Source organism: Neolamprologus multifasciatus, chromosome 19 (assembly GCF_963576455.1).
Source record: "Neolamprologus multifasciatus chromosome 19, fNeoMul1.2, whole genome shotgun sequence".
NCBI classification, from domain to species: Eukaryota; Metazoa; Chordata; class Actinopteri; order Cichliformes; family Cichlidae; genus Neolamprologus; species Neolamprologus multifasciatus.
Window position 1 is genome coordinate 25,124,029 of NC_140457.1, and position 111,677 is coordinate 25,235,705.

At 40.2% G+C, this 111,677-nt stretch overlaps 3 protein-coding genes and 1 long non-coding RNA gene across 7 annotated transcripts; 1 reads left to right on the forward strand and 3 right to left on the reverse strand.

Moving 5' to 3' along the window:
* Positions 1-9,740: 9,740 nt before the first annotated feature.
* ppp2r5eb (protein phosphatase 2, regulatory subunit B', epsilon isoform b) lies at positions 9,741-62,771 on the reverse strand. Of its 4 annotated transcripts, none has more exons than XM_085143187.1 (14): positions 62,404-62,771; positions 51,365-51,525; positions 23,038-23,234; positions 20,593-20,694; positions 19,364-19,456; positions 19,059-19,189; positions 17,492-17,551; positions 14,759-14,867; positions 14,339-14,392; positions 13,914-13,964; positions 13,673-13,792; positions 13,354-13,481; positions 12,401-12,502; positions 9,741-12,084 (listed from the first exon to the last, which is right to left on the reverse strand). In XM_085143187.1, the coding sequence occupies exons 2-14, from the start codon at positions 51,519-51,521 to the stop codon at positions 11,985-11,987; spliced, it is 1,404 nt and encodes a 467-aa protein (XP_084999313.1). In that variant the 5' UTR covers positions 51,522-51,525; positions 62,404-62,771; the 3' UTR covers positions 9,741-11,984. The 4 variants fall into 4 exon arrangements, with proteins under 4 accessions (XP_084999313.1, XP_084999312.1, XP_084999311.1 ...); XM_085143186.1 differs by having other exon boundaries at positions 62,209-62,771; XM_085143185.1 differs by lacking the exon at positions 62,404-62,771 and adding an exon at positions 58,574-61,728.
* LOC146496697 (uncharacterized) lies at positions 46,032-47,792 on the forward strand. The gene is made up of 2 exons (XR_014871155.1): positions 46,032-46,141; positions 47,134-47,792. It is a non-coding gene; the product is annotated as an uncharacterized LOC146496697 (long non-coding RNA).
* A 5,363-nt stretch (positions 62,772-68,134) lies between the features above and the next one.
* Positions 68,135-70,620, reverse strand: wdr89 (WD repeat domain 89). The gene is made up of 2 exons (XM_085143190.1): positions 70,409-70,620; positions 68,135-69,689 (listed from the first exon to the last, which is right to left on the reverse strand). The coding sequence occupies exon 2, from the start codon at positions 69,668-69,670 to the stop codon at positions 68,534-68,536; it is 1,137 nt and encodes a 378-aa protein (XP_084999316.1). The 5' UTR covers positions 69,671-69,689; positions 70,409-70,620; the 3' UTR covers positions 68,135-68,533.
* Positions 70,621-73,584: 2,964 nt separating this feature from the next.
* LOC146496699 (sphingosine-1-phosphate phosphatase 1-like) lies at positions 73,585-100,704 on the reverse strand. The gene is made up of 3 exons (XM_085143184.1): positions 99,480-100,704; positions 88,718-88,807; positions 73,585-78,643 (listed from the first exon to the last, which is right to left on the reverse strand). Exons 1-3 carry the CDS (start codon positions 100,326-100,328, stop codon positions 78,092-78,094), a joined length of 1,491 nt encoding a protein of 496 aa, XP_084999310.1. The 5' UTR covers positions 100,329-100,704; the 3' UTR covers positions 73,585-78,091.
* Positions 100,705-111,677: the final 10,973 nt, after the last annotated feature.

The window sequence follows — 111,677 nt, forward strand, 5'->3', positions numbered from 1 at the left end:
ATAAGCCGAGCACCGTCAGAGCGTCTGCTACGTTTACTGGGATTAATTAGCACCACAGAAACATACAGCATAAGGATGGTGGAACAGCAATGCTCCTAATTAAACTTTTCAGAGACTAATAATGCAGAGGCCTCGGTTTTTGACTTTGTAGCATTTTCCCCACATTTTTCAAAAGTAAATAAGCAAGAAGACATACGCTAATTATTTCCAGCTCAAGTCATTACAATTAAATTAGATAGAGGTAGGATTGCACATCTAAATATAGTCTTGCTTCACAGTGTAATCTTGAAATATGTGCAATATCTTATTTGATTGTGAGAAAGGAAAACAAAGTAAATATGTAATGAGATAACTTAAATAATGAAAATGAGTCTTTAAATAAAGAGAAAAAGAAAGAAGAAAATCTGAATCTGCTTTTATTTCTTTGTCGTCTCTTAGTGGTCTGCCTGCACCACTTTTTTTGTTTTTTATTGGTCTCCCATCTTTTTGTAGTTGTCTGAAGTCCTTTTGTGTGTCTTTGTGACCATTTACTTCGATTTCCAACAAGAATTGTTAACCATTAAGAACACAAACGGCACATATTCCTGGGAGTCTCCACCAATTGCTCCTAAAACTGAAGAAGCTTCTCGGATCTGAGGTAAAACGTCTTGAAGGAAACCTAAAGAAGTCCAGACGCTTTTCTTTCCAAGCTCCTTAGACTGGATGACTGAGAACCTTCACAGACATAAGGTATTCCTGTTAAACTAAATCAATGTGGAGTCTGAAAACAGACCCTGGCCTGCTGCAAATTATATTTCTTTGTCATCAAAAGCATGTTGCTCACTGATGTACCAGACAAACTAGACTCAGACCTGCTGATTGTAAAAGTGTGGGAGTGTCTCGTGACTCTTTGACTTGGAATATCTACATTACTGAAACATGTAGGAGGAAAGTTAGATTGTCTTCTCATCTAGACATGAGTGCTGGTGAAAGAAGACCCATTCTAAAAAATAAAAAAGAATAATAATAATAATAATAATAAGTTAATGTTGGCACTTCTTTAAAAACACGACTGGCTGAGGAGATATTTTAATAAGACCCAGTGGAGGTGAAGTGAAATTCTGTTTAAGTCTTAAATTTAGACTATCACTTATATTTTTTTGAGCATTTCCACTTTATGATTCCTACAAACAGTTCAGCAGCACTACAAACTTTACATTTCACTGCTACATTGAGACTTTGTTGAGTTGAGTGTTGTGTGTGTGTGTGTGTGTTAATGATTGGTGCTCTACAGCAGCGGTCCCCAACCCCCGGGCCTCGGACCGGTACCGGTCCATGAGTTGTTTGGTACCAGGCCGCGAGAGTTGAGGCTCAGGTGCGAAATGTATAGTTTTCAGGGTTTTTATCGGTTTTCAGCGTGATTTTGTTATTGTTTTTATTATTTACTCGGTTTTCCTGGGTCTTTTCACGTGTGTTGTGAATAAATTTTATTTTTTTCGGTACCGGTACTAGTTTTATTTTGTTGTATTTATCCGCAACACCTTAAAGGCCGGTCCATGAAAATATTGTCGGGCATAAACCGGTCCGTGGCGCAAAAAAGCTTGGAGACCGCTGCTCTACAGCACACAGTCTAATACATTTTACTGGACATCAGACTGAACTTCCCTGTATCACAAAGCCAGACACTTTGAAGGATTGTTGAGAGACAGGTAAAACAGCATGCACGCATCCCTAGAATAAAATATGCACCAAGAGGAGAATTGTGCATTTGAAAGCACACGTGAGAGCAGGACCTGAAGTCACCATGGCCCTTCATCCTTTGGCTTCTGAAAGCAAATGTTGCACTTAGGCTGTTTGTTACCCTGCTGATAGTGAGAATAAGGATCAAGTGTCACAGGAAAGGACTGCACATACCAAATGGCCAGACAGTGGTTGGACACGGCCCCTCTGGCAGTAATGTAGTAAAAGACACTGGCTATGACGTATCAAAACTCCATGGCAGGGATAGATTAGCTTTAGCACCAGGAAAGATGGTGATTTTTGCAGAACTGGAGCAAGGCCCGCTGATTGCTGTAAAACGTGGAGCCGTATTGTCCATCAGTGTGCTTTCTGCTACGTGGATAAAACATCACGGTACATCATCATGACCTTGTCATGTGCGCAGAGGTGGCAAATGGGAGGACTGTGTTTTGTAAAATCAAGACTATGGCTGTGAAAGAGAAAATTGCATTACTGTGGTGAAAACTGATGGAAACATTGCTTTTTGATCATCATTATCATGCATTTAGGGTCTGCTTGCATCCAGAAGGCACCTCAATGAACATCACTGAGTTGTGTTACTTCAAGCCTTTTGATGTTCAAAGGAAACAGATTCATCTCTGCTCATATGTATGTACAGTATGTCTCATAAGCCAACATAAGGGTTGTTTTAAGTGTTTGTATATGAAATGCTGATATTTCAGGGCTGGTAAGGCATCATTTGTGGTTTTTTGTACTTTTTAAACATCCATCCATCCATTCACTTCCGCTTATCCTTTTTCAGGGTCGCGGGGGGTGCTGGAGCCTATCCCAGCTGTCATAGGACGAGAGGCGGGGTACACCCTGGACAGGTCGCCAGTCTGTCGCAGGGCTAACACACAGAGACAGACAACCATTCGCACTCACATTCACTCGCACATTCACACCTAGTGGCAATTTGGATTATCCAATTAACCTATCCCCACAAGCTGCATGTCTTTGGACGGTGGGAGGAAGCCGGAACCCGGAGAGAACCCACGCAAACACGGGGAGAACATGCAAACTCCACACAGAAAGACCCCGGCCTGATGGTGGAATTGAACTCAGGGCTGTGCGGCAACAGGGCTAACCACCGTGCCACCTAGCACTTTTTAAACATATTTATTGGTTTATTTGAAAACATTTCAGTGAAAACAAAAGTTTTGGTAATTTAACATTACTTAAGAATGAAGAGTTTAAAATGAACACAGGCATTTTTACAAACAGTGTTACATTTCAGTAACATTATGCAGTGTGAAGGGGGGTTGGAATCATGTGCCGTCAGAGGTTTGTTTCACTGCAGAAGAACACATAATCTACACAATAGTGAATAACATCACCACTGCTAAGAGTTACATGAACCCCCAACCCCAACTGTTGTACTTTAGTGTACACACAGAGTGTTGTACTTTGATGACCTTTTCTTTTGTATCATTACTGAAGAAAAAGTTCTGCTTCTTCCAGCGTCACATGTAACAACCACTAAAGCCCAATCAGCATTTCCTCACTTTGAAAAATTACAGTAATTCACTTTGAAACTGGTTAGAAAATCTCTGGGATCTTGCACTTAAGGGGGTAAGTACATCTTAATCAATCACTTCTGGAAAAAGGGGAAGAAAAACAGCAAACCTTTTCAGTTACAATGACTCATACTAAGAACATTTTTATATATTTAATGTTCTGTAAAAAGAAAAATGGCAACAAAATTAACTTCAGACCAACTCCAAGTGTCCCAACCTAAGCACAACGTTACATTCTTGTAATCATCTTCGAGCCTCATGTTGTCTGTGGCACAACTTTCTAGGGGTGGGGGAAAAAATCGATACAGTGTAGTATGGTGATATTTTGTTTGCTAATAATGTATCGATACAGGGACAGCAGAAATCGATATTTTGTTACAAAAAAAGTTTTTGTGGACTGGAACATGCTCTGACTTCAGAGCATCCTGACATTCCTTCACTGTCCAAATGTGTTTAACTTTTTTTTTTGGCAGCAATAAACATGATAGTTTACTTATTTTAATTTAAGACATGTTTTATTTTAATTTAAGTTTAAAACTTTTTTATTTAATGTAAAATTATATTTTGTTTTAATTTACTTTCAAATTCTTCACTTGCTGAATGGGCTGCATAGTTTTCATAAATTTCATAGTTCAGAATAGCTATAATTGTACCAGATGGTTGTGTTCAGTTAAGTTGGACTAGACTGTAATACAAACCGTTCAAGTTTGTCAACAATACAACTGACTGAAATGAGATAAAATGAATATTGATAAAGTTTACCTTTATGTACAGAATCTGAATATCGCAAAATATTTTTAAAAATTGCAATAATATCGTATTGTGCGTTAAGTATTGTGATAATATCGTATCGTGGGATGTAGGGTGATTCCCACCTCTACAACTTTCCCAGTTTGCCTGTGATGTAAAGAAACAGAAACAAGCACTGGTACTGTAGAGTCTTGTCTGTTCGCTGATGATTCATTGGAGAAAACTTTAAGATGTGCCTTTCAGGGGTCATGTGGGAAAGGTGGCTGGTCAAAAAGCTCTATAATAATCTGATCCTAATCTTCTAACAACAGTAAAGTCATATTTTAACACTTATGAATGTAGCTTGTGGTTGTGAAATGGAGAAAGGCTAGTGATCACATGTTCTGAATAAGTTTGGAAGTATCACATCATCTCTGCTTTCTGTGACTGGAGGTGAATTAAGAAGTTCTACATACTGTTATGTACTTCCAAGTCCATGTAACTTTCAAAGGCTTTAAATGTGATATAATTTATTATTATACAAAAAAGACAATCAGCTGTTCTTGAGGGGTTGAGCTGAGAGGGACTGACAGATTTGTGATGGTCCAATCCTCCGTGAATGTTCCAAATCCAAATAAATACACAGCAACAGGTTGTGTTTTCATGGCTGTGTTATGTGTGTTTAGTTTTCAGTTTTATTTGTCATATGCAAGTTAGCACAGGGTCAACATTGCAATGAAATGTGTTTGACGAGCAGCAGTCACTCAGCAGCATGATACAGTAGGAGAAAATACAATAAAATATAATAAAATAAAATAAAATAAAAAAATAGAAAAATAGTAAGGAGCAAAATATGTGTGTGGGCTCGTTGCTACACCGGTAGCCTTAATTATGACAGGCAAGTGGGAGGCTTCATACCCTCTAATACCGCTGTCTTCACTGATGAGAGACAAGATTAAAAGCTTTCATCTCATTCACGTTCTTATCAAACAAGTATAAGAACATGACTTATTCAGAGTTCATTAACATGGCAACAATCTTCCTCATAAAGCACATATGCTCTGTGCACTGGTGGGCATTGCATTTCCACATCACAGTGCGCTAATGTGGATTGAACTCTTGGCGGCTTCTCTTGTTTTTACATCGAAAAAAACAAAAAGGCAAAGATTAGCCTGAGGCAATATGGGATTATGAGGCTTATATTAATATACACACATTCATAACTGTCGGGGCTTTTCTCTCCTCCTCCTCCACCTTAATCCCCCCCACACATGGAGAGAGAGAGAGAGAGGGAGAAGGAAAAGGAGGGGAATGAAAAAAACAGGAAGAAGAGAAAACTGATGAAGAGGGAAAAGAAAGGAGAGGAGGGGAATAAGCAAGAGGAAAATGCAAAAGATGGAAAATCACAAGAGAGAAGAACAGGACGTTGACACAAAAAGGTGGAGATCAGCACAAGGAAACAAGAAGGAAGGGGTAGGATATAAGGAAACAAGGGAGTATAAGATTTTTTTTTAAAAACAAGGCAGAAAAGGAAACAGAAGAGATGAAGAAACAAGTCACAATGAAAGCAGGAGGGTAAAAGAAGAAGAAGAAGAGAGAGTAAGGAAGTGAAATGAGAGGAAACAGACAAGTAAAGAGAAGACAAAGGAAACAACAAAGGAGGAAAGGAAAAGGAAATGAGGGTAAATTGAAAGAAATGAGGAAAAGAGATCAGAAGAAAGAAAAGCAGAGGAAACAAAGAGGCGAGTGGAAAGGTGGAGTAACGAGGGCAAAGAAGGAGATAAGAGGTGACGATATAAGCAAAATGGTAATAAGGAAACAATAGGAGGAATTATGGGGGGGGGGGGGGGGGGTGTGCAAATTAATACTGCAGCCTGAAAGAAGAGAGAAAAGAAATGAAGAGAGAAGAAAAAGCTATGTGATGGAAGAAGCAATAAGGGCGAAATGAAATGAAGAAATGAGAGAGGGCTGGAGAAAAAGTAGAGAAAAAATCATCTGCAATGATTTGGCAGAAGCAGAGAAAGAGGAGGAGAGGTGCATTAGAGACAGAGTGAAAGAGTTTTCTGTTTTTAGAGAGGAATCCTTGGAAACAGCAGAACAGGAACTTTGTGAACTCCAAAATAAAAATGTTAACAGACAGACAGACAGGGCATCTCTCTCATGACTCAGCTTGAAAAAAAGGGAGAAAAAAAACAAAAGTCAGAGTCAAAGAGGTTTTCTGTTCCTACCATTGATGTTGTGAGACGGTCTCTGATGGCTTCAATCTAATATGTCTCACACAACTGGATAAAAGGTTGCAGTAAAGGTGCAGGACTGACGTAAGAATGCATCCAAATGCCGTTTCTTGTAACCCAGGAGATTAGAGCATGCCATGGGAATTACAGGTACTGAACGGTAGTTTGAATCATCTCTAACATGAACAGTTTGTTCACGTTAAAGGAGAGTCCTCTTCACACACAAAGGTTAATTATGGAGTTCCACAGGGTTCTGTGCTAGGACCAATTCTGTTTACTTTATACATGCTGCTCTTGGACAGTATCATTAGAAGCCAGACCTCAAACATTGTGGTCTAATTGTTGGGGTTTTCTCTGTGTTATTGTAGGGTCTTTTAATTTACTGAATTTAAATTAAATTACACAAATACACATATTAATAATAACCAATGTGACTTAAAACTAAGTATAACAAAAGGTGCACAGAAAAGACAAAAACAGAAAAAAAATGCATCTTTATTGCTGGTAATAGGCACGTGACCTCAGCATAGACACTCCCACAGTCTGGCTGTTATTTGGTTACCAGTTTCTACTCTGACAATATACAGTGATGCACCGAGAAGGCCACATGCAAGATAACATTTATCTTTACTGCTGTTGCATAATTCATATCATGGGAGAAATAAAGGCACCACTTAATGCTGGTAAAAGAAGAAAGCAGGAAGTTGGGTTTTACAGCAAATGAAACGGAAACGATTGGAGAAACATTCAGAGACACAGATCCTGGCTGTCTCTGGCTCAGAAATCCATGCATTCAAATGGGAAAGTATAGGAGATATTCGCCTGATGAACGAATTGAGCAGATACGTAGATGCAAATGATCTTCCTTTTTCTTCTTCCCTCCTATGTGACTGTTTTGAGATCAAAGAAAGTCTGTACAGAGAGGAGAAACGGGAGTGTATATAATTATCAGCAGTGTTGTTACTACTTTATTCTTTTATTTATTTATTTTTTTGCTGTAAAGAGCTCAGAGCCAAATGTGTCCAGGGGCTTTGGGAAAATTCCAGGCAAGAAGCCTCATGTGAGCCACCAGGGTTTGACTGATGATCCTAATTAGATCCTAACGGCAGTCCACAGCGTGCCCGGTCTCCTGGGGGTGACCAGCACTGAATCAAGCACAGACACAGGAGCTCAGATTCTGTGCTACATGAGGCGGCGCGTTGGCACAGTGGTAAGGATTATTACTTCTCAGTAAGAAAAATTCTGGGTTTGAACCTCTTAATAGGCTCGGGCCTTTCTGTGGGGTGTGGATGTTTTTTAGTATCTATTCTTTTAAAGATTTTATCTCCCTGTATAAAACATAAACAAACAGCTTGTGTGAATGAACTTTGGTTTTTAAAGTGTCACTTTAACTGTGACCCACTCACCAGATCGAGTTTAAACCTGTAAACTGTAGGTCTCTGCTGCCCTCTGTTGACCACCTCAAGTACTGCAACACTCCACAGTTCAGTTCAGAGGAGCTCTCTTCAAGAAATGTCTTCAGAAATTTACTAACTACAGTCCAAGACAGGTGCCCCAGCTCTTTTATTTATTACACTGAGAGAAACTCGTGTCTACCATAGTTGGATGATTGCTTTGTAATCTCTTCATGGTATATGTGGACTGTGGTAATGAGCAGAATCATCCCACACTAAAATCTACTTCCTTACACATCTCTGTCTTTGCAGACCTCCTGGACACACCTGGCTGACTCCTGGTGCTCTCCTGATAACCCATGTATTCCCAGCACGAGCTCACAATGGACTGAGATTCACAAAAATCCTTTCAGTCATTGACCTCAGCCGACCATACAGCCGTTTATTCTAAATACTTCAAGTGGTCTCTTTCACACTCTCAACTAATGCCAATTTAGAGTAACCAGTAAGCCTTATGGGCATGTTTTTGGGGTTGTGGGGGAAAACCAGCACATCCAGAGAAAACCCATGCAGGCAAAAGGAGAACATGTAAACTCTCCATAGAAAAGTACCACCAAGTTTCACCTCTGACAAGGATCTTCCTGTGTCAGGGGTGTTTCTTCTTGTTAGTGCTCTCATTGGTCTTGATCATTTGACTGCTCAGAAAATCCATGACAGCCACCTTCAAACAGCTCTTCAAAGCTTTGAGGTGTGTTGGGGCTCTTTGGCTTTCTGCTCACAGCTTGAACCCAGAGGGCTGGAGCAGGTCTCTGATGAACATAGTGCTGCTTGGTTACTGCAGGTGCTCCAACTCCCATCAGCAGTCCAGTCTCACCACCTCAGCAGTTTGGAGTTGGTTCCTGTCTTGGTTTACAGATACTTCTTTCTTGTAGGCAAACTCAACCTGTAAAAAATGGAGTCTTACTATTTCTGCATGTGTTCATCCGGTAAACATGCTTCCTTTAAGTCTTCCTGATCTTGGTTTGGATACAAATGATCCAGTTTGGTTAAAGTGTTTTAAATCGCAACCTCTTAGATGCTGTGAATGTCTACTAAAACTTTGAGTTCTCTTTCAGATTTAATGTTTCTAATGCCTGAACTCTCTTAGGTAAATATTCTTTCAATTTCTTTTAAAGTAGCCTTCAGAAATAGTTCAGTCTTCTTGAAGGGCATTCAAGCATATTTTTGGATGTTGGCTGCCTTTTGTTCTGTTCTCTGTCAGGATGATCCCACACTGCTTTAAAGATGATGTCCGAGCTGTGGGGAGACCCACCTTGAGTGTTCATTGTGTATCTATGTGGGTTTTCTTTGTATCCAGGTATGATTTATTGCATTAGGAGTGTGTTTGGGATCATTGTCATGCTAAAAACTGAAGCCCATTAGAAACTTTCCTGATGGTACTGCATCACTTTTGTATGGTTCATAATTTCATCAGGTTTGGTAAGATCTCCAATACCACTAAAACGTAGACATAAACCACGATAGAGCCTCCACAGGTTGTAGACATTCACTACTGTACATCTCTCCCCTGTATATACTGTGATGACTTGACTTAAAAATGTCAAATTTGATCTCATCACAACATAATAACGTTGCCACTGATTTTCATTCAGTCATTTGGCATACCTCAGCTTTCTTCCTGCGACAGTCACCCTTCAATTCCGCTGAGGATTCGATAAACGGTAGATGATCAACTGAAGGGCCAGAAGAATCTCTCAGGTCCCGTGTCCGGTGTTTTGGATGTTTTGCTGTTTCTTAAGTACGTGACTTTCAGGTACCACTCATCTGCTGTAGATCATTTTTGAGGACACAGATGCCAAGCTTTCAGCAAAAAGCTCTTTAGAATCATTGGGTTGGTGCAAAAATACTATTTTATGGGACTTTTGTTTTGTTTTGTTTTAATCCAGCTAAAGAAATGTGAACACATATAGTTTTGCAACAGGCTGCAAAGTGTCTACATACACAAAGTAAAATTGGATCTCGGTTCTCACTCACACACATTCACACACACACCCTGTGAACCCAGTGAAATAAAGCAATTCAGCATCTGGGCTTTATCACAAAACAGGTTTAATTTAATATCTCTTTATTTTTTAAAATAATTAAACATTTGTATTTCTCCAACCCTTTTTTATCTTCTTTTTTTTCAGCTTTTAAATCATATTACATCTGGGCCATTCTAAAGCACACATTAATTCTGCAAGGGAGGAGGGGGTGAGGTTCACTGTCAAAGACTCCCAACAGGGCAAAAGTGGTCTGCTCAGTGCCTTCCCTCTACACTCGCCTCCCTCCCCCCTCTGACCCTCTCCTGCCTACCTGCCCTCACCCCTCCCTGCATTCCTTCCCTCCCACCCTCCCCTCCCCAACTAAAAAAAACAACAACAAAAAAAAAAAAAACAAAGAGAAAAATTATATTATATATATATATATATATATATATATATATATATATATATAATATAATTTTTCAAATGGTCAAAAGAAACTTCATCAAAATATTCAAAATGAGATAAAAACCAAGAGAAGCGGGAGGAGTGAGACAGAAAGAAAAAAGAAACAGACTAAAAGAAGGGGAAACACTATCATAAATACCAGGAAGTTGTTCCATAATACCTCTTTATATACTGGATACTCCTCTCCACAGTTTCCTAAGCAAAAAACATAGGCTAAATTACTACAAGATACAAGATTATCAGTGTACTGCATTCAATAACAATTTACAGGGTTGTCTTTTTTTGTCACTGTTGCTGTAATACTGTGAAGTCAACGCGGCGCCCCCCCAGTGGGCTTAGAGGGACGAGGTGAGAGGGGCGGGAGGTGAGGCGAGGCGCTCGTCTTTTCACACGAGGAGTACTTTTCTTTTTTGGCGCTCCTTTGAGGACCCGTTATCATGTGTGTGTGTCTGTCGTTAGCTGTGAGTCCCCCGTTATGGCCAGACAGTACCAGTGCCAGACTGATACCAGCGATACCTGGTATGGCAGGAGGGACGGGGTCAAAAACAGAGAAGGAACGTAATCAGCTAATGGAAGGTAGTCTTTTTTTTTGGAGAGCGGGAAATGAATAGGAGTGTGTTTACATGCAGATGGTTCTGGATTCAAATTGTTTCTGGTTTGTATGTGTTAATCTCTTTCTGTTATAACATCGGGCAACCAGCCACATTGCCAGGGAGGTTAATAAAATGAGATGCTGAATAACTATAAAAGACTCAAAAGAGACACTCGTCTCACGGGACAGGTGAAACAAAAGCACCAGGAGAAAGTTTGCACAAAGCCCCCATCACCATTTCAGTTATTGCTGTGTGGAACATTTATGACTGCACACGTTTAAAGTTTGTTTTGAGCCTTGTTGTTGTTGTTGTTGTTGTTTTTAACATCATCTGTATTGGCACTACCACCAGAGGGCGCCAAAGTAAAGGGGGAAAAAAGAACCTGTAGTTATGTACTCTCCTGATTTGCATGGACACACATGTAAACACATTTAAAGAGTCAGTGGTGTGTTTGTGTGTGCACTGTGAAAGGCCCTGTTGTCAGATTAATGTGTGTTTGTTTGTTCGATTCATTGCCTGTTTTAAACAGGAAGCAGAATTTGCAGACAGGCCAGGGAGATTAGGGGTGTCCTTTGGATGGAATGGGGCGACTGTGATTGGTTCACTTGGGGCCTGGTAAGACCGAGAGGGAACAGAAAGATGGAGGCAACAAGAGGAAAAGCAAAGAGGAGAACCAAGAAAATAAAAATGACATATGGGACTATACTGAAGAAGACTGGGGTGAAGAGTTAAAATCAATCTAACCTCTTTTTTTGTGTTTTTTTAATATTTTCCAAGAGTTCATTCCACGTCCTACAGTCCAAAAAGTTTTTTTTCTTGTTTAAATTCCCCTCCCACACAAGTGATTTTCTCATTTTACTATTTTTTTCTTCCTTTTTTATTATTATTATTACTGTTTTGTTTTTCCATTTGCAATAATATCAGTTTAAGGGAGAAAAAAAGAAAAAAAAAACAATTATTTACAGTGCTGTTGAAATAATGAAAACAGACGTAATGAATCTACTGTAAAGTAAGTCGCACAAACACAGGAGGAAAAAAAAAAGCATAAGAAAAAAAAAGAAAGAAAGAAAATTAAGAAACCAGCGAGCGCTCTGTGTCGATCCAGAGACGACAGCCTGTATCAGGAGCTCTGGGCAGACATGGCTAATGTCGAGGGCAGGAGAGTCGGGATCAGGGCAGAGGAGGAGCGGGGAGTCGGATGGGGAGAGGAGGAGGAGAGGAGCAGTAGGACAGGGGAGGGACAGAGGGGAGCGCGGCGCTGTCTTTGTTAAGTTGGGATGATTCCGTCGCTCCTAAGGCCCCGCTTCAGCTCCAGGTCCTCCAGCTTCTTCCACAGCTCCTCCCGTTCCTTCTCCTTCTTCTTCTCACTGGAACACAAAAACACACAAGCATTAAGCACAAAATAAGCATTAGCTCTAAGTGGAAAAAATAAAGAAATGTTTTTATTGAATCAGTCACTCTAAACGGAAGTCTGGTGCTCTAACTCAAAGTATTTATCAGTGTGGCTTTTCTTTAACCAACATCTAATATTGATCCTGAGACTGACACAGTGGGGTGATAGTAGCACTGTGTGTGTTCCTGTAATGTGTTAAGCAGCTCCCTGGAGGCATCACAAACTATCACATTATTCATGAGTCCCCATCACCCCTGCTGCTGCTGCTGCTGATGTGAGCAGCTTCTTACCGCTGGCGGTCCGACTTGTAAGTGGCTGTGAGTTCATCAAATAAGGTACTGTTCATCTCCATGAAGGCCTTCAGTACATTGTATACCAGCGCCACGATTGCCCTGAGAAGGGAAAAGCACAGACAACTTACAGCGACACATTTTTATTGCTCCTTCAGACTTCTGTGGTAGCAGACACAGAGCTTCCAGCCTTCATTTTTGGATAAATTATGGAGACATCCAGCGATGTGTGCCCAACTGATTCGCAAACTAACAAACATTTTTGTCCATTTGAGATCAAAATCAAGCCCATTTGTAGATTTTTCCAAACATTCCACATTTATTCTTAAAAACAGGAACATGCTGTTCCTATTAGCACTGGAGTATAACCCTCTTTAAGATCCATATGTGCCCCATGCACCCCACAACAGTCACAGCCAGCTGGCATGTTTCGATGACTGGTTGTGTCTACAAACGTGTACGCACACCATATCTGAATAATATCAACACTTGGCAATAAATTTGGAATAAAACCAAAAAACAGGTACAAGATAATGAAATATTTTTCAGTAATTTATATTTTCACCCCTGGCCAGCTAAAGTCTAATTTGCTGAAAATTAGGAATAAATAAACGTGCATGCATGTTTTCCTGTGTTACAGCCCTGACTTTGGCTTAGGAGAGGAATCCTGAGGTGACTAGTAACTTAAACAATCATATGCAGTTTCAACAATCTACTTGTGATCTTCAAATTAACACTAATTCCCAATTGATATCATTTTTCTAAGCTATATTTAGCTGTTCGGAATTCAGATTTTTCTGAAGAATGTGGAACATTGTAATGCACTTCTGCTGGGGTACAGAGGGTTGTATGTGTGACTCTACTCAGGTCTTGAAGTATACATTTCCTAAGGAACATCAGTAGAAAGTGAAAACATTAAGCCTCATCTATTACACAGAAGTCATGCTACTCACGGGTTCCAGTGCTCTTTGGAGATCCTGTAGAGGCTGGCAAACATGATGGGCAGGATGACGCTGGAGTTCTCCTCAATCAAACTCATGATGTACTCGTTGTTCCAGTAGTAAAGAGCTCGCTCTGCAACCTGGGACGAGACGGACGCGCACTAACTGAGCCATGTCTTCATGCCACCAATAACCACTCACTTGTCACTCTTTAATAACCAATAACTGTTTAAGCACAAATCACAAAGTTCCCCATCATACAAATTAGGCCACCCCCACCCCACAGGAAACGTAGGCATTGTCAGGAAAGGAACAATGAGTCATCGCTGACCTGGAAATGTGGGCTGGAGACACATCTGGAGATCTGTTTGAAAAGCGGCTCCTGGATCTTGACGAACTGCGTGGGCTCGATGACGTCCAGAATCTCCTCCAGCTCCCCTAGAAACATCACCTGCAGTGCCGTGGAAGATGGACAATATCAACACACAGAAGATGATGTTTAAAACACACAGTTTTGTTGTTGTTGTTTTGTTTTGGGGTTTTTTTTGCATTTAGCAACAAATAAGCCTCACCTCTTTTTGACTGCAGGTTTTTGGCCAGAACTTCAGTAAGCCTCTGATGACCTGAGAGAGAAGATGCCAGAGTTCATACAGTTGGGTCCTCCCCCCCCCCCCCCCCTTTTCTTTCTTAAATACAAGTATTTGATTTGAAATAATAATAACACTAATGTCATTCTTTACATTTCTGACTCTGTCGTTGATGTGAAACACTTTCATGACAAACTGGGAGGGGAATGAAAAATGAAATAATACAGATGCTGTAATTACACACTGAGTAATAAGCGATGTTTGCATACAGTCCCTGTGATTTGACCACTAAATCTTAACTCAGCGTCCATTTAATACATTTTTCTGACTTCAGAACACCTTTGTGTGCCGCCGCCCCCCCGGCGGCACACAAAGGTGACTCGTAGGAGGAGTTGTGCATAGATACTTACTGGTTCTGTTAATGTTGGGTCTTTCTCTAGGAATTGTACAATGCAATACGCCAACTGTGAGGAGAGGAATCCGGAGGTTAAAACTAACATCGCATTAAGCCTCGAGCAAGGCTTACAACAGCAGCTCAGACGTACAAACGTAGCAGTGAACGAGCTTTCAGATGATTTTACTTTTTAAACCACTGCTGATTTTCACAGCTGCTGTCAACTATAATATTATTACACATTTAGATTCCTTCCGTGTATAAAAACACAAACATACACATAAGCTATAGCACGAAAGCACACCTTAAAAAGCAAACAGGATACTTTTCGAGCTTCCAAGTTCTGTTTGTGAATAAACTACGCCTGGGATTCCACCAAATCTAAAGGTGGCAGATATTAGCTTTTACCCACATACTCTATACGCACTATTGTTACCTGTGCATGGAAGAGGGACAGACTCCTGACAGTGTGGAGGGGAATCAACACTTTGACCAGAAACTGTTTATGCTCTGCTTTCAGTGGCAGAGCAAAACCATTGATTATACTGGAAGAAATAAGGAGGAGACAAAGAGGAAAATGTGAATATAAATTAAACAAGAACACATAAAAGAACTTTATTGTGACCCTATGAAAGCAAGTGGAAGATCAATGAGCTGCAGGCCAAAAGAACACTGTTTATACGGGTGATGTGGCCTGGGGAAGAAACACAGGCCTGACTTGAACCAAGAAAACAGACCTGAAGTAGGGCTGGGCTATATCATACCGTTCACGGTAATACCGGTGTAATTTTGGGCAACAATAGGAAAATGAAATATCGCGATAGAATATGGGTAAAACGCGCGTGCGCACTGCCTATGTTTACATACGCACAAGGCGGTGACGCAGAATGAGAAGAGCGAAAGCGGATCGTTAAATGAAACGGATGAACTAGAACTGGTTTGTTAAAATGCTGCAACTTCAGTGATGTGGAACTGGTTTAGCTTTCGTCCATCAGATAAACAACAAAGCACTATTTTTGGTAGCGCATGCTAGCGGGCCGTCGTTATTACCGTGTTGTTTGGAAAATACGGCACACTTAAAATCAATCCTTTGATTTTTCTGAAAATCGACAGTGTCCCTTATAATCCCGTGTGCCTTATGTATGAATTCTGGTTGTGTTTACTGACCTGGAAACGATTTTATGTACACGGCGCTCGAAAATCTGTCAAATGTTTTAGTACGACTTTGCTAAGCTACGAAGCAGCACCGCTTGATGGATTGTCGGAGCAATACGGCTCACCTCGCTCACGGCTCACCTCACTCCGCGAGGTGATACGCAGTACGTATCACTCCGCGAGGTGATACGTACTGTGCTTCAACATAATATTACGGTATTTTTGTGTGTATAACCTCTTTTTAAGTTTTGTGGATATTACACATGGTTATGCTGAGGATATGTCGACCAGTTTCCACTGGAAATGCCTTTTGGTTAAACTGTCAGCAAGGAATTTGCACTGTTACATTTTTATGTAACTTTAATGCACATACAAAAAACAGCTGCTTGTTTAAGTGAAAATACATTGATGGGGTTTTTTTGCACTAATAAAGTTGTGGAGTTGTAAAGTATTTTGTCTCGTGTCAATTATATCGTCAGTTATATCGTTATCGCAAATTTTCAAATGTATATCGTGATAAATATTTTTGGTCATATCGCCCTGCCCTAACCTGATGATCCTCACAAAAATCGCAACAATCCTGTTTGTTTTACATTGTGTTGTATCAGATTCATGTTTGTTTAAGTGACAGTGCTCCATGTCTATGCTGTGTGCCAGACAAACGTCAGAGATGTTATTGAATGCATGTGCCAGCAAGCTCTCCAAGGAGAAGCCTGTCTCATTCCCATAGTTGGAATGTTTCTTCTGGAGTTGGTTTGACTTTATCTAATGTTGGTTGATTGGTTTGTCACGCTCGTCCAGGCTCTCCCTGACAATCAGTTGAAGCTTTGATAGTCAACAACAAAAATTTATGACTGTCAGAGGTTGGACTGCGGATCGTTTTCCATGAAACATATGTCATTTGTTATCTGCCGACCTTAACGTCATATACATATCAGTGTTTTCCACGGGTCAACCCTCTGTTTGTGGCACAAATACACAAGCGTGCATTCCTAACTGAGCGACTAAATAATACTTTTGTTTTTTACGTTCTTTGCAATTATTTCAATTGGCTCTATTTTGAATGAGTCTCATTGCAGTCCAAAGCTACTGTCTCAGACTGCAGGTGGTGAATGCACCCCTGAAGTCCTTGTTGTTATGCAACCTCGACGACCTTGTCAAAAGGTCACATGAGCCAGTTCTCCAACTTTTTGCAGTTTCTAGTTAGAATGGCCCTCAGCTCACAGTGGAGCTCCAGAAGAGAACAGAGACTGCTGTTGCTAGCTGCAGTCCAATCAGTGTGACCACAGGATGAGATCTTCTCCGAAGAAGCGGCTGAATGATGTGGAAAAATGGTACAAAAGCAAACTCAAAAGAGCTGACGCTAGAGATTGAACTTAAATAAGAGGAAAGTTGGGAGAGGCAACGTCTGATTACAAAATGTTTTAAAAATGGTCAGAGTGGGTACCCAAATGTTAAGTAATGTCTGTGTAAAACACTGCAGTTTCCAGAGCACTGAAGACGTTCCAAGGAGGTTATCTGGATATGTTTCTGGATATTAAAATATGTTTATTAACAAATAAAGTATTACAGAAAAATGCCCTTTTCTCTGTCTGACCTCAAACAACTCGAATCACAAAGTCAATGTACTTTCTATCTTGTTTCACTGCTTAAAAAGACTGTTAAGCTGAAAGGAGGATTAATTTACTTCTCATCTCCAAGTCAAACCGTGCTCCTGGAATTCACTCTGCTCTGTTAAAATCCTGTTTTTATGGAACCTAATCATTCAGCGTTTTAGTTCCATGTCTTTAGCCTCCTTGGGTATCTTAAAAAAACAAACCTCCAGCTTGCCTGATTAAATTAAAGACGTTAAAAAAAAAATCCTCATTGTTACATCTACAAAACCACAGCAAGACAGCAGAGTTGAGTTGAGTTCTGCTGTCGCTCTCAGGTCTCAGTCACTCAGGCTAAAAGCATCAGCAATAACAGAGCAGAATGTAAATGTGTGTCTGAGGCTCAGAGGCCCCCCACATACCTCCCCAGGATCTCCAGCAACTCAGCCACCCCGTTGAAGTGCTCCGTCTCATAAACAAAACTGCAGACAGACAGAGAGGGAGGCAGACCGAGGAGGAGATGAGAGAAGGCACACGATGAAAAGACACAAGCACTAAAACTCTCAAAGAATGGCATAAAACAGGTAATTTGTAAACTAACACAAATAATGACAAAACACACACACACACACACACACAAAGAGGAGTTCCAGGTTTGAACCAACAGCCACAGATATTTCTAAGATCCTTCTCATCCTTTGGCTGTACAAATAATCAGAACAGAAGCAGAAACTCTCAGTGTAAGCTTGTTTGCAATAACTGGCTCTTTTGGATAAGCGCACACTTTATTCATTTACACATTCAGCAGACACACAGTGCCATGATCACTTATTCTGGGGTGGGTTTCTCCACGTTTGAGTCCCATATTCTCTCTATTGTGGCCTTTACAAACTTCTGAGGAACACTGACACAAATGTAATTATATTAAAGGAAAAACCGTCATCGGCTTTCAACAGACTGACTCTATAGATGGCAGGGATAAACTTCGTTCTTCTGAAACATATTTTGGAATTTGGAGTTTGGATGATTGTGAGAAAGAACAGAAATAGAGTGAAAAAGAAGGTGTAGAAGAATAAAGTGAAGAGGGACATCAAAGGGAAGGTGAAGGGAAGGTGAGGAGGAAGAAAAACAAGATGAAAAAAGGTGATGAAAGTGAAGAATGAGGTGAAAAACAAGGAAGAAGGTCAAGAATTATTATAAGACGAAAAAGGGGAAGGAGATGATGATGAAGAGGACATAATCTTCCACATGATGTCACCAACAGGAGAAAATCAGGTTGGGGCGCTAATCAGAGTTGTCATTTTTCACATGCATCACACAGCAGGAGACAGTCCACTTTAGCTGGGTTTCCACTAATAGAAATGTTTGGTTTATGGAGGAAATGTGACCCACTCATATGACTTCACTGAACAATTAGCTGCTCTATTCTTGCATACGATCCAATCAGAAGTTTGGTGCAGGGCGCAGGACCCTGCCTGTTTAACAACATTTGTGCTTTCTGGCATTTGCCGGATGATGTCTACGAAAACTCAGGGCTGCTGTGCATGTGTGCAAAGGGCGTAGACATCGGTCCATATTTCCCACAGGTGTTCAGCTGACAAGACCATAGCTTACAGCTCACATCATTTTCACTCAAACAGCACCGTCATCCAGGAGAACAGGGTACACATCATAAGATGAAGGAGATCACTCAGAACAAGCCTGTATTGATTTTCAGTGACCTTTCCCTATAAGGTGAGAAGTGGAGCAAAGCTTTGCCAGCAAATATTCTCTACTGAATAAGAGAGCCATCTGATCCCCTCACGGCAGACATCAAGAATTCAGCTCTTTGCTTTTATTTGTGAGCCTTGTCTATTCGAATTTTTAGCTCCACTCCGTTGACTGGCAACTTTCTACCGTGGCTTCCTTTTTATCGTGAAAAAAATTCCACTCACATACAAACAGAAGCTTTTTCCAGCCCAGACATCTGAAGAATTCATGTTTACTCACCGTAGAAAAATATTATTGATCTGTTTTCGTATAAAAGCCCTCAGCCCCAGGAATTTGCCGTAGATTCTATGCAAGACTGTCTTCAGATAGTCTCTCTCCCGAGGGTCCTCGCTGTCAAACAACTCCAAGAGCTGGACACGAGGAATACACACAGAGGTGAGGGGGGAGAAAAATCAATTTTAGGGAGTAAGGCAGAAAAAAGCAACGTGCCTTAAAAGCAAAGAAAGACATGAAAAAGCTAAACTGACAGTAAAGAAGATGATGAAGTAGAAAAGCAGAATTCTGAAGGTGACTCAACAACTCACCTGTAGGACAAACTTCTGGTCTATGTACTTTTTGGCAATGCTGGGCTGGAATTCCTGACTCTCCAAGAACCGAATGAAGAACTCGTATACCAACTGGAGAAAGAAACACGGTTGATAAAGGATTCATGTTAACCTCAGACGCAAACAAATCTTTGTTTCACATGATAACAGGTGGAAAAGAATAGAAAAGTCCAAAGGCTCATCACTTCTTCTCAGATATAAGTGCATTGAATTAAGCCCATAAATACTCAAACAGAACTGGATTAAAGGGAGAAACGGCTCAAATGTCACAAAAAGCAGAGTAATCTGGGATGAGCAAGGTAGAGAAAAAAACTCTATTTAAGTTAAATGGAGTTTAAATGTATATTCTGGGAAATATCATCATCCATTTTTCTATATAAGAATGAAATAACCACTCTCACAACCATCATAAGACTAGAAGCATGGGGGCACTGCTAGCCTGCTTCTGTTTGAGATTCAGGAACAGGCCTGCAAACACCTCTAAAGCGCACTAATTTTCACTTTCATGTATTATGTATTCAAACACAACAGTGCAATTTGGTCTTGCTCTTGTAGGCAGCCACATATTAAACACCCTTCTCCACACGTGGACTTTCCAGGGCACACCTCCACCCCTCTACGGTCACTCTAACCTGCTGCCAACCTTCACTTCAAATCACATCATTATCTGCAAAGCTACAGTCCACAAAGACTTTCTGCAGGCCTGCTGCCTTATTGCCATCCTCACCTGATCCTAGCCAGTTCCTTCCATTTTATGATTTCCTATCTCAGGATAGTCCTACCTTCTCTGCTTCCAGCTTTTCAGCACACTCTCTTCACTTCTCCATCACCTTAACTTGTGGTACAACCTTCCCAGCTTAGCGCCTCCTCATGTTGCCACATTTCTTATTAAACACTGCATTGTTTGCTCATCCCTGTATTCCCTCCTTTTAGATTCCTAAATTTCTCCTTACATCTCAAGACTCCTTGACACCCTTTGGTTGGCCATCTTTCCCATAACGCTCCAGTACTACTTTGCTCTTAACTTCCTCCTGAACTCTACCCACCACTGCTCTTGCTTCAGCCTGTTCTAAGGAGCTTTACCTGGCAACTCACTGATAACTGCACAGAAATGTGGTTATATAGACAAACTTAGCAGAAGTTAGTAAAGAAATTACACCAAAGTACTCCTAAAGGGTTGTCATTATACACACACACACACACTTTACCTGTAAGTGTGGCCAGGAGGCCTCAAGTGTGGGCTCATCCTCTTCAGGGTCAAACTCGTTACTGTCACTGGGCGGAAGGGTCCGGAATATGTTGTGAGACACCTGGAACAAGAAAGCGGGAACTTCAATCCAGTGACTGGAAATTGGGGTTCTGACCCAACATATAGATGATAACTGCTGTTTACGTGAGGGATGCTTCAATGCAGGGAACTGTTCCCTGCAAGGTAAAAAAGTTTAAAGTCTAAATCTTATGACACTAGGTGTCAGTTTAAACAACTTTCCAAAACCACATTTCAATTCATGCCTTAATATTTGAGCCTCTGCGTCAGTACTTCAGTTTTTCTTCGAACTCTTTCTTCGAGTGGATTGACAGGGTTAAAATTTAACAAAACATTTTTGGGGGAATTATTACACACAACCATGGACCTCCTTGTCAACTATTCTGATGCATTTCTCCATTGAACAATCTTCAAACATTGCATCTTTAACCAGACCAGCATGCTTTAAATCTGGCAGGAAGTCAGAAGTCTCACAACCCTCACTGCAGCATCTACATGTATATATGTCTACACTTCAGCTTTAGAGTACTTAATTATGTGTTCATAGTCTACTAGATAACAAAAACTACCATGAAGCAGTACATTTAGCCACATACAAAGCAAACCTAACAGAGTTTAGTGTAAACCACATCAGTCCAGATGTGTGGCAGGTGATACATTAGATTCACTAAGAATAATACAATGAATTACAATGCTGTCCACGTGTATGTCTCTTCTTAATGAGACCGACTTTGTTAACTCTTATCAAAGAGTTGTCATCAGGCAGAAACCTCTGAAAATAATATTGTGCTGTGTCAGTTTTCCTACATGTCCATTAGACCAGTATGTTTTCTGTCTGAGCACAGGACTGCTTCTTTTACAGTACCTGTATGTACTGCAGCAGACCTTCAGTTATGACTGTCCTCAACGGCCTGAAGATATACTCTGTGGAAGGCTCCAAGTAATTAAACCTAATAACAACTTGGTGCACTAGTTTAAAAAAAATATTAGCATTGAGTACTTCAGGGCCTCTGTTCATTGTGGGGTCTGTGTTCATTAGCTGAACATACGTAGCTGCCAACATGCACACCAGCTCCTGTTCTGCTCTTATTTTCCTCCTGTGTATCTGCTCATCTCCTATGTGTCTGTACACGGAGCACTCAAATATCACTGCTATGCCCCGGCTGAGCTAAGAAAAGAGGGAAGCAACATTTCAACCACACAGGATTAGTTATTTATTCTTTAGTAGTAGACTTTACATACTAAACCAAAAAAATGGACGTCCCGTGGGGCTGGATAGGGTCTGTGGCTGCTGCCAAATCAAAGAACAGAGCTAAAAGTGAACTAACATAGCTCATAAATTTGACTGACCTACAAGAGAGAAAACTAAAAACAACTACAACTACTCCTTCCCTGAGAAAAGAACACAGCAACACCCACTCGCCTGCTCTAGTGAGTCTAACTAAAGAATCCAAGCATCAGACTGAAGCTGAATCAGTTTCCTCCCACTGAATAAAGACAAGTAACAAATTTAAACAGAACATTTTCACTATGTCCACTCACACCTTTACACCATCAGTGCTGAGGGCAGCAGGGGGCCGACATTTTCCAGGCGTGAGACAAAACATGACTGCACAAAAAGACGACTGGGAAAAGTGAAATCTAATTATTACAAACAAGCTTTTCTTTAAGAAGTAAGCTTTGACCCAAAGGAGGCCCACTATGTAAACATGTCTGTCAGTACTCATTTTCAGCACCATTAGCTTTACACACCAACACTACCTACAACGGCCACACAGCACTGCCCCATCAATGACTCGAAATTTAAAGGTGCAGGTTACCTTAATGTTAAACTTTCACGTGTGTCAAAAGACAGTAAAATTCTTTAGATATGGGGATGACACGCTAAGACAGGAAACATCTCCAGACCCCACCTACAAAAACAGCCATTTTTATCTTATTAAATGTAATAAAATTTTCAGTTCCTGCTCCAAAGAGGTTACAATTTTGGTAGCAGTCTGTAAAAAACGATAGATTGTAAAGTTTTGAATGAATGGCGAACAGTCCATTAAAATTTAGATTCCATCCACAAGGTCAGCTTAATGATTTATTGGTCAAAAATTGACAAAAGGGCTTTGTGCAGACAAACCAACACCCATCACTGCAAACTTTCCTCTGTCTTTGAGATGAAGATGGTGTAAAGTTGTGAGTGGACATGGCGAAAACAAAAAAACTGAAATTCAGTGTTCTGTTTTGTTATTTGAAACTGAATGCCATTTCATTACCTGCATTATATATAACATTATATCAGTTTCAAGAAACACAACTGCAGATGTAGAAAAGTGAAAAGGCTTTTGCGCAGGTTATAAATGGAAACAGACAGATGGGCGGGTTCATTCTTTCTTACCATTTTCACAACCTCGGGGTAAGCCTGTTCCGTCAGGTAGCCCCGGCTTACGGTCACGTAGTCCACCAGCTCGTTGAGCGTGGAGCGCTTGTACTCCTTCATCTTGAGGTCTGACAGCGTGTCCATGAAGTCAAAGACAGTACAGCACTGCTGCAGCTTCTTCAGGAACAGCTCCGGCTGCTCCGCCGCCGGCACGTCTAGACAGGCAAAAGCAAACACAGGGGAAAGAGAAAGATGATGACAAAGGTTAGATAAATTGGTAAAGACACATATCTGGAGCGAGCAGATGCTTCTGACTCCCGCAGCTACCAGAAAGCTGTAATAGCAAACACCACATGGTCAAAGACGGGCAGAGTAAAAACAGGGATTTGAGCAGACCTGGTGGGACAGAGGCCTGACACACAAATAACCACATTAATATTTATTGATTTATTTTTTCATTACCATTTTATGAGAAAAGCAATTAATGGTCATGGTCAGGATTCTACCCTTTGAAACTAAAAACCTGTTTTCTCTAACTAAACAATTAGCACAGGAAGTTGTTGGTAATGAAAACCATTTTTAGCCACATTGAGATCAAGTTATACTTTCTCTACTTCTTAGTCAATTGTCTACAGGCAGATTGGGTTAAAGACACATCCAATACCATGTAGGAGTTAAACTGTTACTGATCTGCCCTCATCTCGTGCTGATTTTGTCGCTTCCTGAATCACCTGTTTTAATATTTGGAGCGAAAGCAGAGCATCTCTGTTTGGAGTAAACACAAGATGAAGTAGGTGGGTAGTTACAGCCACAAAGAAGAAAATGTGTGACTTTGCCAAGAAGAAGAAATCGGAGTTTCCGAGCTCTCCAATAGATGTTCACGGAGGACTGTTCAAAAGAAACGAAGGATGCTACCAGTGCATGCCTCAGTTGTAAAAGTGTGCTTCTTCCTCTGCAACAGCTTTTAACTTATTCATCTTCCCTGCAGACCCCTGTCTGCACAGGCAGGATGAGTGTGACAGCCTCATTATCCAGCAGCGAGTGTTTCTGATGGGAGAGGCAACGCTGTCACGAATGGTATGGATGTGCAGGCAGAAGAAGGCGGCAGGTGTCTTTATTCTGATCCCACTGTGACAGACACGACAAGAAGGTCGCACAGAGTTCAGACCTGCGGAGGGAGATGAGCAACAATCTTCCCAGATCGCCACAACTCAAGACCCGGTGCTCTCAACCCGGCAGGACTGGGCCATTATTATGTAAGAGATAAGCTGCTGCTCTGAAGACAGCACACTGCTACTACTGTGCATGTGTGCGCTCCACAATTACACTTCAAAGCGCTTGGCTGCATTTTGAATTCTATTGCTACTGACGATGAGTCACAATATACATGTAAATGAGTGAGAAAGTTCGGGAGTACCGGTGAAATGACTTTTTCACCTCACCATAGCATGAAGGTTTTGTGATAGTGAGTAGGTGATAGGGCTTTTGCATAAAATGAGAATCACGATTTTTTGACTTAGAATTGAGATCACGATTCTCTCACGATTTTCTTTTCCAGTATAAATATTTATTACACTTATTAACTGCACATCAACTTCGTAACAGTTGAGACTGAACATAAAAACAATAAATAAACATAAAAACAACAAATGTCTCACGTTTTGTCGTTGCCGCAAAATGTTGTACTGCTTGAAATTCGTCTCCACCGTTGCTCAACACTGCGTGTACAGAGCAGGTAGTGCAACAATAGAAAAATAGTTGCTGGACGGCACTGTGTAGCGTTTGTCTAGGGTGTTGATCATTTTCCTAAATCCCTCGTTTTGCACAGTGTTGATGGAGCCATGTCTTTGGTCAGGTGATAAGTAATAGCCTCCGTAATTTCTTTTTGCCTGCGGGAGTTCGTGTATAGGGAAGCGCTGTATAAGGTTCCCGTTATTGATGTTTGGGTGGTTGACCGGGACGGATTTTCTCCAGTCACTTTCTCGTCATCCCTGACGTGCTCTCCGTTGTTTTTTCCCTGCCAATTTGAGCATCACACGGCACAACTTCTGTATCACGTGGTATAAGGCTCCGCCCTTGTCATTTGTTGAGCAGGAAGAGTGAGCGCTTGTTTTCATGCAGATTACGTCCCGGATCAAAATGCGGTACAATCGTCGTCGTCTTTTTTTTTTTTTTTTTTTAATCCTGGTCATTTGGAAATGAGATCGCACATAAGTATGAATCGAGATCGTGATTTTCTAACGATTAATCGTGCAGCCCTAGTAGGTGATTCATTATTTTACCTCTGAAATACTTCATTTTTACTTTTCATTTTCAAACCAAATAATAGACTGAAAGAAGGAAATATGCCTATTTTATAGAAAGAAATGCAAAAAACTTTGCATATTTGTTGATTTCACTGAGCTCTCTCACTTGAGCAGGCCCTTTCCAGTAGTAGAAATAGTGATTAGATACAGATACACAAATTGTTACATCAAGTCTAGTTTTAACTACAAATCATTTTTAAATCAAAGAAATAAATTCAGTGCGATGCCTTCCTTTAATGTGCTTCCTGTCAGTCTGTGGCAGCTCCAGTTTAGCCTAAACTAAGATGACTTTAGTCAACAAAATCCAAATCCAATTCAGCTTTGTAAAAACTCTGACAAGAGGGGAACTAATAAAAGTTCAAGGACACATGATGTGTGAAGCATCTATACATCGGTGTTGCTGTTATGAAGAAGCAATCACTGTGAGGCTGAATAGTGCATAAACTGTTTGTATGGCAGAGAAGCAGAATCATATTAACGTATGACCAGAATACTTCAACTGTGCTGTAAGCATCCTGTGTAGCAAACCTCAACATCCTGTTAGAAATAAAAAGGGTTTAAAATGTCTTCTACTTTACTTCCTTTAAATAATATTAACTTGGGAAATTAGAAAATGATCTGCAGCTGAAGAAACATAATTAAACTTCTGTATAAATGGATGATTTGGTTCATTCTTCCTTTTTTGTCAGCTCATCACAATGAATGGCTAAAATCCTCTTCCTGAAGCTCTGACCGTTTAAAGAGAAAGTGCAGTTTCCTGTCCTGGGGGAAAAAAGTCCTCTGCAGATCTCCTTGAGCGCATTTAAAGTGATTATGCTGAATGTGTTTTGATCCAAATGCCACTAGTTACTCACGACCTGCTGGCCTCCTGCTTTAGCTCAGCTCATTGAGGCTGCATCCAACCGGGCCAGTCACAATCAAACCCAAACCCTGGCTGACTGGCAGCAGTCCTAATCCCTGCTCCACAAACTTCCACAATAAACATTCATTTATCAGAGAGAATGCACAGCAAGCTGATTTTAGCTGAATTTTTCACGTTTGGTTGAGATGTTACAACACACGCAAAAATATTCTTATCCTGCCAAGTTTACTCAGCGCTCCAAATAGCCCACAAATTGTGCTGCAGTCTTATTGTACACATAAGAGGGATTCACTCTTTTCTGCTCAAATGAAACAATCTGCTTGATAAAGAACATCAGAAATTAAGACAGCTAGAAGATTCATTTGCACTACTTTATTGCGTTGCTGACCCCAGGGATGACCTGGTTTGTGGTGTTTCAGCATCCATTTCCATTGCAGCACAACCCTTATTTGCTCACTCTTATCACTCATCAGTGTTGGATTCAGCAGTAGCAGACGGCAAACCCTAATAAACCAGCACACACAGTAACACAGTAAACAACTTTCCTGACCTATGGTCTCTCTAGGTGAAGAACGAAAGATTTTTTGGGCTAAAATAACGGTGTGTCCTCTGTGTTCTATCCCTGTATGTTCCTCTCCACATCTAAACCTGTTACTTTAGATGAGAAGAAAAAAGGTAAAGATTGTCCTACGTCATGTCTGTGTGTATGTAGTCTTCTCTTTGAACACATAACTGCAAAACAGGAGAGTAATATGGCATCAAAGTGGTCCCTCTTCTTCCACATCATGTGTTGCATGTGAAGCACCCTTCATGTGCATGCCTATGCATCGTGAAATATGAACTGTGGGCTGGAAAAACGTGCGTGCATCTTTATCAAGAAGGTTTCATCTGTCACATTGTTGTGTAATATGCATATGGGTGACAAGGCTGTATACAGAGGACAATGTTCAAGAAAGTGCTATACAGTATATAGTGAGTGCAGAGGGCAGTGTGCAATACAAGAATAAATATGCTGATCAGGCAAAACATGCCTGATACTGTTTTGGTGCCTCTTTTAATACCAAAACAGCCCTGTCCTCTGAAGATGCACCTTGGTATCTAGCACGATCTAGCCAGATGTTAGTAACAGTGCCGTCTGAGAAACCTGGAGGCCAAGTCAACACTTCAGAATTGTTGTGCTCCTCAATCCATTGCTGAACCATTTGTGCTTTGTGGCAGAATGCATTATCCTGCTAAAAGAGGGTTTCCATGAAACAGTGTACATGGTCTGCAACAACACTTAGGGAGGTTGTATGTGTCAAAGTAACATCCACATGTAAGGTAGGACCCAGGGTTTCCCAGCAGAACACCTCTGCCGGCTTGCCTTCTTCCCATAATCCATCCTGACTCCAAGTGTTCCCCAGGTAAGCAACACATAGTCACCTGACCAGCCATGTGGTGTAGAAGAAATTCTGATTCATCAGACCAGGCCACGTTCTTCTATTGCTCCATCGTCCAGTTCTCACATGCCCATCAGTGCTTTTTATCATTTCTACTGTCCATCACCTTTTATGGTGGTGGACAGGCATCTGCATGGGCACCCTGACTGCTCTGCACCTATGCAGCCTCATACACCACTGTGATGCACTTTGTGTTCTCACACCTTTCTATCAGACCTTTTTGGCTCCCCACATGCATCAATGAGCTTTGGTTGCCCCTGACCCTGTTGCTGGTTCACCACCGTACCACTTTTGCAGATACTGACAGCTGCAGAACGGGAACACCCCAGAAGAGCTGCTATTTTGGAGATGCTCTGACCGAGTCGCTTAGCCATCGTAATTAGGCCCTTGTCAAATTCGCTCAAATCCTTACACTTACCCATTTTTCCTGCTTCTAACACATCAACTTTGAGGACTGAATGTTCACTCGCTCCGTGATATATCCCACCCACTAACAGGTGCCATGATGAAGAGATAACCATTGTTAATGTTATACGTGATGGGTGTATATCTGAGGTTCATCACCCCAGTGGCATCAGAAGAGAGCTCTTTCTTAGCCTCTGTATTTTATGTTTGGCTGTGTATGCGCCTGCAAGCTGTATCAATATACATTATTATGTAGTCCAATTTGTTGCACACCGCAGCAAAAAACCAAAAACAAAAAAAATGTTCTTGCTTGCTTTGTGTGTACTCCTGCACTCTTTGGTGTGTATGTGCGAGTCCTTCCTCTCAGTACAGCAGTGTACAGTATGCCGTAGATCATTACTGTAATTACCCGCTTCACAATTCGGGGTCGGATTGTGTTGGAGAGCCCGGGGCCTCGGAATCCTGCAACTCTGCTTCTGTTGAAGCATGTGAACAGCCTTAAAGGAAGCTATTAATAGACAGATAATCACAAAGGACAGAGTAATCCCTCCACACAGACAAAGCGAGGGGGCATAGCTAAACGGCTTGGAGCTGGCTGAGAGACTACCAGGGTGAATGAGGGGAGAGAAGCAGAGAGAGCTAGAGACACACTGTGCATAAAAATGTGTGCAACTGTACTTAAAAGTATGTGAGAGAACGCGCGCGTGTGTGGCCTAGGATAACCCAGAAACCACCCTGATATTGCGCGCACACATATAATCTCAGTTAGGCCCAGAAATCAGCACAAAGAGCAGCCTGTGGTGCAGCCGTGGATGAAACCTCTGAAAGGGGTCCCAGAGAAGGTTATTCTCTGTGTGTATGTACATCAGAGTGGATATCAACAAGTAATCTTCTGTAAAAACAGCCTAAATGATGGAGGGGAAAAAAGAACAGAAGAAGAAGAAGAAGCAGCTACAAACCAATCGTATTCCATCAGCATTTTCTAGTAAGATAAAACTTCAAATCTTCACAAAGAGTTGAAGGTGAGGTCTCCTAAGTACTCGTTCGGTCAAACTAACAGCCCAAAATCAGAGTTTATGTTTAGCACTGATGATCAAATTAAATAACTGTACAATGTGGAGCTCCCTGAATGCAAAATAACTATGATGTTTATGGTTCCACATTTTTCATGCCATGCTCCCCTCTCCTGTCTGCCTCCTCACAGCCTATTATCTGTAATTTAACCACAGCAGCAGCTAACAAATATTGTCATTATCGTATTGTAGTCACTGGGTCTTCAAAATGCCAGAAAAGGCTTTTTAAAAGTCCTCTGCGAGTCGGCAGTGCATAAGGTGGCATATTCAAATTCCCTGCACTGTCAAAAGGCCAAAAATATTCAACTTAGTAAAATAGAAAAAAATTAAAATGTTTATATTTAACAACTGAAACTGGGGGACTTTTGGCTTCCTGGCCTTATTAAAAAGAAACATATCCATCCCTCAAAAAATTTTCTCTTGTAATTTCCTTTCAGTAATAATCAAACTATTTTTTTCTCAGCTACTCTCTGCTTTTGTTTCTGTAAAAAATTATGGTGTTAATTTGAATATGGGAATAAAAATGCACTCAGAATATTGTAAAATAATGTAATTCTGAGAGCAGAGTAGTGGGACAAATGCAGGAGAGGGTCCATTCATAGCCATTAAAAGGTTACACTCCACTGCAGACTGCCACGTTGTAGTTAATGCTTCCTATTAAAAACGATCAAAATCATCATGAAGGATAACACCACACATTATCTAGTTAAACATTCAAACATATACCAGCTTCATTCAGACCCTTCCAAGTTAACCTGTCTCTTTAAAATCACATCTCTGTGTCGATGCAGAGAGCAGAAAGTGATTTTAACGCAAAGCCGCAAAGCAAAAGGACGAAAGGATAGAAAAACAATTACTTGCCCACACACAATCTAATTGTATGATTAACCACAATTGCCCCATTCAAACAGCCAAACCCATTCACCTTCATGGGCTGCATAACCCAACTACCAATGTTTGCAACTGTAAGCATAACTGAGGAAGTTGATCTCATTTCAGAGTGTATATAGTTTCATATATACAACTACCCATATCACAAAGGGCTTTTTACTTCTACCATGCCTCTTTATCCCCAAATCCATTTAGCTGGTACAAATGTGCTTTTATGTACAAATTTCTTTAATCCGCCAGCCACTCTGGACAGTCGATGAAACTCATGAGCGTTTAGCGGTTGCTGATCCACACCGTCAGTCTCTTTGAGCAACAGCAAGCCATGATTTGTAGGATCGGAATGACAATATGACTGCAGCAGAGGCTAGTGTGGCTAGTAAAACGTTGGCTGCAAAAGAAAATAGTTGGAAGGAATACGCCTGCATGTATTCTGTTTTTTCTTATATATCTAGACTTGATATGTCTGGTAGCTTCAATATGTTTATGATGTTTAGGTCAAGAACAGCTTGGTTTACATTTGTGGTTAAGACTTTGGGCGCACTTTTAGAAATTAATACTGGCTATCAAATACAAGTCAAAACAGTTGGTGCCCATGGATTAGCCAAACTTATTTCAAGCTTTGTGGGTGGGATTGAAGTACACTGACCAGCGTACAGGGACCAGAAAAAAAAGAAGAAGAAAACCCTAATGCACAAACACTCACAGCTTCTCTGCAAGTCTAACACAGACGAAGAACGTGATCTATTAGATGCATGCAATACAATGTTAAATACAACATTATATGACCGTCCCTAGGGCTGTTCGATATAACGATATTTATCGGAACACGATATGAAAACATCTATCGTTTCATTTTACGCTATTGTTTGTCTCGTGGTGTCACAAAATAAACTGTTTACGGCAATATTTTTTCATCGTTTTGATGGTCACTGTAGTGGCTATATTAAGTTCTCTCTTTCTCTTATATTTAATATAACCACACTACGGACGGACAAGCGCCTGTTTTTATGCGTTGTCGTTAGCAACAACGACGGTAAAACCATCGCATGTCCGCTTGTTTATTTTCCACATAAACTTTTCACAATAAAGCTCAAGATCCTGTTGAGACTTTTGAAAATAAACTGAATCATGTGAAACAGTATGCAGAGTGTTTACGGATGAGAAGCAAAAAATAGCCGTCAGGTGCTAAATAATAAACCGTAGATTCAAACGTTAGAACAGGCTTTTCCCCGCAGCACACCGTGTAATAAACACTCACAAAGAAAACGGCGGCCGTTACACCTTATGTCTAAAAATGTATAGTTTCATGCATAGGTTAAAACATTCGACTCCAGATACACGACGCCCAGCTGGAAACACTTCCCGCAAGTCGAGCTGCCCGAGATTCACAGAATTTACAAAAAATTTAAAATTTTTGTGATTTATATCGTTATCGGGACGATAGATGTCTTATATCGGGATATGAGATTTTGGTCATATCGCACAGCTCTAACCGTCCCTGTTACACCATCTAAAAAGGCGCTGTAAGAAGTAATCATCCATAATGAAATCCTGACAAACATAAATCAATAGCGATTGATATGCTAAGATTTTATTTCTCTAATTCAACCATTTATTCTTCTGAGTGAAAAATCCTCATACTCAGTGCTGCCAAAGCTTCTAACCAACTTCATTATCACTTCATTATTCAGCCTCAGTCTAAATGACAAAATAATAAACTCACTCAGATTATCAGCAAAGGCAAAAACAAGCACTGCACCCCAAGTCATTTGTGTTGTCAGCTTCTAGATTACTTAAGTAGCCTGAGAGGTGTTTATGAGTTAAATAAACTGTAAGATTTATAGCAGGGTGAACATATTTGCTGCACTCCTTTCGGTTCCCATTTGACTCACCAACTTCATGCAGACATCATTAGACAAACAGACCTTCAGCCGCAATAAGAATATTAGACAGAGGTTTTGAACACTCCACAATACAGATGTGAACAGAACTTCATAATCCAATGTTTCAGTGGTATCAGTCTGGAGTAACACTGTCATATTCAATTGTCCAAATGAATCTTTCTGACTCAAAGATCTAATGTCGTGTTTTAGAGCAATTTCTTTAGAAACCTCACAGACTTTAACTCTGTGTCCTTGAAAGACCATCAAGCATGATGGTAGACACTAGGTCACAGAACTAGAAAAGCTTCACAACTTCTTGCAAAGCAAACTGCTCTCATATCAACGAAACTATTCTGAGATACTTTATGAGTGCGGCTCTGGCCTGCGGAAACACTGATGCACCACTCTGGCTTCAGCCTCACCCTGATTTTCTCCTCCTCCTCCCTGCCCTCTTAGTTCTGTTCTGTTTCTCAGCTTTGGAAGAGACTCTCATCTGGGCTCCCTGGCAGAGGAAGAGAAAAGTCGGTGCTGCTTAATTAATGGTGGAAAAAAACTTAACTCACAGCACGAGAGAGCAGTTGGATGTCTCGCTGCAGGAAATCCTATAAGTCAGGCTAATTACATAACAGCATGAAGCTATTGAAGGAAGGGTCAGAATCCTGCAGCTTACATTTGTAATTGTCTATTTTTTAAAAAAAAAAGCTTGTAAAATCTGTTGTTTAGTAAGCTTATCATTCAGCCATTTAGCAGAAATTCTGAAACGCATGCTCTAATGAGTTGGCAAAAATAGTGACTGCAGTGGAAGCAAGCAGGGCACAAAAAGTGTGTTTTTCTCCATCTACCAAAGCATGGTATGCCTTTCACATTACAACAGCATCTCATCATTACATTTAGGATGGTGGGTGAATGAAACAGGGGATTTTTAGCATTTAGCAAAGGTGATTTCAAAAGCAAACAGTCATTTCCTCATTAATAACATGAACGAAGCGAGAGATTAAGACTAACAAGGGGAAATATAATGTTTGTGCCCACAGCTAATCATGTGAGTGATGACATCTGTCCTTGGAACAAGTGAAGTTGAGCTGAAGCAGTCAACTGTTTCTGTGTGGCCTGCGGGTGAACTCCACATGTTGACGGGGTATAAATACAAAGTGGGGCACGGCTACTGGGATAAATATACACAGAAAACTAAGGCTTTAAAACAGCGGCAGGTTTGGAAACAAAGAACAAGACTGACTCAAAGCCTTTGGTGAAGAAATCCTTTGGAACAAGAATAAAAATAAATACAAACAAAAACACAATAAAAATGTGTGGGGAAAATTATCTCACCCCCTCACTCTGATATGAATGAAAATGTAATATCGATTTTAGCACAATTTAGTGCGCCAATAAAATTTGAGGAGACTATTGAAATGCTAAGTGTCTCAATACTATCCTTCACCATCTTTTAGATTATACTATCGTCCGTGCAGTACAGGAGAGACTTTAATGGAAGTACAAATCTAGGAGGGGAATCATAGAAAAGTATCAGGTGACCAGGCGGCACACTCTTTAAGAAGAGTACACACACACAGACACACACAGTGTAAATGGGAAAGTCCCTCATCTCTAAAAGCAGTCAATGTGTGTGACCGGGTGAACAGGCTTGAGTTACAGCAGGAGAGAGAGAGAGTAAGAGCAAGCACAAGCGGCTGCAGCACATGGGCATAGTACAAAGGTTAATTTGCAGAATTAGTCCTGTGAAAGAGAGAGAGCGCTCTATGTACACACACTTTGTCTTCTGCCAACGCAAACAACAGTCATAAAGGTATAAACAGTCAGGACTGCAGATAAGGAGTGAAGGCAGACATACCCTCTGATGGAGGGATGCTTTGGGTGTGACCTTTGCACTTCTTGCTTCTGATTGTGGCCTTCAATTAATGTTATTTATGCTGATAAAAAGGTGTTGTTTCTTTATCGAGAGAGATTCGCCTCAAAAGGGTTGCAAATAGTGTGCAATGGGATTCACAAGCATTAGCTAAGATTTACAACTGTGTACAATGGTTTGTGTGTAACTTTGGAGGAGTCACACGTGCACGCTTCAATCCACACACAAATACAAAGCAATCTGACCACGTGTGACTCCTCAAAAGTTACACACAAATCATTGTAGACAGTTGTAAGTCGTAGTTTGAGCTTGGGAATCATATCGTTCACATTTGCAACCGTTTTCAGGCAAATTTCTCTCCATAATTTTTCAGCCCCATCCCCTTTTAGCAATTGAGAACAAATAGCCAGTGAGAGAGGAGAAAACAGGGATTAACTATGCCTCATCAGCAGCTCTACAAAAAAATGACAATTTTCACTTTGTCATCTCCAAAAAGAGGACAACTAAGTGGATAAAGTGCTCAAATACTAAGCTTTTAACATTGCCAAGCCTGTATTGTTTTGCAAAATACTCTCTTTGCAAACAAAAATAGAAGAAACTGCTAGTTTAAGGGGACCTTTTATGTTCATTTTCAGATCTATAATTTTACTCTTGTACTCTGCTAAAGTAGCTTTGATGATTCATGCTGAGCCATGCTGACTTGATAGCATCATGAAGATGCTGCAAATTTGTCAGCTACAAATCCATGATGCAGTTTTCTACAGTTCTAGGGGATGAGGGCACTGTAGTCATAAATGGATGGACATGGTCAGCAACAATACTCAGATAGGCTGTGTCTAAACGATGCTCAAATGGTACTAAGAAGCTCAAACTGTGCCAAGAAAAAATCCACCCACACCATTACAACACCACCAGCAGTCTGCGCTGGGATGGACGGATCCACGCTTTCATGTTGTTTATACCAAATTCTAACCTTACCACCTGACTGCTACCCACTAATAGTAGTGCCAGTTACCTCAAGGCAATGTCAAATCTGGCTTCAAACTTCAGCAAACAAAATATTTATACAACTGTTTAAATTCAAAAAGGAACTGTGTGTTTTCTGTCTCCCCTTTCCCAGCATTCACTGCTGTCAATACAGGGCCCATGAGCCAAAGAGGTTAAACATTACATAAAGGATTAAAGTGAGATGAGATGATAAATGCTCACTGTCATAACATCTGTTCGGTTTTGGTCTTCAAACCAGGACAGACGTGACCCAGCAACATCAGCTGTCAATCCCAACCTCAACAGGAAGCTGATTCACCACCAACTAACAGATGATCACGATACTGGGCTGAAATGAACGCAACTCAAGTTAAAGGGCCACTGTAACCATGGCAACCAAATCAAACAAAGGCTGAAATGGTTCAAAGTGCTGCTGCTTAAAGCAATTATGCTTTCAATGCAGAACTGAAATGTTCCTCAGTTTCACCTGTATAGAATGGCAAATGGGCCGTCTCCTTTTCTTTTTGGACATACCTCTCTGACATTTCACTATACGGACAGCTTTCCTGTCAAATGGTACATGTGGTTTAAGGATCAGATCATTCCGGTACTTCTTAACACATTCTGAAGGAAGATGAGGCACCAATGACATGGAGGGAGGCGACACACAAACATTTTTAAATATATAGACACCAATTTAGGTACAGGCAGACCTTGGATAATTCATCAGGTGAATTAGGAAAATATTACAGCAGCAGTAACTAGTAAAGATGGCAAAAGGCCTCTCTCCCTGAGACAGCTGGGATAGCATCCAGGCCCCATTTAGTTTATTAAATGCATCAAAACTTTGTATAACTTGCCAAATACCAGAATTAAAATTAGCAGGCACCTCAATCAGAATAGAAACCCAGAGAGGGGTTGCTAGCACGGATGCCCACTTAGCCCTACTCCATTTGCTTTGTACACTGAACCCCTAGCACAGTTAATAAGGGATGATGCGAAGCTAAAAGGAACAATGATGGAACAATGGAACAGAAGATTTGTTTATACACTTTTATCTATTTGTTGTTTGTAACCACAACAAAGGTTACCATTCCCAAACGCATGTCTCTGCTGAGAAGATTTAGAACTTACTGAAGCTATAAAGCACATGAATTTCACAACTACACATGCCATTAATGGGAAAGAAACCTCTATATAGACAGCACACTGGGAACCAAAACCAAAGGTGACAGAATGGTCACAGTGAGAACTGATGGGAGGTTTAAATATTGAAATCAGATTGTTATCGATGCCTAGCGTTCAGTTTCATCAGATGGAGAACTGCACTTCTTCCAGGCAATTCATATAAAGTTACGGCTCAGGTACTTTAGAAATACAAAGTACTTTAATAGTAAGGATGGGAATCAAAGGTCGGTTCTTGTAGAGAACTGGTTCTCAGTAGACCAATTCCTTGGAATCGTTAGTCGGGCTGTATATCAATCCCGCTTATCAGTTCGTGCACTCTCGCTGCAATCAGATGATTTCAGTTTGTGTGTCAGTGGAGGAAAACAGTGGATATGGACATTACTTTTATTTTTATTGCATAAAAGGGTGAGAGCTTTATGGTAAAATAAAGCCTGCTCCAGAACGAAAATGAATCGTACTGTTAACACAACTTCAGCTTTTTACAAGCACGTGCACAGACAGCATGCTAAGGCTAAGCTACCAGAGAAGGCAGAAGGATGTTAAAGCTGAGTTAATGCTGACCCCAGCCCAGCACTGTGATAAAGTGAGCTGCTGCTGAACTTCAACAGGTAACAAACTGTTGTTAATCAGGCTGCAGCCTCTATTTCTACCTGTTCATGTGTCTGCAGTAGAATCACCGGGACGATCATTTTGAAGTCTCTTTGTGCTGGTTTTCATCTTTGCTTTGTGTTCATAAACACTAAGAGAAAGATCATATTTTTGTCCTCATTAGGATAAGGATTTGTGTTGGTGTGTGGGGCTGTAGCCTGCAGGTTTATATTGTTAAATACCATTTATGGCACAGTGTGTTTCAGATCATTTTACCAAGTAACATGAAAGTAACGTAACAAACAGTAGTATAACAAAGTCTTTAACCTGGGTGTAATTAAGTATCGTACTGCATTACTTTTAAGAAATGTGTTCTGTGTAATAATTACTTTTTGGAGTAATGACCCCAGTAATGATCACACCCAACAGGGGAAATACCTTCAGCATGCACAATGAGAATCAATAAGGTAATCAAAAATGAATGGAATCGATGAGTGATATCAATAATGGAACTGCAATTGCGAAATTCTTATCAATTCCCATCCTTATTAAACAGTAAAACCAATAATCCAAAGGAACAAACTTCTTACTAACATTATAAATGGGGGAAAAATGAACTAATAAATTGAAATCTAAATGGAAGAATGAGTGTAGCGTTTGTATTTCAGACGATGACTGGCAGAATGTGCATACAAACGATCTAAACAAGCAACGTGGAAAGTAGGACTCAAAACAATCTGCAGATGTATGGGATTTTTCTAATCAACAAAATAAATGTACATTGCATCAGAATAAAGGGATATAACCACTCAGTGACCATTGCATAATCATACTCAGTAGGTGAGAATAGTAGTCTAAATTTAAATGAGTTGATTGTGATATTCATACCAAAGGGCAGTCCAATTTTCTCCTATAGATTATTTCTGGAGGGCTTGCTGACTTCCATTTTTACCCACAATCTAGAGTGTGCAAATAGTTCATGCAGCTTTATTCATATTAGCTGGGTCACCTTTACTAGTTATTCTTAATCTTCTACTTACAGAGGGCATTTCTAACAGCTCACTGAGCTCAGCAGCAAAGATTGCTCTCTTATGGTCCAATGCCAGAATACAGCATGCATGAATGAAAGGTGGGGGCAATGATGTTGAGATCCCCAATCAAATTATCAAAATCATTTCTTTTCAACAAAACAAAACCAAAAACAGAACTACAATCAGACATTATGTGACCTAATACATTCTGATGTTTCCTTGTTTGCAAAGGATTTACATGATTTGGATTTACATATCTTCCCGAAATAAAGTTGTACATACAGTACAGGTAGCAGGGTAGGACTGGTGTAATGGAAAAACCTGAACATATAAATATATATTCATGACCCAGATACAAACTCCCTGTGCCCCTATCTCTGTGTTCTCAGGTCTCATATAAGAGTTCCTGCAAGGCGCCAGGCCGCTGTCAATCATTAACACATGCACTTGTCCTGGGTAAACTTTGCTCCCGACTGCTGCAGCCAACAACACAACAGATGGCAGGGCCATGGAGGCCCTAGTCACTTTCACTCAATCACTCTGATAGCACTGTGTCACAGGTACAAAATGCCTGAAATATATTTCATTGCAAAACAAATGCAACTTCTGCTACAGATATAAGAAAAGGATAAATGGAACAGCAGTGCAGCCTCTGAGGTTAGGTTTGCAGACCCTGCAGAGTTCAGCTTATATACATGACATAAAGCTATCACAGTGTGCATAAAGGTTTCTATCCCTGCTCATCCCTGCTAATAATGCTTGTGGATAATGAATTTCATTTTGAAATAGCAGCTAAATATGCATAACAATGTTTTAAACTACCTCTGAATGAATAGTACCTAAAGTGATAGGTAGGTTATAGGCTATTCAATGCAGTTAGCATCAAGCATCAAGCCAAGGTCAATTCATTAATATAAAATGAAAGTGTTACCTAAATAAATAATCCAAAAATAAATAAATGTATCTATCATTTAGAAAGCAATTAATCCATCTCGAGACATCAGTATTCAGTGTAGCAGCAGTATTTCACATAACTGAAAGGTCAACTATTTGGACCGGCTGACAGCTGATGTGTCATATCAAAGTTTCCTTGAGTAAGACGCTGTTTTGAGAGCATCAAGTCAAAGCCTGAAAACTAAAATCTGTTCTCTGAGGCAGCAGCAGAAGCAGCAGCAGCAGGGACGATCACCTGGGATGGTTCAGACAAAGACGCCCTTCACGAGTCTAGGTTAGAGTGCCAGGATGCTTGTAGATCTCACATAGCGGGAATTCCAACAGCTGTTAACACCAACACAGCACAAGACAGGAGGTACCCATCCCTCACCTTAAGCTCTCTCGCTACCCGCTGCTGCAGTGTTTTCCAAAAACACAACGGCCACGTCAGGAATTCCATCAGCACTTTTTGATAGGCCAAGTTTAAAAGGCAGGTTATGAAATGTTAATACTACATGTGTGTAGTACCATTTCTACTACCAAGTAACAAGAGAAACCTCAACACAACATCAAAACAATGATTAGTGCCTTTTTTTGACAGTTACAGGATCAAGAAAGTCAAGTAATTGGTTTATTAAGTTTGCTGGAGTTATACACAAAACTACCACAAGTCCATTAAGTTTTGATGCCATCCGATTTTAGGATGACCAATGTGAAAGAATCGGGGTTATATCGCTGGCCAAAAAAGAAAGAATGAAAGAAACAGAAGAGATAGAAGTGATAAAGACAAACAATGTTTCAGACTTCAACTAAGACGTGCCAGGGGATCACTTCTTTATATCCTCCAGCTGTTATAGCCGAGCCAAGGGGAGTATAGCATGTAATGGAGGACTACCAGCTGTGCCCCTGGCAATGATCCAGTAGGTAGACTTATCATGGTATAGTCTACATGTATCATACTTGATGTGCTTCCCACGTTTATTAGACCAGTGTTGGATAGTATGGCCTTAAAATGCAACACTATTCAGTTATACAGTATGTTGATATCTGAAGTGCTCTGCTAGTCCAACACTTTACAGACTAAACTCTTATTTAGCCACTATAAATGTTATTGAACAATCCACAACCGTAAATATTATACATGTGCACTGCCCTAAGCTTAACAATAATGCAGATGGAAGTGCAGCAGCAAAGCTAACACCTGCTATGCTACAAACTCAAACATTCCACAACCTGTAGAAGAATGTTTTCACTTTCAGGATAAAATGTCCTCCTTCCACCAGCGAACTTTCCATTCTCCTTTCAGCCAGCAAAAACACTCATCTTCTGTTACCATTCCCATTCCATTTTAAGTCTACCTTTCCATCTGTCTCACACACACATGACAGGCTAGGCCGGCTGGTATCAGCAACAGCCCTTGACAGCAGAGGCTAACTTTAACACTCCATGCTCATGGGCTAGCAACTATGCACTCCCACACAATACTCACACATAAAACTGTCACTCACTTAATCAGGTTTCCTCTCCCTATTAGGAACCAACAGCAGAAACCGGCAGTCATGGACGTCACTATGTGAGCTGGTCTGAGTCGAACATGTGGACAACAGAAGTTTTGGGGGACCCGTGCTCTTGTTGTGGCTCGTCTGTACCGAGTCGGGCTGGGAAAAAAAAATGTAAAGAGACACCTCGCAGCTCGGGTTTCTTCTGAGGAGAGGACGTGAGTGGTGGGAGACGAGGCAGCACGTTGGTGGGATTCATTGGCCGAATAGAGAACAGAGGCAGCCACAAAGAGAGCTACTGGATGCTTGTGCAGAATTCTACATCTCCTTTTAATTTTTTCTCTCTTTTTATTTATTTATTTTTTCCTTTAAAGACTGCTGTCCAAGGATAGGTCAGAGACAGATCAGTCCTCCTACGCCAAGTGGACATGAGCTTAAGACATGAGGGGAACCTAATTTGGGTTGAAAATGTCAAGGACACGTTCAACCACAGGAGGATATAGCCCACGTTAGCCTGTGGTTGCTGTCAAAACCAGATATAGCCATTAAAAGGCTTCTATTGTTATAGTTTTTCCTATTTCTACTACAGCAGATGTAATTAGAAGGAGCTGACTATAAGACATCAGCGTGGCATGAGAGGAAAGCACCTACACGAGAGCTGGGAAGAGGAAAAGGACAACGTGCAGGAGTGGGAAAGGAATCCTGAATCCTAAAGGAATTCTCTCCACACAGCAGTTAGAGGGCTTCAGATCTGCTGTAGTAATTCTACTTCATGGACTAAGCTCAACAGGCACAGGCAAGTGTTAAAATAGCAGGTGACAGGTCCTTTTTGTGCTCAGACTGACTGAAAATAATCACTTAACCAGAATAAAACTGATGAGACAAAAGACATAAAAATCAGCCACTGGTTCGTTTAAATCTCAATCTTATCTGCCGATAGATCGAAGGCAGTCAGCACAGTAAATATCAATTCATGAATCAGGACATCCTTAGTCGTTTTAGCTCTCAGGAAAAGGTGCATTTATTAAAGTTTCGGCGTCTCTAACTAGCTCCTTTCCCCAACAACATAACATTAGAGGACTCTTATGCCTTCCTGCAGGTGACCCACCAGGCTGATCACCACTCTGTCTCTCTCTGCTTATTCATCCTGCCTCCTTAAATGAATGTAGCCAACTGTAACAGGAATGTAAATTAGATTATATAATTCTGTGCATATTTACAATGTCACAGCAGTATCCTTTAACTGTGTAACTTGCACGCTGGATGCATCCAGCTAAAAGGATGACTTTGTTGCTATGCCAACTCTGACAGTAAGTGGGGATCGTGCTGGCAATTTTTTCCTGCCTTCCTCTTGTGAATGTTTATCACGTTGGAGAAAACTTTTACTACGCACAAGCACAAGTAGCAGCAAGCTGAAACTCTTAAAGTCCCCAGAGGTCTGCAGAGAGTACGAGCCGTGTACCGTTTCCAATTTTCATTTCAATCTTTTAGAGGAGGGAGCAGTTGGCTTGCTATTTAAACTCTATTGATTCAGAAGAACCCGGCTGGGTCGTCATCTTTTACATTTTTGCTTCGCATTCACAGTTATGCAGCCCAGCCTGGGAGATGTGTAGTACAAATGCAGTCTTGTTTGGGAAGATTTAGCTCCTTGCTAAAGGGCAGTCTGCCAAGTGGAAGCTGAGGAGCCCAAAGCAGCATCATTCTCAGGCTTTTTTGGGATGTTTTGCTCATTAAAAGAATAACACCAACGACCTCCACTGTCTACAGAGTACAAGCTGTAACTGCACATGCACCCATTCCAAATCAGGACACTGAGCCTATGCAGGCTTCTTCAGTTACACTTTATTCAGCTTGCATGGTTTTGAGTGTATAGTTCACCCAGTCACATTTGGCAGTTACTGTTTGTTAACTAATAAGCTAAAATCATTTATGATATAGCATATACCCAAAGATTGTTCTATTAATTATTAGACTTAATGTCAATAACAAGTTATTATTTTCAGACATCAGAAAGCCAACAATGCTAGCACACAAGGTGAAGAATGGCATGTTTGTACACATCAAACACAACGAGTTTTTCCAGTATACATTTGTTTAATTTGGTAAATATAGCATACACCCTGAACACAGACGCTCAGTTATTTGTTCTACACAAAGATACGCCAAACTACATCGTCAATTAACTATACAGCTTGAAGGGAGGCGTTGATTTTTATTTTTAACATTTTGCTATGTGAAAATCTGAAGAAGCAGCTACATTCAGCTGCTTCCTTATTCACAAGGGGCCGTCACAGCGGGTATCTCCGCATGTTTGATCTGGCATTCTTACAGCGGATGCCATTCTTGAAGCAAAACCCAAAGGAATATGCGTCTCCTCTCGGGATCGAACAGGGGATCATTTTAAAAATGTAAAAAATATGACATTTTTATTTTTATTCATGTCGAATGTGCACCCTGGTGTACACGGTGCACAAGGTGCACACATTCTCATGATCCTGTTAATCATTACAATACAGAGAAATGTGTATACCTGCAGAAGACGGGGTGGTGTCATTCACCGGGTTTATTGCGAAAATTCCTGGCAGTGTGCGTCATCCTTTCCCCTCCTCCCCAGGATTCCCTTGAGGAGACAGTGTCTTACTTGTCTTCCTCTAAATATCCAGGAATGAGCCTGCTGCCAACGACTGGATTTATGTAATCCACCGTGCCTCATCAAGACCCTGCTTGTCACTTCTGGCTCAAGTCTGACCTGTGCCTGCGACTGACCCACAAAAAGGAGCAGGAGGAGCAGGAGAGGGAATACGATATGATTTGTGCATCCTGATGATGTGCTTTTGCAGTCTGCTAAACCTCTAAAGTCAGAATACACTAGACCAGATTAACGCCCACCTCTGCTACACACATGTACACCTCAAGGCAGGAAGTAAATATAGAGAGCTTATAGAAATAAACAAGAAACGTAGGAAATGAATCATAAAATACGCACCCCGCAAGACTACATGAAGGATGTGAAAAGAAGAGAAAATCATGAAAAATCAAGTAGCAGAATATGTAGAGTGGGATTAAAAGGAATTTCAAACTCAAACTTCAAACAAATAGGAGACATGTCTTCAAGGCAACTAAAACAACCAAAAACTACACCATAAAAAGACAGAATAATCTTTAAAACACTAGAAATGTATACAAATGTATAATATATATGCCCAAGTTCTTTCTCTGAATGCTGGTCTAAAACACTCCCAAATGGTTTGAGTCATGGTGTGAACTCTGTAAGCCAGTTAATAAAATACAGCATAGTTGCCCAGCGCACCTCTTCCTGGCAGTTATATACTGCAGAGAGATTAGAGGTAGAAGTGCCTGTCAGTAATTAAACACACACACACACACACACACACACACACACACACACACACACACACACACACACACACAAGGAGCGGGGCCAACAAATGCCAGTCCTTGTGTTCGCCACCTGGAGGCCACAAATGCATTATGATCATCTGACACTGGCTCTGTTTGTCTTCAATGACTGATATCATGCATTAACTCAATATTACTGGTTGGTGCCTTAACACTGGGCTTTTGGTATTCGTCACAGAGGGCCTGCTGTTTATAGTGTAAAGTTCAAAACAGACAAGCGGAAGAGACAAACTAAACCTTGTTCTTTCACTTGGTTTAAGTGGACATATATGGGAGTGGAGGGAGGCTCAGAGGTTGGTGCAGTCGTCTTGTGATCAGATGGATCCAAATCCTGGGAAATAAATGAGACCCTCCGGGTTCTCTCCAAACTCAACGCAGCTGTATGTTTGCATGTAGACACCAGCTCACGGTGAACCAAAGGGCACACGAGTGTCATCAGTGTGCTCTATACACCAATGCTGACAGTAAAGCTGGTCTGAAACCTCTTTGATGTGCTCTTTCAATCAGATAATGCTGACAAATCACAAAGTGCTGAACCATTCCTTAAAGTCTATGTAAACTAACAATTTAAAGCTTTTTGTTTTTTTAATTTCAGTGGATTCCGTCTACATTAAGACTCATTCAGTATGTACAATGTGTAAAAACAGCCACAGTCAACAGTCAACAGTTAAGCAAAACTGTGTCAAGTCACTAAAACTGTCACAATAAGTCTTAATTATACTGTGTTGCGGACAGGGACTGCTAAAGACACGATGGCCGAGCTGTTATTCCTGTTCTACTTACACTGCCTGGGGCGCAACGTAATGAAAAGTCTCTGCAGACAAGTTCATGCAATCATTTAAAAAAAACAAGCAGGCATGCAGACGTTAAGACCCTTAAGCCTACCTTCTGATTATGAAATGTTACGCATGTTATGTTACACAGACACATGTGGATGCTCAGGGACTTGCAAATGGTCTTTAGTCTTTACAAGCTAACAGCAAACATGAGGCTCACATACTTGCCAAAACCATTTTCCCCAAAATTTGGTGCAAGTGACTCCTGTTTCATTCAGAAACAGGAGTCACTGACTGATGGGTCTAAATAGCAAGCTTAATTGTTGAAATTTCCTTTAAAGCCAATACTTGTGCTAACTGGCTAATGTTTGTATAAAGGAGGCGATCAGGGCTGGGAACAGAATGGCAACATTAAAATGTGTTCCCGGCACAGAACAGCTTGATCACATCGCAGGGTTGAGCCCATTGATACATTAAATTAATACTGTCGTTGTGCTGACATTCATAATAAATTAAAATCTGCAAAGCCCTAGTTTCACATCATGCCTGCACATATAACCGACACTTGCAGCACAGACGTGTCAGGGCGCGCACACGGTTTCACACCCGGACTTCTGTGTGTGCTTTGAAGTTAATGTGTGAGCTTGGAGCCAGTATATGGATCCATCATAATCATCATCAAAGAGCGAAAACAGGAGGACATGGATACTTCTGACTTTCAAAATCAGTGTGATGTGACTGTATCTGTGCTGACCTTTTTCCACTGGGTTTTATCGAGGGACAATAAAGAGGGCAATAGAGACAGATAAGGCACAAAAAATATAAATATATAAACTGGACGGATTTGTAAAAGTAAAGGCCACACAGCGAGCGCATTGCTGAACAGCCCAAAAAAAAAAAAGAAAGAAAGAAAGAAATTTGTCCAGTGAAATTACAAAGTCTGTGTAATCGGCTGCATTAAGAAACAGTATAAAAACAATCTTTTTACACAGACACATGTTTAAAGCAGAGGTTTCTGTCTACTGTTGCAGGGTCTTTACCTTACAATATAAAGCACCTTGAGGCAACTGTTGTTGTGATTTGTATTATATAAATAAAACATAAATAAAACTGAATTGAATTGGTGCAAACCTTAGGAGGTCCATGTTACTGAAACATTTTTTTTCTTTTTAATGTACCCTGGGTCTGTGCTCAAAGAGATTCTGAAGAGAAACCAGTATAGAGGCAGGAGAAAATGAATAACAGCAAAAATTCAAATCCATAATAGGTAAAGAGACCGTCCGGGGCTAAAAGTGGAGCTCCAGTGGAGCTGCTGAGGCGGTGGTCAGGAGCAGCAGACTGTGATTGTACTGAGGAGGTGGGAAATGTGTGGATGTGTGTGAATGCAAAGTGAACGTGTGAAACTGAACCACGGAAGTGTTGAAAAAGACGGACGGTGTGCCGGCTCAGTCACTGAACCACAAATAAATACAGTAAGACTGTAAAATAAACCACCGTTAGCTGTTTACATACACTTCATTGGTCACTATTAGGCTATGTCTACACTAGCCCAGAGAAATTTGAAAACGGCGTATATGTCTGAAAAAGCTCCGCGTCCACACTATCGTTTTCATAGAGCTGTTCATCCACACTGAAACAGGTGAAAATGCTTATGTTCCAGTCCTGCGCATGCGTGAAACGCAATACAATTCGACCTGACTCATTTCTGTCTGCTGTTTATTTACTTTCCAGCTCTTTGAAACGTTGCTGCAAAATGTCGAGGAAAAGCACAAAGTTTTTTTAAATGGACTAACAATGAGGTGGAGTTGTTGCTGCGAGTAACACAAAAGTACAAAGTTGCAAAAGCGAGCGTGAATCAAAGAATTTGAAGAAAAACTATCTGGAGCATGTACACACTGACATTAAATCTTTAATAGAGCTGTCAAAATTGAGAGCAAACAAAACCACTGCTGTGTAATGCCCTCCGCTATCTTAGTTTAATTCAGTGGTTCCCAAACTTTTTTTTGCTGGGCCCCCCTTTGTTTTACAAGAAAAATGTTCGCGCCCCCCGCCCCCTTCTCGCACACGCACGCACATATCCTCCAACCACACACACCTATATTTTGCTCCATTGCAGTTTATTTCACACCTCAAACATTTAGTAAACAATTAAGCAACTACAAGTAATCTGCAATAAATTACAGGTAGTAATAAAATACACTACTAACTCTTTTACGCTACGTCCGCACCTACACGGGGATTTTTGAAAACGCAGCTGTTTCGTCCACACGTAAACGGCGTTTCGAATCACCTAAAACTGAGATTTTTTAAAACTCCTTTTTTGTGTTTAAGTGTGGACGAGGAATACAGAGTTCATCACTCACCGTCAAATTTATGTGCCTTTTTTCACGTCACACTGTGCGCCACGTTATTGTTTACATGAGATGAATTGCAGAAAACGGCAAAATACTGTTAATCTGACTATCTTCAGGTTTTACACGCTTATATATACACACGCAGTTACTGTCCCTCCATTTAGAAAGGCAGAGGCATCATGGTGTAATTATTTTACTGTAGTTGTTTTTTTTTCCTGTGCAATAATATTCAACATTGCTATCAATACATTTTTCAAAAAATGCCTCTCTGTGCAAAATGGGTTTAAAACATAAACAACTGTGAGATACTGTTTGTCCGTGATTTGAACAGCCCAGCGCTGCTCCCGACACAGGGAAAACCAATTCTGCAGGGAGACCTACCTCAGCACTTGTGCAGGTGAAACCACAGGGCAGACATGCTTCACCATATTTTCTAGTCTTTGGCTTAGAATGAAGTTGGTTTGGAAACATATTCAGCGATGCTTCATCTCCTGCTTTGCGTTTCTGTGGGCGCCCGTGCTAGCAGTGTCCAAGCGTTTTGTTTTTTTCCCCCTTTTCACACCCCGCCCCCCCTGCAATGACTCTGCGCCCCCCACACTTTGGGAAGGTCAGGTTTAATTGGTCACATGACTGCATCACATGACTAAAATATGTCATAGTTTTCGAAAAGGCTCCAGGTTTGCTGTCCACACTGCGCCGCAAAAATAGAGTTTTCAAATGTATCCGCTTTGGAGAGCGTTTTCAAAACGCTCCGTTTTCCTTGACTGAAAACGCCGTCTCAGTGTGGACGGAAGGCCAAAATGATGCGTTTTCAAACCAAAACGTATTAGTGTGGACATGGCCTTAGGTACACCTCTTAACACAGATATCTAATCAGCCAATCACACGGCAGCAACTCAATCCTTTCAGGTATGTTAGACATGGTAAAGATGGCCTTGTTTAAGCTTAAACTGAGCATCAGAATAAGGAGTGGAAAAAAACAAGGTTATTTAAGAGTTAAGAGATTTGTATCGTGGATTTGGTGCTGACAAGTAAGCAACCGTGTGATGTTATCGTGTCAGTATAGCTAAAAACATGAGAAGTGTTTTAAACAGATGGTGAAAACGCGTAATAATTACTAAGTACTGGATGTGACTCTCTTTGAGGAGATACAAAATATTAAAAGACTGATCAAGTCAATAAGGACATCATTGGTTGGGACAGGTTTAATTGTAAAAGCATTTGATATTTAATTGTCAATGTAAATCCCAAAGAATTTATGACTGTTTAAAGAACAAAGTGCATCGGGGTTGTCACTTTTAAAAAAAGAAACTGACTCACAGGTTACTGGGTATGGTTTAAATCACTAATCGTATCAACCACGTACTCGAGGACCTGAGGTCACACTGAATGGTGCTGCTGTTTAATTATCAACCTGCTCTATCAGATGATTCCAGCATTTTTTGCAGTGGTGGTTTACTGGGAGGACAACGGGACAGAATTTCCTGAAAGCAACCTTTTGACGAAGAAAGCAGAGCCTTTTGCAAAAACAGTACAGGAAATATGATCCGCTGTACACTTGCTGCTTTTTAACGGCTTCACTACACAAAAACACTTGAGAAGGGGGATTCCTCTCTGATACCATAACTGTGGTTCCACACACTATGGTTCTAATTGTATTTATCACTGAAGCTGTTTCTACACATCAACAGTCTCCTCTAACCACCACGTCCCTAGTTCAAAGTCTGTGTGACTTCCGATGTATTCCAGAGAGGGTAACTCCCACCGTGAATTCATGGCGACTGAGTGGACGTCATGTGTCCCACCTTTAGCATGTTTTATTTAATAATAATAATAATAATAATAATAATAACTTTATTTCTAAAGCACACTAAAAAAACCAAGGGTATACCAAGGTGAAGTTTAGTCTGCGACCTCACCTGAAGCACTCTTACCTGCTCTGTTTCTTGTTTTTTATTTCCTAATATTATCATTGGATTGCTGGATTTGCTGTTCTGCTTTTCCAAAAAAGGAAATGAAGCATGGCTTTCTATTAAAGTTCTGCATTTCTTTGAAACATTTAGAACTACCCTGATGTTTTTGCTTCTCTCTTTAGCAGACAGACTATACCTCTTTACTAAAAATATCTGCAGATCATGGAAACCACAGTAATCAACACAGGTGTGGAGATCAAGCGTGTTGCTGTGTGCTGACAACGTCTACATATACACATACAGACAGCACAGGTGTCACTGAATACAAGCTTCTATGAGATAAGAGAACAGAACCATTTGACAGTTAGCACAGAGATTATGATTAACTTGGTGCACCAAGTGTAGTAACTTGTTAGTTTTATGTGTAATAGACGATGACCATAGTTTTAAGAGCCTACTGTTATCTTCAGCTGCCTTCATCAGCACTTCTGCCTCTTCCTGCATCCTGAGATGGAACTATGAAGTGACTTTCCATCAGTCTCAGAGAGGAGGAGGATCTGTCTGGTTTCTGTCTGACAGCATTCCTGCTGTCACTACCAAACCACACCACCACACTGTTGTATTTACTCAGGTTAAACATCAGGGTAACACATTGTGTATTACTACACCCAGCTACATAGCACACATGCCTTATTCACTTAGCATGTGACAATGCAGGTTAAAGTTACGTGAGATGTGACGTTTGAACACATTCCATTACTTATTAATACACTGAGACTCTTTATCAAACAATTTAGAGAAAATGCCCTTATAATGTGGCATGATCAAAAACATACATATGGGTGTAGATCCGTTTAAATCGATCTTTGCAGTTCCTCCTAACCTGAAACTCTGGACTTTCTCAGGGGTTCTATGATAACTTGAAGAGGTAAGAAAAAAAAGCACTGAAATGTATCCATGTTTCCAACTTTAAACTTGAAAAAACCTCTTGCTTAAACAAAATGTGAGGAGCCAATCTCTGTTCAAGGCAGTTCAAATGTTAAGTCCATTTCATCATGGCAGCAAAACAGCTACATATAACAAGAACAAGCTTAGGGTATATTATTATTAAACCATTTGAGGAATCATATTTTAACCTATGATCTTCTTATTCCTCACATACATCCTGCATTTAATGAGAACATCTCTAGACTGATTTTTTTAGCCAGTATTAGATATTTGCTGATATAATGGTATCGCAAACTTATAATGAATGAAAACTCAAAGTAAAGAAGAGACAGGGGAAACACCCTTCAACTATGTTATGACTGTTGATGTCACACAGCGTGCCAAACAGAGGCCACTTCCCTCTTGGTAAGACACATGCTTTAAAACCCACAAACTCAACAACCAGCTGACCTGAGCAGAATCGGGCAGAGCAACTGAGTAATCCATGACTACTTGTGACAATAAAACAAGATTATTTTTAAGGTGGATTGTCTTAATACCACAGTAAATTTTAGAATGGGTCTTGTATAACTTGTACAGGTCGTCCTCTAGCACCAACCTGCTCTCTGCAATCATCGAAATGATCTGCCTGTCTAGACATGTCACTAATAAAACACTCGCATACAGAGAATAGTTGGCATAGAAAAGCAGCTGCATTCCAACAGAACTAATCCAACCAGACTATACAGAGCAATGCTACTAAATTTGCTATCAATGGGCAGAGACAAAACGCAAGTTGAAGGTGAGTGTCTTGATGTTTTAATGAGCCATCTACGCTTAAAGCCCCTGGAAGGTCCCCCTTTCACAAGCCTGTGTTGTGCACTTAAGGTAGGAACTGTGTCCACACAAATTATTCACAAGTGAAAACATTATGCAGTTGCTTATTTTCTGTCAGATACACTACCGGTCAAAGGTTTTAGAACACCCCAATTTTTCCAGAGAGGGGGGTGCCACACCCAAAGTCCTGAAAACCCTGAAGAGAAGTGTAACACTACCACGAATGAATCTTCACTTCACATTTAAGACATTTTACTTACCTAAACATCAAACTTCATGGCTTTACACATAACTATCATCTGCTCTGCTCAGCTTGATTTTAACTAATCAGAACAAATCTGTATTCTGAGTAATTACTGCTGTAGCCGCTTAAGCATAATGGGGGAAATTTGCCATTTGTTGGCTTAGTTTTCACTTGGGGTGGGCAGATTGATACAAATGATCAATGCTATGAATACCATCATTGTTACTGGTATTAGATGAATACCTGTGTGATGTGATCGATAGCCTACTTTCATTTAATTTCTCTGCTGTATGTTCAGAACATTAGTATCATTTCATCAAAGAGTAGACGTGCACATTTTATCCCCCATTTCTTTGCAATAAATACTGCAAACTGTGTGCGCTTATGGAGGCTATTTGCTAATGTGGCATTGTCATCAAATTATTTAACACATAAAAAATGTGAAAAAGAGGAAGTCCCTGAAAGAGCCTCTGACTAGTGTAACAGATATAGAGGCAAAGCATATCCAGTTAGCTTATATAGTGGTGAAAATAATATTCCAGTCGTGACTTATCAACTGTTGGATCTTCAGCATTAGTTTATGTTGATTTCGAGTGCTCATCACAGCTGTTATTTCAGCTGATTGATTAATGCTAGACTAGCCTATATCCAGACATTTATGTTACATTAATTTAGTCATTAATTTTGAAAAAATATACTTGTGAAATATGAAAATGTCTGAATATAATAACACTTTTGTGTACATTACACGCAATGAAACTGAGTCAGTGAACCAGGGTTCAAATTCAGTACAATTAGATTAACAGAAACAAAGCTAAAGGGGCCTTTTGGATGTTACTTGTATTTGATTTGGTAATCATCCCTTGTGCCTCTCACCCCACAGATTTCTCTCACATACACGCAAACATGTGTTTCTACTTACCCTTGAGCAGGGGCAAGGGCGTGAGCTCTATAGGTTTGCCCTGAGAGCGGAACTGGGACGAACTCTGCGACCGCTTCTGCTTGGCCTTCCTGACAGACTTCCGTGAAAATCCGTCCACTTTGTCCACAGAGGGAGCTGTGGTGGCTGCCGAGGACATAGCCCTGGTGAGAGAGACACAGGAGGAAGGGGGGGGGGGGGGGGGGGGAGAAGTCACATTAGACGTGTTCAGAAAGCTCCAAATTTAGAAAGCAAAAGTGATTAACCACAACACTTGTAACTTTTTCATAGGACAGCTACATTTCATAACACTTTATTTGCGATCATTTTTAATGTCAGTCATCATGCTGCTGGTGCCGTCACCGCTCACTCCCTCCTCTCACTTCTCAGCCAATTGCACGAGCTTGTGTTGATAGCCATGTGCTTCAACAGTGTGTTGACATCGCTCGAAATTATTTTCAAATTTACTGGTTTGTTAATGAATTGTAGTGATTTGTCCAGAAATCATTTCGCCCAATCTCTTAATTATTCCAAAAATTTCAGCATGGAAAGCAAAAAAAAGAAAATCTTTAAAATCATATAAGAGATCAAATAACCCCATCTTAAAACAATTATTTTTAAAAGTAACAAACACACACACACACACACACACACACACACATATATATAAAAACAACTTATAGTAGTGTAATGCCAGTATTGGCTTTAAATTAAGCATTCTCATTCCAGTTTGAATTTAAGGCACAGGAAGCACATTTACAAGTTTTTGTGTGTGAGCGTGTTCGTGCACTAAGGTCATGCAGGTCAAGAGTTCTTTTTTTTTTTATAGTAAGCACATGCAAATAGGAAAAAAACAAAAAAAAACCCATCCCCTGTTACAGTTTTAGCTCTCTACGAGTTCATTTTCCTGCAGCCAAAGCAGACAGCCTCATTTTCCCAGCATATAAGACACTTTAGGCTTCAGTTCAAGCATGGTTACAGTACACAAACAAGCGGCACTCCTACCTGCCAGAAGACCATCAAAGTATCTCAAACACACACACAACTTAAAAAAAAAAAAAAAAAAAAAACACAAAACCCACACACACACAGCGGCACCGACAACAATGGAGCTGGTTCTGCAGCTGCGAGCTATTGACACAGTCGGAGGAAGCTGAGGAAATGTCAACTGCTGTGTGTGCTGGCTGCTGATTGCATGTTAAAATAACAATTAAAAAAAGAATCTAACAAACTAACTTCTCAAGTAACAAAAACAAGCCGCAGCAGAAGTCACACTTGAGACTACTTTTCTGCACCACACCCAGGAGCACATGTTTGGAAGAGCACACTCAGGATTTGTTTTTGGCTGTCAGAGGTACAGATCTGTAGGGTGGCCATAAATGTGGGTGTGGTGACGTTATTTATTTTTTTTTTTTAAACCTCTTATGGGGCTAAAATTTTTCTCAAAGTTTCACATCTGCAAACTAACCTTGTTTTTGTGGTCCTCTGGTTACATTAGCATCTATGATGCACACTGCTCAAAGATCTGCTGTCATCCTTTGATATAAGCACGATACCCTAACTCTGCAAATAAGTAAATATTCATACATACACCAAGCTAACATGCTAAGATTTTCATTAGTGTCAGTTAGGCTGGTGTACTAGCCAATTCAGTTGTTCAGGTAGTTCGCTAACAACCTATAAAAATACAAACAAAACCAATGAAACATCCATTTAAAAAAAACAAATGCGCACATGGACAGCCTGGAATGTCTGAAGACAAACCAGTAGAGTTTCAAAAATGTGCTGCTCTGGCAGAAGCTGAGAAGAAAACTGTAAAACTGACAATGATTCGAATTCGGCCAAAAACTAAAGACATGATCCATTTTTTAAGGAATTGCAACATGATGCTTTCTGGTGCAAAATAACCATAAAGCTCAAATAAACCCTCCTTCTTCCAGGTCATCCAGGGGGACGCTGGCAGACTCTGCTTCAGATACCAATGAAGGAACAGAGACACCAAAACACAACATCCCGGTTGCATAGAAAAGTTTCTCAACTTCTGTGAACTGCACTGTGTTCTGATCTTAATCTTAACCTAAATTAAAGGAAACACAGTGATTAGAAGCCTCAGTTGTCACAGTGTCCCCATAAAGTGTGAATCCTGACAACATGTGAACCATCACAACCAATCACAACAAGTTTCAAATAACCTTAGAAGGAGCATGAAGTCATGAACTCATCTTTTGGGCCCTGACCAAATACAGGTATTATAGCATGACTTAAAAAGGACCACTCAAGACATCCAGGAAAAACATTTTTTTGGAAGAAAAATGATTCAACGTTGTTGTGCCAGTGTAATAAGCAGTGGTGCAACGGATCACGGTTGATCCGTAATCCGAACCGATCCCACTCCACGGTTCGGCACGCACGTGATCCGAAGATTCGAAAAAGAAGAAAAAAAGTATGTGTATGGTGTGCGTGGTGGGTCTGTCAAGTGATAGTTATGGCCAGCGCTAGCCATCCAAGTGGAGGAGCAGGCTAAAGTCATTACAAAAGCTACTGGGGTGTTTAGCTGCAGACGGGAGGCCGTATTCCGTTGTGCAAAACAAGGGGTTTAAACTACGATGAACGTGCTTGAGCCACGCTATGATATCCTGTTGCGCGTCCACTTTAGTGGCAAGATCGTTCCAAGCATGTATGAGCAGGGAAAAATGTAAAGTTATGGCTGAACCGTCCCAGGCATCTTCTGTTGCCCTAACTACTACAAATCGGCAGACCTCCAGGGCAACGGAAAGCTACGTGACCATGACAGCTCATTATATCACAGCGGAGTGCGATATAATGAGCGGTATGTATTATTGTAGGGTCTAAATTACAATATAAAGCGCCTTGAGGCGACTGTTTTTGTGATTTGGCGCTTTATAAATACAATTGAATTGAGTGGTAGATACAAAGCCCTATACTGCCCTATATTCTACCATAATTTTTTTTATTAATTGTGTGGAATGAGTCTTGAGTTGAATGTTTTTAACAGGCAAAAAATACTTCAATAAGTGAATAAGTAAATGTTAATTTTTTGTCTTTTTTTTTTTTGCTGATCCGAAAATTGATCCGATCCGTGACTTAAAACCGTGATCCAATCCGAACCGTGAGATTTTTGATCCGTTGCACCACTAGTAATAAGTAATCACAGGATAGAGGTTGTTGCTGTTAAAGCTTGTTCTTTGAGTTATGAAACTCAGGAATTCAGCCCGTAGACAAAGATAGAAATTAATTTAATCAAAGATGTGAAAAGTACAACTATTTAGTCGGATGTGAGTGTGTTTGGCTTTAACTGACCATATTTCATTAGTACTACCACTTCCTTCTTGCAACAGTACAGTACATGGGAAAAATACAAAGCTCAATATCAACCACAAGCCACAACAAAACAGGCCTCTGCTAGTTAGCATGAGGCTAATATTTTTAGTTTATTCAGGACATTAGGAAGCTAACTGGACTCTGATTTCAGGAGAGGACAAAGAGCCTGATCACTAACTGACCTGGATGGCATGGGGTGGCTGAGAGGACATAAATTAGAGTGCTAACAAAAATCCTTATATAATAAGACATGAATGAGATGCTGCAGGCTGCGCTGTGCTGGCAGCAAATGTTCTGTCAAAGTCAAAAGGCTGTCATACAACATGCCCACCAAGCCTTGTATACAACAGAGCGAGGAGAGGTACTACAGGCTTGGACTTCAGTACAAACACGTACATACGCACATCATTCATATGGATAGTCGAAGCCTTTCAAAAGCTCCCTGAGGATGCACCGCTTACTGTCCATCATAGTAAAGAATCTACAGTAGTTATAATGACTGTAGACAAGCAACATATACATCTGTGGTTCTCTGTGATGAAACTGTCAGCACTGATGCAATATAACTACAAGAGGAAGAAGATAAAAATCAAGAGTGCCAACTGTGAATATAAGAAGTAATGCTAAAACAGCTTCAAAACCACAGTTCTCTCATCTTTCTGCCAAGCATTAGATTGAAGATGTCAGTGTTTAGGACAGTTTGTATACATTTACAGCATACTGTCATTACAGACTGACTATATGTTTGTTTACATTACAATGAGCCAGTCAGCAGGAGAAAAGGCAGAGTCCTCCTAAGGACATGGGCTTCCAAATTCAAAAATCAGTCAATCTAGGGATTCTAGAGATTTTCAAATGGCAAAGCCTCACGTTTAACCATGAAAAATGTTTTAACAAGCTATAAAAGAACTTGCTATTGAGCAATCAGATTTTTCCCCTCTTCCAGTTGTAATGCAAAACTACTTTGTTCTTTTTTAAAAATATATATATATATATATATATATATATATATATATATATATATATATATATATATATACATTTTTTTTTCTTTTTTGCAATTGAAAATTGCAACAGACTGTAAGGTCTTACTTTAAAAATATGGCAAATAGATCCAAGGACAGCTGTCAGTGATAATCATCACAATCTTCCAGGTAAACTTTCAAATATTTATTATCATTGTTTATCATTTGAATGCAGATGGAGACCCTGGTTCAAGCCAGACGTTTTGCTCAACTACAACTAATTAGCACTAGCACATAGGTTTAATATAGACAGAACTACCCTGAGCTAACTCAGTGCAGCGCGCAACATTCTAAAGGGAAAACAAAAGCCTCAACAGCTCACTTACAGAGACAAACAAGCTTTTCCTATGACGAACTACAGCACATCATAGACCCCAAGGGACGGCTAAACATCTGTCCACTGTGCTGCATGTATCAGACATGAATCCAGACTTTGATGGTCTGGTCAAAGGTAGTCGTGTCATATTCATTATTTCGGAGTGAGTGTATAAGTAGACTTGTCAACCAGAAAAAGAAAAAAAAACAATCTACCAGATAAGATACAAGAAACCATTGGAGTAGATATTCATTTACAACAGTACTGATGCAACACGTGCTCTAGTTGACACACAACTTCACACAGCACCACTGCAGCTAATCAGGCACAAAGCCCCTCCCCTCACCATGAGGTAACAAACCTCCACAATCATTCTCATAAAGACTGACAAAGAAGCACAACAGGATCAACTATGTAGTTGTTTGAGTCCATAATCAAGTACAGTTTAATCAAAGCTCATCAACTTTAAGCAACAGAAATATGATGCACCAGAAGTCACCAGAAACACAAGTAATAAACAAGGCTGTACATGAATATACTTTCTGCAGACCATTGCTCACATCTTTATTTTAAAAATGTTATATATATATATATATATATATATATATATATATATATATATATATATATATATATATATATTAGAGGTGGGAATTACCATACATCCCACAATACGATATTATCACAATACTTAACGCACGATATGATATTATTTTATTTTTTAAAATATTTTGCGATATTCAGATTCTGTACATAAAGGTAAACTTTATCAATATTCATTTTATCTAATAACAAAGTCTCACACTCAGTCTTTCTCTCATTTCAGTTTTATTGTTGACAAACTGAACGGTTTGTATTACAGTCTAGTCCAACTTAACTGAACGCAACCATCTGGTACAATTATAGCTATTCTGAACTATGCAATTTATGAAAACTATGCAGCCCCTTCAGCAACTGAAGAATTTGAAAGTAAATTAAAGCAAAATATAATTTTACATGAAATAAAAAAGTTTTAAACTTAATTAAGATAAAACATGTCTTAAATTAAAATAAGTAAACTGTCACATTTGGACAGTGAAGGAATGTCAGGATTCTTGCTCAGAAAAAGGATCAACATGCTCTGAAATCAGAGCACAAAAACTTTTTTGTAACAAAATATCGATTTCTGCCGTCCCTGTATCAATACATTATTAGCAAACAAAATATCACGATACTACACAGTATCGATTTTTTACCCCACCCCTAATTATATATATATATATATATATATATATATATATATATATATATATATATATATATATATATATGAGAGAGAGAGAGAGAGAAAGAGAGAAATCTTTTTCTTCTTGGTATCAAAAATGGTAGCGAGTAACAATTCAATGTACAACACACAATGTTTGGCGTACAGTCATGTAAGTCATGACTGTATGCCAAACAGGATACTTTCTGTTAAATTACCACAGCTCCCTGCAGACACAGATTCACAAATGACAACACCAATTATATGACAAGAGAGTCATCTGTCATTGTCACTCAGCAGTTAATGATCCAGCTGTGTGAATGCCTTCTGTTTGGCATCAGCACCGTCACCGGTCTTGGAAAATACCTCCAGCTAAACACTGATCTCTCCTGTGGTTGGTTAGCATCAGTCATCCTGGCAGCTAACAAACTTAAAATTCTGCTTAAAAAAAATACTATGGTTGAGGACAACACACGATAGAGACTTGGTTTGTTTGTTTTTTCTCTGTTGAAAGATTTCCTGCCATAGTTTTGCCTTTCAAAACTATTCAAATGTGAGCCTAAAAAGTATGTCGGCTTTATCACAAGGCTGACGTACCCTACAGTATAAACATAACAAAAACCCTTGCAAATTGACACCTTGCAACTTGTTCTCTGTGCTGTTGCTGTGGGTACAGAGCCTTACAGATACCAGACAAAGCAAGGCTGAGGCGTCTAAAAATCACCTGCACTCAGCGATAATCCCCGGCTAATGTCTGAAAGTGGACTTGCTCTGACGTACGTACTCTTTGACACCTCTTAGATAATCAAGTTTTACTCTTATAAATGGTTAAATCAGCACTTCCAGCTGTCTTTTATAATGGCAAATGGTAAATGGCCTGTATTTGTACAGCGCTTTACTAGTAATATATAATATTACATTTTAATATTCTTGCTCTGTTTTGGGGGGGTTTTGGCGTGGGCAAGGGTGGTCCATATCAGCTCCAAGATTCCACCATAATATTATGGAGAGACTTTCCAGCTCTTTGTGTTCATGATTTCAGGCAATACAAGTTTTAATCTCTGCTATGATGACAAAGAGCATCATTCAGCTCCAAAAAATAAAATAAAATAAAAAAGAAACAAGGCAAAGACTTAATTTCAATTTCTACCTGCTACATCACAAATGGTAAAAGTAAACAGTACAAATTGGTGCTTTTCCACTGCAGCACCACTGAAAGTGACAAAATTGCGATTAGTCACATTCGGAACAATCTAAAAACTGTACAGCCACACTACTTTTCTTACCTGTGGATAGGACCACTGGAATCCCTGTGTACAACCATCAGTGCTCACGTTCAATCGTTCTCTCTCACTAAGCAGCTAATGGCGACAACACTACACAACACACGAGGGAGAGCAAGACTATGCCGCCTGGTCGGGCGTATGGCACCCAAGCACCAAAGCCATTCTCCTCCCATGCCTCTTACATAAGAGAACAGATGACATCCAAACTGGCTTGGTGAGGGTGGGATTAAAGAACAAGGAGGAAGGAGAGAGGAGGGGTGCATAGCAAGCAACAGGGAGACCAACCAAAAGGGAGGACGAGGAGGGGGGGAGGGAGGAAGAGGAGGGAGGGAAGGAGGAAGAGGAGGGAGGGAGCTGCTGTACGACAGGAAGTCAACAAACAGGCAATGGCAAGGCCGAAAGAAAGGAGCTGGAGTAAGGGAACAAAAATGCACACGCAAATATGTACAGGAATGCAGTGCTGTGGATGAGAGGAATACCAGCTTGAAACATACTATGCAGTCCTATAAAAAACTAAGTATACACTTACTGCTTTCTAAGGAATTAAGAATAGCTACATGCTGCTGATCAAATGCAGTTGGTTGTTGATCATTAGCAAGTGTGAGCAACTCAATAAAAGCAGAAGTTTGAGCAGTTTGCTGGTCTTGAGGATTTGGGTGTGTGCTAGCAATGGGGTGGATGTCTCTACATTTTAGACTCTACAGGCCTAAATTAGCATGTTAAATATTAAAGTTCATGAAGGTACAATTTTTTTTAAAAAAAAGATACTCAACAAATATGGCTTGTTTCAAAGTGTTGCCGGGAGAAAACCTCTTTTCTCTAAGAAAAACGAGACAGCATGGCTCAGGTTTGTAGAGTTGCATCAAAACAAACCACAAAACTTCTTAAACAACGTCCTTTAGACAGATGAGATCAGAGTGGAGATGTTTAGCCATAAAGCACAGCACGATGGTTGGAGAAAACCAAACGCAGCATATCAGCTGTGTGCCTTATTCTAACTGTCAAGCACGGTGGTAGAGGGGTGATGATTTGAGCTTGTCTTGCAGCCACAGGATCTGAACTGGTCCACCATGAACTAGTATTCTGTAGTCAAACATGAGGCCATCTGTGTGACAGCTAAAGCTTACCCAAACTGGGTCATGCAACAGGGTAATGGTCCAAAGCACACCATGAAAATCTACAACACTATAGCTGAATAAGAACAGAATCAAGGTATTGCAGACCATACCCTGATCACAGAGAGGTATGCATTAACAAATGTTCACAATCTTCAATGAACTGAAGCAACGTTCTAAAGAAGAGTGGACAAAAATTCCCACAAAGGGATGTGAGAGACTTATAAAGGCATACGGAAAACTATTTATTCAACATACTGCTGCTAAATGGTTGCACAAGCTATTGATTGTGCTGTGTACTTAGTTTTTCACAGGGTTGCAGTGTCCAATATTTAAAAAGTTTTCATAATACAACAAGAGTCATATTTTGGTACAGCCCAACTGCTTTTCTTTTTATTTCATGGAAATAAAAATAATAATAAAAACATTTCCTTGATATAGGCCTGCAAAATCAGTATCTACATTGTTAGAAGTACATTCGGCTTATTAAATGTCACTGAAGTAGTAGAAAATAAAAAATAAATAAAGTCATAAATAAATAAAGCCTTATGCAACAACAACAGCTGTCTTGGTTCGGCTGGCCAACACTCAATAACATGACTCTGATAATAACTTGCTTCAGAAAAAAGATCCTCAAAGACACTTTTTGGTTGTTAATTAAATTATTTTTTCAGCGCATCCATACCAAAAGAAATCTATAAATGCACAGACTGTTTTATTTACCGTGCTTTTATTGTTATTTATTCTACTTTTTTTGCTAAGGAAAACATAAGTGTTCATTATAATAAGTAAAAAAAATTTTTAAGTGTTTTTCAATATTTACTGCCAGCAGTAAATGTCATCTTATCAGTCAACAAAACTGAAAATATATGGTGCAGTTCGACATATAAGCAGTCGATATCAAACAGTCCTTTGTGTAAGTTAAACACACGATATGCCCTTAAATCCAATAATTCATCCTGCTTTGCAGCTTTTATTGCCTCCCAAAAACCAGAGTCATGCAAGTATCATGCATGTCACAGCAACATAAAGAAGACAGGCTATTTTACATATCCATCCAATAAAAATTGCTAACAAATTGAACTAACAATACCAGTATGAATCCCTGGCTTACTGTACTGAATCCTCATACTTCCGAAAGTCTCCTGTTGCTACTATCAGCTGAATGCTGCAACCTGACAGCCCGTCTAATTGGTGTGATTCATTCATGGGTGAATTGCGCTGTTCACACATCTAAGTACAAATGAACTCAGCAACTTTCAAACACACACACACACACACAAAACCACACAGAGCTGATAAGGAGGAGGCAGTTAATGTACCAGCCTTGTCATAAACACAGAAGACTTTGGATGTTAAGTTATCTGAGTTAAGGTTGGACCTGTTAACAACATGGTTAAACTCTAGAACCTTAAAGGTGAGCCAGATGTGACACAGAACAGGAGTAAACCCTCCTAAAACACAGACAGTGCAAATATGCGTATAGGAAAGGCCACACCTGGCCTCCCGTAAATGGCTGGGGATGTAGAGACTAGGCAAAATAAAAGCAAAAGTAGGAGTAGTATGATAATACTTTAAAGTTAGCCCGATGCATTCCACTCATCACCATGCTCCCACCTCTCATCTACAATGTCACTACATTGTTATTAGTGGTGATGATCTCTCTCTCCCTCCTAACGGTTCTATACACATTACTCAACATGTAGAAACAATGGTAGTCTGTGCAAGAAAATATAAGATGACAAGTTTAGAGGTACGAGCCTGTCAGAAACAGCCTCTTAGTGCACAGCCAAAGTTCATGTAGGATTATCGCCACACCGTTTGACAGTTGGCTTCACTTGACAGGAAAGCTAAACTTGTCTCAGGCTGGGTTCATGGGGCTTTTTCAACTCACGAGGATTAAACAGCAGCATTTACTTTGAGCGAACCAGCCCGTGGGCCGCTGCATATAGCAAATAACTCAATAAACCCCAGTTCCTGTACAGTGCAATCTGATGTCACATATTTGCTGCTGTTATCAGCTAGAGCAGCAAAGTAGGCCATCAACTCTAAGGTTAAAAATGAAGCCGTTCGGGAGAGCTGGCGTTAGCTTGGGCAAATCGGGCCTGGCAGCGACAGCAGCAGCAGGAGGAGGAGGAGGAGGCAGCGCAGCATTCAAAACTTGACAGCGCGATAGCCTCACTAGCGTTAACTAGCTAGCAGTGTTAGCATCCTGACTAACCGTTACAAAGCCGCATTGAACGCTAGATAGTCGTCTCCAAGGAACACATAAAGCTCTAACATAGTATATCCATGAAGATAAAGCGGCTTTCATTTCAAAGCTTTGAAGCTTTACTTTAGAAAATTATATTTTTGGTAGCTAGCTAACGTTAGTGCAACGGTTATCGCGGGTTAGCTCAAGTTGAACATGTAGCCTTAGCTTAAGACCCGCCACCAGTCAAAGGAAACACAAGAAGCTGATTAAAAGAATGAAACCTGCGATTATATCAAAGCCAATGTGTGCTAATAAGATAGAGTTACCTGGGCGGGCTCGGGCGATCACCCATCATCCCAGATGTAAATACGGGGCAGTGCTAATGCTGCTACCGTTAGCTAGCGCTCACAGACTGACAGAGTGACCAGGCTGGGAGACACACACCGTCCCGAGTCCCGACCCGAGCCCGACAAGCTGCAGCCGACCAAGTGGCTGGTAGCCCTCCAATCGTAGTACTTTACCTTGATCCTCTGCGGTTCGCAACGGAGACGGCGGCGAGGAGTTATCCTATGTTTGGAAAGCTATCGGGCTATTAGTTAGGCTACCTCCAGTTCGGTAAGAACAGCCTTTCCCCAGCAGCGGCGGAGCAGCAGGAAAATCTTTGGCCTGAAACAGCCAAACCCACGAGTAGCCTTCCTTCCAACTGAATAATCCTCAAACTCCCATTAATTACAAAATACACCTACGATACACACAAACGATTACGTTAACGCATTTACATTCCTGTTATTGATTCACTCGCTCGTCTTCCCCAAAAACCCTGGATTTTGGTGTTTTCTTTGCTCGTCTATGATCCGGGGCTGTTTCCTTTCACCCTATTGTCAACACTGCTGGGTTGAGACCATGGCACACATAACAGAGACACAGCTTAGCATGCTGGACGAGCATCTGAACCACGTACAAAGCTGATTGGCTGCAGGGAGCGATGTCCGCAATTGTGATTGGACAGCCAGAACTGTCAATCACAACACGGAGAAACGAGGCTCCGAATCCGTCGGTTAGGTAGAGGAGAAGGGACAAGGAAAAAGATCGAGGCAGAGAGCGAAGTACAGTGTGTATGTGTGGAGGCTTCACCAGGCAGCGTGCTGGAATGAGGCTAAACCTGTCCGAGGCCCGGCCCTGCACCTCGCTTCTATGTATCCGTATTTTAACGCTCGTTCTGCCCAATCGTTTATTGCACATTTATAAGTGTTTTGAAGACCTCCTCACAGCCGAGGCGGTGCTGTGTGAAAGACGAGTGCATTTCAACTCTAGAACCGAAATTAGAGAGGAACACAACAGCGAGAGTTACATAACTGATATATAGGTCTGTGAATGCGCTATATAGCTAATGCTAGGGCATGCATGGGTGTTTCCTTTACTCGCTCACGTATTGGTTTTCTCTCGCTTGCTAGGTTTTTAAAATAACACATTTGCAAATAGTTTCTGCTCCAACTTTACAGCAAATTATACAAATAATTTTTTATTAAAAAAAACAATATACCATATAATTCATATTAGTCACTATACTGGAAACGTGTCAACTGAAGTGTTACATAGGCCTAGCTATATCTTATGTATTTGAATTACTGGTGCATTAACGTGTAAGTAGCAATAATTATTAGTATTAACGCACTGTGTCCAGGGGTAGTTTTATCTAACGTGCTGATTACTGGCTTGGACAATTATAAGGCAGTAGGCCGTGTATAAAGGTTTCGCACATTTCATACAAAATAAAAAAAAACTTCATACCCCATAGTGTTTTTCTATAGCTGTTTTCTGTGTCTGTGGTTGCTTTGCTTTTTAAGTCGTAATTTTAGTGTCATTTTTCCTCATTTTATGTAGCCACAGAGAGATTCCTGCGACTTATTCCTGATTTTTTTTTCATCTGCTTCCTCATCATTTTCATCCTTCTAGCTGCATCTCTTTGAGTTTGCTGTTTTGTTTTGTCTCTTCTAGTCCTTTGGCATTTTTTAGTCACCCTGGTGTTTCATAGTTTTCAAGGAGTATCTTTGGTGAGTGTAATGTTGGTTGTGATTTATTTTTTTTATTTTTTTTGTTTCATTCAGAACTCCACAAGATTTGGTTTGTCTTAGGCAGCGAGCATTCTCAGCAGAATCTCTAGTCAAGTGTTTTCTCACCGTTGTCACTAAGGACAGAAATAGCAAAACTGCATCATATTGACCAGCGAAACCACACTTTGGTTTTGCCACTGTAACAATGAAGCCTGTTAGAGGCCTTGTTCATACTTACTGAAGTAAAATTACATTCACACAACTTAGAGGAACCATTTCTCTACAGCTGTATTTCCCAAATCAACACGTTTTAGTAGTAAAACCTAATTTGTAGCAAACTTAGCATCACATCTACACTGCTAAATTAGGAATCATGGACTTTATCAACAATTTTAAAAGAATGACTTTAGAAATAGTTCTTCATTATGTTTTTTAAGCAGTCAGGGGTCATATAAATTCGGTTATCATATGAGTGAACAAATAAGCATGTGAGTGAACAAAAAATGAGCAGTTAGGCATACAGTGACTTATCAAGAATATAAACGGATATTTAAAAGAAAAGATGATGTTTCTCCATCACCCCATTCTCAGTAATGGTCTCATTGTGGTCACTCTATGAAAACTGTGTGGCTCCATCACTGTCTTTCAGTAATATCTGCAGTTTAAGTTTCCTCTTTTCTGTGCAATTATATACAGAGGGGCAAAAAAGTATTTAGTCAGCCACCGATTGTGCAAGTTCCCCCACTTAAAATGATGACAGAGGTCAGTAATTTGCACCAGAGGTACACTTCAACTGTGAGAGACAGAATGTGAAAAAAAAATCCATGAATTCACATGGTAGGATTTGTAAAGAATTTATTCGTAAATCAGGGTGGAAAATAAGTATTTGGTCACCTCAAACAAGGAAAATCCCTGGCTCTCACAGACCTGTAACATCTTCTGTAAGAAGCTTTTCTGTCCCCCACTCGTTACCTGTATGAATGGCACCTGTTTGACCTCATCATCTGTATAAAAGACACCTGTCCACAGCCTCAACCAGTCAGACTCCAAACTCCGCCATGGCCAAGACCAAAGAGCTTTCAAAGGACACCAGGAAAAGAATTGTAGACCTGCACCAGACTGGGAAGAGTGAATCTACAATAGGCAAGCAGCTTGGTGTGAAAAAATCAACTGTGGGAGCAATCATCAGAAAATGGAAGACATACAAGACCACTGATAATCTCCCTCGATCTGGGGCTCCACGCAAGATCTCATCCCGTGGGGTCAAAATGATCATGAGAACGGTGAGCAAAGATCCCAGAACCACACGGGGGGACCTGGTGAATGACCTGCAGAGAGCTGGGACCAAAGTAACAAAGGTCACCATCAGTAACACACTACAACGGCAGGGAATCAAATCCCGCAGTGCCAGACGTGTTCCGCTGCTGAAGCCAGTGCATGTCCAGGCCCGTCTGAAGTTTGCCAGAGAGCACATGGATGATACAGCAGAGGATTGGGAGAATGTCATGTGGTCAGATGAAACCAAAGTAGAACTTTTTGGTATAAACTCAACTCGTCGTGTTTGGAGGAAGACGAATACTGAGTTGCATCCCAAGAACACCATACCTACTGTGAAGCATGGGGGTGGAAACATCATGCTATGGGGCTGTTTTTCTGCCAAGGGGACAGGACGACTGATCCGTGTTAAGGACAGAATGAATGGGGCCAAGTATCGTGAGATTTTGAGCCAAAACCTCCTTCCATCAGTGAGAACTTTGAAGATGAAACGAGGCTGGGTCTTCCAACATGACAATGATCCAAAACATACCGCCCGGGCAACAAAGGAGTGGCTCCGTAAGAAGCATTTGAAAGTCCTGGAGTGGCCTAGCCAGTCTCCAGACCTCACCCCCATAGAAAATCTGTGGTGGGAGTTGAAAGTCCGTGTTGCTCGGCGACAGCCCCAAAACATCACTGCTCTTGAGAAGATCTGCATGGAGGAATGGGCCAAAATACCAGCTACTGTGTGTGCAAACCTGGTAAAGACCTATAGTAAACGTTTGACCTCTGTTATTGCCAACAAAGGTTATGTTACAAAGTATTGAGTTGTATTTTTGTTATTGACCAAATACTTATTTTCCACCCTGATTTACAAATAAATTCTTTACAAATCCTACCATGTGAATTCATGGATTTTTTTTTCACATTCTGTCTCTCACAGTTGAAGTGTACCTCTGGTGCAAATTACTGACCTCTGTCATCATTTTAAGTGGGGGAACTTGCACAATCGGTGGCTGACTAAATACTTTTTTGCCCCACTGTATATACAGATGTGAAGAAGTCAGTTTTCATGGGGCTTTGCAGTCGTTGGAAAAACCTGTGACTGAGTAGCTCGTAGAACCAATGTTAACAGAAATAGCTCTTTATGGCTTTAATGACTTTATCAGTCTTTCACATCATTGTAGAGGAATTTTACCCAGTCGTCTTCAAAATGTTGTTTCAGTTCATTGGGCATTCGTTTATACTGAGCCTATATAAGGTCCAGCATTTCAGTCAGCTTTTTCTTTCCTTTTACATGTAAATATCATTTAGCTTCCAGAGTGAGACTCCAAAAAGACTTGTCTTTGTTTTGTTTGTCTGTATTTACTAATAGAATGTAATGACTCAGCCGATGTTTACACACTGCAAAAAATTCATAGAGTAATGAATGGTTAAAAGAATGCAAAGATGAAGCCTGAGTCACCGCAATGATCGCTAATGTGAATGAGATTCACCGCATGACTCCACTGGCTAGAATTAAACACACACACAGACACTTGCACTGTCAGTCTAGTTATTCCACTTGCTGCCATTTGAGAAGGATAGCTGCAGTCTCAGCGTGATCACACTGTGCCGGGCAGCTCGGGTGACTTTCAGGAAGTAATCCAGTAATAACAGCTGGCCAGCTGAAGGAATCATTGCAACTAGAAGATAGAAAGTGTAAAAATGGATATAGGAGGAAGCTGTCAGTATGTCATACTATACAGTGTAACAAGATTTAATGCATAGTCTGTTTCATTGTACTTAGTGGAAACCAGTCATCGGGGAACTTTACAATACCAGAGTAATTAAACCTCACTTATAACAAACAGTTTGCTGTTTTTAAGATGTCCTTGTCCTGGAGATGAATCCTTGTGTTTGGAGACGTATTCCTGCACATGGTGGATCTTATTTACTATTGACTGCGCCACATCTGTGCCACTTTTTTACCAGTATTCTGCCATGGAAACCCTTAAATATGTGCCACAATGGTGTTGGAAGATAATCTGGGCAACTTTACTACAGTTTATTTTTCTTGTAGTTATTCTGCTCATTTCTGACCTTACTGGGGGGTAGGCCTAAATAGCTCTCATTGTAGGTTTGATCAACCAGAGACTCAATCATGTCAATGCTCAGTGTCAGTAGACTGGCAGGGATATGCTGTTTATTAGTAGTAGTAAATGTGAGAATATGCCAAGCAGGGTTGCGGATTATTACTTCTTTTTTAAATTCATTGATTGTTCATTTGATCCATGTAAAAAAAAATACCCACATCAACATTTCAAAGCTGAGAAATCATAAAAAGTCCTGTATTGCCCAACCAATGATTGCGATACAGCAAAATTAATCAAAAACAGCTGAAAATCTGATGCTTTATTTTTTACAGAAACTGGACACTTCCTGCTCATTTCCAGCTCCAGATTTTTATACTCGACTTTGCTTAAGTAGCTTTGCATGATTCCAGTGTTAGAATAATGCTTATTTCTCTCATCTGTCTCAAACAAGCTGTTTTAACTCCTCTTCTTTTAAGTCAAACGAAAATTTTAAACAGCAGGTGGGAGGGTCCTCTGTCCTCAAGAGTACCATATCAGGAGCTGACACTGGAGCTAGTTTTAAATTCTAGTCATTTTTGGTTAATTGACTAGTGACATCTCCTCGTCTGCTTTGTGTCACTCTTTGGAAAACATCAGATGCAATCAAGCACATAGGGCACAGGACAGATGAATGTGAGAATACAGACATGAAAAGCTGCTTTTATGATTCAATGAACATAAATCACTAAACCAGTCAGTGGAAAATGTCCAGCCCAAGGAGAACTAAGGCTGTCCAGACACACAAAGCTCTGAAGATGGTGGCTGGTGATGTGCTTCTAGAGAAATGCTACAGTCCTGCGTGCTACAAATATAATAACTATAAAGACTGATTGTTGTGGTGCAGTCACACGGCATGCCAAAGTTTTTATTAAACACACACAGCTCTCTTCATATTAAAATACTTGCCCTGTTTGTTAGCTGGGGCCACCAGATCTTTATCAAAGACTAAAATACAATTTGCCTTTCAAAGTCACCTGGTCACAATTTTCCTGCAAGCTGGTTTCTTTGTAAATACTGGAAAGGTCCACATTCAGGCTGCTATGACACACAAGAATATGTTTTGCTTGTAAACAGAACTGCGCAGTAAAAACAACAGAATCTATCAACAGCTGAGGCAAAGATGAACACCATTTCATCTGCTTACTGACATCGTCCTCAGCAGCTGAGCTGCTTTAAATTGTAGGACACGGGGCTGCTTCAGTCAGGTCATCGTTCACTTTGTTCCTCTGCTACGCCGTCTTCTTTTCTCTGTGGTAGCCGTGTTTTTTATGAGGTCTGGATTTGAGTCTTAGAGCTGACTCGCTCTTTATAGACTCCCTTTTCCCTGGTGTGAGCTCCTCTCCACCCGGTTTCCACAGCAAAAGCTGCGCATCCTCCCCCCCGGTGAACAACGCCTCCCCTGCTGCATCCCACAGGAAGCAGCGCACCGTGGAGGCGTGGCCACCCTCTAGGCTCCTGAGCAGATGAAGACCCCTGGCGTCACACTCCATCAGGTGGAGGTCTCCGTTGTTCTTCCCGCCGACCACCAGCAGCTTTTGGGTGTCCTCTAGCCACCGCCCCCCCACCAGGTAGTCCACGCCTCGCCCGTCAGCCAGTAGAGTCTGGCTGCGAGCGTCGGAGGTGCTGAAGATGGTGAGAGGCTCATCTGTATCCAGCTGGCCCAAATCCCACAGGTGCAGCCCCTCATCGTGGCTGAGGCACAGCAGCTGGGTGTAGTTGGCCCCGGACCAGCACACTGAGCTCGCTGATGAGTCGCTGTTGCAGGTGGCGAGCAGCGCATCCTCCTCCGCCCCCCGGCTGAGGTCGAAAACATTAACGAGGCCATCTGTGGAGCCCGAAGCTAGGCGGTCCTTATCCCGGGGATGGAAGCGCACCTGTGTGATGTCATCGCTGTGCGACTCAGAGTATACCCCAAGAAGCCCACCTGCCGGTTTCCTAGAATCCCAGAAAATGAGGAAGCTGTCCTCGCTGTCCACTTGCTCAGTGCCGGCACACAGGAGCATGTCACTGCAGCTCAGGTCGAAGCTGCAGTAACAGTGCGCTGGATCGCTTTTAAACTTCTGGGCTGCCTCCGTCCCGGGGTGGCGGACGTCCCACACGCGGACCGTCCCGTCAGCAGAACCGGAGTACAGGAGGTCAGAGGAGGTGTGGCCAAACGTGACCCCGCAGAGCCGCCCGTTGTGGCCTTGATACTCTCCCACTTGCTTCAAAGTGTCCTTGTTGTGCAGGTGGATGGTGAAGTTGGAGCAGGACACCGCCAGAAGGCCACTCGGCTGCAAGGCAACATCCAGCAGGTAGGTGGGTTCCTCCGGACAGGACCGCCTAGCGATGGACAGAACTTTGAGCTTCTCCTCCAAACCCTCCATGGAAGCTCCTGATGAGTTCCTAATGAGATGGAATAATTAAAAAGACACAGAACTCTGATCAGCAAATCCAGCAACTTTGTCTTTCACTTCCTGTCAGTGGTTAAAACCCTGCAAGTCCTGGGATCCACCTGTGCCTGCAACTCATCGGTTTTATAATCTAATACAGAGCTGCTTTTCTACAACTGTGTAATAACCAGCAGTTCCACAGTGGTCTGAATGTGCCCATGTTTATTCATGTGGAAGGAGACTTGTGGGAACAGTTTCTCCCACTCACAGATAATTGTGAATATTCTTCTAAATTATGCAGCAATAACAGTGCTCCTACACCACAGTGTTATCAGTCTGTGTGTAGCTTCACTGGGGAAAATACAAAGTTTTTTTTTTTTTTTTTTAAATATATCCTAAACCTTTTCTTTCTGAAACACCAAAGTAAAACTGTTTACAATTCAGTCTCTACAACAAGACTCAATAGCAAATGTATATTATCTACAGCTTTCTTTATTTGCTACATACATACGCACATGAGAACACAGCCGATGTTTAATAAATTGCCTAATCCAACTTTGTAAAAATTAAAACACTTCCAAAACCCCCCCATTATTCATGTTTTAGCTCTAAACACGAGTTTTAGGGATTTTTTTTAGAGTTTGGCGCTGGGGTCTGTAGCTCCACGTTCATCGATCATCGCTGTGTAGTGAATGTTATCGTGTCGCGTGCTGTTAAAGCCGACCTTCCTACCTGCTACAAATGAAGGGAAACTCTCGGTGTGTTACACACTAGTGTTTGGACACGTCCGCCGCCATTCTGGACACAACACAACAGCCCACTGCCACGTTATTACAATAAAAGACTTTGGCGTTAAAGCTCTTAAAAACACGTAACTGAGTTCATTTCACCGAAAACTACGCATGGAGGAAGTGCTTTGTGTCACAGTGTGTACAGACCGGGTGGAAACGTTCTTCATGACATAGTTCCGTTCGTGCGTTTCGTACTTATTACTTTTTTCATATTCTGTTTTGATCTTTATTTGTTAAATATTTATTATGAATTTATTTCCCTCACAGTGCCCTTTATTATAACGTTACTTATGAATAGTTTATATTTAATTTTTTTTAATAAAATGAAAAATGTGGGAAATGTAGATCACTATTACACTGTGCTTACGTAAGAAAAGACATAAAAACTGTATATATTTAAATTTCTTGATTTTTAATTTATCTCAGCTAAAAATTGTGCAAAAATGTCTGTTCTCTCTTTCTCTTTCTCTCTCTCTTTAGAATTTAAAGGGTTTAATGTATCTCTGCAGTGAGTCAGCCAGTCTCAAGGCTTGGATTTAATCAAAGAGAAGAACTGAGACGTTATACTCAACAAGTAAATTACGAGGTCCTTAAACTGAGACTTGATTCATCATGCACCGGGGTTTTTGTCTAATTTACTTTGCAGAGGAAAGATTAATCAGCCTATTCAAGAAACACAGCTGCCGCGCATCAGAAATATAAATTAAATGTGTAAAACAGCCTATGAAGCGTTGCAGCAATCTCTTATTATATTTTTCTTCAATTTAAAATCTTAAATCTGGGGTTTTTTTCGCCTTTGGCAATTTCAGATGGCTTTTTGTTACAGACATACTTAAAAAAGGGAACAGAACAAGAAACTCAAAAATATCATCAAAACAAAGGGGCAAAGCTGATCTGGTTCTACTAGGTTTGCCGGTGAAATAAATTCAGGTGTGATACCTGTGTCGTCCAGCAGGTGGCAGCAGGAGCAGCTCTCAGAGGTCTCAAACTGTTCGAGGCTTTCCAGCTGACCCAAATCTGACATCGGAGCCACACAGAAACAAATTAAAGACAACCTCAGTTCTTCGGGGGTACTGGAGTAAGAGGAGGAGAGTGAAGGAGACTTTTTCCTTTTCATTATCCGTCCTTTCAGACAACACTCACACAGCTGATATGACTCACTCTTGTTCTGAAGTCTTTCGTGTTTCTCAAAGCTCTTTATATAATCCCACCTTCCTCATATTTGCATCTGCTTCAAACAAATCTACTTGCTTTGTCTCTCAATTTGCATCTTTTTGTGGTCATTTAACATGTGTTCATACTCACTGTGCATCACTTTGTATTCTGGTTTTTGACACAGTGTCCCTGTGCGGCACATTTTAGTCCTTTTGTGGGTCTTTTGTACTCATTGTCATATTTGTTTGCAGTTTATTGTTTAATTTGCATTACTTTGTCATGTGTGCTTTGTGTTCCTCAATGGTCCATTTGAGTCTTTTTGCACCAGCACTTCACTTTGGTATCATCTATCATCTTTACAGTCCTTCATCTTTTTTGATGGCTCTTTGTGGTAATTTTATGTCTTTGTTCTCACTTTTGGTGTTTCTATGGCTCTTTTGTGCCTCTTTGAGCATTTTGTGTGTGTGTGTCTGCAACTTCAATTTGTTTGTGTTGTGAACCTCAGTGTCTCCTGTTAACCTGGAGACAAATGAAAGATTGTGAGCAAAAGTTAACTACAGTTTGAAGTGTGTGAAGTTTCTGCTGCTTTAGCCCAGACTGACACACTCATCTTTCCCAGTAAAACATCCACAAGGCTTCAGCCGCAGGCTTGAGCGCTGTCACGTTCTAAAGCAAAGGAAAAAAAGAAGTAAGAGAAAGTCTTTCATGTTCAGGCCAGTAGCTGGATTTTCTCTTCCCTTCCTCAGCTGAGCAGCTTTGGCAGAACAAAGTGGAAAGTTGGTCCTCCTGTGACACATCACAGCTCTGCAGCAGAAGAAACAAACACAGAAGAGACTGCGTCAAGTTCTTATGCAAATAGTCACCTGTTCACGTTCTTTTACATGTGGACTGAATTTGACCCATTTCAGGATTACTGTCCTCACCAGCACAGGTTTTGCTTTGTGAGACTTCCTGATTAAAGCCGCTGCAGTTTGGTGACAGATGAATCAGAGGTCTGTTAGTTTTCCATCATGCCTCAAAGCAAAGCTGGGCTGACATTCACACATGCACACAAATCATTTATCCACAATAAAACAAAAAACACTGAAAGTTTGGGATGGCTGCATCCAAAGCATGGGAGAGCTGACATCACACAGAACAGTTTAGGTGGACCCGGATGAAGTTATTTGTTGAAAATTTCTTTGAACACCTTTTAAAAGCGGGCAGCTTAGTGGCACCGTAGTTCACACTGCTGCCTCACAGCAAGAAGGCTTTGAGGTCAAATCCACCATCTGGCCGGGGGACTGTCTGCGTGGGTTCACTCTGGCTTCCTCCCACAGACGTCCAGCAGCTGAAGGTGGCCTGGCAGAGCATTTGGTGATGTCCATGGACTCTAGACATCAGGCAGTCACCGAGTGCAAAAGGATTCAACCAAGTATGAAAAACATTTGTTACATTTCAAATTATGTTAGTTTTCCCAATTAGTTTTGATCCTCTGACTATTAGAAAATATCTGTAGTTGAAACCAAAGTAATGTAAAATGTTGTAATTCAAAAAGTTTGTAAAACCCCTCAAATTAAAGTTCCAAGTGTGCACTTGACTCACATCTTATTTGATTTAAAATCCACAGTGGTGGTGCGCAGAGGCAAAACTACAAACATATATTTTTGTAAATCTTACAAAATGTGTGTTCAATAAACTACATTATGTTCATCCTTAGAGGAAGATTTAACCAGATTAAAGAAGCAAGAGTTTTCAAGGTCTCCCATGGCTGTGGGTGCACCAGTGAAAATAACTCCACACGCACATGTCCAAGGCCAGACCTACAGAATAATTAGTAACATTTTTTTACAGTGAGAAAGATTCAGTAAGAACAAACTTTCAAATGGTTTTACATCCATGTCCAAAACTCCACACGCACACGGACGTTTTCATTCTGCAGTCTGTCACTGCAGGGAATAACTGAGGACAAGCAGGCACAGATTTGATTCTCTCATTTATTATTCTCAGTTAATTCACACAGACAGAAATAAGCCACATTTTCAATCACAGATGAAAACCAACAATAAAGCCCTGCAGAAACATGAAGAAAATACTGTGAAAGTGAGCGAGACTTCACAAATAAAGAAGGAATCATGAAGGGTTTGATTACAAGCTGAAACTCACAAGAGTTCACCTCGTCTCTCTACTCTCTGACTGCAATATGGAATGAAAGCCGCGAATTATCAGGGAGAAAAAGGCTAATTCATTTCTGCGAAGCAAACTAAATCAAACATGTAGACTTAAAGACAAAGACTTGCAAATTTTTCCTCAAGACAGTAACTAAAAAGCAAAAGTAGGGGCAATATTAAAAATTGTTCTTGTTTTTTTATAAACAGGAAACTTCTCATCCTCCCATATTTATATACATCTACAAAGTGCAAGAGGCAACATGACGGCACAGAGCTGAGGACAGAGGAAGGCACTGACGTGTAGGGCAGTTTAGCTACACAGTTTAAATACTGCATATTTGGTCAAGAAAGACGTTTTTCCTCTGAGATCCAGTATTTTAAAAAAGAAGAAATCAAATCTCCATCTTGTGAGTTGACAAAGCAGAGCTGGCTGCTCCAAACCAATCATTGAACAGATTAAGGAAACACAGTTTTAAATATTGTATTGCAAGAACTAAAGTTATCATATTAATAAATTAGGATCAATTTGACAAGCTTATTGTGTTATTACAGTATATAGACTTTGGTGACTGCCCATCCATCTCCTAATGACATTACAAATAATAAAGAAATTCTGTAATTCAGCCACATCATACCACAGAAAATAACACAGACTATATATTTTTGACAGATCAATATAGGATTTCAAAAATATATTAATGTACCGAAATAATATCAACAAAAGATCACGATCACAACAAAGCAAAATCACGATTAAGATGATATAAAAACAGAGCCAAACAAAACTATATGATGCATTTTAAAGATGTTGTACCAAATATACATCTTTAAGTTTATAATTAGGCTCGTCAAACATCACGAGGCCAGCCCTGCTTTGACGCCACAAAAAAGAACATCCACAGGTGGAAACCAGTGTCCAAACACAGGAACATATCACAGCGAGACGTGTCAGGGAGTTCAGCTTCATCTCCTTTGTCGATGTGCAGGGGAAATGTCCTTAAACATCACAGATGACAAATGTTGCTTTGTCATCGACTTCTTGCAGTTTGAGCTTCTGTCCGTCACTCACACAAACTCAGCTCAGCCACAGGATTAACACAACAGAAACAGAAATAAACTTCTCTTTTCTGTGGAACAGAGACAAAACCGCGTGTCCAAACACACGCACGAAAACGTCAAGAAATATACAAACGCTTCGAAAAACACAAACATCTTTGTGCACGAGGCAAGGCCACAGGAAGTGAAACGAGCCAGGCGGCTGACAAATGCAGAGAGTAAGCTGGTCCGCTTGGCTTTGATGAGTCGGTTAATTAGAGGCAAATCTGCAGCTGGATTAAGTGAAAATACTAAACTATATGTGAACATCCTAAAGAATTAAACCAATGCAATCAGCAGCTCTCATCACATCATTGGATTATCATTTCAGACAGAAGTAGTCGACTACAGAAAAACAATCAAATCGAATTCCTCAAACATACCACAGAAAATTGTAGTATCCAGGGACAGTTAAGGTCACTTATGAAGGGAAGACTCCAGATGTTTGCTGGTTCAAGCTGCTATACTGGAAAATTTCTCTGCACAGATGTCTGTAAATGACTGAATCTTACTTGCATTAGCTAACAGGTGCTAATGTGAGTAAAGCATCTATTCATTATAACGGTCACTAGTCATAGTGTTTACCAACCAACTGCAAGACGACAAATCAAAGGGAACTACTGATTGGACTGCATTGAGGACCAGCTCCACCTTCATTATTTTTACCTGGCTCGGAGGGGGAACAGTGCATTCTGGGAACAGTGCATTTATTTTAGCAGAGTACCGTACACAGAAATAACATAAATAAATCAGCTTGGCAAAAAAAAAAGAAAAAAAGAAATTAAGACTAAAGAAATGTTTGTCAATGGGAGAAAACCTTTTTTTAAATGTGCCTTTAAGCAAGGCACACACAGCTTAGAAACAGGAAGCAGGCATCTGGGCTCCTGGCCTCGGTCTTTATACTCAGGTTCAGGTTAGAGTGGTCGAAGGAAGCTTTGTTAATCAACTAATTAACCAATTAATCACTAGTTGTGGTGTGGAGGAGACAAAGTTCGGGTAAGAGTCCGAGTGGAAGCTTTTTTTTTTTTTATTGCAAATGTAAAATGCTTTTTAACAAGTTTAACATCACCAGAGTGTTACGATGACAGATTCTGCTCTGACATCTTATCAAGCTAAATTGAATCAAATAGTTCTTTCACAATGGAAATAGAAAAAAAACAAACGCAGCAAAACCTCAAAAATCCTTGTAAAACACAACAGATGTGCTTTTGGGGAGACAATAACGTGACGGATGGAAGTGATAACCTGATGGTAAACGGCTGATAGCAAACATGTATGCACAGTATTACAGAATCAGTAATACTGTACGTTGCATCTTCTTCTCCATGTTATACAACAACTCTGCTTCTTTTTAGTGTCTTAGTGCAAAAGTTGACATGTTTTGGTTTCTGTCACATGTGTAGCTGTTCCATCATGTTATCACCTCCCCAGAAGCATCTTTTGTGATTTGTGTGATTTTCTTTGTTTACTTCCATTGCATTTTGTTCAACTTCTGTTGTGTTTTGTGTGCTTTCTGGATTGTTTTTCTATTTGCTGGCGTTTCCTTATGTTGCAGTGCATTTGACTTCTCAGGGCAACCATGTGTTTGATTACTTTTGTAAAAGGCACTTAAAAAGTTCACGTTCACGCTGCTTTTCTGGAGCAATTTTGTATTCAAAATTTGAAGACAAAACTTTCCTACATTTATAGAATCAAGGATCAAATTCATGCACGATAAAACAGTGAATAATGTTGCACTTGTAGTCGAATACTTTCTAATATTTTTAGAACGCGCCTGTTGTGCACAAAAAAGTTGTCAATGGAGTTCCAATTTTAGAAACATGAGAAAACTTCCCTCCGGACGGTTTATCTCCACCACCTCCTCCCACCTGACATCAGCAAAAGAACCTCAGCTAAGAACAGGAAGTGGATGTGAGCCGACATCTCTAATAGGAAGCAAGTTTACAGTGTTTAAAAATAAAAAATAAAAAAAACAGGCTGAGCTGAGTGCTCCAGTCATTCTTAGAGAACAAAATAAAATCATTAAAACCGTCTCTCTACATTTCCCAAACAAAGCGATGCATTCTCCTTTCCTTTTGCATCGTACAGTATGTGCCTGGTATTTATTTTTTCTCCCGTCGGGTTGCAGGAATAGCAGTCAAACTCAGAACTCAAATAGTGGGGAAAGCCCTTTAAGAAAACACAATCTAACCTCCTGAAAAAACAATGTGGCTGAATTCTCAGACATCAGAGACGTAACAACAAATCAAAAATTGTAAGCAAACTGGTTTCTTCTCCGCAGGCAGGGGGTTCAGAGGTTAAAGACTAAATGTTCCTCCGATCCAGTAGAGGAACACAGGAATCATAAAATGAAAGGTCTCTTATTGCTTTAGGAATTGAGACAAAGGAGAGTATAATCAAACAGAAACATTAAGAGGCTACTAGACAAAGAACCACACAAAGTTTCAACAGTGACACTGAACTCAAACTACAACATTCTTTAAACTAGTTAAACTAAGCACTTAATTTACAACCCAAACTCGTTCTGCCATTGATCCATCTGGACATCCGACTAAAAGAAGACTTTCTATTTTATTTATTTATTCATCATGTGCCTGGATATCTTTGGCTTTCAGACTGTTAGTGAGACTTACTAAGTCTTTTTATTTTCAACATTTTCTGTCAGGCGTTTGAAGATTTATCATTCACTTGAGTTGTTGGAATAATTTAAGTTTTCCTAAAAAAAAATACTTCTATGGTTCTTTGCCTGAGCTCTTAATAACAACTTCAGTCATAACAATGCAAATACTAACGCACATCATCTATTAGTGGTCATGACCTGCATTTTTAGTCTTCTAGAGGCCACTGTTGAAATGCTTTTTTGAATTTGAGGAGTGACTTTCCAGCTCTGAGAGTGTCAAAGCATCTGACTGGATTTTACTCTTAAATAAATCTAAAGAACAAAGAGATATCGCTTGTGAACCGATAACAGTCGAAGCCCATTTCCCATCGCTCAGGATTCACCCGTCTTTAAAAGTAACCTGAGACAACAAAAACAAAAAATCTGATAAAAACTCTGCATCCAGATCAGCAATTAGGCTTTAATGTACCTTCATCAGTCCCAAACCCAGCAACCTCCAGCTAGGGATTAGGCTGTGGATGAAAACAAGCAGCAAAACTGATCTGATGACAGCATTTAGGTTTTTACTTCACTTTGACTGGCCACACACTCAAGTAACATCCAATCAGGAGAGCTGCATGTAGCTGAAGAGCAGCGGGACCAGGAAGATCACGTTGAAGCCCACTGTCGCGTAGACGATGTAGCGGTAAGGCAGCTCCACCTCCATGTGCTGCCGGGCCTTTCTCAGGTCATCAGTGGGCACTCGGAACGCTCTGCACACCAGTGGGATGGTGATGGCCTTCATCAGCGCCCGCGTGGCCAACAGCACCAGCACTCCCACAACGAGCCGCAGCATTACAACAGCCACCAGGCTGGGGCTAAGTGCGGGCATGCTGAGGGGAAGCTGGTCTGGTGTCAAGTCGGGCATCAGGCCCAGGTGGTAGTTGACATGGGAAGCCAAGGCAATGCCGGCACCAGTGCCCAGGATCTGAGCGGTGTCACCACGAGAGGTGCTCCAGGTGTCCAGGGTGAAGGAGAAGAGGCCCAGGCCTGCGTGGAGGGAGATGATGATGATTGGAGCGTAGCGGCAGGTCAAATTGAAGCCATCGATCAGGTCCAGTATCGGCAGGAAGAAGCACAGGATGAGGATGCTGTACAGAAACCCAGCGATGACGTCCTGAAGGAAATACAAAGACGGAAATTGTAAACAAAACAGCACAGCTGAGACTGTCATTGACATGTGTTTCACATGTGTGCAGATGAAAGCAACTATGTTGTGAATTTGGACTGAAACAAAGTGTGTGATGTCAGAGGGTGGAGAAATCAGGAAGGGGACTGTAAATATCAACCATGTTCTAGTATCCTTGGTAGGTTCTTCTTCAACAAACACCTAGGAGAATACAAGCTCAATTCCAATAAAGTTGGGACAGAAATGATAGAAATGTTTTCTCTCAGCCAAAGTTCATTTAAAACAGACTGAGGAAAAGTGGAAAACTGGTCTGCAGTCGATGACAAAAGAAGAGAAAGCCCGTGTGCTTTGTTATTAGCGCTCAGTTCCAAAGCCTTCTCTGATTGTATGGGCCTGTTCAGCGAACCAGTGTGACCTGACTGCAAAACAAATTTCCCTCTTGGCTAGAAAACATGATTTATACTGATCATGCATTCTGTGAATAAATGCTGAAACAACACAAGCAGCAGATTAAAAATTTAAACCTGCACAAGCTGATTCATTAGCAAAATCCCATTACCAGATAAGAAGTGCTATTATTAGGATATTTATTGGAGCATTTCCTTCGGATGGGAACAGGAAGTGGATCAGCATTGACAGGAAACAGGAAAACGGGAAGATCTACGTGCTGACGAACTCTGGACTCAAACACAAAGGTCACAGCTGTTTATTTACTGATCTCTGGAGTAAACTGACAGTTGGCTTCTTGCCTCCTCTAAACCTTTCAAATCTCTGACTTCATCTCTTGGGTCTGGGTGCCGTTTCCCCCTCTGGGGGCGAGGGTACCTGGACCCGGGGTATAGAGTATGTTTGGGGAGTGTGATTGTGTGTACATGTCCATTTATGTTTATCCCTACGTTGGGTGAGTGCTGAGTGTTTGTATATGTGTGCATGAGGGTGGGAATGCATGTCTGTGTCTGTGTGTGCCTGTTTGTCTGTGTCTATATGTCAGGTCGGGTCTTAGACTCCACCTCTCTGGGAACTCCCAGGCCCTCCAAAGTGTGGAGGCCTATCTCCCCTCACCACACTCCCTGCCGGTGGACCAATACGGCAATGCCATGATGATCCATTTGGCAAAATAAATCCATTGGGTATCCTTGTTGGTCTTCAGACAACAATTCTGACGGCTAAAGAACCAAATGGGACAGGCCCAAAAAAAAAAAAAAAAATCTCTGACTTCACCCCAGCTCCTGCTCAACGTCTCCAAGCTGTTTCTGAAATAAGTGACTCCTTGTATCTGGATGGCATTCTGTGATCAGTCGACTACCAATCTAAGAATCCTTACTACCCGACATGGTTCCCACATCACACTGACAGAATCAAAACCCTGACTGACTTGACAGACATTCATCTGCAACACTGTACCCATATTAAATTAATTCACAATTAAACCTTATTTCTAGATAACGTGTTGTTCCACCAACAAACTTTACAAAAATGACATGAAATACAAATTTTAAGCCGAATCTGTTCCCACGCCTCTGAGACACTGAAGCCTTATTCTTGCATGTGCTTATGTCTCTCTTTTGTTGCTTTTCTAACATGTATCTGGCTGTGTGTGTATGCTGATATAATGCTCAGTGTTAGCACCTGTTTGAATGTTGGGGAGGAAAAGTAACATTTCCTGAAGCACCACAGGGCAGACCTGTGTGTGCGGCTACACTTTGGTTATGGGTTGGGGGAAAAACAACATTTGTAATTTTCTGTGCATTTTCTGGAGTTGATTTTGACGCACTAAACTAGAACTGATAATATGCAACAGTAAAACAACATTTTTTTGGGTTGTCCGATGTACATGTACATATAACCGATGTGGAAGGATTGCGGTGCAATCTTTGAACGTGGTTTTAAATGGTGATCCTGATTTACACAGTAGGAGAGGTCTTTCGATCAGAGCCTGATCACAGTTGGCGCTCGTAGGGAAAAAAATTAAGCAAAGGCTTGCGTGCGATGAATGGAATTCCGACAAAGAAAAAAAACCTGGTTACACTGTGGCAGCAGAAGCCTCTTTTGTTTGATTCATCCTCCAGCTGCTACGGGTGTAGCAAAAGAAGTAACGGTAGAGGAACTAAAGCTTATGTTTCAGTTCGCGTTATCATCTTGCAGGATGCATGGCAAACTTGACACAGTACCCAAGTTTATTCAATTATGCACACTTATGGCATGTAATGAATAATCCTAATCAGGTCACACTGGTTTGCAGAGTGTATATTGAGCACTGCCATCAGTGGTACTTATTTTTCACCTTTATTCTATGTTTTACATTAGCATACTGTGGCTTACACGTTTGCTATCATTATGCTATTCACGAGGTCTAGTAGTAATCACGTATCTTAAACATTACAAGAATGAAAAATGGGAATCCCTCAAGTCCATTTCTGCTGACAGGCTCAGATTTCCTGGCCATTCACGCACATGCCTCCAGCGAAGAGACTCCGTTGGGTACGTTGCTATAACGTGAGTGCACACACTGTAAATTAACACTTGATCATTTCTCATCTTGCTAAGCTGGGTGTGTACACTATTTACTTTTGTGATTAGTGTCTGCTTTCCCTGGAAGGAGAAATCAATGATAGCCACTGTAACTTTACACCAGTTTCCATCCACCAGCCAGACACTGGAACATTGCAGCCGTCTCTGGCAGGGTCAGCCCACTCGAATGGCCGCACTGGAAGGAAACTGAGATCCTGTTAGAGTTTAAGTATCTATTTGGCTGCTTAAGTACATGTTGTGGTACGTGTAAGCCCTGAGCTAACAGTCAGTTAGTAGCCCGTGCTGAGCCACGAGCGCCAGAGCCGCAGAGCTGGCGTCAGATGGATTGTAGCTCAGCAACAACTTGTGTCCCAACAGTTCCACTTTTGACAGATGGTTCACTATAAGGACACATTTCCCTGTGTGACCATATCAAAACGAGTCAACAGTGAGATAACCAAATGACCTCTGAGAAGGTAACTGGTGCCAGTGCCATCCCGTATCAGCCTTCTCTCTTACTAGCACACACAGTGAGAGGCTGGAAGCTTTCAGCCATCTGTAATTTTCTCCTCTACTGACACCAATGTGCTGCCTGAACTAAAATTGTCCAAAAAGAGGGTGTGCCCTTAATGAACAACACACTGCATGTCATTCAGTAGATGCCTTAATCTTTACAACAAAATAAAAGAGCATTAAATTGTCAGAATGGGTGGCCTAAATGTTGAAAGAACCATTAAGAACTCTCTCTGTAAAACACAACCACATGTGCCTACTGCCTGTTCACTAAATTACTGCAAATGATGCACAAGTTCAATTCACGCATCAGTAACAAGTACATGATGTAAATGAACAGCTGCAGCATTATTTCTTAATCAGTGCAACTAAAGAGAATTCCCAATAGTACGCATTACTTTCTTGTTTCATTATTAGGCTTTAAAAAATATCACAAAGTTAGTCACTGACATTGTGATTTTCTTTTTTGAATTTTAAATTACTCAATGCCGGTTTAGCTACACGTCTTTGCTCTCTCTCTGCCCACTTTCCTGTCCATCTTCACTGCATCTGTCCATTAAAGGCAAAACAAAATAATAATTTAAATTTTGAGAAAAGACACAGGGAAGCAGCTGGAGGGAAATAACAGGATGTGGGCACATACACAGTTGATCGGTATGTTTCTAAGTTTACTAAAAATAACATTTAATAAAAATAAAAAAGACTACTGGGCCTACTAACATATTAAAAGCCTCAAAATCCTATAAATAATGTGATTTGTAAGATAGCAGAAGTATAATAGTAAACAAATTGTTGCATTTAAATATCAAAACATTACAGGGAGCTAGAAATGGCATACAGTTCTCATGAACTAGTAAACAGTTTGCAGAACACACCATGATTATCAGGGGCAGAACAGCTTTTTGTCTGCAAGCTCTTCCTGTTCAACAAAGGAGGGGGGAAGCAGTTTGATTGGGCGTGATGATTTCCAGATCTCTTTAAGTGCCCTGCAGGCCTGGCACAGCAGACCGATAATAGCTCACCAAGTATTCAAGCTCCAGTCCCTGATTCCCAACAGTGATGTGGAGCCTTCAGCCGTCGGGCTAAGTCACATGGAGGAAATGAGCTCTGTGCCTGTGCACCAGCAGCTCGAGCATTCTCAAGAAGGTTCACGTCTTTTCTCTTGACCTGAATGTTGTGTTTCTGAGGTCACTGTTTTTCAGGCGAGTCACACCTTAAAGTTCACACCCATTTTTTTTCCCGTAATCCAGTCAAATCTGAATAGACAGACATGACGCACACGTGTTCAGAGTCACACCAGTTTTCAATTTTCAGGGGTATCTGTACCACTGAGACGAAACCAACTTAGAAAAATGTAGAAAGATGCTCTTCAGAATTTTATAAGCTGGCTAAATGAGACTGTCTCTACTGCTAAACAAGAGCTTATTAAATAACTCCCACTTTACTAAAACAGAGGGGCTTATACTGTAGCACAAGTGACGCCATAAATGTTTCTTGTTTATATTCCTCAAAGCATTATGGTTGTTAATTGCTCAAATAAAGACAAATCATGTTCTTACATACAGACCAAAACTTTATTTTTTATTGAATATATTTTTATTGAAGGCTAAAAGAGTCTTAAAGAATCTTTGTTATCATGGAATAAAAAGAAAACCAAATAAAAAGACTGAAAAAAAAATACTGGTATCATATTTGTCCAATTCCTGTTTTCAAACAACAGTATAAGGCTTGAAATTCAAAACTGGTTCAACCCTATGTAATAAAACCTCCTGTACAAAATGATGTCACCTCTAAGCTCAATGGTTTTTGAGCTCTAGGACTTTGGTGTGATAATCAAGGGATTTTTTTTTAACTGTGACAAAATCACTACACACACAAGTTAAACATAAATATGGCCAAGTCAAAGATTATCACTGACTCAGAGAGAAAGTTACAAGTGACAGGGTCTTTATGTGTTCTCTCAGGCCGTGCACAGCCTGCTGCGCTCTCTTTTGCTGAACGGAGCAGAAGGAGAGAGATCTGCGAGTGGAGTGGGACAGCAGGACCCCCATTTGCAAGGCACTTCTGTCCATAAATATTTCAGGAGGCAATTCTTAGAAAAATCTAATGAAATCACAAAATGTAGCGGTCTGCATGCTGGAAATGAGGTGAACTGAAGCGTAATCATCCATAAGGATGTGGTTCTATATTAAAATAAGAATACCCAAAGCCCAGAACTTCAAATCAATACACCAAAAGCATGACCTACTGAGCAAACAAATATTCTTACTTTTCAACTTCTCAAAATCTGAAATCCATGCCCAATACTGCAAAAGTACTGTTGATATAAAAAAAAAAAATCAATGTGACTACTACACCACAGATGGCTTTAATTCAAGCTTTGTGTGAAATGATGAAAAGCATGTGCACACCTTTCACAGATTATATGATAATGTCATTATGTTGCACTGGCTGACCTGGCTAAATGTCACACAGTACAAGTATGACATAGTTCAACTGAGGAGTTAAAATACAGATGGTGTGTCTTTATGATGTCATGGACCGCTGTACAAAGACATGGTTTTTTAAGGCTTACTTAAGGGGGAATTGGTTATTTTAAGGGGCAATTAAGATCTTATAGATAAACTGACATCATTGCTTAAAGTCAACCCAGGCCTGGTGTGTACTGCAACAGTTGCTATGGTTACAGACTTTTTTTTTCTTTTTAACATATCCATGGTGAGACAGTGAGGAGAGCCAGCAGGAGTTTCTGGCTTGCTCACAAATACTTCTTAATCATGAACAGTAAGCGGTCACGCTGCAAGAACGATGAGGACTTTAATATGAGAGACAGACAAACACATGCCATTTAAAGTATTTCACATAGTTTTCATACAAAACAATGTTAAAGCATCAAGGCCCGAGCGCCTGACTGCATAATTAGTGAATGTGCCACAGCTTGTGCTGATCAGCCCTCCCTGAAGTACTCTGTGCCACCTCTTTTGCTGCAGCTGAGCAAAACCCACACCCCACTAACCCAGCATTTACTGTTATTACTTGTTGGTAAGCTGACTAAGTCTTAATGATCTCACAAGCAAAAAATATATTACTGTTTAAAGGTGCACTTTAATGTGAAGGAGTCTAGCTTTAATTTATGAGCTATTTTTACCCATTTATTCTTAATATAGGGCCACTGGTCCTTTATTTCTGTAGGCAAAATGACAAATTTGTCTCACAGGGCTACTGAGAGAAATTTAGTACGTGCATATCAATGTAATACAGGAAAACAGCAGATTCTTTTGCTTTGGAAATCACAAAAACTCCTCTGTTTAACAGTTTCATGTGATCTTTTGAGAACTCATTAAGTAATGTGGGACCCATGAGGGAGTGTTTTTCCTTGTCTTTATTTAAATGAATGCTCACTATTTTGACAAATCACATATAAACGTTGACTCAGTCCTGGATGTTTTTCTTTTAATTTTTTTTTTAATGACTTTTAATGACTTTTTTTCTTGAAAAACTGTAATAAGCTCCTTGGGGCATAACTGCTGCTCCTCAAGCAGCTGTGATTTTGAAGGCTGATTGTTGTCGCTCTGCTTAAATGTCAGGATCAATCGTCTCAGCACGCTCATTTCGACTGAACTGTAATCTGACTGACTGCTAAATTAATCATATTAAACACCTTTCTAGGAAAACTGGACCTTTTTGTTTGACATGCAGCAGAGATATGACACCATGTGAGCAGGCAGGTGTGCATGTGGTTTCTGAGGTGCAGGTTTTCACAGCGATACCACCTGTGGGCACCCACAGAAAGCTCTTAAAGGTCTCTGATGTGGAATTACTTTCTGAGTTTGTTTGGGAAGATGGTCAGCGTGCTGTAATCTCTGCTGGTCTCACACCACCATCCATCACTGACACAGTCATGACCACGGAGAATGTTCCCTCTGCAACAGACAACCCAACCCCACAAGTGCACCAAGACTGACGTCGTTTACCAGTGAGATTTACCCCCGTACAGACATCTGACCAAAACATCTGTGGTGTGGATTTTTTCACCACAGAAGTATTGATGTGTTTCTTAAAAATAAATCCATGAAAACATCTGGCATTCAAGCCGAGTCTGACTTCTTAAGCCAGGGTTTATGATTATCTAATATACATGTATGAACTGCAAAAGGAACTTGATTCAGACTGACTCAGGATTGAATGCTATACCAGTCAGCACATACTGCTGGAGCTACAAGCAAGTATCTCCAGCTGGTTGATTTCATCCCCCAACCCCCCCACATCTCTTGCAACCTATAGGACTTTGAGAAAACTTCTAATGCTGTAGGGAACCTGAGGTATACACACCTCTGTGGTGATAGATTTGTTATGACTGTACTCCGTTAACGTGAGAGCAGATAAAAGAAGCAGGGGCAAGTTTTTGCAGGCAAAAACATCAAGTGTTCCACTATTAATTCTTGCTGATGGTATATACAGGCCTAAGCATGCTCATGACAGAATCACTGGTCCAGGTTAGCTGAAAGGCATGGTTAGTACAGGTAGGCTCTAAACCAGGGAGTGGGTAAGGGACCACATGAAAATCTGGGACTGTTGATAAGCTGAACTTAAATCTGCACAATATTAAGTTTGTCTGGTGTTGAACTTGGCTCCTTTGCCATCTTTGTTGCCTGACTCTTCACCTTTGAATCCATCTACTCCACCAGTTTGCTGATTCATGTGGCACCTTGACAGAATTGAGCAGACAGTTAGTCATGAGTGGGACTAACACTGTTGTCAAATTGTGTGCCAGTGCCAAGGAGCAGTAATAACAAACAGAAAATGAGAGAATGAGAAGTGAAATAATAACAGCAACAGCGACAACATCTACTGGCCTGCATTTTTAATATTGCGGTGTGTTTCACTTCCTTACTGTATTTGGTTAGTTTGGAAGCAGTGTCAGACTGAGGAGTTGACAACTATGTCTGATATGAAACAACCATTACTGTTCATTTGATGACTTATTGTGAACATCACAGTTTGGTATATGTGAGGAGATGCACTTCCATAACTATGAACTCCACAAACAGCACAGAACTGCAGTGGTTCACCTACCTTCTTGTTGTTACCTTTATCTGCCTTCTCAACATTTTAACACAGGAAAGCTACTGTTTGGACTAAAGTTCAGAATACACCTCCTGCTTAACATCAACAGCTCGAGAGGTTTCCTGTTCCTGAGCCTAGCTGTTGATCACAGTATAAAACAAAGACATTTTCAAGTTCCCATCCACTCAAAATCATGTTTCCATTATTGTTCCTTCCCTTGCAGTTGGACTGATGTATGTGCAGTGAACCTGTTCTCCTCTTTTCTAAGCTCACCTTAGATCTGAGGTTAACACAGGAACAAAAAAGCAGGATTTTGAAATGTCACTAATCCATCCTCCAAGTGTGACATTTAAATATTTATTAGTCCCAAAAGTTTTAAAAAGAGAAAGAAAACAGCATACCTTTTTGTTAAAGTGCACAGAGACTTGAACAACCACTATTACACAATGACATAACTAAAAGTGAACTAGAACAGACAACTTGTTAAATGGTAACTTGTTAATAATAAAACAATTACTTATCTTTCTTGTCTTAAAAACATATTCTTTGTTTTTATTGCCACATGGGAGCGCGTCATACACTACTATCCCAAAGGAGCAATAACACAGTCAATTATTTGCCTGCCGTTGCTGAATTGCTGAACCGGTAAATTGTCTGTGGTGCTGTGAGTCTAGTGATCACTGTACAAACAAAAAAAAAAATATATATATATATATATAAACAAATAAATGCATCCAAAGCCAAAAACTGCAACAGCCTTTAAAAAGTGTTGAAATACATTTTCTTTCTCAATAAAGATCCTCTGGTAAATGATGCTAGCATATCACAGCTATGGACATCTGTCTGAGAGAGGGTTGAACCTTTGAAGAAAGGTCAGATTGTTGGTAGTAAAAGTTAAACAATATTGCTGTGTGAAAGGCCTACCCTTCACAGGTTCTTATATTAAAAACGAATTGACACCAAACTACTTTAGCTTGGTAAACAGTAGGGGTGGGGGAAAAAATCGATACAGTGTAGTATGGTGATATTTTGTTTGCTAATAATGTATCGATACAGGGACAGCAGAAATCGATATTTTGTTACAAAAAAGGTTTTTGTGCTCTGACTTCAGAGCATATTGATCCTTTTTCCGAGCAAGAATCCTGACATTCCTTCACTGTCCAAATGTGACAGTTTACTTATTTTAATTTAAGACATGTTTTATTTTAATTAAGTTTAAAACTTTTTTATTTCATGCAAAATTATATTTTGTTTTAATTTACTTTCAAATTCTTCAGTTGCTGAATGGGCTGCATAGTTTTCATAAATTGCATAGTTCAGAATAGCTATAATTGTACCAGATTGTTGCATTCAGTTAAGTTGGACTAGACTGTAATACAAACCGTTCAGTTTGTCAACAATAAAACTGAAATGAGAGAAAGACTGAGTGTGAGACTTTGATATTAGATAAAATGAATATTGATAAACTTTACCTTTATGTACAGAATCTGAATATCGCAAAATATTTTAAAAAATTGCAATAATATCGTATCATGCGTTAAGTATTGTGATAATATCGTATCGTGGGATGTATGGTGATTCCCACCTCTAGTAAACAGCACCAAAAACGTAAGACAGACAGTGCTGGAGTTCTTACTCTAAAAGGTAAAATACTTCTCATTACTTCTTCAAAAAATAATGTATTACTTTACTTATTTACTCCTCTTAGTTACTTACTTACTCCTTCATTATACTCCTCATAACCATACATTTGCATTACTCTGCAACATGCCCTGAGATGACAACTTCTCACAGGTAACAGTTAACCTTAACTACGTGTACCACACACTGGTACAAATCACTACTGTTGCTGTTTGTCCAACAGACCTGCTATGATGTTTAAAAACACAAGATGATATTAAACATGTCCTTCGTTTGGCAAGACTGCAAGTCTGTGTTTGTGTGTGTGTGTAAGAGATCGATCACACTCACCAGCACTGAATGCATTCCCATGTAGATTCGGCTGGAACAAACCAGCAGACACCAGCAGAGAGCCAAGATGAATCCCAGTGTGGACGGGTACTGTGGAGGTGAAAGGAAAAAAGTTTAAAGACATCTAAAAAGCCTAAAAAACTGAATTTATGATGGTGAAACACAGAAGCAAATAAATCTTCACATATACATACATATACATGTTTAATATTTTTACTTTACAATAACAACTAATTATGCATGACACAATGTTTAAGGCATGTAGTGCAAAATACAAATAAAAAAGTGTATTCTGAACTGCACTGCGTGAGCATGCTTTGCTTTACATCAAAAAGTGCACTACTGCATCTGTCAGTGAGTCACTGTATCAAAGCTAACCTATCAAATTTGTGTTTATTGTTCTGTATTTGCATGTTAACAAAGAACTCATGTCGTGGGAGTAGAATTTCATCCAGAACTTGTTCAGTTTGCAGCTTATAATGAGCCTTAAAATGTTTCTGTGATGTAGTGGATATGATTATCTGCTAATGTGTACCAGACTCAAATGTCCTCATAAATGTTTCAGCAATTTTGCCACTTCCTTATCAGATGCTCCTGGCCTGCAGCATTGAGAGGAGGGAGCCAAGGCGTGTTTACTTGTATAACACCTTTGAACAACACAAAATAACAGCCTTATGTACGGCATAAAATATAAAAGAAACACATAGAAATTTGAATACAGATGAATAGGATTTGAAAAAAGGAAAAGAAAAAAAATACCTAATGGCAACTACCAACTAACTAAAGTATCTATCAGACATTTAAAAAAAAATATAGATATAGATATAGATATAGATAAATATAGATATATATAAAAATATAAAAAATATAGATATATATTTATGTTTAATCAATTTGAATGTCAACGAAGTTTATGGTACAATCTTGGTTGCCTACCATAAAGATGTAATTATGTCCAAAGTCAAAGGGCTGTTTTCTGTTGTTCCACCTGAATCAGCATTGAGGTATCGCTTGCTAATTTTAATTTCCGGACGTTATGTTTGTAGGTGCAGTTCTATGTACATCACTAAATTTCTATTAATTTACTAATAAATACCAATTCAGTACATTTATATTCCAGTATGTACTTATTTGTAATACAAAGTTAGGAAAGCTGTTTAAGTTGGGCCTTATGGTACCTTGCAGAGAAAAGAATGATTGCAAGTCTTTCCTCGCAGTGAGGCATCCAGATTTTTCATTTGATGCTGGTTTTGGGTCATCAGAAGTTTTGGTATCAGAAGTTACCCGAAGCCTAACTGGATCAGAGCATCCACAGATTCAGACACAAGACACAATGAGTGACAGTTTGACTGGAAGAGAAGGCAGAGGATAGAGTGAGTGCTGAGGTTTGCACACTTGCTAAAAACCTTTTGCGTTCCTTGCTGTGGATACTCTGAGTTCAGATAGCTCATATTTCCTCTCTCAGAACAGAATTACTAATCCCACAACATCACAGCATCTCCCAGCACTGTGGCCTTCAGGGGAAAATGAATCATGAGAGCTACCTGATGGTGCTTAGTGAAGGCTGATTAAACAGAGATAAGATACTGATTTATGGGGTGACACACTTGACACCGATGATACTGCGAACAGTTGCTCAGTGCAGATGAGGCAGAAACCTTACTAAATATACAGCTATGAGACAGCTGGCTTAAACACATTCTAACAAACCAGAAAGAGCTTTTATCAGGGTTTTGTTGCATTTCTAGGGCTTTTTTTTCCTAATGACTGGCACCAGTGTGAAATTCTGGGTCATGGCACATAACAGAGACTGATATTAAAAATACATTTTACTCCAACTTTCTCTATTTACAATTTATGGAACCAACTGTTTTTGTAATAAAAGATATGATTTGTTCCTAAAAATGTAGCTACTGCAGACAAACCACAGCTAACCACAGCAGCACCTTTATTCAAAGGGATGCTCTCACTGCAAAGTATCATATGCATATATTTGTGTATATAATTGCGGTTCATCCCTATCTTTAGTGGGGTTTTTAATTTCCACGTAGGCTGTCAGAGGGCACAAGTTACTGTGTTTTTGATTATTTTTCATGACAACAGTATACTAACTAAACTTAAAGGCTAACCCTGCACACTAGAGATCAGTGGGTTTAAAATGAACCAAATGGCACACTAAAGCAAACCTTCTACTCACACTTATGACATTTGTGGAAACCAAGCAGGACTTATTTTTGTTATGCAGTGAACTTCACTAGCATCTAAATAATTGCTCTTAGTTTCCTCAGTCACGGTAGATAAAAACGGGAGCCTCCTTGTGACCAGGAAACATCAGTGGTTGCCCGGTGATTGCACTGAATTCCTTTGCATTCAGCGACTGACAGCAAATAGTTGCAGTGACCAAGTGGTTTCCCAGAGGTTGAGCATGTAACACCCTCAACCACTTCTGAACTCAAGGCACTTGGACAAGCTACTAGGTTGGACACAACCTGTGTCCAAATTCAATTTATAAACACAGACATATTGCCAACTAATGCAACTGCAATTAATGTGAGTCAGTCTGGGTGATTGATGAGCACAGCTCATCTGCAATGGGTCTCTCTGCAATAGGGGACTCGACTTAACAAGGCTGCCATCTGGTTGTACTCTGGTTACATTCCTATATATAAACAAGATTTCCAAGGAACTGTCATTTTCACTTAAATCAATTACGTCACTATTTATGGAGCAATTTCTGTTTCAGCTCTATGAGGTTCTTATTTGACTGAAAGTATTTTAATGTAAATATCTGCATGTAAACAGCAATTGATTTGCAACAGCTTTGTGGTTTTTGCCTATTTATCACACTTAATCGTAGTATTAACTTCAACTGATTCGATCATAAACTGACAGTAGATTCATACTGCTCCTTCATGCACCAAAGCTCCAAAGAACTGACTTTGACTGTCTACAGATCTGGTCCCCATTTTTAAAGCAAATATTTAAATGGCAACAAGACTCAAGTTCATTGCACATTGTCACAATAATTTTGGATGTGTTCTGGTTTCCAACCACTGTTTTCTTTAGCGTTAACGGTGCACTGCTGCTGATGCTCTATGCAGTAAGCAAAATGTACCTGAACTGAATAGCCATAGGTGGCAACATTGGTGACAATATCTCATCCAGCTTCAAATCAGAGCTGGACTAATGCCAATCTACTAATCCAGTATTTGGATGGATATTAGTCCAGTTCTGACTTGAGAAATACTACATCAGTAGATCCATAATTGACAACATGCTACATTAGGATGCTGAACATTATACATTATAAACATATCAAAAACACTAAACACCTGCCTAACAGACACTGGAATTATATTTTAGCCATCCACATTCGGAGTGAACAGTAGGCATCTTTCTTGAGGACAAAGTACAATATTGCACCAGAAAGGCGACTCTTTAAAGCATATCCTACATTTAGCAAGACTCCCACGAGACTCTTCTACAGGTGTCTTTTTAACCAGTGAGTTTTCAATTATAAACTCTAAGACCTTTTTCAAGAATGGGGTCAGCGGAGCGGGAGGTGCTGGTTGAAAAATAAAGCGCCTTTATGTGTGTGGATTAGCTGTGAAGCCAAGTCAGATGCAGGAGCCTGACACACAGATTGAGACTGAGACTGAGAAAAATCAGCTGAACTTCATGAGGGGGGCGGGGGCTGTGAGGACACCATCAAACACCGTTCTCTGGCTGCGCATAAACACAAAAAGTGTCTCTGGTTCATGTCTGCATATCCACTCTGGCCTCGTGTCTGTGACCACAGCAGTGGTGTGGCGGTTGTCTCATGCAAAGCTTTATAGACATGGTGTGCTTTCTTCTGTGGGTTGTGGTTCCCTGCACACTGCTCGCTGAGCCTCAGTGCTGAGTTTTCTCAGTATTCTCCCACATGACATATACTGCAAATACATAGGTCTACACACACACACACACACACACACACACACACACACACACACACACATCCAAAGCACACAGTTCCCAAGGTGTGCTGTGTTTGACTTAGAATAGTGCCAAGATGTAAACTGAACTGAGTTGAGGCTATGCACAAACCAAAGTTGTGAATGACATTCTCATGTTTGAACTATAATACTGCACTGTAGGACAGCCCTGACCTGAATAGTGATAATGTGATTTATAGTGTTTAGTGTGGTTGCTAGAAACTGCAGCTTGAAACATTTGCAGTTCAAAGTGTCAACCAGAAAAACAAAGGCTTTAACAATGTGAGCTGCTGATCTTTTAAAGGAGATTTAGAATCTTTTGAAAGAAACTATTGTTTTAGTTGCTCCCTTTTCATTTCTGACATAGCAGACATAGTCCACGCTCAACTGATTACCTGATTTAGGAGCATCTATTTAACATATTTACATGACACATTTTTGAGGTGATGTCAGTCAGTAAAGGCACTTATACTCAAGTAGTTGCTAGATACTCTGAAAACCATACCTTTGGGTAACGCACTTTTGGGTTGAATACGATCCAAATAACATTTGGAGAGAAAGACTTACAAGCTGGAAAAGGCTCGGCCACACCTTTGTATAAGCATAAACAATTAAAAAAAATGGATAGACTTACTGCTTGAGAAAACATTAAACAGTAATAAACAAAGAAACAGTTACAGGCACTCCTCACTTTTATTATCAGTCAATCTTCCAGTTCCCTAAATCATAAACTCTTTCATCTATAAAATGATTCTCTCCTTTAGTCCATTATTCATTTCATAAAAAACACTAAAACTAGTGAAAAGGCCCTTCTGCATTTTAAAGTTATGTGTTCTCATCAGAGTAAAAGAAAAGAATATTTCATCAACTTATCAGCCATTTACCAACATAATTACAGTTTAATCAACTACATTGGGCAACTAAGCATCATCTAAAGCCTGAAGACTTCCAACTTACATTTATAGTCTCACTGGACACTTTGTTCCACACAAATGTTCAGCTGATTTTTAAATGCAAAAATCAAATCAGCCAATCCCATTTCTACAACTCACTGCATCTAGGAACACAAACATGGTCAAGACAAACTGCTGAACCTGATCAGAAGGGGGAAGAAAGGTGATTTAAGTGATTTTGAACAATGGCATAGTTGTTGGTGCCAGATGGCCTGGTGTGATCTGCAGACATCAACCGCCGCTTGGGTTTAGAGAACAGTCGAGAGTGCTTTTCTGATAAGAAGGATTGTGTCATTATAAGGAGTTATAATGACAGCATCAATATAAAGACTCACAAATGTCAGCAAACTCCTGGAGAGAGATTGCAGAAACTATCAGGAATTGATGTAAGTGAAAGTAGTAGAAAAACACAAGGGACAAATATGTTTATGTTATGTGTCCCAGTTGAAAAAGCCTACAAGTCTTTCTTTTCATGCATTTCTTCTTCTTCTCATCAGGAGTAGTGCTGTTTTGTTTTCGTTTGTGCCACACAGAAGGCCCCACAATCGATGAATCAGCACTATCAATCATATCACAATATATTTCCGTGGCCAGTGAGCCCAGTATCAATTCTTACACCAAGTTTAAACAATTATAGTTCAAGCCTGGTGATCATAATAAAATAATAAATACTTTTAATAAATAAATAAATGTATTATTTTATAATAAAAACATTATTATAAAAAATAATAATTTTCAAAAAGATCATTGATACAGTTTATTAATTTCATTTGGTGAATAGCACTCCTTGTTTGATTTGTTTATTCCCTGACTTCCTGTCATTTTCCAAAAAGTGCAAAACAGCTTGTAAAGCTCAAGCTGCAGTTAGGAAATGCTATACTGTTAAACTCATTCATGCTGGCAGGAAAAGCTGCAATGCTCCCACCTTATGTTCCTGCTTGAAGACGGAAGTCTCACACAAAGCCTGTTGTTTGTGTTCTGAATCAACTGGACAACATCACAAAACTTGCTAACAGCCATTCACTAACTTCTGTAGTATATACAGCACTCTTTTTCCACAGCTAATATTATAGCCTATTACAAATTCCACCATCAAACTAGTTTGTTTCCCTCTTTAGCCTTCTATATACCCTTCAGTCCTCCTCCTTCTTGCACTTTACTGTATTAATCCCCTCTCCGTGTCTCTAAACACTTCAGGGCTTTCTCTGTTTCGTGTCCTCTAGTCTAATTTTACTTAATCTCCTCTCATTCACTAGCTAATCTTTTCTCTTCTTCCTCGGCTCAACCTCATTCTCTTCTCTTCTCAAACTGCATCTGTCCATTTCTTCATCAACTCCTTCAACTTTAATCTACAGTATCTTCCATGGCCCGACATCTGACTCGAGTTACTGTCTGAGCAGGAGGAGGGTGGTGGGATGGGAGGACTGAATGGCTGCGGTCCATCTAAATCCAAACATTCCTGCTCTGCTCAGACAAGTCGACCAGGGAAGCAGAAGGAAACTTCCCAGAGAGGCTAGCAGCAAAGAACAACTGGAGGGATGCATGGGATAATGGCATTAACAACAACTCTGAATTGCAGAAACAAGCTATAAACCTTTGGGGCTTATTTTCCATAGTTTATTTTTCCTTTTTAAACAGATTTCTGTAAAGTGATGACACCACCAAACGTCAGAGACAAGCCGATGCTCTTAATGAATCACAAGTCACACTACACAACAAGGGAAATTACAGTAGCTGATTAGCTGGTTAGCTGAAAAAATGACAAGATCTGTATATATTAAGCTAGATTTTCTTGCTGTGTGATTTGAAAGCGCCTGAAAATATAACCACATTTTTTTGTGGCTAAAATAGCAAAACTAACATGGCCAGACAGCTGGTGCCACCAGATGTCAAAACATCTAAAAGATGACAGCTTTGGACTTCACTTGACATTCTGTAACACACACCAGACACACAACACAAACATTAGTGTGAGACAATTCTTCTTCATACACCAACTGAGAACCAGCTTGCATAATTTTCAGAAATTTACAAGCCTGGAAAATTTCAGTGTTAGGCCTTTTTAAACCCCCAGTTAAGGGAACACTGAGGAGAAACATGAGAAGAAAACAAATACATGAATCTGATTCAAAAAGTGAGACAGAGGTCAACATCTTATCTGGTGTTGCACACAAGCGAGTCAGCGGTTTGTATTGTTTGGTGCTGAATAGAGTTTGGTTTGTTCAGAGCGTGTAGTGTGAAAGAAGATTTTCAAACTTCTTACACGTTTCAAATTTAGACTGTCAAACACAAAGAGAGCTGTAGTGACAGTAAAGATAAAAGCAGAGTCCCAGACACTAAATCAGTCTTATCTCAGTTGTTCACTGGAAGGTCAAGGGGCCAGCTCTCCTGCTCCGGCTCAGAGAGGCTGAGTGTAGTAAATCAGTACTAACTCTGCTGTGATTTCAACCTCAAAAGACAGCAATCCCAATCCCACCTATTTCACTTTACAAATCCTCACATTTCTCTCTGTAAATGACCCACACCACAGAATATACTGTCCAAGGTTTGTGGTTAATGATTATTGTCATTATCAGTTAGGCTGCTGATTATTCTCTCAATTATTTCGTCTATAAAATGTCAGCAAAAAGTTTTTCAGGTCACATCTTCAGATTTTTTAACCTACAGTCCAAACCAAAACTTTCAGTTCAGCGTCACATATGACAAAGAAAATCCTCACATTTGAGAAGCTGTGATCATGAAATGTTTAGCATTTTCGCAAACAAGATGAGAGGACTTTAATGAGGACTGTACAATGACCACAGCCAGAGTAGGATTTAGTGACGAGTCCGTGCAGAGCAGTTCCCTTGAGCAATACTGCCTTAGACATGCAGTTAAATGTAGATAAGCAGTCCTGCAATCAGCAAGAACCACTTCAGATAAATGTACTTCATCCTGTCATTTCACCTTTGTAAATATAGTGTGCAGCAGAGCTAATGGTGAGAATTTTTCATATACACTGGTATTTTTGTTTATATTAATAAAACAGAAGAGCTCATCTTTGTAACATGTAGATAACCACTGTCAGCAAAAAACAGCTCTCGGTAATCAAAAAGCAGGCTATGCAAATCAACCTATCATATGCTGTTCACTGGAATAGGCAGATGTCTTTAGCAAGAACCACTTCAGATAAATGTACTTCATCCTGTCATTTCACATTTATGTCCTATGTTAATAGTTAATCGTTTGAGAACAACAACAACTAGTATACTCATAGAAAATCAGCAGCAGCTATAGATATATCATTCAGAGATTAATCAGCTGTTCAAAGGATTCTTCAGTCTTGTTTTGTTGATCGGCTCATTAGGTAATTGCTCAGTGGTAATTGCACTTGACTTTAAGGTTACACTTTTTCATATTTATCGGAGAACCATAAAAAAAAGTTTAAAAAAGTAGAAATTAGAAAAGTTTCTGTCGCTAACAAAAAATGCCTGCTAAAATCTTGTCGAGTGTCTTCTATTTCTTTTCTTTTTTTTTTTAAATGAATCAAACAGTTGTCCCACAGCTTGTCGAGCATGTTCCTCACTGTGTGGATGCACAGTGAGACAACAGAAGTGGACTCACAGACTGAGGTTTTGTTTTTTTTACAGACTGGACAGAATGTGGCGTTGTTCCTCCAGGCTGAATAGGAGGAGATGAAGGAAACAATAACAGAAATGGCTTGTTAAAACAGAATTTCAGCATTAATGTTATTCAAATGATTTTGGAGCATTTTAAAATGTTTTTAAATTTTTAACAATGCCAAAAAACAGAAAGCTGAATATGGGCTTTCAGCTAATTATCATCAGTTGTGTAACTACTGAGCTGCATAACTGATGCTGCTGACAAGGGACTTACATTATCACGTTACCTTTTGCCAACTTCCTCACTTTTGCAATAATCATTTAAGTATTAAAACGATTATTCCAAAGTCACAGAATTGTTAAAAGACTATTAACAGTCACAGAATTGCCCAAAATCCAAGATGGGCAATTCTAAAACATTAGCTGCTTATTTTATCCAACCAGCAGAGTAATATCAGAGAAAATTAGCAAATATCACATCATCAAAACTGGTAATGGGCTTTCTGGGCTTTCTTTTTAGCTGTGTTAGGAGTGTTCTCCTCCATAGGGCAGTCAATTGTAGTCAGGCGTTCAGTCTTTGCTGTAACTATAGCAAGCATGATTTCATGCAGTAAATTACCCAGTCAAGAGTCAGCTTTTGTCTTCATGCAGCTTCCATAGTCACCCCACAGCTGCTGTCACTATATCCACTGACCCAACAGCTCATTAATTGTTAATGATGGCACTTCAGAAGACTGACTTCAGAGGGCAAAGTCTCAGTGGCATTGTAGAAAAGACTGGCACGTGGTCATATGGGTTGCGAATAGCAAAAGGGTGCATGGTCAGGTGATTACATGGAGGATCATAGGTCTGACATCAAATTACAGACATGTATAAAATAAGGACATAGCTCCCAGGTCTAGAAAGTGAAGCTAATGACAAAGTGCCTTCAACATGCATTCAATGTGTTAGACAGGTGGGGGCTTTGTGGTAGTATAAAGAAATCTGATTGAACAGAAATCTATGGGGAGATGGCTTTCAACGCTCTAGACCTTTAGTAAACATATTCTTGATGTGTTTATGAGCTCCACTGCTAGTTTTAGTTCTTACGGAGTACAATATTATGTCCATTTTGACAATTATGGTGCCCATTCGAGTCAAAAGGAACTAAGCTCTGTATTCTTTAGGGTACACCTATCTTATAATTGACAATTTGCTAAAATATGAGCATGCTGTGTCTCAGTTTCAGCTGAATTGCTGGTTTTGCAGGTTAAACTTAACTGTGGACAATTTTCACTATTTCCTAAACTTGGACCCAACTAATGGAATAAATCCACAAATTTGAGCTCATTACATACACATCGGTATTTGTACGTATGTGGTAAAAAACAAAATGCCAGCGGGAGTATCTGAAGCTCTGCTATTTTGCCATGATCTCACAACTTAGAATATGATATGATCCAGTGTCTTCATTGTAAATTCTTAGTTTGTGAAACACTTTGCTGCTTTAAATACTACATAAATCCATTTTCTTCTGCTTATCCAAGTTTATCCTATCCCTGCTGAGGCAACAGGCGGGGTACACCCTGGATAGTCTGGCAGTTTGTCACAGGGCTAACACAGAGAGACACAAGATACAACCCCACTGCCTGCATGTGTTTGGACTGTGGGAGGAACTGGGAGTTTCTGGAGGGAAAGCAAGTAATTAATAATAGTTTAGATTTGAGTAAAGCTGTTGCACTGTACTGCAAATAAAAATATATTAATAAACAGTATATAAAAAAATTTGAATGTATATAATTAAAAAAAAATTAATGTTGGTAATCAAGTAATAAGCAGATATGTTGTATAATTTAACAAAAGCTACAGAAATGAAATTGTTTTTTCATCTTCTTTTGACACAAAACCCCTTTTAATAAAATATTAGATATATTCCGCCTGTAAAGAGTCGTGTCTGCAGCTGGTCTGCGTGCAGTTTCCACGGTTGCAACAGAGTACATTAAATGAGGGATGAAGATTCGATTTTACCCACGTGCAGAGTTTCTGTCACTCCACCTGCGTTTCCTGTGCTTTCAAATGAACCCTAACGATTTCACTTGCGTATAAGGAAAATATGCTGTCAAAATATTATAAAATATGACAAAGCCAACTTCCTTCGTCTTTTTCACTGAAATTAAGAGGAAGTGGCTCCAAACCACTTCTCTTATATCCAACGGTGTGACATCCAGTTTGTGTGTGTGAAAATGGACTTTACCTCCCAACGGCCGTAGGTCATGAAGTACAGGGCGAAGGGGATGGCTGTGCCGGACATGGCGTGCGTGGACGGCATGCTGTACTCGGAGTTGTAAAACACCTCCACTTTGACCACAGGCGGTGAGGCCGGTCGGGACCAGCCGAGCACATCCTTGGTACACTGTCCCAGGTACATGACCCAGACCCACACCATGATCAGTCGCCTGCTGACGAAGGCGTCCACGTTCCACGTTATGAATGGGAAGAAAGTGATGTAGAAAGTCTCGTTTCCCAGCTCGGTTCCGAAAGTGAAGAGATAGTACAAGAAGCGGTTGTCGATCAGGAACTCCTGCCCGTCGTCGCCCGTTAGAGAATTCTTGCGGAGTGGCTTTACCTTGCTGCTCCGTGGGGGACCCAAGACTCCTCCGACCTGGCTCTCCTCACAATCGACTGCCCGGGATAAATCTTGCGCGGACCCGCTGCGGACGCCCGGTCCCGCGAGGCTTCTGCCCACACCAACCCTCTCTCCCCCGGCGGTCGCCGCAGACACCGCTGTCCCGTTCTGTGACAGGGTTTCACCTTCATCTTTAAAATTATTAGCAACGTTAGAGTCCGCAATCCTTCTCCGACGCTTCGCTGACGCCGTTTGCATTTTCTCTCCTTCCCCAGCTCCTACATTGGACAAGTTTTCACGGTCATCCTCTCCGGTGACGCGATGATGACAAGCGCCGTTGTTGTGCGAGTGAGCCCGGTCCGCTACCTTGCTGCTGCCGGTGGTCGTAAACGTGCCCCGTACCCCGCAAATGTTCTGAAAGCGGGCGACAAGGTGAGGGTCCTGGAGGCAGTGGCATAGCTCGTTCATTTTCTCCATGTTTTAATTCCCTCTGACGACTCCCAAGTAGCCGAAGAAACGCGTACTCCGTTACTTTCTCCGAACTGTGGATGCTAGCTCCCCGGCTAACGTTAGCGAGCCAAACCGTACATCATGGCAGAGCGGCACTCAAAGGTGAACCCTTGAAGCATTTGCAAACAGTAGAAAAAATATGACAACAACTTGAGTCGTTTTAAAATAAGAAATCCCGTTTTCAGTTGAACCGTATCGGATATAAAAAAAAAAACCGGAGGGCTCCTGCCGTTTGTCTGAGCCTAGATGCGATAAACGTTCCGCTATGTGCAACTGTCAGATCCACGAGAGGTCCGTGGAACGCGCCTTCCCCGTTGCCTTCAGGTGCTGCATGAAATGTCACAATTCTTCCCCAGTCAACTTCAGAACGTACAGAGATTTAGGACCAAAGTCGAGGTCGGACAGCCACTGAAGTAACAGGAAGCCGCTTAGATCGCTTTAGATGCAGTAATCAGGACGTTGATTGACAATGAGCAGTTAGAATTTTACCGTTTAATTTGACCGTTTGCCGGGTGTAAATTGCCACGTGTGTACTGCAAAGTGTGATATATCAGTGGCTATAATAAAATGCATTTTTAAATAAAGCAAAGCGCTGGGAATCTGCCAAGAAGAAAAGGAGACCACGATCAGTCAAACAGAGGCTACACATACATCACAATAGATGTTTTTTCCTTTTTAAAGTCTAGAAATACTGGATCATATTTAGTTTGTGTATTTAATAATTATGTAAAAAATATCTTAAAGTGAAATATGCGTTCATAACTCAGTCATTGCTTTGTGGGTGCAGAAACGTAACTGCTCTCCAGTTCATAAAGGCTTGAAATTAAATTGTGTAAAGTTCTAGTTTACAAACCATAATATTTAAAAGTTGTGCTTTATCAAATTACGTAATTATGTTCTGTCACAAACTCTCTGCAGAGGTGACGGTTGCTGATGTGAGGATGTAAAGTCTGTCTTTGTTTGGAGCACTTGAAAGCAACGGTGGTTCCACCGGCGCGCACGCACAACATTCAACGGAACTGAAAACGTCATGGCGTGACGTGACCGCTTTGTTGATAGAGAGGTCGCAAAATTAAAAAATGAAACAAAAATGTCACATTACATACTTTATTTGATAATCAATCACATGAAAAAAGTTTAACGGCCCTTTTTCAAAATAGTTTCTTAAATACAGACTATTCATATTCATCAAAATATAAATTCTTGATTTAAAATATCAAGCTTCTCTTTAATAGTTGCCTTTAGTTTGTCATTGTTGTTTTACCTTATTTTCCTTTATTTTTCCATTTAAGTGATTGTTATCAAGATGCACATTGCAAAAATCAGTAAAACTCCTGGATAGACACTGAACACACGGAAAGACACAGAAGAAGGATGGATAATTAATCGCTGTTGTCATACAGCAGGTAAGTCAGCTTTATAAAGCACCAATGTGCCCTGTTAAATAACCTATTTTCTGACCACTTTAGCAAACCTCGGTCCTCTGTGAAAACACTACTGGTGCTGGAACCATAGTAAGAAAAAAATGGAATGCAACATCAAGTTAAAGGCCTTCTGGTCTCTGAAATCCAGCATTAAAACACCACGAGGCTGAAATGCATTCACAAAAGCAATATTTGGTATCAGAAAAAGTATTTTGACTTCATAGAACTGACAAAAAATATTTCCTCCTTTTTACATAGCAAAAAAAAAACTTTTATATTTAGGTATTTACTGCCACTAGCATTATCTCTCTTTATTATACATATATGTATAATCTGGGATATTTAGACTATGCAGAGTACAGGTTGGTGCTTAGTATGGTAATAATAGTGTTTGCCAACAGTTATAACTCATTTGAAAACGTGTTAAATGTTTGCTATATTGTATGTTTCAGCAGATGTTATAATTGTTGACAAATCTCTTTACACCTACAGTGGGTTATAATCTGTATATAACATCTATTAATGCTAAATCAGAGGGAGGTTTAAAGTAAGCATTCTTCTGTTTTCTATATTGAACACAGACTACTAATAAATGCTTTGAGATAATTTTTTTCACCAGCAGAGGGCAGCAAAGTGCTGCAAAATGAAAACATAATCACGGGACATCGACCACAGAGAGAAAACAGTCTTCCCACAGGCAGTAAACGCACCCCGGGGGAATGAGTGCCTTGAGTTCTTCATAGCATTAGAATTCACACGATCCAGGGAATGTTACACAGAATATTTCATAAATCACACAGTAGCATAAAAAGATAACAGAAGCAAATATTCCACGCAAGCCAAGGTGCATCAAAAGTAGCCAGCAGTCTGTAAATCCCTGAATGCGCTCACAGTTTACATGAGCAACAGTAACAATAAAAATCAATAATACTACAGCTGCAAAGAATTAAAAAAAAAATGCTGCCTGCTTAAAGTCTCTTACATTTGCACAAACAGTAAATAGCAGTAATGCTGCAGCAGAGTTTAATATCAACACTCCTGAGGCAGAAGAAGAAAATGGTTTCTCAGATTCTTGAACCACTGCTTCTCAGCAAGGTGACGAGAAGAGGCGACGTCCTGCTGATGCACGAAACAGAGCCTGCGACACATTCCCCTCAAAGCATTTTTAGCAAACAGGGAGAAAAACAGCAGCAGCAGCAGCAGCCTTCCTCCTGCTGGTTGGAGCAAACAGTGCGAGTCCACATGCCTGTGACATGAACCGACGCTGCAGTTCCCAGCTTTGAAAAGAGGCCTGGCGGTGAGGAGCAGAGAGTCAGCCATTGTCATCCAGGTTGTACAGGAGGACCTGGTGGTTTGGGGTGAGGCCCGGGCAGGTACCCAGGCTGTACAGGCAACCAGCTGACGGGTAACACGGCACCAGCCGGTAGTGCTGCAGCTCCTCCAGGCCAAAGCCTGGGGAGCAGCAGTCTGTCACCAGCACCTTCACTCTCTTCCTGTCTGGATACATCAGCCTCCGCTGCCCCCTATCCCCGATAACCCCCTCCTCTTCTTCCTCTTCATCTACTTCATCTTCTTCTTCCTCCTCCTCAGCCTCCAGCTCCTCCTCCTCATGGTGGATTTTTCTCAGCAGGTTGTTGATGAGGACGGAGCGCCTCAGGTAGGCCTCGGGATCTTCCAGGAACCTTAGTTTCTCCAGGGACAGCCTCAGGATGCAGCTCCGGTCCTCCTGCAGTATCAAGTGCTGCAAGTGGCAAACGTGAAGGCAGCAGATCAGATTGTGTCTTTACATTTTTTTTATTTTGACAATTTATACTGAGAATTTTCAAAAAAACATCAGAAAAAATATATTTTTAAATTATTATTACTGAAGGTATTTTAGCGTACATTAAAAAGGGGGTTGAATGTGGTTTTAAACAGCAAACTTTACCTTTGTAACATAATGTATTTTATAACTGACCTATTTAAAATAAAGTTAGCTGGAGATATTTTCCCTCTCCCGCCTTCATTTAATCCCATTGTATTTTTTATTTAAAATTGTTTGAGTTTACCTCTCTAATACACACAATCAATTATCTATGTAGACATGTAGAAAAAGGGTTTCCATCCAGTTTGCTTAGTTTGTCCACCTTTTGTGATTAAACTGCAGTTGTGCTTTAAAGTTGTAAAGCAAGCAAACTTAAAAGAGAAGATTTCAAAAATGGAACATTTCTGTTAAACAAATCTTTGATAGTCTTCCTAAAAATGCTTCTGATGGCTGTTGCCCACAAAGTTTCTAAATAGCTTTTTCCAGGAGGCAATGGGAGAACGCACATTTTGAGCACCATCCTTAAATAAAACTGTCCAGTACTTGAAATACTTTTGTAATGTTTAATGCTGCTATTTTCGAACACAATCCTGTAGTTTTTTACTGCATTACAATTACATGGCAGCTTTAGCTAGTCTTTAAAGCGCTTCCAACATATGGTGCTTTTATTATGAAGTGAAACTCTGAGCTGAGACAGGAAATGATTGACCGGAATAGAAGGGCAAAAGTGCGTTATCATAGAAAAATTGGACAAATCTCACATTTTTTTAGCTTCTCAAAAAGTGAACCTTGGGTGTTTTTCCTCTAAGTGATTAAAAAATAGACTGAAAAAAAAAATAAGCACCATGATTGTGACTTTGGCTAAATGATGTCATTTATTAATTAATTTAATTAATTATTAATTAACATATATATATATATATATATATATATATATATATATATATATATATATACAGCTATATGTGTGTATATATATATATATATATATATATATATATATATATATATATATACACACATATAGCTGCAGTTCACTGAGCTGGAACAGGGAACTAGAATATTTTCCCAATTCCTGATTATACTTGTATATATTCCTAGGTGTCATTTTTTATTGCACGACTTTTATTTATAACATATTCTTTTTGTAGAACTGCATTCATGCCTGAAAAGCATAAACCTTTAAAAGTAGAGTGAACACTTTAGGTATTCAAAGCAGAGAAACAGTGGAGACTGTGTAGGATGCTGGAATAAAGTTGAAGGATGTGATGAAGGCCAGCTAATAAAGAGTGAAAGCGTTAAAGTGATGGAGAGAATTGTGAATGTCGAGAATGCACAGAAGCAAAGAAAGAAGACAAAAGAAGGAAGAGGTAGTAGAAAAGAAACATTTGGCGAGCCTGTTCAGCTATGAAGTCACCAAACGTTTCAGCTGTTGTATTAAGATCTTTCAGGCACAGAAAATCAAGTCACGCTGGCATGAAAACAACAAAAGAAGAAGAAGAAAAGAACACGTACTTTTTGAAAATATCCACGTAGGCCTCGGTGTAAATCCTCCTCCTCCGCATATTTCCTCTTGAAGTAAGCAACTTTCGACGTTGTTGAATGGTTTGGTCTCTCTCACGGGGAAGGAGCTGCTGGAGGCAACCACACAGAGATCACTGCTTTCTACCGCCACCACAGCACCACAATCATAATGTGCTGAAGCCTCTGTGTTACACTGAGGAGATTTCACTGGCTGGTTTTAACTTGAGTGCTTATCCAGAGCAAAAACTACTTCCATGTGATATAAGGTGAATGTTGGTCTCTGTATTCTTGGATTAAAGCTGGTGATAATTATCTATATCACCAAAATCCAATATATGTACATTTTTGCACAGACTGCAAGACAGTTCAGCCTCTCAGGACAGACTTAAAGACTGAAACCACAGCTTTGCTTTGGTTATTGAGTCATTGTGTATACGTTTTTTGTTGCTCCCACAGTTGTTTTGCAGATCATGCACGCGTGTTTGTCATATTTTGCCTCCTTTTCAGGTCATTCCTCACTCTCTGTGATCAGATTCCATCCCATCTCTGGTTAGTTTAGGGTTTATTTCTTTTTTCATGTGTTTTTGAGGTCATTTCTTTACTTTTTCAACCCTCTAACACTGCATATGGCAATGCTCTATGGTGCTTTACAGTTATCCGTGTCCGCTTTATTGGTTTTGTATCATTTTCTATTGATTTAATGTGTCTCTCTGTCTACCTGCAACAGCTGGTCCCTTTCTTCTTCTGGTCATTTTCATCTTTGTTTAGTTAGTTTGGGTCACTTTGTGGCATTTCTTTAAATTGATTTAATGTGTCCATATTCTTATGTAACGTTTTCTCTCTTTTTAGCTATTTGACTCAGTTGGTTTTTATATTTTTAAGTTTGTGTTCGATTTTTCTCGTGATTTCAATGTATTATTTTAAACAAATAAGCGTGTATTATTTTGCCATGTATTATTACCAATTTTATTTTCAGTAATTTTATTATTTGAAAACTTTCCTTTCTGCCCTTGCTGCATTCAGTCAATGGTTGTGATGCACACGGCCACTAGAGGTCATGTCCAGTTAATGTAATCTATGGAAAGGTGTGAGCTATAAACATTAAGAGAGCAGACTTCTGTCACATCACTCTTAATTCCTGCTTAAGAGATGTTGGTTTGCAGGAAGAGACAGAAGGTTTGATTACCTGCTGCCGATTGGGCCACGGCCGATTGGGCTCTCAGACCGGAGTTTAAATCAGAGCTGATCTGATCCTCCACATCGCCCTCAGACTCCTGCTGGAAAACATACACACACAGACAAATGAGTATCAGCAAGGACCAAAACGTCAGCACACAAACAAAGAAGCTTCACGTTTGATCACATTTAATCTTTCGCATTCTTCACCTGGAGTTTTTGCAATGAACCAATCACATTGTTTTTTTTCCTGTACATTGTCATTTGCATCTAACAAGTGATAAACCTGCACAACATGAACTACGAGTTCATGTTGGGGCATTAAACAAACATCTTTCAGATGTATACGTTCCCACACTACAGCACCCACACACTGTATGTGCAACGTACAATGTCTGATCTGATCCTTTAATGTTGTTACACGATGCTGCATTTTTGGCGCTGCTTCCAAAAGCCGCTCATTTGAATTTAAGAGAGATCAAAAGAGAGGAGGAGAGATAAAAGGGTTGAATGCGTGTGCATGTGTGGGTGATGTTATTTAAAATGCCATAAATCAATCATAAACACAGAGTGGGAAGCTTTACGTCGTGAAACATTCACACCGGCTCCCCTGAAGCTGCTGTGGTGACTCACGCAGTTTCTATCGTCCAACTGCATCCCGAGAATGATGCATGGTGTTGGATGCATAAGCAGAGGGAAAGAGAGAGAGAGAGATGGAGGCTGCGTGGGAAGTGTGTGTCAGTGTGTTTGTCCGCATTCTGCCTGCTGTCTTTTCTTTTGCTGAAAATAATTTCGCTAAAAGCGGAATATGTTGGAGTAGGAGGTCAGGAGTTTTACAATCTGAAGAATATTTGGCAAATAACAAAAGCTCGTTTTTTAATGACTTGCATCAAAAACCTTTTGCCAGCTGAAGTCAACAGTTTGCAGCTCAGACAGACACAGGTACTAGTCTTCTTTCTGAAGCAAAAGCAGCACTTGAAGATGTGAGTATATTTAGGATTAAAAAGAGAAAAAAAAGAGCAGCTTCTGTAATAATAGTGAAGATCCCTGCATTTACTTACATCCCCGATACACTCCTAAATCAAGATGCCAGTCCTTCATCACATAGAGTTTAAATATTTATATTATTATTATTATTGTTCAATGAAGAGCATATGCATTGTTTGAACTAACCTTTCTCGTTTATTTCAGTTGATTTCTACCCGAAGTAAAAAAAACAAAAAAAAAACACATTTCAATAAATAAACGCATTAAATGGACACTTTAGGGAAGAAACAGCTGTTTTCCTAAAAAATTTCCACCAATACATCAATTATAATTAAGCCACGGGTTCTTACCTTTCAATAATTTTGTCGAGCAGCAGTTTTTAAAGCCTCCTTTCCTCTGCCCACCGTGATGTTCTTTCCTGGGTGCCTCATCCACCGTACGCACAGCGATCTAGCGCTTCTCCAGCTCGCCTGCAGTCGCAGCCTGTGTGGGTTCAAACAGAAACACAGACGGGCGGACGTGCGCAGAGCTCGAGCTCCTGTCGGGGTGAGACGCTCGCTGCTCTCCAGACTCCTAAAATATCCCGTTCACAGCAACAGGAGACAACACACTCCGCTCAGCGCCTGCCCTCATTGGTCCTGGCGGAGGCAGATGTTTTCTGTTGCTAAGAAACAGAGTAAGCGCGGTGATGACATTCCAGCATCAGTCCAGCCGACGCACGGTTTTCGCGCTTTTTTTTTCTTTTCTTTTTACCAGCGCATGGAGAAAGTGTTTGGAGAAATGAAGCAGTGTGGATCAGAGGCGAATTTTAAAGGTTTCACTGGGAAGAAAGACACGGGAAGTTTTTAAAACCAAGTCCGTTTGGTTTGTTTGGCATTTTGTTTGTTGTTAATGAGTAATAGAGATGGAAATCAGTCAGGTAATGTGTGCAAAGTTATGGGGCCATGGCCCTCTACCCCACTTACCAAGGATCCAGACGTGATTTTTTATTTTTATTTTATTTTTCCAGGCATTTTGTGTCCCTGTGGATGTTTTTTTGCACTCTTTGTGGTTGTTTTTGGTCGCTTTGAGTGTATTTCTTTTGCATCCCTCTAAACATTTCGTGTCTGTTTGTGCTCATCTTGCATCTTTATGGATGATTTGTGCCTCTTTATGACTGCTCTGTGATCATATAGCAGTATGCACATGAATATGGAGAATGTGTGAATCTTTCTGGGTTTGTAGTTCATTCATAGTTTCACTGAAAAAACGAGATCTCTTGAATTTATGTAAGCATCTTGTATTTAATACAACTGCCTCATGTTTGAGTGACGTGTGTTAATTTAACTCCGTTGTTTAAGTTGCTGCCAAAGCAAAATATCTGTGTGCAACAAATGTCCACTTTTGAATTAAGCCAATCCTGTTTTGTTTGCCTGCATGTAAACAGTGTGGTGTCGAGACCAAAATCTAGGCTGTATTCGCCAAAATACAAACTTCAAAACGACCTGACATCTATTGATGATTCAGTGTCTTTAAACCAATCCACTTTTAGTAATAACAGGCACACAGAACATTAAGTTTCAGGTCTCCACTGTCACTGGTTTCACCTAAAGGCTGGTGTCCACAGTGGATAAATAATCACACAATTGCTAGTAGGATATAAAACTAGCTGTATTAGAGGACCTCGCCACTTCAAAGTCATAAATGTGTACTATCAAACCCTTTTAAGCTAGACTTACAAAATAAAACAAAGAATGTGTGAATATGGACTTGAAATAGCTAACAAGCTACAAATCCATATTTGTGGGTTAAGGTCCTTGTAGAGCAAAATTGAGTATTTTGGTCTAAATAACCCAAAATGTGATATCCACATATGTGGACGCCAGGTCCTAGGAGGTTAAGCTATATTCTGCACAAACAAATACAAAACATAAGATGCTTTCTTCAGTCTCTAATCCACTCTTGATTTGCTCTTGTCCTTAAGCACAAAGATTTAAAATTCAATCACAGTGACGTATGTTTTTGTTTTTAACTACAAAAGCCTAATTTTCAGAATTAAGACATTCAAGCCATGCTCACAAGTGAGGAGAGGACCCAAGAAAACAGATGGCAGGCAGACGTTGCCACAGCAGGGATCTTCTGGTTTTTATTGGCAATGACAACTTGGTACAAAAAGTGCTTTCTGGGTGCTGCGGGAGCTCAGCATGCACAGCCCAGACCAGGGCTGCAGAATAGTCAGTGCAGGATCAGGGTCAATGTCCACTGTATCTTTACAGGCCTGAAATGCCTCATGAACTTGACCTTATACAGCTATACCTCTCAGGGAGGCCAGAGACAAGATAGAAGTTAGACACATTGCTTTATCTTTGTCTCGTGGAAATTTAATGCTATTCAGTTTTTCCCTCCCAGTTAGCCCAAAACTATGGAGTCAGCTCGAGATTTTGGAGTGAATGGTGTGAATAAAGCATCAAATTAGCCTGATAGCCTACACACCACTGAGGTCAGGTCTAATTGCATGGAAAAACATTGTCTTTAATCAGTGTGAGTGCCTCAAAGCAGACCATGACCATAACCTGCCAGCACCTAAATATAACCACTAATCACAGGAATCTTAAAATGATTAATTTTAAGCAAAGTTTTACTCTAATTATAAAACATGAAAAACAATACCTGGATATTTTAAGAAATTACACTTGCACATTACAGTTGCATGAAAAGATTAGTTACTTTCATGTTTGTGTCTTAAGAGCAGAGCTAGACCCAGAAGGTGATTAGCCTAGCGTAGCGTAAACACTGATAGTAGCAATATATAGCTAACCAGACTTTGTCCACAGAAAAAGATAAACCCAACAACACTGCTATAGTTTGACACACTTACACCATATGTGTTTAATATGCACAAAAACAGTGATTTACCATAAAAGGTAAAACTATGCTATCATAATTAGCATAAACTATGCTGTCTCCCAATTCAAACATTTTTTAAATTAAGCTAGCTTACCTATTTAAAAAGTACGTGTGTTCTCATTTGTACAAGGCCAATGTGGGCAATAAATCTGAAGAAGCCAAAAGTAGATTTAATTTAAAACTGATATTCTGTTAAATGTTCTAAAATTGAATTTGCTAATGCATGAAATAAAACGTTTTGGTCTTGGTGTATGAAACTGTTTCATCCCTCTACTCACTGGCTTTGCTGTTGTCTGACTTCAGCCCTGGTCAGGGCCTTGACAAATAAACCTTCCAGGCAAATGCAGTCCTAGAGCAGCATTCACAGAGAACAACAAGGAGGCTTCATGCAGATGTGTATCAACTCTTTGTCATGGTGGATATGTTTCATCTCAAAATATTACAGGCACTTCATCAGTATTCCATCTGCAGCACAATCTGATCACACAATCTGTTTCACATCTGTAATACAACCTGGGATCTTGAACTGGGCATGCAGATATATAAATACAATCCTGGGATGTATTTAAAAACATTAAACATTTACTATTTTTTAAAAATATAATAGATATGATAGATTCTATACAACAACTCAACATGCATAAAATATATATAATCTGTGCAGTAAATATAATTCATGTCACTATTCACACTCACAAGTACGAAGCCGGCTGAAGAGGAGTGCTGATATTATTTTACCCACTGCAGAGAAATGCGTCTTCACGGGGGATTGTCAAATTTCTCTCTACATACTATAAAATAAAACTGATTATCAAATGTGGATTGTTCGGACTCATCTGCCAAAGATCATAGTAGATTAGGACGAATAAATACATTTAAGGATGCACTGTGTCATCACTAACGTTAATGCAACAAAGAGGATTTGGATACTTTGGAAGTAATTAATAATCCCAATCTAGTAGAAGACACATTTTTTAGGAATTCTAGATAGCTGACTTAAAAGGAAAAAATTATCTTTTTGCTAAACCCCTAAATTAGTTAATTGTCAATTAATTGTAATTGTCAGTTCAGTGCCTTTTGGACAACAAAATGTAAGTTTAGATGATTTAACAGTTGTTTTTATATTTTTTTCCTTTTCAAAGTGAAACCACAGGAGCAGAATTTCAAAGAATAAATTTTTACTCTTTGGGCTACAATGCAAGATGCGAACTTTGGGATGCCTGCAGTACTAACCAGGACCTTTTTTATCTATTTCCTGAATTTACGGATTATAGTCTTAATGTTAGCCAAGAGGCTAACAAATCATTGGTTAGCTGTAATAATAAAAGTCAACGTAGAAAATACTGTTTAAAAAACCCCAACAACCGAAAACCTTACCTCACTATGCTAATTCTCACTATATTTGGACAGTGTTGGTTCTTTGTTGTAATAATGCCCTATAATTTCCATGTCTTCTTTAGCTAGGAAAGATACATATGTCAGATCAATGACATGTTAGCCTCATGTCATTGAGGC

Bases quoted from the DNA above. Each gene is read 5' to 3' on its own strand.
- ppp2r5eb (XM_085143185.1), bottom strand. From the start codon at position 58,611: ATGGTTGTACACAGGGATTCCAGTGGTCCTATCCACAG. The intron at 14,393-14,758 runs GTAACAATAGTG...CTCTCCTCACAG, and splicing joins TGTCCCTCTTCCATGCACAG to TTGGCGTATTGCATTGTACA. The intron at 13,482-13,672 runs GTCAGCGATGAC...GTCTCGTCCCAG, and splicing joins TCTCCAGCCCACATTTCCAG to GTTGCAGAGCGAGCTCTTTA.
- wdr89 (XM_085143190.1), bottom strand. From the start codon at position 69,670: ATGGAGGGTTTGGAGGAGAAGCTCAAAGTTCTGTCCATCGCTAGGCGG.
- LOC146496699 (XM_085143184.1), bottom strand. From the start codon at position 100,328: ATGGAGAAAATGAACGAGCTATGCCACTGCCTCCAGGACCCTCACCTT. The intron at 88,808-99,479 runs GTAAAGTCCATT...TCACCTCCACAG, and splicing joins TGACCTACGGCCGTTGGGAG to TACCCGTCCACACTGGGATT. The intron at 78,644-88,717 runs GTGAGTGTGATC...TATTTCCTTCAG, and splicing joins TGGGAATGCATTCAGTGCTG to GACGTCATCGCTGGGTTTCT.